Below are 144,179 nucleotides of genomic sequence, written 5' to 3' on the forward strand. Positions count from 1 at the left end.
CTTTAAATGTTATCATTACTGATCCATATCTAGGGAACAAGCAAGAAAGTATGTTTCATAGAAAAATAGAAAATTTATAATTTATACCCTATAAATACAATATAAACATCTCCAATGAGATTCTGTAGTCAATTAATCATATATACAATTTACCAATAACTGCAGAAGTTAATTTTAAAGTTGTATGTAGAATATAAAAGCAGCAATGACATTTTCATACCTTTGTTTTTTCCATTTGAATCCTCAGGGATATGTAGCAGCTTGTTGGGCCTTTGGTTAGTTGAATGTTAAAGCTGGCCTCTGTTTCTCTGGTGAATTTTTATTTTAATCAAAATAAATAGGCTATTTCACCACAACAGTGATTTTATTGGCAGATCCTAAAAATGTTAAATGAGCAACCAATTGTAGAAATGTAGTGTTGTAATTTAAAATCATTATTGCACTGGAGCTTTGACATGAAGTTATTTGTTATAATTTCTTATTTGGTTAGTGTAAACTGCTCCAGGTATTTTTCTTTGATTTGTGTTTATTAAAAATTATTAGCACGATACTTACATTCATAGTTCCAGGCTTTATGATGACAAAATAATATAGCACAAATGAAAACAATTTCCATTTTATTATTTGATGACAGTTGGTAAATTGATACTTAAGTGTTTTAGAATTAAACAGTATGAGTTTTCAATAATTTTTATAATTTATCATATTCACTATATGGCATTTTCCTATACATGTAAATGTTACAGTTCTTGATTGTTTTGTATTCAAACCTAATCTTCCTTTCCAAGTAAAACAAGAAAAGATGTTAGAATTTTATTTTGCATCTTTGCTTAATATTTTACATGCATTTCTAAGATGGTTCTTAGAATTCATTCACAACTAAATGTACACACATTATTCAAACTATTTTTGGGAATATGAACTATTCTTCTGTTATTGGAAAAGTTCATTTATTTGGCAGAATATTATATTAAATGGAAGTATAAGATCCAGGAATAGACCATGTGAATTTGAATCACACCATTATTTCTGATGAAAGATTTTGATACATCACAAGACAGTTATTTTGCATATCTGTCTTACTTGAAAAGTGTGCACAATGACAAAAGTTATTTTACTACATTGATACAAGATAAAAATGAAATAAATTGAAGTAGGCATAAACACTATGCTAATATGCTTATTTTATTCAGGTGACATTATTGGATACTTTTCTTATGATCTTGTGATTTTTTTCACCTTAGCACTGAAAAAAAAAAGCACTAAAAATAAATCAAATAGGTATAGAGAGATATGTATAAAGCCAAAACAAGAATACTATGTCATTAATAAACATAACATTTGATAAAAATTTTAAGTCATTTTTATATTTGTAATCACAAGTATTCCCTTGTGGTTAGAATTCTCCAAAATTCTGAAATTCAAATATAAACTCAAAAAATAAAAAGTAATTAAAAAAATCAAAACTCTTTAATTGAGGAAGAATTATCATTTTAAAATTACTTGAAATCATCTTCTTTGAATTGTTATAATCTCTAAGATACAAATTTGAAGTAATATGAAAAAGTAATTTTTATAGTCTTCTTTGCTCAACTAATGACTTTTTATGTCTAATTTTAAATGCTTTACAGATTAATTTGCTTGACATTTGCTTCTTAGTATCTAAGGACAAATCTGTCATTCTGCTGATGGTAAGGATCTATACTGCCTGGAACTGGCACCAAAATTTTCTGTAATTTAATTATACAATGCCTTGTTCTCTCTCGAGTATCATGCCGGCCCTCAATGTTCTTATCTGTGAAATGGAGATAAAATATGCATTCTGTTTTTTTTTTTTCTTTTTAGTATTTCATTAGAAGAAAAACTTAAGTAATAGGCAAAATGATATTTCAATTCAAAGCAATGCCTAATTATTCATTCCAATGATATTGACAAATTAAATTTTTGCTATGCAACATATTCAATAACTCAAGTAAGTTTGGAGTTATTAAAGTAAATTAATAGAGTAACTTTATAGTGATTTTATCTTTAGAGAAAAATTGAAATATTAATGAAAGTTCTCACATATATAATTTCCTTCTATCCTGTTTCCTCTATTACTAGTGTCTTGTATTGTGATGCTTTTGTTACACTTGATGGAGCAATACTTTGTTTCATTAAAAAAAATCCACAGCTTCAGTTATGTTTTGTTCTTAACATTTATATTCCACTGGAGACAGGGAACTTTCATTTTGAAACATTAATTAGTGATTCAATTTCTTTCATAAATATGTTGCTATTCAGGTTTTCTTTCATCATATAATTTTTGTAGATTAGATTTTACAAAAATCGACACGTTTATCAGTTTACTAAATTAGGAGCTTTAGAGTTGATGAGAGAGAGAGAGAGAGAAAGAGAGAGAGAGAGAGAGAGAGAGAGAGAGAGAGAGAGAGAGAGAGAGAATTGTACCTTCTCACATTTTTTTGGTTGACTTGGTTGGTAGTGGTTGATCAAATTCATTGATGTTTTTAAAAACTAAATTTTGTTGCTTTTGATTTTCTCTTGTGCTCTTGTTTCAATTTATTTGACCTTTGCATTGATTTAATAACTTCTGTTCATTCCTTTTGCCTAACATTTAAATTAACAAATAATAATTATAACTATTTATAAGGGGTTATGCAATGTTTTGATTCCTGCCTGCATTTTAGAAAGATGAAATAAATTTAATTCACATATCCATCAGCACACATTTTTAATCAGAAAATGGAAAAGTAAGTATGATAAAAAATAGAGTAAAAACTAGGCTTTGTGATGCACATCTACACTTCAAACTTTCTGGAAACTGACTCAGGACAATCTCTATAAATTTGAGGCCATCCTGGTCTGCACAATGAGTTCAAAACCACATTAACCCTTTATCAAAAAACAAACAAAAGAATCAACAATAAAAAATAAGCAATAGTGTGAACAAGTAGTTACGTGAGACTCGGGGTGATGAAGAATGATGAGGGAAAGAAAAATGTTAATCAGAATGTTCAACATGGAGGAATCACCTGCAGTTACCGATTACTTACATTCTATTTATATCACATCAAATGTCTCTTGCTCTTTTTCATAACCCATCAATTTGGATTGTAGAATTTTGATCTTTATTTCCTGTGATTTACACATTCTGTGCTATAAATTTGTTCTAAATACCATTTTATTGCATGACACAAATTTTGATAATTTATAGTTTCAATTTCACTTGTTCAAAATACTTTAAAATTTCTTTGAAGATTTTATTTGCATGTGTGTTAATTAGAAGTGTATTGTTCATCTCAGAGACATTAGGATTTCTCAATAATTTTTGTTACTTTTTTGCATTTCAACCCCTACGTTAGATTAATGTACTCTGTTCTTCTATGAAAAAAATTACTTCTGTTTTAAAGGTAAAATAAGTTCAGATTGTAGGAATTTCTAAATTCTCAAAGTATATAAATTTGATTAATATCTGCATTATTATATAGTTAGTAAAGTGTTCCTTGCATTTTTCATATGAATTCTTTAAAGGTTATCATTTATGCATTTTATTTATATCTTTTGAAATATAGTGGGCCTGGTTTTACATTTTTTTTCATGTTTAAAACATTTGGACCTTCTTCAGCATTCCAGATTTATGGTTTTTGTCTATGACTGATTTTGGAAAAGTCTCAGCCATTACTTTAAGCCTTTCTTCTATTATCTTATTTCTTGAAAAAAAAAATATATATATACATACATACATATATAGGTATATATGTGTATATACCCCGCTTTGGTACCAAGGATTGAACTCGCGATCTTGCGCTCATCAAGCAGGCAGTTAATGCCACGAGCTAAATCTCTGTCCCCAAAGTTCTTAAATACTCTATTCCATCTTTTTTTTTTTAACATTGTATTCCAGTTTTGCAGTTTCTGTTGATCTATCTTTAAATTCACTGATGTTTTCATCAGCCATTACCCATCTATCTATGAGCAAATCAAGACATTCTTCACTTATTTCTGTTAAGTTTTTATCTAGCATTTTTATAGAAATTCCCTCTCTCTGCTGACATTTCTCATTTGTTCTTGAATATTTTCAAAATGTTTGTATTAGAGCCATTTGTTTGTTAATCATAGATATTTTGTTTTTTGATAATTCTAAAAATCTCTGCTATATCTCAGATAGGTGTTGACTTTTTGTCTTTTCAATCTATTTTTTCCCCTAAGAACATGATGAAAATGAGACTGTGGTAAAAATTATGTATAAAGTACAGACACTTGATTATGAGATGGATGTTTCTTTTGCCAGGAGTTAGGCCATGTTTCCTGTTTGCTATAGTGGTTGTTTAGGAGTTACGTACAGTATTTAGTTTTTTGTTGTTGTTGTGGTTGTTGTTGTTTGTTTGGTTGTTTATTGCTTTGTTTTTTTTTTTTTTTCTCCTGGGATATCCCTAAGAGACTTTTTAAACTGGCTCTGATGCTTACTTTATTTTTAACTTTTGCCTTCTGTTATTATATGACAGTGATGTTGATGTGGTGGAATGTGTGGGGACAGACATTATGTTCCAGTGTTCCATGGATAGATATGGACTTGTAGTATTCCAGAATTGTGTATTTGTGTTTTCATTTCTCTTTTTCTAAGTCTGGAAAGAATAGTACTATTTCCTGTCTGCAATGACAAATCCTTTATTAAAACCACACTTAGCTTCTGGTATAATAGTTTCTCTTGATCTTTGGCCTTGCTAATGAGAAAAATATAGCTGTGACTGGATGGTAAAATAATTACATTCCCTTCCTTCCCTTGACTGAACTACGAAAGTATTTTTTTTTTCTTATTTTTCACAGTGAGAAATTCTTAGGGTTCCTGAAATTTGGTATGGGAAAATGTAAAGGGAACTTTAACTTTGAATTCTGAATTCTCTCAGTGTTTTAACACTCAAGCTAGTCCTCGTGGAGCCTTTAGTTATGTATCATTTACTTTTAAAGTGTTCTTACTTATACCCCTTCAGCTGCAGGCTTCTAATGTAGCAAGGTGGTGTTTTCTGTACAACCAGTCAGTCTCCAGACTCTCAGGACAATAATTTATTCTATAAGGTTAGTTCTGTAATGGATCTAATAAAAGTTAGTGATAGTCCTTTGTACAGTTATTATTTGAATATGATTTATGTTAGCCTGTACTATGGATGTCTCCCATTATTCAGGTTATTAAACTTGAATAACATATTTATTATAATAAATAATTTTATATATGTAAATATAAATTAAAAATTATTAGAATTGTTGAGATTCTTTTTTAACATACATATTTGATAGATCAGAAAATGTAAAGAAGGTCTAATAATAAATTTGTGTCAAAAGAATGATTAATACTGAATTATCCTAGGTTTTACAACAGGGACCTTTTGTAAATGTTTATTTTATAAACAAAATACACAAAAATGAAATAATGAAAAACACATGCAAACATTGTATTTGTTCTTATAACTTACCTGCCAAAATGAAATGCTATTGGAGGAAAGAAAGTAAATTTGATTCTGGGGAAATTATCGAGGGAAAATGTAGGATTAACTGGTTATAATCAGTGAAATCATCATTATGATTAGAGTGCAAGGGTCTCAAAAAGATCCACTTACTGAAAATGTCTTCATATAGGATGAACAGAAAGGGAACAAATATTAAAGTTCCAGAATTTAGCATGCTCATATGCTATTTAATGAAGTGGCTGGTATATAACAGAAGAAATATGAAAAATTAAAGATATATGATATTTTATAAAAAGGAAAGAGTGTCGGTCTCTGTAAAAGGTAACAATAGCTTATTACATTAGAGAAAAGATGGAAAATGTGCACTGTGTGTTTGAATAACCCAGTTCCTAAAATTCTTGGAGGGAAAAATTGTTTCATATGGCATTACATTTTTATCATGGATTTTATCTTAGGGAGTATAGCACATCTAATCAATGTACCATGATAAATGGAGTTTCTATGTCATTAGAACCCACTTATAAAGAATCAAAAGGGACCTTCCATGTGCAAACACAGAACAGTTAATCCCTAGCTATCAGAGGTTCATCTCCTGCAAAGTCATTTCACTTTGCTCATACATTTAATAGGAATCATTTATATAATATTCAAGCACTGGGAGAGAAATTGTGAAAAAAAAGCTTTAATTGAGTTATTCAACCATCAATTCTGTCAGATTATAAGCAGAGAAGCTGAAATAGAAATCCTGGGAGAAGATTTCTTAGAGAGAGAGACAGAGACAGAGACAGAGAGAGGGAGAGAGAGGGGGATGAAAAAACCCAGGGGATCTCTTCATTGCTTTCTGATGGAGAGGAAACTGAAGAATTACTACAAGAAGAGTGGAACACGTAGTGATGCCCTATTATTCCTAGATTTCAGAAAACTAGTCTCTTCCAGCACTATTCCATGCATCATTTTTATATGCTCACCTCAACAATGACCTTTTTATAAAATGTATTCAATGTGGAGAAAATAAGTGAAGACAAATGGATATTATATGTGCAAATTCTGTCTTACAAATATTCCTCTTAGTCATCATATACAAATATTTTAGGAATTTGCTAGAGAAAAGCTGTAGAGTATTTTGTTCATATCTCATGGTTTATGTTGGTGGCCTCCAGGCTCATACATTTGCATTATGCATTTGTGATTGGTCCATTGTCTAGTGCTTGGATTGATGGTGTCACTGCCACACCCACATAGGGGTGGAGCCAGGATGTAATGTAATGGCAGGAAGAAGGTGTGTCTCACTCCCTTTTGCCAGTTTCAGCCTTACTGTTTGCAGCTGCCATGAACTGTGGCCCTGCCATGCCAGCCTGTATTGGAGCCAAGTGAGTATGGACTGACACCTACAAAAACTGTAAGAAATAAATCTTTCCTTTCCCAACTTGGGCTTCAGGTATTTGGTCTCAGCAATGAATAAAAAGTAACTAAGACAACAAGTGAAGACAGACTGGAGTTATATGTGCTAATTCTATCTTACAAATATTCCTCTTAGTCATCATGTAAAAATATTTTAGGAATTTGCTAGAGAAAAGCTATAGAGTATTTTATTCATATAAAAGCAAAACCAATTTAAAATGTTGATTGCATTCTCCATGTAGAGAAATACAAAGTCACCAGTTCCAATGGCTCTGCAAGTTTACAAGAAAGACCTTTAGTTCTGCAAGACGGTTCACATAAAATGCTAAAGCCATGTGGACTAGTATGCCAATATTTCTCTTTTTTCTATAGTATTGCTCATTATCCATTCAACATTTGTTTTGTATTAAAGAAATATTTTCACCTCATTTGGAAGTTTAAAAATGAAAGAAATTTCTTGTTGCTCTCAAATAAAGGATGATGGAATAGCAAATTCTTTATAGTACAAACTAGAATAGAAAGAACATGTATCATGTGAAATGAGCCCTTTATACATTTTTGAATGATATTTCACAGGCAGTGACAAATTATTTCCATGAAAGAAAAATAGGTAATTATAAGAATATTTTAGGATAAAGAAATTTAGAAATTTTAACATGTTTGTGTATGTTTGACGATTGCATTCTGTCACAGGTAGGGCATTACTGATGAATTCAAAAATATATATTTAAGACAGAATAGATATAATTTTGAATAGTTTTCTGCTTTAAGTTGTTTTTTTTGTTGTTGTTGTTGTGTGTTTTTTTTTGTTTGTTTTGGTAGTGCTTGCCAGGCAGGAGCTTCTGACACTGAGCTAAATCCCTGACCCCCAAGTCCTTATTTTAAGGACTTGTTTGTTCCTTATCTGGGCAGTGTTACTATTGGTCCACAGAATCATGTACCAATATGTATGTCTAACACAGCTTTTACCAGAAAAAAAAAGACTTTTACTGCTGTTGCTTCACATCTCTGTGTGTGTGCGTGCATGTGTGCGTGTGTGTGTGTGTGTGTGTGTGTGTGTGTGTGTGTGTGTATCTCTGAAATACATCACAAAAGTTCTAGCTCTGTTCTCTTAATGTGACTTATAAGCATTAAATTTGGGATACCACACTAAAATTATATTTATGCTATTGTCTTTTCTTCTGGCTCTGTTCTGAGAGATACACTCCTTCTAAAATGATAATAGCATTCTAGACTGGCTTTTTTTGTTTATCTCAATCTAGTTGGTTCAAGCTCTGTCTTCTAAAGTAGCTGATACTTTGATGCAACATCTTGCTGCTTAGATTATTTAAATAGAAAGAAGCATGATATTGACTCATGTAACATTGCTGCATGCCAAGCACTGTCTCAGACTTTAAAAACTGCCACAGACAAGTTATTTTCTGATGGAATGGAAACAAACTCTCCTTTTGTCCATTCCATCCTTTCTTGTCAAGGTATTAGAAGCTGAGATTAAAACAGGAGAAAGCAGAGGTTTATAAAGCAACAGATTCTGCAGCCTGGTTTGGAATTTGACTGACTCTCTCACTTACTTTGTTTTTGGACACTGAAAAAATTTCAAGGTCTGTCGATCTGACATCAAATTTAAACTGTCTGTTATTATATTACTAGGATTTATGGGTTCCCTAGATGAGGACTACAGAGATAATATGCAAATTTTATTTCAGCTTACCTAGGAGATGAATATAGTATCAAAATAACTTTGTGTTGGTCATGTTCAATTTAATCATTCTGCATGATTCCATATGTATTACAGTCTAGAGTATAACTGTACAACAGTCCAGAGGCAAACTCATCCATAATATCAAAAAGCAAACCAGTCATTTTCAGGAGCCAAGCTCTGTGGGATGGTAGAAAGGTAGAGAAAAAAGAAACAGGCAGATACGTTTTTAGGATGGTGAATACGTCAATTATTTTTGTCATAGTAACAGGACATCTGTGAATGTGTACATACATATCAAGTTGCGTATTTTAAATACCTATCATGTATTGAATCACAAATATGCTTTTAAATTTCTAAAATAAGAAATAACATCCTATTGTTTATTTTTTTCTGTAAATCTGTATAACTTGTACCCTTTCTCTGCTTTTTTGTTCTTTTTCTCCTTAAATAAATTTTAAAAAAAGAAAGAAATAACAAACATACAAAATAAAATCTACAAACCAACAGGTGAGTTGAAAACCATTAGTTTAGATAATTATTAGCATAAATATGATTTGAGAGGAAATAATGAATACATTATTAGTTTTTCTGATTAAATAAATTAATATGAATATGAAACTGCAAGCTTGATTACAGGTTTGAAGCACAAGAACAAAGAAGAAAACAAAACAGCTGCTGCAAAAGGATATTTAGAATCAGGTACATTTAAATTAAGCTTAAATTCACTATCATTAAATTAACTGAGGATGATGGCCCAGTGATAAATTTCACTGAACAGGTCAAGAAAAAAGTTGAATTTAAAAATCATTTCTAAATTAGGAGACAAACTCAGAATTCATAATCTATTATTATTAATATTGTCTTATAGATTAAATTCAAGGCTTTACGTATGTAGACAAGAACTCAATCACAGAGCCACGTGCCAAGCTCTGAGTACTGATCATTGATTATTTGGAAACTACATGTTTTTGGAGCAAATGTCTGATAAAACACTTAAATAATTCTAAATTCTAGGTAAGATTAGGTGGTATAATCTTAATCCATTTTATTGTTTTGTATCAGTATGCTATAGAGTAAGTAATTCCAAAACAACAATAACAGTAACAAAAGCAATAACACATTTCTTAAAAGAAATGGAGACAAGTCAAAGACCTAGGAAACAGCAGGTTAGGGTCGGGTTTATCCGCTTTAGGTGGTGTCTTGAATACTTACCATGGTCCATCCAAAAGAGAGGAACAATCTGTGCCCAGACGGCAGGAGAGAAAGAGAGCACACGTCTCGGACTTCTGTCATGGCTGCATTAACCCTCCTAGAGGGCAGAGGCCACCAGCCAGACACCTTGCTTTAGGCCCCTCTACAGCACTCTTTCTTTAAGAGACTCAGTTTCTAATGAACACATTTTCGTCAGAAGAAAAAAACAAAACAAAACAAAACAAAACAAAACAAAACAAAACAAAACAAAAAAACCACTGCAAACATACCAAGTACATAGATAGCCATTTTTTAGAGTGAATTTTTATGAATTATCTTTTAACATTTTTAATTGCTTTAAAGAAGCTAAATTTTATTTGTTGTCACCCAATATATCGATTTTGCTTTGAACTTCATATGGAGAAAATAGTTGTTGCTTGAATAAATACTCTACAATATATTTCCCTTTTTTTTTGTATTTTTACACTTTGTGGTCCTATTTTAAAATATCTAATCCATTTCAAATTACTTTCTATATAATAGTGAATTATTGATTAGGTTCTAATTCATTTATCTACTTATGGATTCTAGTGGTCTCCAAATGATTTATTGAAGTTACTCTCCGCTCATCTTGTGCCTTTGATATCTTATCAATAAAATCAGTTAACCACAAATACGTGAATTTATTTGCTGGCATATATATATATATATATATATATATATATATATATATATAGTTGATATTGAATCTAAGCTTTGTATTGAACCCAAGCTATTACACTAAAATACAAACTCAGCTGTTTTATATTTTATTCGTGCATGTTTGAAGTTATTTTGGGGACAAAGTCTTGTGAAAGTCGATAAATGGCCCAGGTTGAGACGGAACTTGAAATCCACCTGCTTCAGTTTCCCAGTACTGTGGGAATACAGACATACACCACTGTAATCAGCCTTACAGTGTTTTGAAACTTGTGAGTGTGATAATGCTAGCTTTATTTTTCTCTTTGAGATTGTTATTCAGAAATTTTTGTAGATCTATATAAATTTTAGGCCTTTTTATTTCTCAAAAACTGTCATTACAATTTTATAGGATTTCATGACTCCGTGACTTGCTTTGGGTGCGACGGATATTATAGCAATACTAAGACTGTAAATCCAGATACATGAGACATCGTTCCATACATTTGTGTCCTCCAAATTTCTTTGAGTGCTTTAAAATTTTCACTATAGATAGAACTGTCTGCAATTTCTCAGAAGAAAATATACTAATGCCAATACATATAGGAAAAAAGTGCTTAGCATCACTAATAATTAGAAAAATTCAGATTAAAAACAGTGTGTTATCACATCACAACTATTAAATGTTTTTTAAATAAAATGTGATATATTACATTACATGGAGGAAAGTCAGAGAAAAAAAAAAGAAACTATGCACTGTTGATGAGGATGTACATTAGTGTAGCAACTAAAGCAAATGAAATAGAGGCTCCACAAAAACTAAAGTAGACATAGTACAAAATCTAGTAATTATACTTCTAGGTATACATTTTTAAGGAAATTAAATCAATATGTGAAAACAGTGGCCTTTATTCGTCACAACGTTATTTACTACAGTGAGGATATGAAATCAATGTACGAAAAGTATGTGGTAATCATAATTCCCCATTATATTGTTTTGAAGCCTTATAATTTTTAAACTCATTAACTGGAATGGTTTTATTTTGGGGTGTTTGATTTTATTGTCTGTGATGGTATGAACAGTTATTTTGAAGAAAACAAGACACTATAATAGATAGTGATGATTTAATATCAGCTTGTTTTGAAGTCCCATCAAGCTTTGGTTCTTCTGTCTCCATCAGTTTTATCATGTTGTAACTTATTGGATTTTATTATATGTGATAGAATAAACAAAATTTTTATATACAAGGAGATAATATGGAAGCCATTGCTCATTTTCTTTTAGTTGGTTCTAAATACCCTGTAATGCTTTTACCATCTTGAATGGTTTTACACTGTCTTCTTATATTTGATGCTATAGTATACGAAGGTATATTCAAATATTTCAAGGAAAGAGACACTATGGTAACTACTGTTATATTGGGATATCTTGTGGTGAAACACTATGTTGCTTAAATTGTTTGGTTCTGACCTTTGTTGTTATGTCCTCTTATCTTAATCTCCCTTTTTTTAAATAAAAAAGTAATTAAAAAAGAAATTAATGTATGTATTCATCAGTGGGTGAATAGATTTGCAAAATAATATGGTATGGCTACATGGTAGAATACCATGCAGCCTTTAAACTGGTGAAATTAATGCCATTTGCAAAAAATTCTTTATTCATTGATAATTAATTATACTAAGTGAAACAAGCTATGTACAGCAATAAAACTCTAATAAAATTAAATTTGTACAAACAAAATATGGAAAAATGGTTACCAGAGGTTGAAGGTGGAAGCTTATGAAAGAAGAAATGATTAGTTGTTGGTTAAAGGCAGCAAAATATAGGAGTAATACTTTTGAGAATGGTATATCAGGATACTATAGTCAGTGATTGTATATCTATCAAAATAATCAAACATGTCTCACCATGAAAGAGATGAATAAATGAGGCAAAGGTTTTGTTAATCAACTAGCTGTAATCATGTTAATGTCTCTACAGATAGTTATATCCATTTATCTGTCACTGTATCTTATGATTATACACAATTCTGACTTGCTGATAAAATTATATTAAAAAATTTGAACAAGCATTCAAAATCAAACAAGGAAAAAATAAAGAAAATATGCTTAACATCATTAATCATCAAAGAATTGCAAATCAAAATGAAAATAACATTCCCACACACTAGCACACTAGAAAGAAAATTGGCAACAAAATAAATAGTGTTAGTAAATATTAGGGTTTAGGTATAAAATGCCCCCAAATCTCATGCTTTCAGAAGTGAGGTTTTCAGAAAGTGACTGGATCTCGTGTGCTGTGGTTATCAGGGGATTATTCCACTGAAAACTTCCTAAGTCATTGTGTTTCTGAGCAGTGTGGCGTGGTTAGAGGTGAGTCGGTGGAGGCCGGACCTGCAAGGGAAGTTCTTATCAGACTCCTCCTGTTTCTCTCTCTGCTTCCCACCTGCCGTGAATTGGGCAGCTTTCCTCTGGCGTCCCAGGCCACATTGACATTTCTGACTTTAAGTAAGCTAAAGTGACCAAATCCCATGAAACCACAAACCAAAGCACACTTCACCTTTAAGTCGCAGCTATTTGGTATATACTGTTTGTTTAACTGATGGGAAAGCAGCTAATACTTCAAAGTTTGGGGGAAATTATAACCCTCATGCATTGTTGGTTTGCTTCTTTGAAAAGCAACTTGCAGTTCTTCATCCTCAAACACTGAAAATGGGTCACGACATAACCCAGCAATTCCATATATATGTTCATACTCAAGTAAAATGAAAACATTTTTTCACATGAAAACATGAATATTGTCAAAGAAATATGATTCATTACAATTGCACACTGAAAACAAATATTTGAGCAATAGAACAATAAAATGTGAGATATATATATATATATATATATATATATATATATATATATAATAGTGCCCAGCCATACTTAGCCCCTAAAATCCAAAACTGAAGTTTCTTAAAATCCAAAACTCTATTAGCACTGACATAAAAACACAAATAAAAAGGTTCAAATCAAATCTCATATAAAAATTCAGTCAAAATACAGCTAAACTAAAATTGGCATGAAATCACTACCACTGTAATTTAGAACGTGTATCTGAGACACAAATAAGTTTCATGTTTAGATATTGGTCTCCTCTTCAAGATATCATGATATCTATAGATTAAGATAAAAAACCAGAAAAATATCTGAAATCCAAAGTATTTCTGATTCCAAATTTCAGATCACAGTTATTCAGCTTGTACTCATATCAAAGGCTTTGTTTTGAAATATCAACATTTCCCTACAAATATATTCTTCAGAGCGAATCTATTCCCTAAAATTGTTTTAATAATTGTTTCAAACTACATATTTCTTCTAATTGCTTCCTTAGAGACCAATTTATATAGAATAGGTTGGTCAAGTGCTAATTGTTAGTCTGAACAGCTGAATAGTGTGTTATTCTTTTAGAGAAGTAATAGCCATTTATTCCTCTAGTTTAAGTATTTAGTTAAAACATTTGAAATTTTGGTCAAAGCATTCAAAATATTTCTATGACAACTTTTCCAAAAAGCATTAGTTATAATCTCTTAATAATTTTGGGAAGAGTTGGAAATGTTGCCTATTAAGACTAGAAAGACTTTAATTAATTTCCTATTTTTCAATTGTTTATTTTTATGAATACATAAGAATGACAAAAATAAATGGTAAATATTTATATTTTAGTGTGTCATAGCAAAAAGCATATTACCATTAATTCCTCTCATTGATATCCTCTTCCTCTAATCTTACATATCTGAATATTATTGCCAGCAGTTCTGAAATCATTTTATATCTTTGTGCGATGTGAGCACAAATTCCATGAATGTTGATGTCAAGATCCATCTAGACAGGTACCTTAGTCACCGGATCTGGCATCATGAAACAATTTCTTTTCTCCTAGGCAAAATGACTATGAAAGGTAAAGATGTAAATCATTTTAAGACATTCTGGCCTCCAGGACAGAGTAACTGAAGACAAAGACTTCCTGAGCTGCTTCACAAAGTAATGATATTGATGGAATACTTGTGCAAAGTGAAAACAAGTATTGTGAGGGAAGTGTATGGCAATGTGTCTTTTAGTTTAATACAATTTTAAACATTTACTTATCTTTTAATCAAACTGCATATACACAGACTATTAAGTTTAAAGTTATAACTATTTATCAAATTAAAGTTATGGGCCCGTGATTCAAATGACACTATTAGGTGGCAGTCATGTGGAGGTGTTGAAACTGCACCCCATGAACTTTACTTCTGATATAGACATCTGTTTTAATTACATTGTACTGTTATAATAGTATGTAAAATGATGTGAAATGATATTCTCATGTTTCTCTCATATTTCTTTAAAATTGTAGCATTCTTTACAGCCAAATTTTAGGATATCAAAAACAGCAAACATTATTTTAAGAATTGCTGCTTATTTTTATGTATTTTATTGTTTCATTTTGAATACTTTAGGTATAATTAAAATCTATATAACTTCAATGTAATTTAAAAGACAAGATACAGAAATGATAAAATTATTACTTATTTCTGAGAAAAATGATTACTAGACTCTGAAACAAATATTTTGAATGAAAAACAATATGGTAGCCATAAGTGAAATGTTAGGTAAAATGTATTTTTTTATTTTTTAGCATAGAGAATCAAATAATAATGCAGTGTTTAGAAATGCCCTTCAACAGCATTTCTCACTGTTTAATAAACTGGTTAAGCCTAAACTATTCAGCACTACTATTCAGTTAAATATTAGAATTTACTTATCCTTAGCTATTACTGCTTATTATGATCAAGAAAAGCAATAGCTTAACATTTTACTGACAAAAGTACTCAATCGACAATTTTTAAGTTGTAGTATTGACATTATATTTGTAGGTTTGCAGGCTAAATCTCAGAAAAAAATAGAAATGGTTAAGAAAGTAAACTTTTAGAACTCACAGAACAAAGTTTGGAAAGATAATTAATTTTAATATCTTAATTCTTAGGATATCTAAAGTCAAATCTGTATAACTCTACTCTTTAGTATTTTCAAAGCAAAGATATAATACAATTGAAAACAGACATGATACAACTGGAATTGCTTGCCTTTAAGATATGTTTCACCCCAAGAAAGAAATTCCTGAAATACATGAAATGTAATCATCTAGCAAGATAAAATCATGAACATATTGTTATATTCAATTTAATTATTTTAAACTATTTTAAATTTATTTGATTGGAAAATGACTCAGGTCATTATTACACCAGAAATTGTTAAATATATTTTTCTTGAGTTGTCTATAAATTCATCGTTCCTTTTAGTATGAATGTAAATAGATTACATTAGTAAGATTTCCCCTGTAGATGCTGAGACCTTAACATGCTAGACTTACCAAAAATTCTAAACTAAGGTAACATTTTCATGCATAAAAATTGTAAATGTCCTAATCTGGCTCTACCATTATTGTGTCCTTTAATGTTATACATGGGTTATGATTAAAAATGATTGAGATACTAACAAGCAGTGGAAATAAGATCTTGAGTACTGTTAAGAAACAAATCATAGTCATGTGGCTATACATAAATTTCTGAAACATTATATATTATATACATATATTATATATACACATATATATTTATTATATGTGTATATATAATATACAGCTTTCTCACATATATGTGTACTTGTGTACATAAACATAATCATATACAAATACACATTCTCCTCAGAATAAAACTTGTAATGAGCTAAACTTTTCAATTCAATTATTTTATTTCCTATCATTTGTATCTTTTCCATCTTTAATAAAATATAGTAATGATAGTTAATAAAAGATGCTACTATATGGAAGCAAAGTAGCAAATAGATTATCTTCTCTCTTTTTTTTTTTTTTTTTCTTTTGGAACTCATGACCTCACACTTGCCAGGCAGGTGCTTACACAAGTGAGCTAAATTCCCTACACCCTGGATTACCTTCTATAAAAATTATGTTTCTAAGCCAAGGACATTTTGAATTTGTGAGATTGCTGAATAATGAATTATTATTTATGCTTTTAATACATTTTAGTTTTTAAATAAGAAAAGTTGCTAATTTGTGAAAATAGTGCTATAAATGTTATAGTGCTGCCTCAAATAGAAATATATAAATTTTTCATGAGCTTCTGATAACTATTTTCCATAATTTATGACCATGTATATTTGATGATGACACACTGTAGTCTTACTTCTTGGCTAAAGCAAATTAGAAATTGATAGTGGCTTTAGGGGTAAAATAGAAAAAAATACCAACAAATCTAATCAATAAAGGAGCATCTTTTCATTTCATAATATCAGAACTGCATTTTTAAGTGAATGACTTGTTAATTACATAATGCTGATTTGGAGAGAGACAGTGGTTTACACTGTCAGCAAATATTAAACTGAGGCTCAATTATCTTAATACATGAGAGGTGATAGCTTTCAAAATTTATTTTTGTAAGCCATAAAAATATATTAAGGCTTTTAAAATATATTGTGCTTCACTATTCTGCTTCCCTCCCGACCCCTTTCAAAGGTTTTCTTCTTATCCACTGCTCCAAAGCAAATATGCCCCAAACCTGGAATTTAAAGCAACTGCTTTGAAAAGAGTCTACATTGCTAGAATAAGGATGCCAGAAAATATGTCTACAAAAATGGTGAGGATATTGACAAAATTTGTCAAACAAACAAACAAAAATAAACACTTTTAGAAAACTGGAAATTACCCCAAGGCCAATTAGGTGATTATTCATTCAAGGACAAAAATGGCTAAGTCTCAATATTTGTGCATTCACATATTCCAAACTCTGTATCCTCATGCTCTCATATCTTTGGGCCCAGAGTCTCATCACAGTGATGAGGCTGGCTTATTGTGAGTTGCATTAAAAAGAAATTATATTGCATAGGGTGTTGCTTATCTCAATTTTATTATAAACAACATGTTTGGTTGATAGGTTGGTTTTGTTTACTCCACCTATAGTTGATTTTCATTGCTCTTCAGTATTTAAATTTTAAGATAGGATAGTCTATGTATCAATGGATTTACTTGTTTACAAATTTCACTAATATGCATCTAAATTTCTTTTTAAATTCACATTTAATATTAAAATAGTTCCACCAAAACATAGTTTTATACTTATTTATTAGGACTGAATTTGCTCTTGAAGATTATGCATATTTACCCCTGTTTTATGTCTAACATTTCTGCCAACATTTATTCGGGTTTAACATATCTGCCTAAATTTATTTATTTTTATTTTAAAACTAATAAAGAATAAAATCTATGATACAAAATTTCAAAACAAATAATAACAATAGTTAATATATTGTGTTTTTTTTTATCTTCAAGGTGATTGCTCAAATTATAAAATACAGGCATGAAAAAATGATCAAACAATGAAAGCATAAACAGTTCCTTTTGATGAGCTAACAGAGATTAATAATATAAGTATCTATCACATATATATGTACATATATATTTATATATCATAGATACATATAATACTAATATATATATATATTCTTTCCTTTTCTCTTTTTGCCCATCCAAGACCTTCAAAATATCTATTGCGTATTTGGATCTTATTTTACACTTTCAGATTTTTACACTTTGGGGGAAAATATATTTACACACGTGTCTGATTTATTTTACTTATGAGTACAGTCTCAAGTTACATCCATTTACCTATAAAAGCCTCAAGTTTATCTTTCTTTTAGCTAAGTAATTCTTCATTACCTAAAAATACCACATCTTTTTTTCTCATTCATCGGTTAATGGGTATTTGGGTTGTTTCCAAGATTTAACTATTACAAATTGTGCTCCTATAAACATGAGTACACATACTGCTGTGACATATTTTCAATTCTTCTGGAAAAATACTCAGAAGGGGAAAAGCTGGATAGAACGAAAATGCTAATCCTAGTTTTTTGAGGAAATTCCATACTGATTTCCATAGTGCTTGCACCAGTGTATACTCACACAAACAATACGGAAGGATTCTTTTCTCCCCACAATCCTGCCAGCATTTGTTATTGGTTGTTTTCTTGATGATAGGCATTCTTTCTGGAATGCAATTGAATCCCAGTTTTTGTTTTTTTTTTTAATAAACAATTCTTGAATGACAAGTGATGCTAAGCATTTTTCATATATTTATTTGCCATTTGTGTTTATTTATCTGAGAAGTATGTGTTCATTGCAGATGCCCATTTTTGAATTAGATTTCTTAATTTGGGGAGCCATTTTGTTCAGTAACATTTCTATTCTCCTGCCAACCATGCTTGAGCCATGTTATATATTTAACAGCACAAACTTTTTTTCAGTATTTTGAAATTTAGTCATTTTAGTAGGTGCATAGTGATACCTATTTTTAAATTTTAATTTATGTTTTAATAACAGCAAATATTTTTGACAATTTGTGTCTTTTATGTATTTATGCTGAAAAATTTTTGCCATTTTTACTAGTTTTCTTTTATCTTCTGAGTTACTAGATTGTTTCCATAATATGAAGACCACTTTGTGAAATATGTTTAGAAGAAACTTTAATAATTTAATGTTTGCTTTTTCATATTCTTAATGGAGTATTTCATTAATCAAAAACAGTAATTTGAATAAAGTTTAATTTGTCAATTTTACATTTGATGTACATTGACTTCTCCATCCTAAAATGTATTAGCTTTTCCTGAAACAATGCTATTATGCAAACATTTTCCAAAAATAGCCTTAAGAATTTATGGTATACCCTTAAGTTAGTGATGCAATCTGCATTGTTTATATAGAATGTGAGATAGAAGATGATGTTAATTTTATCTCTACTTTAGTATCTAGCAATTTCAATTTCATTTATTGTCAAATATTTTGACTTCTTACTTGGTTGTCTGGGACAATTTTAAAAAATCAAATGGCCATATGAATGGCTATTCTTTTTTTCTCCTGTTCCACTGATCCATAACCAATCCGCAGTTATACTGTCTCAATTGTTGATCATCACTGATCTTGATGTGATGAAAATATTTGAAACTCTCATTTCTTCAGTATTATTTTGATTGTTTAATGTTACTTATATTTCATATGAATATTATATTCAGCATATTACCTAAAATATTTTATATGGAATTATAATCAAACATAAAAATTGTGAAATTTTGATATTTAAGCAATATTGAATCTTCCAACCTATTAACATGCTGGACCCATTACATGATAGGTCTTCTTCATGAACATTATTTTCAACTTTGCTGTTGTGAAAACATAAATTACAATTAAAAAACAGATCTCACTATGCACCTACTAAGTTTTAGTTTTCAACTCTTCACGTAAATTTTATTTTTCATTCTGGTTGCTCTAAGGATTTCAATATACAATATGACTTTCCAATCTCCCATATTTAACATAGACAATATAAAACTAAAGTAAATTGATTTATTTTCTCTGTGAATCCCAAAAATCACTGTTATCAATATTTTGAGGTTTTTTTCACTTTACAAAAAAAGACAAGAAAAACACATAAGAAGTATTTTCCCCTCATATTCAACCAGATATTTATCATTTTCAGTGCTTTCCGCTCCCTCCAATGGAAGCAGCTTTTCATCTTCTATCATTTCATTCAGTCTAAATAAAATCCTTCAACATTTCTTTTTGTGGAGGCTTTCTGGCAACAAACTATTTTCATTTTAATTCTAAAAATTTGTCTTAATTTTATTTGAGTAATGAGTTTGGGGGCTATAGAATTTGATTATTTTCTTTCATCACTGTGTCTCAGTTTGCATTGTCTCTCATGTAAAATCAGTGATTTGTGCATTTTTGTTCTCTGATTTAAATGTATTATATTTCTGTTATTTCACTCAATCTTTATCTTTAGTGTTCAGTCTTTTCAAGATGATGTACTATGGCATCAGTTTATGTTTTGAATGGTTTTTCAGGGTGTTCTCTTACTATTATGATTTAAAAGTGTTCCTTTAAATTCATGTATTGGAAATTTAACCCCCGAATGAACACTATTGGAAGGTGAATGGCATGAGGTCACAACAGTTGCATCCTCCTAACAGAATTAGTACAGCAGTAGAAAGTCCTCTCTGCTTCTACCTGTACATCACAGATGTAATTATTTGGTCTCTTCTATATTTCATGTGAAGTAAGAGGATCCTCATCCAATGCAAGTGACTCATTCTTGGAATTTGTGTTGTCAGGAAATGTTAGAAATGGATTTCTATTCATTATAAATAATCCAGTTTGTGATGCTTGGCTAGAGCAATAAATGAACAATGATACTGAGATTATCTAAGTTGAACATCACTTTTAGAAATTTGCATAAATTGTTTTTTAAAAATATTGTACCCAATTTCCTATTACTTATCTTTTATTTTCTTTACTTATATTTTAGTTTCTCATGTAAGGGAAACCACACAGTTTTTAAGCTATGTGTCTGATTTCTTTTACTTAGTTTTATGGTCCTAAATTTCATCCACTTACCTATGTGACTTGGGTTTATTCTTCTTTATGGAAGAGGAACACTTCATTGGATATAAATGCTGCATTTTCTTATCTTGACTCATTTTTTATTGAGTGGTCTTGAATTACATTCAGATTTGACTGATACTGTGAACTCCTGAGTGGCTTTTAAAATAGCTTAGTTGGTAAGTTTTGACTTTGCCTAACCCATTATAGGCAAGTAAATTTTAAGGCGAGTTTATATACAGAATTTGCTCTTTTGTCTCTTTTATTCTCTTTTGTTCTCATTCCCAGTCTCATTCTTCCTCAAGTTGTCAGTGATTATGGATTCTTCAATCTTTAACGTCAGATTTATCAGTCCAGAAAGACAGTGATTGTTGTGATGTTACTTTGTATGCCTTGTTCATGTTTATTTCAACCTGTACTCAGCCAACATTTTGAAAGAAATGGAAAAAAATTATTTCTTGTCATTCCTTTCTTCTGTTTTCACGCACTTTACACATCTATTTGCTTTAGATTTCCCTGCTCCCATTTGTTTCCTTATTTAGTCCAGAGTACTTTCTGGTTAACTATGAGAATTACTTACCATGGGAACTTACTGGATCTTGCAGAAATCAGAGATCTGAGCATGTGCAAAAATTGACTACTATTGTGAATAACTTTTGTTCTGTGTGTATGATATGTGTAAGTAGAAAATTATAGACTATGGCTGGTGTCATATTATCCCTTAAAGAAATCAGTTTGGACACCAACATGTAATACACAGGTAGATAACTTCTGTGCAACCATCACTTGAACTGATTTGACTTACGCTTTACTCATTGTCAGACTAATTTATTTTTGATTTGTTTTGTATTCTTAATCTGTAGCTTTTTGGGGGTACCCAGTTACAAATGCTTTTTATTAAGGATTATTCCTTTTTTTTTTCAGCTAAACTCCATTATTGTTTCCCATTCTACACAGAAAAATTGAAAGACTGGTAATGATCACAGCCCTCAAGTTAATATTAGCAAATATTTTGGTAAAAGGAAAGCAAAGATGTGATACTTATGTCACTTATAATCATTTCTCTCATGTCTGTGTTGTCAGTGACATGAAATAAATATAGTTTTATGTTTCTGTTCTAGCCTTTTCAATATTTGTTAGTTAAAATATTTCTAAATAAACCATTATTTTACTGATAGAAATTTTAAAGCTAATTGAGTTAGTTTTGTAATTCATATTTTAAAAGAGAATGGGTAGAAAATAGGTCCACATATTGACACTCATGGGGCCAGAGATTTTTCTCAGTGGTATAAGCCCCTGGCTGGCAAGCACAAGGTCATGAGTTCTAACCTTTGTCCAATAAAAAGAATAATAACACTCATAATACAAACAAAATTATAAACATACTTGGCACAGACTATGCCTTTTTACAGTTTTTCATTAACATGGAATTTATTTTGGGATTGATATTAGGTCAAAAACTGTAATAATTTTAATAATTTTGAGTTTAATACATCAAAGTAATTATGTAATATGTACAATTAGATTGTAATTTGCCAGTCTTACTATTTTATGCATATCAAATGTATAAGTTTGAAGTAAAAATTGTGTTCCAGAAAATGTGCACCCCTTTAAAATTTTCTGTCTTCCCAATGTTTATTCTATGCCTAGTTAAAAAATGGAATAAGTACCACTTAACACTATGTAAATGCTGCATTCTGAAAGAGGAAAAGAGTGGATTTACCTTCTCAACCCATGTTATGTCCACACTTTAGTGTATTTGGTTACATTAAAATAAATTATATTGAATACATTATAATTTTACTGTCTTGTTTTTGGTAGGGTGTGTTTGTACTATGAAATAATAAAACTTGTTTTGGGGAACTAGTACTTACATATAACAAATTTTAATAAGTTTCAATTCCTTTAGTCTTCCTCTAGGCTCCTTCTCCTTCCTCTATGTCTTTCTTTTAGTTTCCTCTTATTTTTGTTTATTTTACTCATTTACTTATTGATATTTTAAGCTTCTCGTATGAAGAAAAATGTGATATCCGATCTTTTGAGTCTGTCTTGTTTTGCTTAACATAGTGACATCAAGTTCTATCTGTTTTCCTACAAAAGATGTGATTTCACTCTTCTTTATGGTGAAGCAGTATTGCATTGTACATCACGCTTTCGTTGTCCATTCTTCTGTCCATGGGCCTCTAGGCTATTATCAGAATTTAGTTATTATGCATGGATTCATTATAAATACAAGCATGCTCATATCACTGTAATATGTTTTTAATTTTTGCAGAAATCAATTTAGGCTAAGTATAGATAATTCAAATGGTACAGTATATGAAGTTTAAGGTTTTTGACAGTCTCCATTGTAATTTCCATAGTGGCTTTGGAAGTTAACATTCCCACCAACGTTGCAGGAGAGTTTTTTTTAAAAGAGTCAGTCTGAATGAAGTATGAGTATGCTATAATTTTAAAAAGATCTTAGTGGAACATTTTACTGTTACCCAAAACAATGGTCAATAACAAAATTTTAGATAAGTAAACCTTTATAAATCTGATGTTATGCAAATTAATGTTTAAAATATTTTCAGCAGTGATTTTAATATTATTTGTGTTCTGTAAAAATGATTCACAAATCTTAGTTTCTAAAATAACTATATTAAAGAAACAATATTTAGTTTCTCCTATATTCATAAGAAATTAAAGTAATAACAGCTTAAATAATAAATGATTATAATAAAATTTATGAAAATGTAAACATATTCTAAATGATAATTCATTTGGATGCATATAACTTATGTGAATCCTAAATGAAAATCGTGCATGCCACCAATCATCAGGAGAGCCAGAAGGACTCTATTATAAATCTACATTGGACAAGCCACTGAAATTTTGTATGTCTCTAAATTAAGATGTAATTTCATTAAGTTATTGTCAAATATGTGTATTGTTTATTAAATTATGAAGTCACTTTCATAGCATATCTTAATGCTGAATTTATCCTGTTTCATTCCCATTATTTGTAAAAGGAAAGAGTGTTTCATGAAAGCTATCATCATAAGGACCAGTTGCACACTCAGTTCACTGGCCCTCTTGTGTCACTCTAATGTCAAAGGCACAAACAGCACAAAATGAATTTCAAGTTTAAAAATAGTATTACCACTGTGCTGGGAAACAATAATTCCAACTATGGTAGCAAAAACATGCGAAAAGAAAACTACATGTGTTCAGGGCATACTGTGCTAGTAACAGTGTAATAGTGAAATGAAACTCTTAATCATTAATTTGGTTGTTTATTTAAACAACATTATAGATCACCACATAATAGCAATGAGTTTAGAGAATCTACAACACATTGTGTGCCTTCAAATTTTTCCACCAGGCAAGCTGATGTATCCTAGCTGGTGAAATAATTAAAGTATTCCATCTATTTAGAAAGCCAGCTCCTTCTTGTCAAAAATCCTTTAATTTCTAAATCATAAAAAATCATTGGCAAAAGTATAAATGCCATCCTCAGTATTGTCTTCCCAAAGAAATAGAAACTAGTCGATTTTTTTTCACTGAGAGAATTTACTGAAACTTCAGGACTACGTATAGACATTTTAAGGCATATTTCTTATAAAGTAATCTATGTTAAACTCATAAAAATTTCAAGAATAAAAAGACCAAAAACACTAATTTGTTCAGAAAAATAAGCAAAGTATGTACATAAAAAATCTAACGTATGATGAGTCATAATGGCACCAATCATTGAAATCTTGTGGAAATAAACTGCTAGAAAGAGAAATATATTTCAAAATATAATTAGCTACAATCTGTCATGTTTTGGGTAGCTAAAAAAAGAAAAAAGAAAATCATCTTCTCATATATTGGAACTTGTTACAAATCAATTATCTTAGAATATCTATGAATTTGTTTTAAATTAAAATTAGATTATGAAATTACTTTAATACATTTATTTGAATAGAACTACATGTGTAAATGTGTGTAAATAAACATTTAACTCAGGTTTGCTGGAAAGAGAAATTTATTTAAAACCATATTGAATATCAGGAAGAAATATCAAAACTAATTGCATAAATTAGACCTGGAAAACTAGAGTTTGCCTATTTTTTACAAAAGATTTTATGGGATTACAAAATCATAAAATATCTCACTGAATTTACATGAAGTAAAGAGTTATGAAAATTCTGAGATTGACCAGTATTCATGACACTTTACATGGATAGAAGAGATAAAAATGAACAAGAATGTATATACAAACGTATATGTATAGTCAAAAACACACTCACATATTTATATATTATATATTGTTGATGCAAAATACCTGGTGCTCATAACTTAAAAGAAGGGTTAATTTGGCTCATGGTTCCACAGGGTTTATTTTATTGTCAGCTGACTCATCGAAAGGAACTTCAGAGCACAGGAGCATAGCAGATCAGAGCTACTTGGTCTATGGCAATTTGTAAGTAGAGTACAGAAACAGTCCTACAAATTGAGGCAAGGGACAGTACACAAATCCATGCCTCTATGACACACTCAGATACATCAATAGTGGGTTTGACTTATCTATCGAGCAGCTTTCAAATTGATAAAATTGGTAATCCATTTTAATTATCTTATTCCAGCCTTGTTATTTTGATATGCAAAACACTCATTAAACAATATAAATTTTCAAACAAACACAAAGTCATAATTCTGCCAGACATGATACAAGCATTCCAGAGACAATCAACTGTGTATTTGTGTACTCTCAGAGTTTCAGCACCTTAAGCATTATTCAGCAATCCAACTTCAAAAACTTCCCTGAGAGTCAGGTAAACTCTTAACAATAATCCTTTGAAAATTCAAAAAGCAAGTTATGTTCTTGCAAAATACAATTATACAAGATAAATATTCACATTCCAAAAGGAATATTCACATTCCAAAAGGAAGGCATAGAGGGTAGAAAAATAGAACTGAGTAAGACCAAAACCCACAAAGACAATTGTTAAGTCTTGTAACTCACTGATGAGTATCTGTCAAACATGATAAGAAAAGAGATTCGAAGTTGACTCAGGCTTACCGCCTTGTTAGTATGGCATTTCTCTGAGGCTGCTCTGCTTGTAGTACTAAGATTTCATGAACAGATATTCCATGATGCCGGCACCTATGCCTCTGGGGTCTCCAGTTTACCTTAGATTTTATTCACACATATTCGCTTATTCCCTTCTCAGCTTCACATTGCCTGACCTTAGAGGCTTTACTTTGAAATCTTGGTGGAAGCTTTCATTATTCCACAGCTCTCTTCATTTAGAATACTTATAATATCAGCATCACTTAAACAATGCCTAGCTCTGCTGCCAGCTCAATCAACAGGGAAGTTGCCTTATACAATAATGGCAATAGCTTCTGAGGGCCTGAGGGTGCTGAGCATATCGAAATGAATTCTGAGGCTCCAATACCCCAGGCAGCCTTGGTCTGGGGCCAAGGACTTTCTTCTCAAAGGAAAACTTACCCTGTTGAACCCTTGAGCCTCAATGGGTGAGACTTTTGTGACTACTGAAGCACCTTTAGGGGATATTTCTTATTGTCCCAGTTCGAAATACTTGGTATCTTTCTAATGTCACCAGTCTCTTCAGCAAGTGCATCTACACTGACCCCAAATGTATATGAGATTCTTTACAGGCCAACATTTAAGTTTTTTAAAATACTCTTACAATATTTTTGTAGAGATCTGGCTAAAAACAACTGATAGTACACATTTTGTTACATCTGGTTTACTTATCTGGTTTGTATGTAACACTAAATAAATCCAACTTTTGCTGCTTCATTTTTTTTTTTTGGCTTTTAAGTCAAATTTTTTGAAAATTAAAATACTAAGTAACAGCTACTACCTTCCCAGAAGCTATTAATTTTGTGTTTTTAAGATAAATATTGCTTGTATTAAATAATAGATTAAGTGTATTAATTTAGCTGAATAATTTCTGTTATATTTAATGTTTATCATACAATGTACAGTACATGATTGCACTCCTCAAGGGAAATTGGTACACGTACATAGCATGTGTTATTTCTGATTTTCAGCTGTTTCTTTTTCCTACCTCTAGTATTTATTGGTCCAAAGAAAATTGTATGAACCTTATTTCATTAATTTATTCATTTACTTATTTTCTGAAGATGAGGGCTGAATATGCTTTATAGCATGGTCCCACACTTTTAGACTCTAGAGATACCTCTACATCAGCATTGACTCCCAAGTCCTTGGGACAGTAAGCATGTGCCGCTATCCCTGGTCAGCTCTGTAATTTTAAAAAATAAAATTTAAATAATACCAAAATTAATAAAGAATAATTAACTATGTAAAAAATGAGAAATTTTGGCAAGGATGCAGCATGTCAGCAAAACACTGCTTACTTAGGAGAAGCACTTAGAATGGGCAAAAATATCTCAGATTTTACATTTCTGAAACACCAAATGAGAAGATGACTTCATTCCTTTTCCATTGCCTGTGTGGAGTAATGAGCACCCAAAAAATTCACAATTATTCTTTTTCAAATTTGACACTGCTCATTTTAAATGCTGCTTTAAAAAAATCCATCAAAGCTTGCATAAATTATAGAGCTCTACCGTTTAAAGATATGAAATTAGAACTCAGGAATTCCTTGAATTTAATTTTAAACTCAGTGCTCCCAGATGCACAGCTTGCTGAACAGTCCATTAATCAGAAAAGCTAGAAACTATTCATCATACTTTAGTGTAACAATCCTTTCATATGTTCCTATCTTTGTTGGGCTATACATTTTGAAAATTGCTTACTCTTGGGCATTTTCTCCATTTGAAGATAAAATATCATGCCATCAACCTAAAATCTCTTCTATAATGATCTGACAATGTGCTGTTCATTTTTTAAACATTCTGGCAAGCTGACAAGATCAAATAGTCAGCATTTGAATTATCACTGGCTTGAAAGATTGGATTATTAAAACATGCTTTCATCATTATAAAATTCATTCTGATACACATAAGAAAGACAACATTTTTCATAATAAAAGAATAAAATGATATGGCATATATTGGCTGTGAAGCTCATAATTGCTGTGGCCCTTTAAGCTTCAAAGGTAGTACAGAAGAGGCAGAAATCATTAAGCAATCAGAAAAGCAGAAACAAGTATTCTACTGACTATATAACTTACACAACACGGAGGTGAAAACTTTCATTGCATTATATTTTTTGGATCTCCAATCATATCTGTTACCTACCTTCTCTTGATAACCCAGAGACTAGTAACACAAGGAAAGAAAAGATGAAATTTCTTACTATATATCTTAAAACACCATTTACTGACAAAAAAACAGGACTGCTTTGTTTTCAATTAATAAACTCTGAATTGATTCCCAAATTCAGGACATCATATAATGTAAATTCAAGTTTCTGGCAAATGGATGTAGTTGTTGTATCTTTGCACTACTATCTTCTAACTGCAGGTCAGTCTGAGCATGAGGTTTCATTTTAACTCCACAGATACAACAGAGCTTGGAAACTAGTATTCAGCATGTTGAATTGGCTCAATATTATCTTAAACTAGGGAGAATTATTGATGCATGCACACATAATTCAGATATGATGCAGCCACCAGGGAGATCATCAATAAGACACCTGAAAGATGTTTCAATTTTATGTCAATAGATAATTTTGCAGGCAGTTATATAAGTCCTACTGTGACTGTAAACACTGGGTCAAAGAATAATCTTGCTTATTTTGTGTTTGCCTTTAATGTTTTGTGTGAACGTGTGGGCAGACTATATAATACTTTTCAACCTGATTTCAACTCTTGGAATACATTGAATTAAAATAATGGCCTGGAAATCTGGAATAGTCTGCTAATCCTAGCCTTTGCAACTTCTGATTCTGCCTAAATACCCCAATGCTTGATGATGCCCAAAAATTGATTAGTAGGCGTATATCATCATCATTGTAGTTGAGACATTTTACTCACCTTACATAAATCACTTAATATTCAGGACATCGTTTTGCTGGTTCATATGAAAGGATTAAAATTAACGTACTTTTCAATGTGTTAAGGAAGTAAATATATTGATAAAAATAAGAATATATTCAAAATATCCATTGTAGATCAAGATTGATTTTATTATGTTAATATTGTGAAGTAGAATTTAAATTAATACTGCATGAGTTTGTTTTTAAAATAGATATGAGTAAGTATATAGTTTAAACTTTGAGTAATTTTGTTTCAAAAGAGATGACAGAAAAATTGTAAACTGCGAGTTTTCATATACCCATATACATTTTGCATATTATTAATATTTTAAATCAGTAGATTACACATGTTATAATTGATTAACCAATTTGCATATATTCTTTTTACTAAACGACAGGTCTACTTATGCTTTTTCCTTAATATTGTAGTTAGTTCCAGGTTCTCATTCACATAAAAGAATCTTATCTCCTGAGTTTACTTTAATGACAATGTGTATTATTTATTCTTACCTATATTAACATCAGAAAATTTTCAATGCTCTATATAAATGAATGTATCATTTGCAAAAATTATGTTTTGCGCAGAATTTATTTTTATTCTTAGCACGGAGCAGTTTTAATTAGTCATTTCCTTTATGTTAATTCTAACTGGTGCATTTATATAAAATTTATCTATTTAATTCATGATGGGTAAATCATTAGTTTTAAACTCCCTGCTATGTACCAGGAAAAAAAGGTAAACATTGTTTTTTAAGTCCAATTTTGGATTTATATGAGAATTTATCAGAGATTTAAACAGAAGTGATAGTTCAGAGCTTATAAAAGTTGCTTGTTCTGTGGACTAAGGTCTTTCAGGTTGCTGAGTGGAATAGTTTCACTATAGTATTTCACTATTATTGGCTTTTACATTCTAGTTAAAATTTCTGTTGTCTGCTTACCAAATTAGGAAAACTTTGTTTCAAAAGTTTATGAAATATGTAAAACCAAATGATAAATATATTATTTTTCTTATGAAGAATAACTAACGCAAAGGATCATAATAGTTAATTATATTCACAAGCTTTCCAACATTGAACTACCTTTGCATTTTCTGCATATGGAATTTTAAATTCACACACTAGAGTCTCACTTCCTCTGCATGTGCTCTTCATATCTTCCTCTATTAGAGTGTAGTTGTGCTGAAATAGATTTTAATGCTTTTTGCTGTTATATTACATGAATAAAGGAAAGGGCTTTTACTGTAATGAAGTTATCTAATCAGTTACCTTTGAGACAGAGTATTATCCTGGGAGTGTTCAATTTAATCAGTTGGGAGGGAGATTATTTTGAGCAAATATGATTAAATCATTTCTGTCATTAATAGAGGGCTAGAACTTTTATTTGAAAAGACTAATTCTCCACTGTATATGGATGAGTTTTCCTTTTCTAACGTGGTCCCAGATGGCTCAAGAGAGTGCCTTTTGAAACTGAGCACTTTGGTCTGGCTTATTCATTGACTCTGCTACATTGTCTAAGTCAAGTTTCTATAACAAATACTAAGTGAATCAGTATTAAATAAATAAATAATGCTGACGTGTATGCATATGATTATTCGCATTTCCTTAAACTAACACAAACCTTGGTAAGTAATTGAATGTGCATGAGTGACTCCACTGATACAGTCTTTTTTTCCTTAAATGAATGTTTATCGCCTCTTTGGTTCCGTTTCACATTTGCATTATTTTAGAACATGCATCGATAAGTCATTTAATCAAATTACTATTCTATTTGTATTATTATACTCATAATTACAAATATGTATTTGTAGTTCAATTAAGAAAACTCATTTTATTATTTTAAGTAAAAGTAAGTAATTCATTTTAAAATGATTTTTTAGTGTTTTCGTAGCTGATTTTTAATCCTTTAAGATATACTTATGGGGAATATACAAGTATCTGTGTGATTTGATAGACTTCAATATTTATAAACTAATATATTATTGATGTCAAATCACAACTGTGTATATCAGGAGCGGCATGGAAGAAAAGGGCGAATGGCAGTAAATTAATAGGCTTCCTTGAACACTGTCGAGTTTTTCAACTGATAATTCACATATGCCCTCCTAATTCTTATGTCAACATTACACTCAAGTCAACTGCAAGGTTTCAAACGGGATACACGCAGTTTCTTAAGAACAGTGACAGTGGAAGAGATTTCTAGAAGTTTGATTTCAAGTGGTTTAATATATACCTTATAGATTAAATTTATTTTCTCTTGTTCTGTACTTGCACACTTATAGTCTGCAGGTGATGTCCAAAACATTATAAATACTGTGTATAAATAAATTCAAAGATTTATTTTTCAAAAATCTTTATGAATAAATATCAGCTCGGATCATTCACCTTCAGTATTTCAGTTTATTTGAATTTTTTCCTTCTAGTTATTAAGTGATAATTTCTAGCTTCAGCAGCACAAACTGACTCAGGTTTTAATTATAGTGTCTCCACTAACCCCTATTGACCTCTTGCGTAACTTCTGTAAAATGGAATATTAGTCAACTGAGGCTAATGCGAATAATAGTTTTTAATAGATACAAGGTGCTTGAAATCTCTAGGGTAACCACTGTGTTACACAGTTATTAGTAGTTTAGTGATAGAAATATATTATCTTTTATCTTTAAAAAAATAAAAGTGATACCTTCTTAATTTTAAATTGTGATCACTTTGACTAAAATACATGAAACACAAAGCAACAGTTTCTTAGCTCTCAAAAATAATTTCTGTCCTTTTGACCACTTTCCCTTTCATTATCATGAAAACTGTTGTACATTTTGTATATTACTTTTTCAGTTTTTTTTTAATGTGGGAGACAATATGGTATTTACAAATGTGAGTTTGATTTATTTCACTGTTGAGTATGGTCTCAAGTTCCTCCATTTACCTATAAAAGTTTCAAGGTTATCCTAAGATAACAATATACCATATATTAACTAGTGTTGATTTAATACTTTTTGAAAGTCTGCATTGTTTATATCCTTTTTTGTTTTGCATTTTTTAAAAATGCAGTTCATTTTTCTCCTAATTCAAAGGTCATTTGCAAATATTGTATGCATAACATATAAAATATATTAGGCACAAAATATAAAAATAACTTGAAATACATATTTGTATATTTGTGAGGTGCTGTGTTTTTTCAAATATGGAAATTATTTGTTATTGTCATAATTTATATCATGAAAATAAGGAGTAATGAAAATGAGTAAAATATTACAAATTTGTATTTTCTCAGCTGAAAATAATTTTAAAAGGAGATGCTGTTTTCAAAAGTACATAGTGTATGTAGCATTTTAAGTCATTTACTCTATATTTTGGAGAATGTATAATAACAAAAAGTTTGAGGAATGATAAGTAGAAATAATATATTTCATAATAAAATAGAAAGGTATTCTATAGTATATGCCTTTATTAGATATTGCTTCTGATACATCATTTTATCTCATTTATTTTCTTGGAATAACTTGTTCTGTTAAAAAGAGTATAAAATTAATAGTTTTCTGTATTCAGATTGCTTAATGCGCTGTTAATATGGATATAGCCTTTTCTTAAGCTATTTATTATTGCACAAACAAATCAACTTTAAATATCAGTTAATGATGCAAGATTGGTCACAGTGACAAATTTTATTGGGAAGTGGGAGAGCTTAAGAAAATGAAAATCAATCTTCTAAATTTATACGGAATGCTTGAATTAATTCTTAAACTTGGTTCAAATGGTAACACTGCAGCAACTTTAGATTTTCGTGAATAAATCTTTGTGAGTCTCCAAGTGTCTGCAGTTGCTTATATGTTCTTGCTCTAATTGTCTATAATTTATATTCCTTTATATGTACTTACTTTGTAAAGAATGTGTAGAGCAACACTGCTTCATAAATTCAAGTCTCAAACAATGAAATTAGTTAAGGTTATCAGTGAGTAACAGGGAATCAGCTTGCCATTATTACCTATAGTCTCTGTCATTAAGCAATGAACTGAAACTTGAAATTGAGATGACTATCTGCACCACAACTAATCCTGATAGAAAAGGCATCACCAAACAAATCATTTGAGGTTTGGACAGTTTTTGGTCCTTACTTTTGGCATATAAAAACTAATTAAAATAGAATTTAAATTTAAATTTATGTCTATTAAAAAACACATTTTGGTTGAGAAATTAAGTTTTATCTTTAGAAAATATTTGTTACTTAAATACTACCCTATGATCAGAATGTATATTAAATATGCCTAAGGAATTACTACATCTGAGTCTTTCTTGTATGAGTATTCTATATGCTATAGCATGTGAGTATTCTATATTATTCAACAATCAACCTGAGCTATGACTATGATTTTTCATTTTATACATGAGGGAAGAAAATCTGAAAGATGTCTGACTGACTTGAACACCACTGCGTTGACTTCAGGGTCTGAGCTATTCTAACACTCTGATTTGTCTTCCCAAGTAAGGTAATTCTAGTTTAAAACTATGAAGTTATGTATTTTTATCTTTATACTAATTTTATTGATATGTAATTAATAAAGAATAAAATTCATATATATTGAATGTGTCTTGAATGTCTACTTCTTAGTTCAGATCAATGTATTCACTCATAAATAAGATTGTAATAAACATACAAAATCACTCTACATGTTCTATTTGATACTTTCTCAGTCAATTTTCATAGTTCTAAACTTTAGATATTCTTTGTCTGTTTCTTTCTTTTTTTTTTTACTGTGTTACAAAAGATGGACTTCTAGATTTACTGGTGCATATGTCATACATGTATATATAATTTGTGTCCAGAATCTACTCAAAACTTAGTAGGTGTGAAAAAGCAAAAGAATGTGCATCATAGCCAACAAAACCAACAGCAAAAAGGAAACTGAAACAACACTAGAAGTAAAATATATGGCAGAACTATGGAATTAATAATCAATAAGTTTTACTACCTAAGAATTTGTATTACAACTGATGGTTTGTCCGTATGAAATGATTCCCCAGTCCTGACGTTTCAAACTAAATGTTTTTTAAAAAGTGTTGCAGCTGAATAGTTTTTCAATCTCCTTTTGAAATTAATAACAAGGTTATCATTTGAAAATTGCAGATAAAAACGATAATCAGCTAAACATTTATGTACTTACAAATTCACTGCAGTTTTTGCTTTTAATTTATTTCTGTTACATTCAGAAAAATAAATTAATCTCTAGAAAAAATGAATTTACTTTTTATAAATATTTTATAAAATAGAAATGTTATAGTCCATATAAAATTTGACTCATTCATCAAATTAACAATTTTAGTAGTATTTACTCTTACTGTAAACTCCGTGAAGTCTTTATTCTGCATTAAAAGTAATTCTCAATTCAAAGAATTTCCTAAGGTGTGTCTTCTACTTATGACATTTTTCTGAGGTTAATTCATAATTCTTTTTTGAAAAATACTATCAATCTGATAGTCAATGTTTTTGAAATTAGCTATATTATTTCTTTGTTATAATATTACTGGGGATTCAGGCACAAGTCTCTGCACCAGGGAAACTGAGGTAGCAGTATCGTTGTGAGTTTGAGGCCAGCATGTGCCACTTAGTTCAAGATCAATATGTACTACATAGTCTGTCTCCAATTAAAAGCAATACAAAATATTAAGCATTGTAACTTTCAAATTTCAAATATGATAAATCTCAAATGAAACCTAAAATAAACTAAATTCTCCCCATAAAGTATAAAATATAATCAAAACAATAAAATACAATAAATCTAAATAATAAATAAAATACAATTTATGTATTTGTGTTCATAACTTATTTCCATATATATATATATATATATATATATATATATATATATGTATCACATTTGTAACAGATATATTTATATATCCATTCTGGCAATATTCTACATGCTTCAGGAAAAGAAAAGCTATATAAATGTTTTAGAAGTTTTATTGAGTTATGGGATTAACACGTTATTTTTGGCCTCTGCAATATCAAGAGCTGCTCAAAATGGTGGCCATTAGTTTTGAGACATTTGTTAGTACAGTGAGCTGCTGCGGCTTAAGTAACCTTGGTCAATGAGATTGCTGCACATGCTTTTTCAATTTGTTCTCTAAGGACTGGCAGTGTAGTGGGCTTTCTGCAACATACAACAAACTCTGAGAACCCCAAACCAGGCTAACACTATCTGTTGAAAATCATCATCATGATATTTTCATTTTCCAGAAGCATGTATATTTTTGGAGTATTCTCTATTTTTCTTTCTCCCTTCATATATATATATATATATATATATATATATATATATATATATATACATTTTTCTTTTTTATAACGCAGTACTCAACAACTATGGTTTTATCTTTTGACTACATTAGGCCACATTTTAATCTTTTCTACATGCTTCTTTATAGGTATTTAATATATAGCCTAACAAAGAATTTATTTTTAATATTTCTTCTTTAAGTATATATATATACCTGTTATCACTGGGTAATTCATACATGTTTAACAAGGTGATTTATATACTATTCAAGTAACATGCTTATAAAGAATATTACAATATTGTATATTGCAATATCTGCATTCACTGTCTAGCAGTGAACAGCAAAGCTGGAATACTAATTTGCTCCAGAATTACAATATACAATAATTGTATATACAATATACAATATTGTATATTATTTGTGATAAACTGCTCTCCAAATTATACATTTCTATTATTTAGCTTAAAATGATTTTAAAATTCTTTACACTAAAGCACAAGAATATCTGATATCAAATTTTTGGGAAATTGTTACTGTCCTGTACCTTATTTTCACATGTTTAATGCTGGATAAAAATACTGCGAATCCATATTTCCTTTGTCATGATTTTCTTTCTTATCCTTCACCAAAACTCGTTATGTTCCTAACACAAACTCTAGATTCTGACATACATATTTTGAAATGTTTTTCTAATTACTACGAAAAAAGTTAGCAACAAAGTTGCATCATATGTTGATACTGTTTTCCTGCAATGTTGTCTACTTTCCTCTCTGTCCACAAAACTTTACTGGCTATTCTCAGGAGAAAGCCTTCAGCAAAATAAGGACACTTCAGACCATAGAATAGATGAATTATAAAACTGTCATAGATGTCAGAATATATTGCAATCAGCAGTAGACTAGCAGTGCTCTGGAAACAGCCATTTCATCTAAGGAGTTCTTTATGGTCTGGTAAATTACATTACATTTAAACAAAACAGAAATGACGTTCCTAGAGAAAATAGTTTAATCATTCACTACATGCTTAATTTTTTCTGACATACTCTATTTCTTCATTTTATGATTTTTAAAAATTACTTTGAATTTCAAGAACTTAAGGCCTAACATTTTGTAAAATGGGTTATAAATGTACCAGGAAAGACAAGAAAAACCCTCTCCCATCTAAAAATATTTTGTGGATTATGTAATTTTAAATATTAAATCTAAATATTAATAACTGTGTATGTGTTCATATAGCATTGAGATTACAAGAAAGAAAGAAAGAAGAAAGAAAGAAAGAAAGAAAGAAAGAAAGAAAGAAAGAAAGAGAAAATATCAAGAAATATTGAAACAGAAACACCAATAAGTAAAGTGTTAATGAAAATATGTCTAATTTTAACATCTCATATTCTCAATAGGGCTTATTTTAAATACCAGCCATGGTACTGAATATATTGTTCTTATTCAACTCATGTCCTTCTGTCTCCATTTATGTTATTTTATTCTTCTTTTTGTGGTTTTTAATTTATGATCATGTTACAAGGCATTGGATTCATTTGGCCATGTCATTAAGAAATGCTGGATTCAAGATTTTATTATTTGGTTACTGAGTGTTTCACACATTCTGGAGCAAATTAGTATTCCAGCTTTGCTGTTCACTGCTAGACAGTGAATGCAGATAGAAAACATTATGTTGTAGACTAGTTAAGAGTTTTTAAATTAGATTTGTGACTTGAAAGTTTGAATAAGAAAGCTAATAGAACACAAAATGAAGCAGAGGGAAAATTAGATTAATTATCTACATCATTCTGTTTGAATGGCTGCTGATATACTGTGTTGTTGAAAGATATTTTCTTTTAAAATATGCCTTCATTTTGCCCACATTAAATTGCTATAATCGTGAAAATGCATACACATATTTACAGACCTTGGACTCTGTTTAAAACAGAAACATTTAAATACATAAATCATATTCATTGTCTTTTTCCTTCCTTCTTTAATTAGAAATATTTGCAGTTGTGATCACTACAAATATTCACTTTGCATATATTTCTCCATTAAAATATCTGCTTTACATGGTTAGTTGAAAATAATATATGCTGAATGCAAAGATACATGTTTTTCTACTTCCACTTACCCAGCAAGTATACCAAGGAAGAATGGCAAATAACACCTTCATTGGAAGATTTCATTGTAAGAAGGGAGGTCAGTCTCTTGATCTATTTCAGAGGCTCTTTTTTTTTTTCTTAGTCCAGACTTATTGAACCAATTATCTTAAAAATCTGCTTCTGGTAAGATACCATAGATTCCTACATACTGTGTTTGCGTGTGTGTGTGTATGTGTGTGTGTGTGTGTGTGTGTGTGTAATTTGCTCTTGGTTCATTCTTCTCTGATGGCAATGACATCAGTATGCAGTTGAATTAATTCCTCCTGCTGCATCGAATAAACATCTTCCTGTTCCTAAAAATGGATCAGGAACTCATTGTGTCATACCTGTATATTTTGAATACTCATTTTAAATATTAATTTGTTAGTACTCTGAATCCCTTTAAGTGAGATTACCATAATGCCCATGGATGGTTAAGTAATGAGAGTGTTAGGAAATTTTTTGAATGCTATTCTGAAAGATGTTCTTTCTCTAATTTCTCTCTCAGTGAGATTGTTATTTATGTACAGGAATGTTACTACTTTTTAAATCATTGCCTTCATATCAAGATATGCTACTGAGGGGCTGGGGATTTAGCTCAGTGGCATAAGCACCTGCCTTGCAAGTGTGTAGTCGTGAGTTCAATCCTTGGTACCGATAAAAAAAAAGGAGAAAGACAAAGATATACTACTGAATTTGGTTATTAAATCTAGAAGTCGTTTGGTGGAGATTTTGGGGTCTTTCACCTGGAGTATCATGTCACACATGAATAATGATAATTTAATTTCTTTTTTTTTTTTATTTTTCTCTTGTCTCATTGTTCTGTCTGATATTCCCAAATCCATATGCAATATGATAGTGGTATTTGCCATCCTTGGATTGTTCCTGATTTTAAAGTGATTTATCAGTTTTTGAACATTTGGTTTGACATTAACTGTTGTTTCTTAGAGATGCTTTTACTAAACAAATGCTTTCTATTATCGTTTTCTTGAAGGTTTTTATCATGGAAGTGTGTTGGACTTTGTCAAATGCTTTTTCTTCATCTATTGAGATTGTTGTGTGGTTTTGGTCCTATGTCCTACTAATGTGGCACATTATATTTATTGATATGACTATGTTGAACCAACCCCAAATACTTAGGATGTATCCTATTTGGCTGTATTTTATAATCTTATAGATAACTTGCTGCATTCTGATGACCAGTACATTGTTAAGGATTTTTTTAAAAATTTTTATTTAAAAGGAAAAAGAGAAAAACACAAAACAAAACAAAGTGATGTAAGGGTACAAGTAATACAGAACTACAAAAAAAAAAAAACAGTAAGAAATCACCAGTTAATAGATTACATATTATCATCTTAGAAATAGTTGCTCAAATCACAGTATCAAAGCATACAAAGTGGACATTCAAACAGTGAGACTGCAAACAGTTGTGTTCAATGATCCAACCAAAAGCATTTATATGGTCAGCTATTTAAAACCCCTAAACACACTTGCTGTTGTATCCTTTAGAGCTCTTTTTTTCCCTCTCTTTTTTACAACAAAATTTACACATTTTGGGTTTTATTACTCCTTAGTTCTTATTACTTTTGGGGGGGAAGAGAATAAAGTTAAATATGGCAAAACAAAGCTGTCAGTCAAAACCAAGGATAGACATAGCACATGATGTAAAACAGAGTACAAGGTTATCAACAATGGTTATCAACGATATCTCTTGTTTCCTTAAAAAGAATTGTCTATCTCATTGGATATTATAAAGTTGAACAAAACAGTAGAGAACAAGACCAATAAAACTTAAGCATTGTAAACATTACAGGACTTCCAAAAGAGACAATAGTCAAACCAGAATGGGCATCTTAGTGAATCTTATTGCCTTCAAAGTAGTTGCCTATACCCTCAAACTTGATACTATCATACAGAATGGAACAGAGTCTCATCAGTCAAAACAAGATTGTGGCAGTATTACAGGACTTCAAAACAAGTTAATGGGAAGTCAAAAATGTTACTATTATATATCCTGCTAATTTTAAAAAATTTTCCCCTTAATTAAAACAAACATAAGAAATAACTATTTTTTTAAAGAATATGGGAGAGATTGAGATAAAACAGGACATAACAATATAACAATACATGTCAAAGCATGACTGTTTCAGCAACCTAGTGCTTCACCACCAAATAACCCGACTTAATAGTAGTTATAATAGTGTCTGTCTTTTACCTTGAAATATCTGAATAAAACTTCATATACTATAGCTTCAAATATTTCCATATCAAGAAGCCCAGAATAAAGCCTTTCCAATTAATAAGGGAAAACTTTATAAGGCTTCAAGGCCACATAATGGGGAATCATGATTACCACATATTTTTATATATTTGAATCATTACTTACATTAGGGAAACTATTAGGTATTCACACATGCGAGATTGATTTATTTCACTTATGAGTATGGTCTCAAGCTGCACCCATTTATTGATAAATATCTCAATGTGATCCTTCTTTATAGCTGAATAATACTCCATTGTATAGAAATACCACAACTTTTTTATCCATTCCTCAGTTGATGGGCACTTGGGTTGTTTCCAAGATCTGGTGATTACAAATTGTGCTGCTATAAACATAGGTGCACATATATCACTGTGGTATGATGCTTTCAGTTCTTCTGGGAATATGCCTAGAAGTGGAATAGCTGGAATAGATGGGACTTCCAATCCCAGCTTTTTGAGAACTCTCCAGACTGACCACAAAGGCTGCACCAGTCTACACTCCCACCAACAGTGCAGGAGAGTTCCTTTTTCCCCACAGCCTCTCCAGCATTTGTTGTTGTTGGTTTTCTTGATCCTGGCCATTCTTTCAGGAGTGAGATGGTATCTCAGTGTGGTTTTAATTTGCATTTCTCTAATGACCAATGATGATGAACATTTTTTCATGTATTTATTTGCCATTTGCATTTCTTCATCTGAGAAGTGCGTATTCATCTCAGATGCCCATTTTTGGATTGGATCTTTGAATTTTAGGGGTCTGAGTATTTTTCATTCTTTATATGTTTTAGACAAGAGTCCCTTGTCTGAGAGAGAGTTCACTAAAATCTTTTCCCAGTTTGTGTGTTTTCTTTTCACTATGCTGGAGATTTCTTTTGACATGCAGAAACTTTTTAATAAGAAGTGGTCCCAGTTATTTATTCTGGGAAGTATTTCCTGTGTGGCTTGAGTCCTGTTCATGAATTCTCTACCTACTCCTATGTCTTGAATGTTGAATAACCCAATCTCTGTTAATGAAATTGAAAATGTAATTAAGTCCTTACCCACCAAGAAAAGCCCAGGCCCAGATGGATTCACTGCAGAATTCTATAAGAAATACAAAGAAGACCTAATGCCGACACTCCTCAAACTATTCAATGAAATTGAAAGGGAAGCAATTCTCCCTAAGTCATTCCTGAAAGCAAATATTACTCTAGTACCAAAACCTGAGAAAGACCCAACTAAAAAAGAAAACTATAGACCGATCTCCCTAGTGAACACAGATGCAAAAATCCTCATTAAAATATTGGCAAATAGCATGCAGCAAATCATCAAGAAGATTATACACCATGACCAAGTGGGATTCATCCCAGGAATGCAAGGATGGTTCAACATACGTAAATCAATAAATGTAATCCACCATATCAATAAAGCCAAAAATAAGAATCACATGATCATTTCTATAGATGCAGAAAAAACCTTCAATAAGGTCCAACATTTATTCATGATAAGAACTTTACAGAAAATTGGAATAGATGGTCTTTATCTCAATATAATAAAGGCCATTTATGACAAACCAACAGCCAGCATCATACTAAATGGCCAAAAATTGAAAGCCTTTACTTTAAAATCAGGCACAAGACAAGGATGTCCTTTATCACCACTCCTACTTAATATAGTACTGGAAGTACTAGCCAGAGCAATTAGGCAAGAGAGAGAAATAAAAGGGGTAAAGATAGGAAAAGGAGAAGTTAAATTATCATTGTTAGCAGATGACATGATACTCTACATAGAAGACCCCCTAAATTCCATTGAAAGACTCTTAGATACAATAAATAAATTCAGTAATGTGGCCGGATACAAAATCAATACTCAGAAATCAATAGCATTCCTATACATGAACAACAGAATCACAGAGAGGGAAATAAGAGAAACTGCACTCTTCACATTAGCAAGCAAAAAAAATGAAATATTTAGGAATTACTGTTATGAAAGAAGTTAAAGACTTATACAGTGAAAATTATAATACACTGAAAAAACAAATTGAAGATGATCTCAGAAAATGGAAATACATCCCTTGCTCATGGATAGGAAGAACAAACATTGTGAAAATGGCCATTCTCCCAAAACTGTTATAGAAATTCAGTGCAATCCCAATAAAAATACCGTCAACATACCTTATAGATCTAGAGAAATCACTCCTAAATTTCATCTGGAACCAGAAGAGACCTAGAATAGCAAAGGCAATTCTAAGCAGCAAAGACAAAGCAGGAGGCATCACAATCCCTGACTTGATGTTATACTACAAAGCAACAGTAGTAAAATCAACATGGTATTGGAATCAAAACAGAACTGAAGATCAATGGAATAGATTAGAAGATACAACCACAACTACAAACACACTCAACCACCTTATCTTTGATAAAGGATCCAAGCAGGTTCACTGGAAGAACGACAGTCTCTTTAATAAATGGTGCTGGAAAAACTGGCTCTCCATTTGCCGAAAACTAAAGCTTGACCCATGTCTATCACCATGTACTAAATTAAAATCTAAATGGGTCAAAGATCTGAATATTAAAACAGAAACACTAAATCTATTGGAAGACAAATTGGGTAGAAACCTTATTAAGGATTTTTGCATGTAAGTTTATTAGGATGATTGGACTGCGGGTGTCTCTTTTGGTTGGATCCTTCTCTGGTTTTAGTATCAGGGTAATTCTTGATCAAGGAATGATGCTGGAAGTTTTGCTTCCTTTTCTATTTTGTTTGAGGAGTAATTGCATAGATATTCTCTAAATGTATTGTACAATTCATTTGTGTATCCATTAAGACCTGCACTTTTTTGGGTTAGATTTTTAATTACATTATCAATTTCATTTCGTAGATACTGGGTTTTTTTTTTTTTTTTTAGGATTTTTGTATCTTCTTTTCAGCTTTGGTAGTTCACACATATCTGAGAATCTGTACATTTGGTCTGCATTTTCACCTTAAAAGAGTAAAGGTGTTCAAGATAGATATTTAAGAGCTTCTACATTTTGCAGGATCTGCTATGATTTCACTCTTTTCATTCCTAATTACATGGATTTGGGTCCTTTGGTTTCCTTTAGTTTTAGTTTCAGTTTTGTTTTTTGATGAGGTTGGCTAACAGCTTGTTTAATCTATCAAAGAATCAACTCTGATTCATTGATCCCTTTATTATTTTCTCAATTGAATTAATTTCTACTAGGATCCTTTCAGGTGCATTTATTGTGTAAGATTCAGATTTAATTTGTTCTTCCTGTTTTAGAAGTTGGAGATTCAACTTTTCTGTTTCAGTGCTATAAAATGTCCTCATAGGACTGTTTTCATTGTCCTTTGCATTCCAGTATTTCATATTGGCATTATCATTCAAGTGTGGAAACTGTCCAGTTTCTTCTTTATTTCTACCAGTGTCCTAATGGTTTTCTTCAAGAAAATACTGCGTGTGCTGAGAGCTAATATGCAGTCCATTTTACTGAAAGCCCTGTGTGCTACTGAGAAGAATATGTATTCTATTGTTTTTTTTTTTTATGGAATACTCTGTTGATAACTACTAATTCCATTTGTTTAAAGGATTGATTCAGGTCTGATATTTCATTGTTGAATTTTTGTCTAGTTACTTTGTCTATTTGTGACAGTGAAGTGCTGAGACACCTATTACAATTGCATGGGTGGTATGTGATTTTTAAATTTATTAATGTTTGTTTTATATATTTGGATATGCCTTTATTCAGCATGATTATTATGATTATATGATTAGCATCTCATCCTTTGGGATTATTCTGTTAACAACTACGCACTGACCTTTGTTTCTTCTGTCTTAAAATCCACTTTGTGTGCAATTAGAAGAGCTATTTTTTGCTATATCCTGGATTCTGTCATAGACAGTATTTCCACCCTTTGACTTTCAATCAATGGATTTCTCTTGGAGTTAAACAGTGATGTTTATAACTTATAGGTATTGAGTTATCCTTGTCATTCTTTTCCAGTTACTGGTTTCCTTTATTTCCCTTTTATTTAAATGGTTTCCTTGACTGGAGGATTCACTGTATTGGGGTTCTTATCTACAGTCTTATATCTTTCTAGAATATCCTTCAGAACTTTTTGGAGTTTTGGTTTCTTGGTCTTGAATTTCACAAAATGTTTTTTATCATGAATGTATTTTTTCTCTATCAACTTTGAAAGATAATTTTAGAGAATACAACATCTAAGTTGGGGGCTGTTTTCTGTTAGGATTTTAAATGCTTTGTTCCAAGCTCTTTTTGACTTAATGTTTATGCTAAGATATCTACTGTGGTTCTTGAGGGTTTACCTTTGTAAGTGATTTGTCTATCTTCTCTAACAACTTTTAATCATTTTGTTCTTTTGCTTTCTTCTTCTTGACTACTGCATACTTGTTTTAGATTTTTTTCTGATATGGCTAACTTGGGTCATATATTCATCACTTATCCATGTGTCAAATTATTTTGCCATATTTGGATAGCTTTCTGGTATTACTTTTGTCCACAGAAGTTTATGTTCCATGTTTTGTCTTTTGATTTTTCTTTGATTCCAATTAATTGTATATTATTCTTTGTACCATCAGGCATTTGTTATATCAATGTGCATGATTCTTTGTTATTTTTAAGTAGTTTTTCATTTAATGATCCTCAACAATAACCTTGCCTTCTAGATCTCATAGTCTTTCTTCACAGTTATTAATTCTGCTTCAAGTCCTTGGTCACTAATCCTTAGTGTGTTCTGGGAAAAATGCTACAAGTCTATAGAGTCTTCTGTTTGGAGAGAGGACAATGAGATGAACTGCCTTGATACCCTTAGTCTATGATGTGTAGACTGATTACATCTGTATGCACTTAACCCAGAACCAAGGGATGATATTGAGCTCTGTTGCCAGCTGCAGCAGTAAACTGGCTTTCCTCATTTTGGCTGTTGGGGTCAAGTGCCTGGATCACTGAGCACTCTGAAAACAATTCACAGGAACAAATTATCTATGCTGCCACCATTCTGGAACTTGATGCTCTGCAGCTTTTGCCTTAAAGCAAAGCCATTCACTTTTTTCAGTTTTTAAGATGCAAAGTTCAAGAGTTGCTGCTTTTTGTGATGCCTTCAGGTCATCTTTTGTTGTCTCCTGGTCCTTCTCAGCAATCAAGATTTCCCTAAACTCTGTATTTACTGGAGCTTCCTTTCTGGTGAAACTCAAGATATTTTAAAATATCCCATTGGTCTTTCTGTTTTTCTTGATTCTAAACATAGATCTGGCTAAAAGACTCCAACAATAGCCATGCCACCACCACAACAATAGACTGCCTGAAATTTCTTCTGCCAGATTATTCAATCTTCTGCTCTTAATCTTAGTTTTAGGCAAAGTCTCTGAACATTAACAAAATGCAGAAAACCTTTTTGCCAAGTATAACGCGCATCATCTAGAATCCAAGTGTCAAATAATCTTTCTTCTGTGCAGAAACCTCCCAAGCCTAATCTTTACTGGAAGATTTCTATCAAACTTCTGGACTTCTGAGCTCTAAACGGAACCTCATATACAGAGCAACATAAGACGTTTTAGCTCTACTCTTTCAGGTAACACCTTGGAACCTTCCCAAACTCTTCCCAAAGCCATTCCCAAAGGCTCTTGAACTACCTGATCAGGTACAGTTATGCAATAACCCTACTCTTAGTACCAAATTATGTCTACTTTTCTCTTGTTGCTGGCACAAAATACTAAACACCCAAAATTAAGAAAAGATAGTTTTATTTAGCTCACAATTTGTGGAAGTTTCAGTTCATAATCAGCTGGCACCATGCGGGATGGCATGACACTGAGGCGACACTTCAAGGTGCGAGAAGACAACAAATCAAAAAGAGCCAAAGGGAGAAAGAGCTAGCCTCTTTTTATCCTTTATATTGTAATCAAGCTATATCCCTTGGTGTGTGTAACACCCACCACATCTGTCTATCTTCTTCTTGCACAGACTTAGAGTGCTATGAAGATGGACCATAGCCCCCAGGTGAATCACTTCGTTAAACTTCTGACCATCTCAAATTGACAGAGCGGTAATAACTTGTCCTCTTTACCCCTGGATGCAGTGTTGCTGAGCTATGTTATCAAGCTTCTAGATCTCCCAAGTTGACACAATTTATCAACCATAAATTCTATTGTTTGTATTATGTATTGAGCACTTTTTACAAAGCCAGTTTATCGTGATTCCACGTTTAAAAAATAGGGAATCTAGATAGAATAAAAATATTCTGATGAGATTTTTAAGTTTCTCTTAAAATGAACATTGATTCTTTAAAAATTAATTCATGTTAATGAAAATACTAATTATGTTTTGTTCCTTGGCATGTATAATTCAATCTGCTGAAAGTTTGTCTACTAATTTATTAGAGGAAAACTATGTTACTATTAGTTTATGATTTGGAGGAAATGTTCAATGGTTTACACAAATCATACTTGGTAGTAAATTTAGTTAGACACAATATAATGTGGTTTATGTGCTAAGCATATAGCTATAGCTTATGATAAACAAATGACAAAATAAAGTGGACCTCAAAATTCATGGGGGTTACATTTATAGAGTACCTGTTAACTGTGAAAAACCATGTATTTCAAATGTAGTTAGAAAAAATGCCTAGAAATACCTATTTTTATAGTTTAAATGCTAAATATTCTATGTCTCTCACAGTTATACAGCTTAATATAATAAAACATTGTGCTCATAAAGCTTTAAAAGATGAAAGGCATTATGGTGGCCTCTTAGGAATCATAGGGCATTCAGAAGAACAAAACCAAGAACACTAAAAGTTTTTCCACGTGTACAGCAACCTGTTATGATGCCAGGATTTTGGTGCATCCACCAGAGATAGGTTACAGGGCAGGAGCCAATCAGAGCAGGAAGAACTAAATAACTCAGATTGACTTGCAAACTTCACACCAGGGATATTTATAGTTTCTCAAAATTGCAAGAATTTTCTCTAAAGATTATGAATTACATTCTAAGGGAAAAATCTGTAAATGACTGAGGTTGCAAACTGTGAACAAGTTCACATGGTATTTTTTTTCATATGCCTCCTAGTATAATTGCACACGAAAAAGAGTAAGACAAAAGAAAAAAAGCATATTATTAACCTTCAAAATGAAATTGTTCAGAAAATGTGTAAAATTCAGTAATTAGAGAACTAAAACATAAAAAATGGAATTTTGTGGCATGAAACAACTGGTTTGACGGAAACATTGAATAAATTGAATGTTCTTCCTGTTTTTATTGTAAATACATCAAGGTTCATCAGATTCCAACATAAATGACCTTATTACTGAAGTCCTAAATATACAAAGTTTAAATAAAGAAGCAGCCAAACTTTTCCCAAGAGTACATCTCCACTTATCTTTGCTGATAATTCTATTTCTATGCTATATGCTTTTCTGGGAAGCCTAGCTATGGAGCTTTCATTATTTTCCAAAAAGTGCTTGTTATATTTCGTAGGGAATGAGAAACTTCTTTATTTTAAATGAAGAAGAGTCTCAACTAGGTGGATAGAATTTTACTTTCTTTGCTAAAGACACCCAAGACAAGTACTTTATTTTATTTAGAATTGAGAGCAACATTGTCAAAAGAATAAAACAAAGACTTTATTACCACTTATTTAAAAATTAATTAACCAAAATTCAAATATTGCATATCAGTTATCTTAGTGATCACATAAAATATATATCAAAATAAGAATTTGGTAAAACATGTATATGCTACCAAAGTACAATATATTCACCTTTCTAAATTGTCTCAGAAAACCATATTTTGAACAGTTGAGGTAAAAATACTTCTAAAATGACAGAAAAGGACTTAGCATGAATTTCTTACCAGTAAATAAGCATCAGCCCTAAGAATAATATTTCTGGAATTATTCTAAGAGATCACATTGTGATGAAGTACATATACAACAGTGAAACATTCACGGAGACATTAATTTGTTTTATTGTAATGTGAATATGTGGACCTTCTTGGGCCAATGTGATGGAAACTGTTCTCCAAGTGAGTGTTAACATGCAAAGACAGCACATCCTCAGGAAATTCCAAGCTGTAAAAGAGGTTTATTTCTGATAGGAGCAAACAAAAATTTCTTACCTTTTCCCCTCCATCTCTGTGTTGTAAAAGCTTTCTTCCAGGCATGAAGAGTAAACAAAAGGCATGAAGCCTCCCCTTATCCACTTAGGCCGTACACATACCATGAAAGATGGTTCTATTTGTGAAAGGTTACAAAACCTAGACTTCAGTCATGTCATCTCATGGCAAAGGTTCAGTGTTCAACAGCACACATCATGGAAATGGATTACCATTGTGGTAAAGGCTGTGCTTTTAGAGTATGACTGTCTCTTTGAACACAAATATCATAGTCTAATGATTGAACTCTGAATCATTAGGCAGTACAGTAGTGATTCACAGCAGCAGAGAAGTCTGTATCTTTCTGTAAAGGCATTAAAATGTGACTCCATTCCCATATATTCAGGTGATGTGGTTTTGGAAGGTTACTGGAACATGAGTGATACTACCAGACTATGAATTAATATCCCTGAAATCAGAGCCAAATTCACTTCTTAGCTTTTAGAGTTGCAGATTGGTTATTTTATCCCAATGCTAGGAATGTGAATAAAAAATAAATTAGTATACAAAATGTGGTCATTTCTGTGACTCTACCTGATTATGTAATTGAGACTCCTTTAGAATTGGGTTGTGGAAGAACTTTAGAAAACTTTGAAAATATGGGTTAGAGAACACTTAGAAAGTAACCAGGCTGATATGTAATCTTAGTATTATGGAAAAAGTGAGAAATTTACTCACAGGAGATCAAGAATTGAAAAACAAGTTTATTTGAAATAGCCAGAAGAAAGCAGGCCACCTAGCTGTTGAGACTGCTTACCGTGAGCCATCATTTTAAATTAACTTAAATACATTCTTGGAGAGTCTCAAGATGTCTTGGTTGCTATGAAGATGACATTACTTTAAATCATTTTTTTGAATGTCACAAGACCTCTCTCTGAACATCTGGCTTAATTGTCATTCAGGATGTGGCCACAGTTTATCCCTCCATTATGTTCTAAAAATCGCTTGTCCCTTCATTCGTGGGTTTTATGGTACGGGATTATTCTAGGGAAGAAAGATTAAGGTCATCTAAAGTTTAATTACTGATTAAAATGAACTAAAAATGGATTTTCTTTTGCTCTCACACTTGTAGTGATGACAGGAAAGAATGTGTTACAAACAAAGCTCCTGAGGTTTTAGTGGGATTGAGAAGTCTGTCAGGAAATAGACTACAAAACAAGCATGTTACATTTTGGAAAAGTACTTGTCATTATTTTTTCCATATACTATGACTAAATGAGAATAAATTAGACAAGAGCAGACTAATTAATTTTGGGAAAGAAATTTTAAGGCAGCCTGTTACAGCTTGTGCCTAGATATGCTTCCAAACTCTCGCGCAGTCTTAGATGGAATGTTTCAAAGAAGGCTGAATTAGATGTGTGATGCTGGGATGCAGAGTGTGATGCTCACATTAAGTGGCCTACCCTGAGTGTGGGTGGCAGGACTCAAAGGCAGGAAGCCTGCATAGAATAGGAAGAGAAAGAAAGAAGCTGTTTTGCTACTTTGCTGCCTGGCTTCTTTCTGCCTGCCCTTCTATTCCATGAACTGTTTCTCTTCTGTCATGCCCTCTTGCAGCCATAGCACCTTGCATAACAACAAGCTGACTACAAACTGAAATGTTTACAAAGAGAGCAAAAATAAATGTTTACTTCTTCAATTTTGGATGTTGGATATTTTGTCTCAGCAATGAGAAGAAGAAACTAATACACAACCTAGAATTCAGACCAAACTTAGATATTGTTTGGAATTTCAGACATACTTATAAAGAAAATCCAGGGCCGAAAACAGAGTTGAGACATGTGAATAATTTACAACTTAGCCAAAAGAGAAACAAACAAACAATATCAATAGAAACAAGGACACTGTGGCTACTAAAAGGATTTGTGTCATGTATAAAAGTCAAGTACTTTACACAGGGGTAATACTAAAAATGTTCTGAGAGACCTTCATATTCCAGTTGTTGGAAGATCAAGGTTATAAAAGAATAAATTCATTTGAAAGATAGCCTCGAGTAGAACTGTAGGGTCCCCTAGCATTCATGTCTGTCTACTGGAGTTCAACCATCCAGATACTCAGAGACCACTGCAGGTGTTTTCAACGCTGGATTATTACTCAAGGTGGTAGACTTTGGGGATGTTTGTATGACACAGATTTTGCAAGTATTAAAAGTAAGATTTGTGAAGGCATAGAGTTGTTCACCCAGATTTCGGAGGAAGGCCTGGGAGGCCAGACTATTTGTCCCTGAGAAAGCGGTGCATGAAGTTTTGATACCATAATCTGCAGAGGAGATTCCAAGAAAAATGGAGTATCTGCCGAGGAAAGTTTCAGTGAGTTGAGTCAGCACAGAACAGAGGCCACAGCAGGCTAAAACTGGCCATATCATATGGACAGGGCGTCCCAAGTCCTTTGCATTTCACATCTTACCAATGCATATTCCAAGAGCTGGTCATGGGTCACAGGAATTTCTGTATTTCTTGTTAATTTTAAGTCTTGCTTTGCTGTAAGTCATTTCTATTCTCTTAATCTGTCCTTTTGGAATGTTTACTGTGCTATTGCTTTTTGAAAGTATCTATCTTTTTTTTTTTTTTGAGTTTGATGTAAGTTTCCATCTCAGAGTTTTCCTGAGTCTCCAGAAGACTTAATTGTAATTAATGCTGAAACTATTAAGATATTTGTTGTGTATTATGGATAGCTGTTATGCTTTGTGACCAGATGTTTACATAGAGCCTCATGTGATCACAAGTACAGGCTTTTTGGATGTGACTGAATCTAGAGTTTATAACTGTTTGTTGAACTTGGGATATGAAGAATACACCTGACCTAGGGTGAGTAGTTTGCACACAGCACAAGAGAAAGAAAGAAGATTGCTCTTTCTTTCAGTTCTTCTTGCTTTCGCCACCCCATTCACCCAGAACTGTTGCCCCTCTGCAACACCAGGATGCCTTGGAGCCAATTATGGAGTGAAATCTCTACAAACTGTAAGCTAAACAAACCCTCACCCCTTTAACTTTGGATATTGAAATTTGTCTCAACAATGAGAGAAAAGTAACTAAGAATTTGGTACCAAAGAAATGGGATGTTTACACTGACTTTACCTGATCATGTGGCATAAAGCCTTTGTAAATGGTTTCTGCGAATAATTTGGAAAGGTTCAGAAATGTCACCTGAAAGAATAATGCTGGAATTTCTTAGACTGTTCTGGTTGGGAGATTCTTGTCAGAGCTCAGAAAACCAGAAGATTGATATAAATCCTGCCGGTAAAGACCAGGCTTGGGAGGGTTTTGCTGGGAAGAAGTTCTGCATTGGCTTTTGGACTTCAGATGATGTTTATTATGGCTTGGTAGAAAATTTGTCTGAATTTTACTCATGTCCAGAGACATTGACTGAAATTGACATTAAGGGCAGCAGACTAATTAATCTGTATGAAGAAATTTCAATGCAGTTAAAGACTGAGGCAGTGGCATGGCTCTTACTGTGGGCTTTTAGGCAGATTTATGTTGAGAATGAAGAGCAGAGATCCAGCAAATGAATTAAAATGTTGTGAGTTTGACTAGAATGGAAGCTCTGGAAAATCTGTGGATTGAAAAAATGGTACAAAGAAGAATATGACTGTTGAAAAGGAATAAGATAATGGAAAAAAAAAATAAACTAAAGCCTTTCACCTGAAAGGAAGAGTGTATTTGAGTTGCAAGAGATACAAGTTTGTTTTGTTTTGTTGGGTTTGGTTTGGTTTGGTTGTTTTTGTTTTTAGTGTTGTCATTGATAGGTTTCTCAGTGTGTCTAGAAAGATAGAAAATATAAAGTAGAAGTGGCTTTTATTTTAAGGATGTGGATAGAAACTCCATGGCCACCGGAGTCTGGCTTTCTCTGTCAGACATGTGGTATGGCGGCATATATAGCTTTGGTCTGCGGTGGTACCTAAGGGGCATGACTGATGCACAAGTAGCTCATTGGAATTCATTTCATGCCACAGGTAAATTACCTAGGGGCGGGGAAGATGAACTCAAGGTAAAGCCCCTTGGTTTTGCCTCCTAGCCTCCCACAACTGCAGCATCCTATCCAGGGCAAAAATCCTTTTAGTCATATCCTATTGTTAAGAATTAATGGAAAGCAAGGATTGTGCTTATAATAGCTATTAAATAATTTTAATGCAAGTTTAGATATATGTTAGTAATCAGATAAATTAATCAAAATATTGTGGTTTTAACCTTGAATTTTGATCACCCTTTAAATATTTTGCTTTTGTTATGGAAATGACTGCATGTATGTAATTGGATATATGTAATTATAAATGTGAATCTGAATGGATCAATACAATTTAACTTTTTAGAAATCTGCCCCTGGAGACTATACTTTAAGAAAATATGCCTGATTATCAAGTTGATAAGAGGTGGATATTGGTGGACTGACAACTGATGCTCAACTTATAACACCTGGCTGAAATGAATCAGTGTGGTGCTGGGTATGGAATGTCTATTTGAGAGTTATTTTCAACAGCATAAAAAACAACTGAATGGGGAGATAAAGTTTTTGATTGTCCTAGGAAAGACTGTTAGCCTGGATTTCCTGATATGAAATCAGTTGTTCCCATTGCTTGCATTTGGGATTTTGCTATTTTTGACGATGGCTGTGTTTTTTTTGTTGTTGTTGTTTTGTGTTTTTTTGTTTGTTTGTTTTTTTCAGGATATATTAGAAGAGCTCCCTCCCCCTAGTATAGTTCAGGTGATTAGTTGTTCAGCTAATAGTTCTGGTTACAGTTTCTGTTACTTTTGTTTCTTAGAAATGTCTGGTCATTGTGATGTACAGCTGGTCACAATGATGCTTATTGTTAGAACCAATCAGAGACCACCAACTACCTTCCTTTGTATTTCTTCTTACAGATCCCATAACAATCTCCCTCTCTGAACCCTCAGGACCAGACATTTTGAGGGATAATTGATTCCCTGCCAGAGCCCATCTGATGTTAAATAAACCTGTCTCCAAATCCTGAGTGTCATTTCAGTGTTTCTGTTTGCCATTGCATCTGATGCATTAGCAGGGAACAGCAACTATGCTGACTTCTTTGGTCACTGGTCTTGGTCCTCACAGAGAGAACAAGGACCTCTTTGGGTCTTGATGGGAAGGCACACCCTAGAGATTTCTCAGTCCTCTTAGTGATCTGGAGGAATATTTCTAAATCCTCCTCTAGTGGCTCACATCATACCCCAAAGGGAGGAGGTCACAGTGTATCTGTCTGCATGCCTTTCTGCCGGTCTAATTCGGATAAAAACCCTGGTGGGCACCCTAGTTAATCTGTCAGTCATGTTCAATTTAAGTAGTAGAGTCTGATCTCCTCTGATTAGTGAGGACCATCATTGAGGGAAAAGGGTTGAAATGCTTTAATTTATGACTGCTTGTTACGTGAATCTGTGAGTGATCAGAACAGATAGCATAAGGATGGGTTGCTCCCTCTGTGCACCAAGACTGGAACATACTCATTGTGGTGGCTGTTAAGTCCTTACCTGCAGTTCTGCTACAAATGACATATGTTATAACCGAGGTCTTGCTCCTTTGCTAGCAAGGTCATGCCTAAGTCCTCATAATGGGCACAGCTAGGGAGGTATCTGACTAGTCTCTGAGGGGTACCTACTCTTTGTTAAACCATTATTCAAGGGCACACAACACATCCATAAGATGCTAGAGATGGGAAATAATTAGTTAAAACCCACAGTCCCTGACTGGAGGAAAATGGGCATGTCTGAGATTATGGAGTTAAAACTGAAACCATACTGCTTCCTGCACCTCAAAGAAAGGGGGGAGGGGACACATTCTACCTGCTAATGCCATCTTGGTACTCTCATTTGCTGCCACACTTGCTGCCAACACCTACAGTATCACGCCTGCTGCCCAACTGCTCTAACCCCAAGTAATTGAATCAGGTTCATTGCCTGTGTTCAGCCACAGAAGCCTCCCTTCCCCTGAGACACTCCTACTGTGGTGTGAAGGCATCATCTAATGCCCACCGAGATGACAGCCAGCAATTCCTTCTAAATTTCACGTTTTGATTGAGGAAAACTGGACTTTAAGTTCTGAAAAAGGAGTTGTATTCTGTCAGACTTGAATGGATAAGAGAGTGAGTGCTATCAAATTTATATCCAAAAGCCCATTGTCATTGCAAAACTCAGGGACAAATCTGTGACTTTCCTGATAGACAATGGAAGATAATTCTTTTCCTTCATAAGTTCACTCTGTCAAAAATTATTGTCACTGGGTCAACTGGGACTCTTACCTCTTCCACTTTCTGCCAGACACAAATTTACAGCCTGGGTGGACCTCTCCTTCAGACCACACCAGTCAGCCTCTCTCTCATGTAACCCTGCACTTTACTCTGATTCTTCTATGTGAGGAAATGATCCCTGCATTGATCCCTGAGACAGCTAACCAAAATCATGAAGTTATAAAAACTCTCCTCCCAGTGGTATTGGCTGAACACTCACCTTTAGGCTGGGTCATCAACCTTGCTTTCATATCTTAGGTCACAGGAAGCACAACGAAGCAATCAGTAACACATCAGATACCTAAATCAAAACAGGATCCTGAGAGACTGTTAATGTATGTTTCCCAGCTCATACACTCTTTTCAAACAGTTACCACCAAATGCCACCTGGTGTATATGTTTATATTTAAAAGATCACTCCCTCTGCTTGAAAGTTGATCCCGTAAGCCCCTTCAGCAGGGAAAATCTTGAGACAAGATGCAACTCACTTGGACTCAATTGCCACAAGTGTTTTGGAATTCTCCCACTATTTTCAGGAAGACTCTAACAACAGGTTTGGCCAAATTCCCGTCACCTTCTCTTTGAGACAGTCTGGTTTTCTGTCCCTTCTGGCTCAGAGAACTCTGAGGAAAAAAATTGAATCTTTAAAACCACAAAATTATAATAGCCAATAAAGCTAGTATAATACACCTTTCCTGCTGTAAAGTCATTTCAAGATATCTGATATGCGAGTGTCATTGCCAATGACTTCTATATACATTGCCTCTACAACACACAGCTTTCTTAACCACCTTCTTGGACCTTAAAGAATGCCTTCTTCTGCCTTCAACTGGCTCTTGTCAGTCAGTCCTCCTTGGAAAAGACCCTCATTCTGGGCTCAAAAGTCAACTGATCTAGACTCAAACTCCCAGAGGTGCAAAAATGCATTTACTCTCTTTGAAGAAACCCTCACATCTGACCTCACTAGTTTCCCAAGATAAAATTTCACTGTTCTTCAGATTATTGATACCCAAGCTGCCTACAAAAGATATGCTGCAATATGTGGCAGAAACTGGTCACAAGAAAGAAAATGCCTTTCTTGAAGCTGATGGCTTCTATAGCCATCCAGATATATAGCCATCTGGATCCTTGAGTTCAGAAAAATAGTGATTCTTACTCAGACTGTAAGCCCCTGTGAGTGCTAAGTGGCCTACCTGTGCAAATACTTGTATCTAGCCACTAAGGGATACCTCCCTCCTTGGCCTTCATGCTCTGATAGGCATGTTCTTCTGACCAAGAAAGCTGATAAACTCACCTTAGACCAAGATCTAACTGCACAGGTGCCACACACAGTATGGCACCTAAAAATGAACAGATGCTGAATACAACCTGTTTATGGATGGAAGTAACTCTGGTCAGAATGTAATTGAAAAGGCTATATATGCTGTGTCACCTTGGACAAAGTTATTTTGACCAAGGTTCTCCTACTGCTACTTTACTGTTGTATAAAAACTTGTCCACATTGCCACCAAACCTGCACTCCTAAGTCCCCTCTGGAGATCAAACTGACTGAAACATCAACCACAACCAGAAAATCTTTACCCAGTATTCCCAAAAGATCAGAGCCAGACCTTCCCTACTGTATGTTCTACAAACTCTAGACAGAGTGCTTGCACCCATACCCTGCAACCAGCTCAGTCTTCAGTGCCGACATAACTAACTCTGACATCATCAATATAGGGGATTCTTTCCATTTCAGTATATAAAGATAGATTACATAGAAGTAAAAACTTACAGGGTTATAAATAATGTTAGTGATTCTCTGGACCTACTCAATCTGGCCCAAAACATTCTAACTTGCACTGAATAGACAACAAAAGTTTTTAGGCTCTTGCTGTGAAAAATCATTCCTAGAATTGACCTACCTTTGATTGTTGGCAGTGACAGTGGACCTTAGAGCATACAGACCACAAAACTCTAGAAAACTTAGAAAAGAAAAACCAGACCCACAAAAATTAACTAAAAATGAATTACACCTGTGAACATTGCTGCACACACCATATTAACAGCTCTTAAAGTTTCAAGTCCTGCCTTAGATTCACCATTTCAGAGTCTTGTTAAATTTCTGAAAAGTTTATGTGGACTAAACAGCTCTAGTAGTAGTAGTAGTAGTAGTAGTAGTAGCAGTAGTAGCTGTAGAAGTAATACTCATAATTGAACTCAGGATCTTCTGCTGTCAGACAGACATTTATGCCACTGAGCTATATCCCAAGCCCCACTATGATTTTGTAAGAACCAATCAAACAACACCAAGTACTGTGCCTTTGTACTTTGGCAGATCCCATAACAACCAGGCTGATTTTATCACTGTGGCTTTGTAGTATACTTTCAAGTAAGGAATTGAGATACCTCTACCTTGCCTTTGTTGACCAGATTTGCCTTTGCTATTCTAGGTTTCTTCGGTTTCCAAAGGAGTCTTTTATCTAGATCTGTGAGGTATGTTAATGGTATTTTGATTGGAATTGAATTAAATCTGTGTAACAGTTTTGGGAGTATGGCCATTTTTACAATGCTGGTTCTTGTAGCCAAAAGCAAGGAATATTCCTCCAATTTCTAATATCCTCTTCAGAGGATAATATCAAATAAATTCTCTTTTTAGCATAGCATAATTTTCAGAATATAGGTATTTTACATTCTTAAGTTGATTCCTAAGTATTTCATTTTTTAGATGCTATTGTGAAAGGTGATATTTCCATAATTTCACTTTCTTTTTGTTTGTGTACAGGAATGCTATTGATTTTTGAGCATTGACCTTGTATCCAGCTACATTGTTGAATTTGTTTATTACTTCTAGTAGTCTTTTAATGGAGTTTTTTGGGTCTTCTATATAGAGTAACATGTCATTTGCAAATAGTGATGATTTAACTTCTTTCTTTTCTAACTTTATTTCTTTTATTTGTCTCTCTTATCTTATTGCCTTGTCTAGTATTTCCAGAACTATATCCAATAGGAGTGCTGACACTGAAAATCTTTGTTTTGCTCCTAATTTTAGGGAGAAAGCTTTCTGTTTTTGTCCATTTTAGTATAATGTTGGTTGTTGGTTTTTCATAGATGGTCTTTATGAGATTGAGGTAGACATCATGTATTCCAAATTTCTGAAGGGTTTTTATCATGAACAAGTGTCGGACTTCATCAAAAGCTTTTTCTGGATGTATTGAGATGACCATGTGGTTTTTGTTTTTGGCTCTGTTGATGTGGTGTATTTTATCTATTGATTTGCGTATATTAAACCATCCCTGCATTCCTGGTATGAATCCCACTTGGTCATGATGCATAATCTTCTTGATGATTTCCTACATTTGATTTGTCAGTCTTTTATTGAGGATATTTGCATTGATGTTCATTAGTGAGATAAGCCTATAGTTTTCCTTTTTGATAGGGTCTTTCTCTGGTTTTGTTATCAGAGTAATATGTGCCTCTAGGAATGATTTAGGGAGGATTGCTTCCTTTTCAATTTCGTTGAAGAGTTTAAGGAATATTGCCATCAAATCTTCTCTAAATTTCTTCTAGAATCAGCCGTGAATCCATGTTGACCTGGGCTTTTCTTTGTTGGTAAGTTTTTAATTACATTTTCAGTTTCCAGAGCTGATACTTGATTATTCAAAATTGCTGTATCTTCTTGGTTGAGTTTTGGTAGTTCATGTGTTTCTAGAAATCTGCCCATTTCCTCTGTGTTTTCCACTCTAGGTGAGTACAGATTTTCTTTTCTTTTTTTTTTAATTTAAGGAGAAAAAGGAAAAAAAAAACAGAAAAAGGGTACAAGTAATATAAAATTGAAAAAATAAACAGTAAGAAATCACTAGTTAATAGATTACATATTCTCATCTTAGAAATAGTTGTTCAAGTTACAAAACTGAAGCACATAAAGTGGACTTTCAAACAGTGAAAGTGCAAACAATTTTGTTCAACAATCCAAAAAACCCTCAGTAATATGGTTATCTATCTTATAAACTTAAACAGATATGCAGTTATAATCTTTAGAGCACATTCTTTTCTTTCCTTTTTTTTTTTTTTTTTGTAGAATGACAATTACACATTTTGGGTTTTATTACTCCCACAGTTATTATTACTTTTTTGAAGAGAGTAAAACCAAATGCGACATATCAGAACAGAGTCAAATCAAAAGGATGGACATAATAGATAATAGATAATGTAAAAACAAAATATAAGGTGATCAACAATGGTTACCATACTGCCTCTTGCTATTTTAAGAACAATTGGCAGTTATTATAAAATTGCACTAAACAGGAAAGAATAAAACCAAATCATTGGAGACATTACAGGATTTTAAAAGAAAATAACAGTCAATCGGAATGGGTGTCATAATGATTCTTGTTGTCTTCACAGTTACCCCTATACTTTCGATCTTGGTACTATCAAGCAAAGCAGAATAGAGGAAAATCAGTCAAAACAAGATGGTGAGGGCAATACAGGATTTCAAATCAAGTTAATAGGAAATCAAAGTAGATTACTATAATGTATCCTGCTATTTTTTATTTATTTTTCCCTTAATTAAAAAAATAAAAAGAAAAAAGGAAATAATTTAAAAAAGGGGGGGGATTGAGACAAAAGAGGGCATAACAACAGAACAGTGCAGGTCAAATCATAACCATTTAAGCAAACCAGTGTTTCACCACAAGATATCCTGACATAAAAATAGTTACCATAGCGTCTCTTTCCTTGACATCTTTGAGTATAACTTCTTATACTGTAGCACCAAACATATCACGACCCTATAAAACCATTCAAGAGAATGACATTATTACAGGGTATTTAGAACCAATTGACAGAAAATGAACAATGGTTTCTATATAATCTCCTTGTCTATAAAAGTTTTTGCTTATATTATCTTATATAACAAAATCTCAAAAGATACAACCTTTTAAGACCAATGGAGACTGAAGAATATTCGTTTGATGGGACTTCAAAACCAGATGATACTAAATCAGCACTAGCTATTATGATGTCTTGTTTTTTCCAAAATTGCTGTTCCTACCTTCCGATATTCTCTGTCTCATTTCTGTTGAGCTCTTTTTCTGTCGTTTGTTGTCCGTTTGTCATTCTTCATTTCGTTTTCTGCTCCATTCTTTGCGGCCTCTCTGTCCCTATTTCTGGAATCTTAGTATTTTTTTTTTTTTTTAGAATATCCTGCAGTATTCTCTGTAGAGTTGAATTAGTGGTTGCAAATTCCCCTAGTTTGTCTTTATCCTGGAAGCACCTTGTTTTTCCATCAATTTCTAGGGACAGTTGTGCAGGATATATCAATCTTGGCTGGAGATTATTATCTTTCAAACTTGAATTATTTCTCTCCATGCTCTTCATGATTTGATGGTTTGTGCGGAGAAGTCTGCTTCAATTCTGATGGGTGTTCCCTTGTAAGTGATCTGTTTCTTGTCTCTGATGGCTTTTAATATTCTGTTCTTATATTGGATTTCTGGAATTTTTATTATTATATGCCTGGGTGTAGCTCTGTTTGGGTTGTAGGTGGCTGGGGTCCTGTATGCCTCATATATCTGAGTATCTTTACCATTTGTCAAATTAGGGAAATTCTGTTGGATTATTTCTGTGAATAGCTTTTGTAGTCCATTTGTTTGTGTCCCCAGTTCTTTTCTTATGTTCTTAATTCTTAAGTTATAGATCCTCTTATCATCTTCTAGCCTTTGTATTGTTGCTGGGTTTTTTTTTTTTTGTTGTTGTTGTTGTTATTTTTAAGAAGTTTTTCATGTTGTGCTCCCATATTACAAATCTGCCCTCCAGTTCAGATAATCTGTCCTTAGTTTCTTTCAAGCTGTTATGCCAGTTTTCGATAGAGTTTTTAGTTTCCTGGTAATCTCTTTGAACCTGCTTCATGTATTCTATGTTTTCTCTATCTTCTTCATCAAAAATTCTCCCCTTTTATTCTGTTCTTTCTTTCCACCATCTGTTTTTTCTTGGGCAGTGCTTAGCATTTGTCAACTATTCTGCTTATGTCTTGCTTCAGGTCATTAATAACTTCATTCCTGAACTCGTCTATGAGGCTCTGGTGATAGCGCTTTATATCTATTGGTGCAGTGTCTGCTATTGCGTGTTTCTCAGGATTGGGGGCTGAGGACCCTTTCTCGTTGCTCCCTCTTCCCATATTCTTTGTTCCTTATATTTAAGCATGTATAGGAGGCCCAGCTTCCTTCCCTGTCTGCCACAGTCTGTTTGAATTGCGCCTGCTAGGTGTTCCCGCCCACTGCAGTGTACTAGGGAGACACATACCTGGGAAGCCTATGCTGGGCCTGCCCCTCCAGGTCAACCTACCACAAGGCTTCACCTCTAGGGTGCACCTTCAGGTGCTGGGACCTGAGTTGGGCTAGCCTATTGGGTCTGAATGAGAGGCATCTCACAGGCCAGGAATTCCCCACCAATCCCACTTGAGATGGGGATATGTGACTGAAGTCACTGCAGCTTCTCATCCTGGAAAGTCTGCCCGGTCCGAGTATGTCCTCCGCTGAAGCCTCCTTCTCTATGTAAGGGTCCAATTCACTCACTCACCGCAGGTCGATGCAGGGCACCTGTCCAGGCCTGCTCCCAACTCCTTTCAAGCTTCCCACCCTCCAGGCTTTCACGCCTCTCTCCCTGCTGTGCTGACCAGGACGCAACAGCAGCTGCAGTTAATTCAAATCGCAGTTTCCAGTGGCGTGGGTCCAGCTTCCATGCTGAGACCTTATCTGTGCCTGCTTTCTCACCAGGATTGCATTTCCAGATGGTTTCTATTAATTTAGTTTGTTCCTGGGTCAGCAAAGAATATCCCCCCTTGCTTGGGACTTCTTGTCTGGCACCATTCCTAGATTTCAAGTGTGGTTTCTCCAAGACCACAGAGGCTGCTGCTATCTATCCACCATGTTCTTACGGAATCGTTTCTGAGTACAGATTTTCAAAGTAGGCATTCATGATCTTTTGAATTTCCATAGGATATGTAGTGATTTCTCTCTTTTCAGTCCTTATTGCATTAATTTGGATTTTTTTCTTTCTTTTTCTTGATAAGAACAGTTGGAGGTTTTTCAATTTTGTTTATTCTCTCAAAAAGGCAGCTTTTTGTTTCATTCATCTTTTCATGTTTTTTAAGGTCAATTGCATTGATTTCTGCTCTAATCTTTACAATCCCCTCTCTTCTGTGAGCTTTGGATTTAACTGGCTCTTCTTTTTTCTAAAAGCTTGAGATGAAGAATTAGATGTTTATTTGTGCTCATTCTGTTTTCTTGATATTACCATTTAATGCTATTTCCCTCTTAAGACCATTTTTATTGCATTCCACAGATTACAGTATGTTGTTTCTGTGTTTTCATTGAATTGTAGGTATTCCTTTATTTCTTCTTTAATTTCATTCATATCCCACTGGTTGCTCAGAAGGTTGTTATTTAATTTCTATGTATTTATGCAGATTTTTCCATTTCTTTTGCCATTAATTTCCAATTTCAGTGCACTATGGTCATATATTATGCATGGTATAATTTCAATACCTTTGCATTTACTTAAGAATATTTTATGGATTAATATGTGGTCTATTTTTGAGAATGACCCTTGTGAAGCTGAGAAGAATGTGTATTCTGATGTGGTTGGGTGGAATATTCTTTAAACATCTACTAAGTCCAATTGTTCACAGGTATGATTCAGTTCTACTATTTCTTTGCTGATCTTTTGTCTATTTAATCTATTTCTTTGTGACAGTGGGTATTTAGGTCCCTTGTTATAACTGTTCTTGTGCATTTGGTTTTTCATGTTCAGTAGTATTTGTCTTACATAGTTGGGGCTCCTGTTTTTGGTGCATATAAATTTTTAATTATTAGTTCTTCCTCATGAACTTTTCCACTAACAAGTATATAGTGACCTTTATCTCTTTTAATCACTTTAGGTTTGAAGTTCACATTGTTTGCAAATAGAATAGTTACCCTTGTTTTTTTTTTTTTTCCAATGGAATAGGAATACTTTTCCTATCCTTTGAATTTTAATCTATGAGTGTTCTTTTGGGTGTGATGTGTTTCTTGTATTCACCATATTGTGGCATCATGTTTCTTCATCCATTTTGTCAACATATTTCTTTTGATAGTTGTATTGAGGCCATTTACATTTATGGATATCACTTATGTATACTGGCTCAACTTTGCCATATTATGCTCCAGTTGTTTACTTTCTGCTTTTCTCCCTTTTTTAATTGCTTGTCCTATTTGCTGCTTTCTTTCTGTTGTCATTCTGGAGATTGTGGTAATTTTTAGCTCTATCTAGTATGTCTTTAAACACTCTTTCTAGAGTTGGTTTGGAGGAAATGGATTTCTTCAGTTGTTCTTTGTCATGGAAGTATCTTGTTTCTTCATTAAGTTTGAATGAAAATTTTGCTGGATACATCAGTCTGTGTTGAAAGTTGTTTTCTTTCAGGGCATGAAATACTTCATTACAAGCTTATCTTGACTGGAAGGTTTGTGCTGAAAAGTCTGCCATGATTTTAATGGTCTGTCCTTGATTACTGTCTTTTCTCTATCAGCTTTTAGTATTCTGTTTTTATGCTGCATGTCTGTGATCTTAATTATTATATATCTGCATGTAGATTTATGTTGGTTGTGATTGTTTGGTGTTCTGTATGTCTCACTTATCTGCCTATCAGATTTTTCCCCATGTTTGGGAAATTTTCTGCTTGATTCTCTGAATATTTTAGTTATATCATGTGCATTGATTCCTTCATCTTCACTGATGCCTATTAGTTTTTATTGTTTATCTTTGCATCATCTTGAAGCTGCTGGATTGTCATTTCATGCTGCTTTGTTATTTTTAAAAGTTGTATCCTTTCATGATTGCTATCTGCGATCCTGTCCTCAAGGTCTAAAACCCTATCCTCAGCTTCATGTAAATGGTTTTGGCAGCTTTCAATAGAAATTTTGTTTCTTTGATGTCTCTGAGTTTGTTTATGAAATCTGCTTGTTTTCTAGATTGTTCATTCAAGGTTTCAATCAGTTTCCCATGCTCCTGTACCTTTTTAATCCCTTTTTTCTCTAGCTGCACTGAGCAACTCTTTTACTAAGGTTGTTATTACTGTCTGTACATGAGAGAATACTTGCAATTGGATTTCCTCTATAGCCACATGGAGTTGCTTTTTTTTTATTTCACTTGTTATCTTTTCAGAGAATTCTGGTGTCTTACTTTTGAAGCCCTCTATTTCAATGTCTCCTGTATTTGCTCCTGGTGAACTAGATATTTGAGATTGCATTTTGCTTTTATGTTTTGTCATTTTTCCATTTTGTGTTACTATTTGGTCCTTCAATCTCACTAGTGTCAAATGTTGGTAGTGTGTATCTTGGGGTCCTAAAGTAAGATTGATGGTTGTCCAATTGCTGGGTCCTACAATGAAGAGGTGGACCTGTCACCTTATTTCCCCCTGAAGCACTTGTTGGGGGAGTCCTATATTCTTCCTAGCCTGACAAGCTAGGAGTATTGATGGAAATCAACCCTTAGTTCCTGCTGTTTTATGTCTTCAGGTTGTTTAGAGTCACCAGATCTACTTGATTATAGTGTTTGTCTCGATTGAGACTCTACTGTGTCTCTGGTGTCACACAGGCCCGCTTAGTTTTCTCCAAATTGTGGGAGGCCTTATTGGTACCCTCCTCAACCTGACTGGTAGTCTGTGTATGGAGGAAGGATTCGCCCACCCACTTGCCAAGCTCACCTGTAGCCTGCTTCTGGAGGCTACTTTGCTATTGCTCCTGTTTATCCACTGAAGTTCACAAACTCTATTCATATTTCACTGATGGAAGACAGCTGAGTTCTGTTTGAATGAGAGATACTGAGTCTCCCCTCGATTCTGCATGGTTAATCCACTGCAGACCAAGGTTCTGGGAGAGGTGTTGAGATCAGAAGCTCAACAGCAATACTAGGTCTAGGAAGTGGGGGTGGTCCCCAATAGCAATGGTGGGACTTCAAGGGTGCATGTCATGGGCTGGGCTTCCTAGGTCCTGAAGTGGGTGGCCACAACTGTGGGGACACATAAGGGGCCCAATTGTGGCCTGGCCTTATCCGGGCCACTGTCTGGAGTTCCCAGGTTCTGTGAGGTGGTCTGCCTGGATGGAAGGTATTGCTGAAGGTGGTTAGGTCTAGCCTGGCCATGCAGGTGCAGCTGGATGGAGTTGCTGGGTCCTCCAAGGTGGTTTGCTTAGACAGTGGTGTTTGCAGGAGGGACTTGGGCCTAGCCTGGCCTTGCATGTGCAGCTGGCTGGAATTCCTGGGTCCTGATGGTCTGACCAGATGGCAAGGATCTTGGCAGGGGCTGGTCTAGAGCCTGCTGGCTGGAGTTCCCTGGTCCAGCAAGGTCATGATCTTTTTCTGGAGTCCATAGCTTCCTCAGTCTCCTGTCACTTGTTTCTTAATATAGAAATATTTATTTGAAAATTAAGTTGTTTAACTTGGCATGATGACACACAGCTGTAATCTCAGCACTTGAGAGGCTGAGGCTAAATGATCACTTGCAAGTTCAAGGTCAGTTTGCACTACATGGACACTTCAAGGTTATCTTGAACTACATAGTGAAGCTCAACCTAAAAATCTATATATTAAAATTAATCATACATATGGAAAAAACTTACTATGCTTTATTCCTAAGAATACACCCCACAGAATTTCCAAAAATGGTACCAAAGACATTGAGTAGACTATTCATGGCAGCATATTTCATTGGGATTCCATGCAGAGGAGTGAAGAAGAACATAAAATATCTAATATGCTAAGACATATTATAGTGCACATACATAAAAGATTAATTTAGGCATTCAAATTAAGAGTGATGAATTTCAATAAAATAAGTAAATAATTAAAATCAGACAAATTACTTGAAATGGAATACCAAATGCACACATAATTGATCCTTGCTTTCCATGTATTTATAACAAAGAAATAGACTTATGAAGAATACCGATAGATACTGTCTTAGTCACTTTTTACTCGTTGCTGAGACAAAATACCTGAAGCCCAAGTTGGGAAAGGAAAGGTTTATTTCTTACAGTTTTTGGAGGTTTTAGTCCACACTCAGTTGGCTCCAAGGCAGGCAGGCATGGCTGAGCTGCACTTCATGGTGGCCGCCAACAGCAAACAGGCACTAGCAAAGAGCAAGACACACCTTCTTCCTGCCATTACATCACATTCTGGCTCCACCCCTTTGTGGGTGGAGCACTGACACCATCAATCCAAGCACTGGACAATGAATGAATAACAAATGCACAATTCAAACTCATGAGGCCTAGGGGACACAGACATAAACCATGACATTCCACCCCTGGCCCCCTGGACTCATATACATCGTTTATACAAAAGACATTTAGTCCACCCCCAAGAGTTGCCAAAGTCCTAACAGCTTCAGCATTGCTGAAAAGTCCAAGTTTCAAGTCTCCTCCAAGATCTATGGCAAACTCTTAACTGTAAGCCCCTGTACAAATGAAACAAGGTTAAACATTTGTGAAATGCAGAGGCACAAGATAAACATTACCATTCCAAAAGTTAAAAACAGGGGAATATAAAGCATTGGAAACAAAGCAAGTCCAACATCTAGCAGGGCAAACATTAAGTCCTAGAGTTCCATGCCCAGCATCTGAAGCAATCCGGTTGCAAGCTCCAAAAAGCTTGGGTGATTCCACCCCCATGGCACTTCCAGGGATATCAGGTCCTGCAGCTCCTCTCTTAAATCCTCTCTGCTTGCTTTTTGCAGCTTTCCTTGTATCATCCACGTTCCTGGCTTTTCCAAACTTCTGGGGTCTCCACTGCACCTTCAGCTTCACCCAATCTTGACAAATTGCCCTTTCAGGGACACACTGCTTGGCCTCCCAGGCCCTTTGCAATCCAGGTGGAAGCCATCTTACCCTCAGAATTTGTGCATTTTCCTTGCACCTAAAATCAGTACCTTGTGGATACTGCCAAGGTCTGCTGCCAGCTGAAGCAGTAGCCAGGCTTTTCTCTCTCTTGGCTATCGGGGTCAGTTGCCTGGATCGCAGGGCTCTTTTTACCTGGTTGTGAGAAAAAGTTTCTCTATGTTACCACCATTCTGGAACCTCACGTGGCCGCTGTCACCATTCTGGAACATGGCGATCTGCAGCTTTTCCCTCTGAGCAAATTTTTTCACCTTTGCTGTGAGGCTGCACAAGGTGGGGACCGGCTTCCTGAGATGCCCCAGGGCCATCTTTTTATCTCTCTGTTTCTATTCAGGAATCAAAATATCAACTCTGTCTTTACAATCCAAAGCCTTCCTGGAATTTTCCTTCTGGCCAAACTCACAGTATTGGAAATTATCCTGTTGGACTCTTTGCTCTTGATTTGAAACATAAAGCTGGCTGAAAGCCCCCAAGAATAGCCATGCCACAGCCTCAATGTTTGATGCTTTTTAATTTCAATTAAAAATGCTTTTTTTTTCCTTAATGATTTTTAATTTCTTTTTCAAGATTAATCAGTTCATTGCCCTTTGTCTCAGTCTCAGGCAAAGTCTCTGGGCAGGAGCAAAATGCAGACAAACTTTCTGCCAATCCATAACACACGTCATGTGGAGCCAACAACCAATACAATACTTCTTCCCAGCAGAAACCTCCCAAGCCTGGTCTTTACCATCAGACTTTCTACCAGCCTTCTGGTCTCTAGAGCTCTGACCAGAATATCCTCTACAGAACAGTCTAAGCTGCTCCAGCCCTATGCATCCAAGTGACATGTCCGAACCTTTCCAAATTCTGTCCACAAGCCATTTCCAAAGCCTCTCGAAAAACATGGTCAGTATAGTCACAGCAAAGGACCCCATTCCTTGGTACCAAATTCTGTCTTAGTCACTTTTTACTCATTGCTGAGACAAAATACCTGAAGCCCAAGTTGGGAAAGGAAAGATTTATTTCTTACAATTTTTGGAGGTTTCAGTCCACACTCAGTTGGCTGCAAGGCAGGGGGGTATGGCTGGGCCGCAGTTCTTGGTGGCTGAAAACAGCAAACAGGCACTAGCAAAGAGCAAGACACATTTTCTTCCTGCCATTACATCACATCCTGGCTCCACCCCTTCATGGGTGGAGCACTGACATCATCAATCCAAGCTCTGCACAATGAACGAATAACAAATGCACAATTCAAACTCCTGAGGCCTGGGGGACACAGACATAAACCATGACAGATACCCATATGTTATGGTAATTATTGATTATAATACAGGAATATAAACAAGGGGAAGTAAGGAGACAGCTTTTGACTTTTAAATTAGATGATATGTAAATGGGTGTATTTTAAGATTTTTAATTCAATGATACCTATATTGTAAAATTCTGTAGCATTGATATTTTAGAAAAAAAAAGAAATCTATTATCAAGCACAATATGAACTAAATCTAATGTAGAAACTTACTTAAAATATTTTTTCTGTTTTGTACTTGTGAGCCAGTTAAAGCTACACTTAAGTCATAGAATTTAAGAAAATAAAAATGCATTAGCTTAAAATACATGTGTATGTATCACACAAACTCATGAAGGCTTCTGTGGTATAAGATGGTCCTATGACACCTTAAAAATTTATGCTATTAATCTCTTGTTGAGATCAATATTTGGGCCCACAATGAGGTTAAAAGCATGTTTACCCTGGAAGTTCTTTTTCTTCAGAGGGTGCAAAGGAAAAGAACTACAGATATGTCTCTTCATTAACTTACATTTTGTGTATCTTTTAAAAAATTATCATAAATATTGGTCACTAAATAGCTTCAATTTACCTTAAAATTCTCAAAACCAAACAAATTAGGTATTCGTTTTTATTACCATATTTGAATTTATAGTAAAAGTATTGTTTCCTAGGAATATCATGCTGGAGCATGAACCAAGTTAATATACATGAGTCTAGTTAGGTTATCTCAAGATAGAACTGCATATGAAATGATAAATTTGAAAATGTGAATTTAGCACTTTATTACTTAAAAGTGTAAGAACAATAGTTTCATGAAAAATCACTGCACATCTCTCCTGAATATTATTTGCCTAACAAAGACTTTTTCTGGATTTTCATCTGTAATCTGAGTGCAATATACCTTTGCTAGGCACTTTGATAATTCACTCAAACATTTTTTGTTACAATTTATCTTTGTAAACAGTTATTTTGGCATTGAACTATTTGTATATATGTTTTTGAAATAAGGACATTTCATTCTAGAAATGAATATGTACTAGAAAATGTCTACTTTAAACTGTTATGAATCCAAGCATTGATGTTGTCTTGTGACTTCTCATTTTGATGAGATATATAATATATAATATACTAAATACTATTTGACATCATTTAAAAAATAACACTCATTCAAATAGTCCTGTCTCAATAAATCATATAGCAAACATTTATTCATGACTTTAAATCTATATGTTTATCTTTGTTTACTTTTTGCAATCTGTTATGGATTTAAAAAAGGTGCCAACTTAATGTCAACTGAATTAAAACAGCATAGTGTTGAATGTAGATGTTCCACCTGAGGAGGCTGCCAGCAGAAATAGAGAGGTGTAGAAGGAGAAACTAGGCATTGTGTGTTTTCCCAAGTATTGCTGTTTGAGCTGTTGGTTTTTCTGTAGGCGCTCATCATGACTAGCTTCCCCAGTGTTAGTTCGACCATTGTCATCGGAGGAGCTTGGAACCTTGTTTGTGAGAGCTTGGAAACTTGTTCGGGAGAGTGATTGTGGTTCACTTTGGGGGAGCCCTGGTCCTTACATACGTATCACTTGCTGTCTCTGGAGGGGAAGATCTGTGGCATTTAATTTCCAGGACAAACTCATCATTCTACCTTTCTGGTATGTATTCAACTGTTCTTATCATCTGAGGAGCTCGGGACCTCCATGTTGCTGAGGATGGCCATGATACTTTTCAGGACAGCCTTGTCCTTGTTTTGATCATGACTTCTTCTTGGTTCCAGAATAAAACTTAAACTAACAGCACAGTTCCTTCGCCTCTTTGGCATAAACTTTCTAGCTTTCACCATGTCCTTTGGGTCTTCCCACCACAGATCATTAAGAGACCAGCATGAGTCCTTCTTGTAAGTTGTAGACCTCCAGTTAGATTCTTGGGAGGCATTGTCATAGGCTCTAGGTTTTCATCTGGACGCATGCAGGACATTCCTTTGGTATCAAGGCCCTTGAATGAATATACTGGGTCTTAGTGTTGTGGACAGATTTTCATGAACATTTTGTGCTAACTTTGTGTGACCATCGTAAAATAATATTATAAACTATGTGTTCTGATTCTAATTGTTGTCCTCACAACCCCTGATTATAACACAATCTTTCAAGGTTATAAAAGTTCAAAAATTATATGTTGTATTATATTATTTGTGTAAAAAAGAATTACATAGCTAGTTTATATATTATAAAATATTTCATTGTTATATATTATATTGATTGTGTAGCTTTTTTTCTGTTTTCTACAAATACCAAACGTGTCATTTATACATTGTTATATGCAGATGAAGTATTCAGATGGACATAATAATTCTGTAGAATCATAAATTTGTCAAGGACTTTTTTTTTCAATATAATGATTACTGGAAATACTGGGAAAAAGATTTTTAAAGTAACAGTTACTCAGGACCAAAGAAATCTCCTGTGATGTTTCTTCTGCTGCTTTCAATGCAAAGTAAAATTTAATTTCTTTTATGAAATATGACTAAACATTTCATAAGAAATTTAGGGTAAATTATGTATAATACCTAATATTTAAGTTTATCAATATAAATCTTACATTATCTCCTCTTTGTTTTTCCACTAATAACATGCTACTTGACAGGTGGAATAATTCTCTATTTTGTAAGAACTGTGCAGATCATAGATGCCAGAAAAAGTATCATGATGTTTTGTAAATATCAGGGTCTATCTATGCCTGAACACAGATCTATGTCTGAGATTGTAAATTATTTAAATCAATTTTCTCTGTTTTTTATTTACCTACATGAAGTAGAATTGTGCATATTGATATCAGAAGAATCCTGAGTATGATAATCAAGCAGTGAAGATTTTATTGCAAATTTGTGTGAGAAAAAGTTTCAAAAGAAATGTAGGCTTACATTAATTATTTTGATGCAATTCAGTAAAGATAAGACAGGAAAAATGAGCAAATGGTTATCAAAGAGTATTTTTGAACTAAAATGTAGAGAAGGGATTTTATATAAAATGCAAATTCAGTTTTACATTTTTACGTGCCATACAACTGTATTCATTCTAATACTGAAGCTTTATAACATCATTCCAAGAAGTAGTAAGATTAGTTCTATGTATGGGAAAGAAAATTTTTACCTTAAGGAAATTATTATTAAGAATTCCAATACTTGAGCCATTTGGGAAAGCATAATAAGATGCATTTCATTATTGTTTAAATATTACTAAACACAAAGTGGAAAGAGGTTTAGAACATACTTCATGGTGATCATTCTTTTGCTTATATGAAAGAGGAACCAAAGGAATATTGAAATGAGCCTAAAGAAAAATCTTCATAAAACAGAGATAGTCATTACTTGAAAAAGCTCATAACACTGATCTCACAAACAGAAACATCTACTGAGAAGTTTAATTCATTATATGTTACTTATTCAAATTCATTTAGTCATTATCAAAGATTTTAGAGTACCAATAGAGAGGGATTATACACATGAGATTACTTTATGAACATGGATACTTCAGACATGATAAGCAGGAATATCAAGGTAAGATTCCCTTTATGCTATTCATTTCTCTGTACTAGAAGTAGGAGGGGTTTCACATAGTAATATAATTGTGCTCATTAATATTACCTCCAGCAAAGTCAAAAAGGGAAATACAAAAATGATTAATATTTAGCTTCTGTGTTTTAGGAAAGAAGATTATTTTCTGACATTAAAATAGAATACAACTTTGTGACATGCTGTACAAGTGTCTTTTTCAGTCAAAAATACAAAAGAATAAAAGTGCAAGAAAAGATAAAAAAATACAAGGAAAGGATGGAGGATTGTTTCCTGTGCTTGGATTTATTCTTATTCATCCCTTCTAAACTTATTAATTCAAGTAGTTAACACAAAGCAAATTCATGCAGAATTCAGCAGTAGCATATACACTTAATATTTGAGCATCTTAGCCCTTCACCTACTGAATATATAGCTATTTAAAAATATTTGTAATAGTCAAGCAGCCTGGCACCTTTTTATGTTTTTTTTTTTTTTGGTTATGAAAAATTTAATTTCAGTGAATTATAGCTCATCCATCGCCCATAATGCCAGTAAACAGTTAAATTTGATAAAGAAATTTGAGCAGCTTTCTGTACAGGACAGTTTGTTGCAGTGCCACTAAAAGTGCTGATATATTACAGCTTAGCAGGTGGAATCTGTCTTAGACTGTACAGATAAAGCAGCAGAAAACAACATTACCTTGAACTTGCTTCACTGGTTCCCATCAAAAGAGTCTTAAGGGGATTTAAGGTTATTCTCAATCTTTCCATCCTTTCTAGAAGAAAAATCTGTCAGAATTTTGTTGTGACTTAGATACATGGTCTTCTTCTTCAAGCAAGTTTTTTGACTGCCCAGTAATGTAGGTCCCAAGTGTAGTCATAAATTTTATTTGAAGAATGATGTTGTAGTGTTATTTGGAGCATAACTTTTTAGGAGTCTTAGAAATTATTTCTTTTATACTCAAGGAATATATACATATGCAATTTATTTATTTTTGTTATGTGGTATTTGTGACACAAATATTTTTGTTATGTGCAAGACACAAAAGTGTATATATATATATATATATATATATATATATATATATATGATTTTTTCCTCCAAAGGTCAACTAATGGCACGAAAAATAGGACTTTCATATTATTTTAAATAATGCTTTAGCAACTTAACATAGTTTAAGTTTCAAAAGTTCAGAGTAAATGTTGATATCTGGAAACATTAAAAGGAAAAAACTTATAAAAAAGATCTAACATAGGGTTAGTGAGATGGACACTGAATCTTTAAAAAGGCAGCTGGGATCAATCTCAATCACTGTTAACTGCCATTTTATGTCCACATGGCTCTTAAAACTTCTTAAGTACACTTAGCCTTTGTAGCTCCAAAAACTAATGCTGTTTCGTAGGATATGTGTAACATGCACAATCAACTGAGCACATACAATCCCTGTCCTAAGTCAATTTAAAATAGCTTTAGAAACAAGGAGTGTGTTGGGGAGGGTGGATACAGGTGGTTAACAATTGGGAAGAAGAAAATAATTATGTAGGTTAATTGCAGTCTGAAAAGATGAATTCTTTGGCACTGCTGAGCATCTGTTTACACATTTTGATACCACAGTTTTGTGATACTTTAATCCTGAAGGCTGAATTTACCATCAAGAATTGTTTAAAGTGGATATTAGCTTTAAGTTGTATTCACTTACATAAGCAAAATGTATTTGCTTCTCTGAATTGCTAATTTGTAGGTGTTCAACAACTTTGGTGCCACAAAACTTAAATTTAAGACGCGCCAAATATGGGGCTGGGGATTTAGCTCAGCAGCATAAGCACCTGCCTTGCAAGCAGGCAGTCATGAGTTCTATCTCTGGTACCAATAAAAAGGAAAAAGACCAAAAAAAAAAATTAGATAACTAAATATCGCCTCATAATATGTACAAAGACATGCATCAAATTCAATTATATATAATTAAATGCATGTATTAATTGAGTGTTGCTGTGAATTATACTGTTTGTAGCTATTTCTGTTCTACTTTTATTTTCTTTATGTTTTGCAGCTTTATCTTAACGTTGATATTTTTAACAAAAATGGATGAAAATAATGTTATTTTTAGCATTTAAGGTAGTTGAAATATTCTTAATAGATAATAATGATAAAAGTGTTTTAAAATAAGTTATAATCACACTCACATGTCTTACTTAGTGAAGTAACGAATCAGTAACATTTGTAGTTACTGTATGTCTGCGTATATGTGTAACATGTATATCTGTGTAAGAACATAAATATTTGAAGAAAAAAATTATTCTTGAGTGATTTAAGTCTACCTAATTATAAAACAAATGAAAACAAAACCTAAAGCTAAATAACTAAATAAATAAATAAATAAAACAAGCACCAATCAGACAAAAAAGGGATAGGCAATATTTTCTTTTTTCTTTTTTTCACTACATAATTGATGAGATTTTATCATGCAGAAATGATATCTTCAAACTAAAACTGAAATTTTTCAGTGTCTTGCATAGCTTAGTAATTGGATACATTAATTTTTAGCAAAGAAGAGTCCTTGGGAATCTATGCTCAGTGACTTACCCACACCCAAAAATGATCTCTGAGCCCCACAAAGTGGTTTTTGATCATTCTATTCTGTGAAATGGTATCAAGTGAAATTGTGAGATATAAACTCACTGAATATAATCTTTTTGGGTACAGATAGAATTTGAAAATAAAAACAGCATTATAAAATGTCACAATAATATATTACCATCTATAAATAGCCATAAAATATGTCACATTATTATCAGAAGAAAACAACTATATATTTGAGTCATTATTATACTTTATATACTATATTGTATATAGTATATACAAATTTACTGATCAGCATCTTGTAAATGAAATGTTGAAATTTGTTCTAGGAATTGCCTCGCATTTTTATGTAAAGTACCAACATTCCCTTCCCTTCCCTTTCCTTTGTATAAGAACACTGTTATCACACATGCCTTATGATTTTTCTATACATTCTCTTCATCATGAGAACAGTGTTTCATATATATATATATATATATATATACATATGTGTGTGTGCAGGTAATATATATATATATATATATATATATATATATATATGTGTGTGTGCAGGTAATATATATATATATATATGTGTGTGTGTGTGTGTGTGCAGGTAATATATATATATATATATATATATATATATATATGCAATGCTGCTCATATTTGTTACTCTCTGGCATGCTATGTACTAATGTTATCCTACCTGTTGCAAAGACTAAAATTTTTTGTAGTTATACATATTCACATGTGTATTGGTTAGAGTTTTATAGAGGAATCAGTAAAAATACCTGTGTAATTATGCAATGGAATTTATTACATAGACTTACAAAACCACAAAGATTATATTCAGTGAGTTTATATCTCACAATTTCACTTGATACCATTTCACAGAATAGAATGATCAAAAACCACTTTGTGGGGCTCAGAGATCATTTTTGGGTGTGGGTAAGTCACTGAGACAATCTTTAATAGCCATCTGCTTGCTAGACAGTAAGAAAATTCAGTGGCTGGTCACCTTAAAAGATGGACACTCCCTCAGAAGAGGAATCAAAGATGCAGCACTAGTCCAACTTGGGCCTTCTGGAAGCTCCCTAAAGGGTGGCTTGTGTGGGCAGATGAGAGAACCTGGAGATCAATGAACCACAGGCATAGGTAAAAGCCACCCTTATTCAAGAAGAATGGAACTTTAAAAATGTGCCAATTCTTTCATTTCTTTAACTTCAGTTTAGGCTACAGGTCTTTGCATTGGTATCCTCCACAACTGGGTAGGACCTTCAATCTGAATTTGCTGGCCTGTCTGCCAATCCATCTCTGGAAATTCCCCACAGAGAGAATTAGAACTATACCTTACTGATCTGCTAGACATTTGCCAATCCAATCAAGTTGACAGAGCATGATTAAGAAACACAACATTTCAAAAGTATCTCCTAAAATTACATTTACTTTAGGATGTTATCTGTATATTTAAGAAACCTTATTTGACTATAAAATTTTCTGTTAACATAGGAAAAATACCAGTTAGTGATGGTAATTTGAAACTGTTTGTTAAGTTAAATACTAAAAAAAGAGGGAGGACAGATTTGTCTTGGAGCCTTTTTCTATTACCACTTACTCTGACCTTTGCTATTATTTAGACTATCATTTCAATCACCATGGTGATAGTAACTTTGAGAATACTTTTCTGGGCGGCAAACTTGCTGTGTTGTGCTATAATAATTAGTAAGGATAGTTTATTATTGATGAGGTACATTTATTTTATATAATTTTGCATTAAACAGATAATCCTTTGGCCCTTTCATTTAAGTATTTTCTAAAATAAGTTTTCATTATAAGAACATATTATAATTTTGAGACCCTTAAAACTTTTAATCCCTCAAATTCCAAATTTGAGATGAATATGTGTAAGTTATTTGTAAAGATAATGATCTCAGATAAAATCTGTGAAGACACAGTATGATAAAACAGATTATATTGTGATTTTACCTGAAGTTAAAATCCTGTTTCTTTATAAGGAGCTTGTGCATATTGATTACATCACAATATTCACCTGCCATGAGATAAAATATTTTGCAACCTATTATCGATAATTTTTCTTTGCTGAAGTAATAATAAAATAGATAGTTTAGATATTTCTGCATTCTCAAAATAACTACAGAAACTTTATTAGCCAACACATTCAGAACCTGAGTAAACAGGTAAAGAGCTATGGAAACAATAATGGGTGCACTACTCACTTTTCTACTACAAATAGTTTCCAGCATTTCATGTTAGTTAGTATCATAGAAACTTTACTCTTGGGATTGCATAATGAAGGACCAAAATTTATCCATAACACCACTACTGACACTCTTCAAGTGGCATCCACAGCAGGGATCAAGCAAGAATACAATATAAAATTTGGATCTTTGTGAAAACAACATGTGCTCATGTGCATCAGGACCCTAGCAGGAGATTTATTCTAGGAATCCAGAGCAGATGGTACAGTTGCCAACTGACCTTTGTGAAACATTGTTCGCTGCTTGGCTTTTACTAAAGAAAATCAGTTTTCTCATTCTCAAGAATGTATTTAGCAACGTAAATATTTGTTTTTTAGTCATACATAACAGTTAAAATTATTCATAGTTTCTTAAAGATGATACCATTTATGAGAATAAAATCTAGATAAGATAATATTAATGTCATCAGAAAATATAACAAATTTAATACCAAATATGAATTTCAGATAAACTACATAATATTTAGCAGTTTTTCCATGCAATTTTGTCACATGGATTAAGTAAAATTTTTATTTCATATTTAAAATTAAATTTTAATTGGAGACTTGTATCTGTATTCACTAAACCTGGGAACCTTGCTACCATAGCCAGAACACTTAAAATATCATACAATTCTAATGCAATAATATTTCATAGTGTAAAACTATGAATTGTAAATCATTTTTCTGGCATGTTTCATTATTAATATATAAATCTAAAAATATGTAAGTAAATGAAGAATACACCCTATTAAAATATATTTTAACATTTGAATTATAGCTCTATCAACACCCCAGAAACATAATATATATATATATATATATAGTCTCATACATGTATACATGTGCAGATATGCAGTTTTTCATTTGCATTAAATTTTAAAAGACTACTGTATGGTGAAGTTACAGCATCAATTTATAAATGATATATAAAAAGAAAAATCTCAGTTCTCCTACAGTGCCAGTTGAAAACACATTGTGTTGGCTTCACTGCTGAGCAGAGTGGTGCTGAGCTACTAAGCCATAATATTGCTTGAAATTGGAGACATCCATCACATCGAGCAACCCTACCAGCTGGAAGAAAAGCAAAGTTTCTTTATGTGTGATCTCCCTCCAGGAATAAAGAAAGGAATCAATTATTCTTCTCCACCTTTTCTTCTCATTTCTGTATGAGGGATTTATACTATAACAGTTATTCCCATCTACTCAGATATGTTATTTATAAGCTAAAGTGTGTGTGTGTGTGTGTGTGTGTGTGTGTGTGTGTGTGTGTGCATGTGTCTTAATTTGTAGAGCCAGTTTAGATATTTTAAAGAACAATTTATTAGGGGAAAAGTAGAGAAAAAATAAAATACATTATCATTAATAACTTAATAAAAGAACCTTCAAAACAGCAAAATACAGCCTGATTTCATAAGAGACATTAGTTTATATTTTGATCAGATTTCTCCAGAAATGCTTTAGAAAATCATCGATTTTAGAGCATTTAACAAATAATATTAATTAATCTATTGTTTATGAATATTGAGGTTTACCACAATAACACAAATATTATGAGTTCAGACTTCTGGGGAGATGGTGGAGTGGTAATCAGCAAACTAAACAGCCTTTCTGAGAGAAACAGTGCAGATGCTGGAATATAACATCATGTGGGAGACAAGAAGGAAGGAAGTGGGCATCCTGGACCCAGGAAGAATCTGAAGTGAGAACTGAAGCCCACAGAGAGAGTTAAAAAGATAAACTTAAATGAAGAAAGGGGAAGCTGGTGGTGCCTTCACTTGGAGCCAGACCCACTGTGCAAGAGTTGTTGGAATCTGGGAATACATTGTCATCGTGACTGTGGTGGTGGACAAGACCGGAAACCTCTGCAAAGAGATGCAGCAGTGGAAGGGAGCAGCAGACACAGAGGACTGCACTGGCTGGAGGTGAGTGAAGAGGGCTCAGTCCTCCCATAGGAGAGAGCAATTGGCAGGGGGCCATTTTTGAGTCAGGCTGGAGAAGCCCGGAACCAGAAATGCAGCCAGCTCCCTCCAGCAACTTCTAGCTGGGAGTAGTCTGGTGGAAAGTGCTTGGACTGAGCCCCACCCCTGTGTGCATTCCAACAGTCTCCAATGGCAGAATTTCCCAACCTATAACAAGCTCCCAGTGACCAGCCCTGATCCCATATGTACTCTAACAGCCATGGTGATGACTCTGGTCCTGCATCTCTGCATGCACTCTCTGACAACCATTATTGCAGATTCCTGCAGGTAATCAGCTAAGAGGTAGAGAGCCAGTCTTGCCCTTGCATGCACTTCAACAGCCACTGGTGAGCCAAACAGTAGCAGAAGGGACTCACCATGTGGGGCAGACAGTGGGCAGACAGTGCTCGCAAAGAGAGCCAATATATCCACCTCCACCTGCTGGGCACCACCACTGGAAGGCCCTTCCTTGTTGGGTGGTCAGTAGAAGCAGGGACACACAGCAAGGTAAGCTCTGTGCACCTGGAGGCCACCATTGAAGGCCTTTGATTCCTTCGGGAAGCCATCACCCACCAGTAGAATCAGAAAAAACACAACTCCATGTGCCTGCCACCGTCGTGGGAATCCCGGTGTAGACTGACAGGCTGAGAGAAGCAGCCCCACCTATGCACACTCCTGATCATTAGTAAAGCACCAGTGTAGCTACACAGATCTGGAGAAGCCCAATCCATGCTCTGCTATTTCCCTGTATCCAGGATTAGAGGAACCTGGTGCCTGTACCACTCCCCTACACCACAGAGGGGCAGCCAATATGGGAAAAGCGTGGGGCCCCATAACCAGTTTGTTGGGAGGAACCCAGGAGAATATCAAGACAAAGGAACAAAAGACAATTTCAGACCACTAGCTCACATAGAACAAGTCTGGGAGATAAAGTCATGGAAGTTATACACCTGAAATCTCTGAGAGGGTAGCACATAAAATAAAGAAAGAATTCCACAAGATTGTAAAAGCAGTCAAATCAGAAATAATGTCTGAGGTAAAAGAAGAAATCACAAACATACTGAAAGAATTGCTCAGCATGTCAAACATAGACAGATATAAAAGAGGAGCACAGGAAAGTGATGGAAACCTTGAATGAACGTAGAAAGGAATTAAAATGCATGAAACAGATTCAAAGAGAAATCCAGGAAATTAAAAAGTCAATCAAAAGCTGGGAAGACTGTCTGAAAGAGACTGAAGATAAACTTTCTAATTGAAGATTTATCATGAAAGGTAAGATTTCTTAAAAATAACAAGGAATCAGGAAACAATAATTCAAGATGACACAAAGAAGCATAACATAATAGTGGTAGGTGTTGTTGAAGAGGCAGGGCTCAACACAATCAAATTAAATGGCTATTTACAGAAGTAATAGCAGAAAACTTCCCAAACATGGGAAATATATCTAGCATGCAGATAAGTGAGGAATATAGGACTCCAACTAGCCATAACCAAAGTAAATGTAGACCGAGACATATAATAACCAAAATCACAGAAATTCAAAACAAGAACAAAATATTAAAAGCTGTTAGAGAAAAGAAAAAAGATTACCTATAAAGGAAAAACAATCAAAATCACAGCAGACTTATCAACACAAATCATTAAGTCAAGAAGAGTTTGAAGTGTTTCAAGCTCTGAAAGAAAATAAGTTCCAACTCAGATTTATATACCCTACAAAACTATCTTTCAAAACTGATGGAAAAGCAAGATACTTTCATGATAAAGAACAACTGAAGCAGTTATTGACTACCAAACCAACCTCCAAAGAATGCCAAAGGATATTCTAGAGAGAGATAAACAGGATTGTGGCTCCAGGAACAGCAGTAGAGGAGGACTGTTAAACAAGACAGTCAACTGAATCAAGAGGAAAAGTGGAAGGCCACCAACAGGAGATTAGTATGGCAGAGACAAACCAATGTATGCCAGCTGTAGCCATTAATGTAGATAGCCTCAATTCAGCAATAAAAAGAAACACAAAGAGAGTGGATCAAGAAACAAGATCCATTGATATATTGTATAAAAGAAACATTTAACTGGCAAGGGAATTCATAGATGAAATTCAAAGGAGAGAAAACAATTGCTCTAAAAGAAAGGAGACCAGAAAAAAAACAAGAGTAACTTGCCCATCAATTGTAGAATGGATAACAAAGATACGGCATTTCCATGCAGTGGAAAGCTAGAATAATCTCGAGTCTCTTAGGTAAATGGACACAACTGGAAATCAGTTTCATGGGTTAGAAAGGTTTGAAACCATGTGCATGAACCCTAGCATAAGAAATAGAAGGAGTTAGTGAGGTCCAAAAGCAAAACAGTGATTATAAGAGTGATAGGGGAGGAAAAACCTGGGAGGGAAAGGTGAAAACTACTACTGTTAATTTATTATTATTTTGTCTTGAAATGTTGTATTGTTTTCACAATTTTGTCTTTGTTCTGTCTTATTTTGTTAGATATTACTCTGTGAAGGTGGTAGGGGGAGCTATTTTGTATATAGTGGGATATATTATGGTAATCATGGTTTACTACTATATTGTTTCAAAGTTTTATAATCCTTTCACTCATTTAATTGGTTTTACTCTATTTTGTTTGATTTTATTACGTGTGACATTATGAACAGCTATTTTGAAGAAAATGAGAGATTATGGTAGCCATTGCTGATCTCCTATCATCTTGTTTTAAAGTCTTAACATTTGTTGTTCTTCTGTTTTGATTGATTCTATCCTGTTGTGTTTTATTTGATTTTATTATTTGTGATGGTATGGACAATTTTTTTGAGGAAAATATTATTATGTGGGAAGGCATTGTCAACTATTGCAAAGAAAACAAGAGACATGGTAGTCATTGTTGATGTCCTGCTATCTTGTTGTGAAGTCCTGTGTTGCTTGTATTGTTTTGATCTAATTTTCTGGTGCTGTTTTGTTTTGCTTTCTTTTGTTTTATTCTACTTAAAATAAACATAAATAAATAAAGAGTTCAATCATCCACTCAAAACGCTATTGTGATCCTTCAAAGTTTTTACATGATTGTGCCTTATTTTATACAATGCTTCTTTGATAGTTTTGTAGCTTCCGCCATGTCAATATTAGAAACCAAACTGAAAGATAAATGTCAAAGATAAAGTAAGTGACAGAAATATAAACTTATTACAATGATTATATAATATAGAAAATTCTATAGTGTCATTGTACATTGTTCCACTGTGGTGTGAGAAAACCAAAGAGCAAATACATAGTGACACCATGGCACGTCTACCAACTGCTGAGAATAAAAGGCAAAGTCAACTGTTGGAATTTGTGCCCATTTTTAAATATCTCTTCTCAACTTTTCCCAAAAAAGATCACTTGAAAACAAAGTGGATATGAAAGCAGTGGCAGAAGCTATAAGTAGTGGTGCATATCTGTAATCTCAGCCATCAAGAGGCTGAGGCAGGAGGATTACTGTGAGTTTGAGGCCAGCCTGAGCTACAAAGTGAGATCAAGGCTAGCCTCAACTGCACCATGAAACCCATATCAGAGTGATGAAAAATAAAAAATATAAAACAAAAAACAGTGAAAATGCCAGAGACGATTTCCAAAAGGATTGACAAATAGATTCAGGAGACTTAAAGCAAGAGCTAGGGCAGAGCTCTGATTTTAACAACAGTTAATCTTTACCTCAGATTTACCTGTTCTTCCTTTCTCTGTGTTCTGAGTCAGGAAATGTACAAGGTAGAACCTGGAGTGTTTGTGAAATAATATCAAGTCAAATTAGTGTGTCTTTCCATTGGAAAATGAGAAGGAAAATAATGGAAAAAAAGACTACAGGTGCTATAAAACAGCACATAAAATTTAAGCATGGGAAAAAAACTGGAAGAAAGAGAATAAGAGTCTTGTCAGAACAACAGATAATATCAATCCAAAATTTTTTTACCAGGAATATAGTCTGGAACAATCTATAAAAGTTAAGTAATAACAAATACACCACCACCAACACATCATTAGTATGTGGTGAATAGTGAAGTAGATGCTGCTAAAATTAAACACTGAGCTGAAAATAATTCAAATAGATATTATCAGCGAGATAAAGAAGGATGGAAAGTAAGAAAATGGTTTAGCCCTTTGTGTACAGGAGGTTCTCTTAAGCTCAGCAATTGAGGATTATGCTGCACAACACAATGAGACTCTGTCTCATTCTAAAAAAACAGAAAGGGAAGAAAGCAAGTTAACATTTTAAAAGTATGTTTAAAATATCAAAACTAAATATAATGCTAGGGTCAGAGGATGGAATAAAGTAAAATTGCTGGATACCTAGAGGGCAATGCTTTAAATCTTTTCTAAAACTAAAATAGAACATGTAACATCTCCAGTTAGAAATAAATATATGGTAACCAGAAGTTACTCTGGAAAATAAAAGACGTTTAAGCAGATTATACAGAAACTACCTTGCCTTGAAATTTTAAAAATAAAGTTTATTTGTAAACACCACAGAGAATCTATGTCCACAGAGCAACAAGAAGCACAGTGGCATCAAATTTTTAACAGAAATATTCAGAGATTAAGAAAATATATCAATGTTTCCAGAATATTGAATGAAAACACACTTTACATACAAAATTCATGCTGTAAAAGGTAAAAAAAAAATAGTAAACTGAAAAAAAATCATTATAACGTATATAAAGGTCATCTTTGAAAATAACCTTGAAAAACTTTACCTATGACGAGTAATTCTTTTCTTGAAGCCACATTTGTTCTTTTGTCATCTTTAGAACATTGCTGGGTTACAAGTTAAAACTTATACTTCCCAGAATATTTTGCCAGTTCCTGATTTGTTGCTGTCTGTGCAGCTTAGCTACATGCACATAGACAATTGTTAGTATTCTTGCATCTTCTTCCACAGAGATATCTAAGGAACTCAATACTATAATTTTCCATGGTAGTCTCAGGTTCCTGCAATTACTTCAGACACTGACTACTTTTCTACACCAGTGTTTGTGTACATTAGTACTGAACTTCTAATTTTAAATGTTTCTGCTTAAAGAACTAGTGTTGATTTTTTTTTAACTGAATGTTGAAAGAGTACATAGGCAGATGTATGGAAATCAGAAGTTAATTTCTTGGATGAAAGAATAATAATAATATTTCAATATTGAAATTCATAGAAATGTTTCACAAGAACATGAAAATGATAGAAAATAAAAGTTGAAGTCCAAAAGGCAATAAAATATAAATCAGTATAAAAAGTTTTGACTTGTGAAGTGGTGGATGGCAAAAGGAAGAAATAATTATAAAATGATAAGTGAAAATATGACACAAAAAGCAAATATAATTTATTTTATACATAGTACTTCCATAAATATCATAAATTATAAAACAGTAAAAAAATCTCAGTCATTAAAAATTCATTAAAATATTTAAAATAAATCAATACCTGAAAAATTTGCATGGAAAACAAATATCTATGAAATAAATTGTTCAACCGCATCAAAGAAGACATAAAAGTCAGTTGTCCCAAAGAAACATTTCAGTAAGATTCTACAAGTTTGTAATAATAGATAAAAAAAATTATATTAACCATGTTTGAACCAAAGGAATACAAATAGGTCAAGCACACTAAACATAACATGATAGAGAGTATAAGATTAACAATTTAACACTTGAACTAATTTATGATCACTAGAGAGAGACAATGAATTTTAAGATTGTATCCTTTGCACTTAAATGCAAGGTTTCCAAATTCAAAGATATTCAAAGATAAAAGAGTACCTGCATGCAGGTAAGTTTAAATGTGGTTAGAAATTTAAAATGAAGATACAGATATATGTATATAACAAGTTCTTATCCTGTAAAGTAAATCAACATATAAAAATGCCAGTCATCCCATAATAATGTAGATAAACAATTCCAATTTCCTCAACTACATTTTCAATTAAAGATTTTCTACCTACAGGTTTGAAGGGAAAAAATTCACCTATGTGGTGTAAGTCAGTGTGCTCATCACAGACAAAATAACCAACAACTGCAATTTAAAGGAGTTTTTCAGTTTGCTCATAGATTTAGTCCAATGTCAGCTAGCCCCAAGGCAGAGATATGATGCCACAATGCAAGGTGGAGGAACATTTGCATATTTCATGTTGTATGGGAAACAGTATCAGAGCACCTGAGTGGAAGAGGCAGGACACCAGACATAGACACTAAGTCCATGTTTCCATAACTCATCCAGACTCACTGAAAGTTTCCTGCACCAGGCATTGGATGGGAGGTGGGGGTGGACAGCCTAAAGCCAATCAAGGTGAGACTGTACCTTCACTGTCACTTCTATTTCTGAAAATCTGGAATTTAAAAAGCACAGAAGTAAAATTTACCCCACATGTTTAAAAATATGCTTAAAAAACTAACAGCACAAATAATGCATGTACATACATCAATAAACACAAAATTCGAACAGGTGAAGCTGAGAAATGAACAGAAAAATGGACATTAGTATACAAGTAAGTGTTCAGCAAAGGAGACAATTGTGTATAAGAATGCAATACATGATCAAAAAAGCACTACAAATCAACAGGTATGTTATGATTTTAAAAGGGGTATACCTCATAAATAATGGGTTTCTGTGCCATGTAAAAACATGACCTATATGTGAATAAAAGAGCCAAAATTTAAAGATAAATAACAATAAAAACACAGAAATCAATATTTGTCACATTAAGGAGAGTGATACTAAAAGAAAACAAAAAAAAATAGGTGAGTCATAAAATTCCTTGAATTTCAATTAATTAAAGATTATTATAGCTCCTTAATATAAAATATTATAGGTGGATTTAGTACACATGTCACATTCTAGAGAAGATAGATATAAAATCTGACACTAAAAGGAAGTAGGGGTATACCCACATGTTACAATAAGAACAGAAATCCAATGTAAATTTTAAAAATTATTTGGCTTTGATTTGCCTTTGGATTTTGTTTTTAATAAAGCATGTATGTGTGCAAATCTGTACTTATCACACAAATTCATATCGATATTTAAAAAATGTTAATTTACTTACTCAACTTCAAAACTATTAAAAGAAATATAATTTTTAAAAATCTCAAGTTCCAGTTAGTGCGCTTTCAATTGTCTAAATGTTAAAGTAAGATAATATCTTACCTGTAAGTATATAGATACAGAACTTGTACTTCTTTCATGAATTGGTATGGTGAATCTGAATACCAGTATGGCAGTTCTTTGTGAATTTTAATTTCACCTTCTCATTGGGGATTAAACTCGGGTGCACAGTACCTGCCCAGAAAGGTCCTGAATTTGATACATGGTACACAAAACATAAATAAATTAAAGGAATAAATGAACAAAAAATAATCCTTCTGTACTAGAGAATGAGATCTTATACTTAGTATGTACCATAGCAAACCTTTCACATAGTTTCCCAAATAAATACATATTGGGTTATTAATTTTGACCTATGTGCTATAGCAGGGAAATAGTAACACAGGAAATATCAAGAAAATGGATTACACCAATGGGTGGTATGTTTATGATTACAGAGTATGACACACATATGAATCCTGAATAAAACTGTCAAAACAAGTAGATCTTAAAATTGTATAATAAAATAAGTAATAAATTGTCTTGGTTATTTTTTGTTATTGTTGAGATGAAATACATCACACCCAGTACTAGGGAAGGAAAGGTTTATTTAGCTTATAGGTTTTTTTGGAGGTTTCAATCCATATTTAGCTAGCTCCAAGGCAGGGTGGTGTGGAGGCTGCAAGTGGCAAAAGCCAAAACGGGCAAAAAGAGAAAGCATGCCACCTTCCCTCCCTTATATATTATGTCAATTACCCAACCCTGGGAGGATGCAGCATTCACACCACCAATCCCAGCACTAGACAACAAACCAATCACAAACAAGAGACTCAGCTGCCTTCATGACTGCAGGAGGCTTTGGGGAAACAATTAAACTCATAACATTCCACCCCTGACCCCCCAAAGACTTATGCACATCATTTATGCAAAAGACATTTGGTCCATTTCCAAGAGTTGCCAAAGACCTACAATTTCAGCATTGCTAAAAATTCAAAGTCCCAAATTACCTCAAGGATCTAAGGCAAACTCTTAGTTATAACCCCCTGTACAAATCAAACCAAAGTTAAGCACTTCCAACATTCGATGGCACAAGATAAACATTACCATTTCAAAGGGCACAGACAGTGGGATACAAAGCAGTGAGACCAAAGGAAGTCCAAAATCCAGCAGGGCAAACATTAAGTCCTGGAGTCGCATGCTCAGCATGAGTGACTCCTCCCCTACAGCACTGCTAGGGGTTTTAGTTCCCAAGGCCTCTCTCTTAGGTCTGTTCTGTTCAACCCTTGCAGCTTCCCTTAGATGATCTATGTTCCTGGATTTTTAAAAATTTTTGATTCTCCATTTCACCTTTGGCTTCACACACAGCTTTACATACTGACCTCTCAGGGGCATACTGCCTGGCCTCCCATGTCCTCTGAAGTTGGGGTGTAAATCTTTTTAACCTCATAAATAGTTCATTGTCCATGTGCTTAAAACTAGTGCCATTTGTATGCTTTCAAGGTCTGCTGCCAGGTGTAGCAGTAGCCAGGCTTTCTTCTCTCTTGATATAGGGGTTGAGGGGTCTGATAGCTGAGCATTCTGCACCTGATTGTGAGGAACAAATTTTCTATCACCTCCATTCTGGCATCTGGTGTGGCCTCCACTGCCATTCTGGAACATGGCACTCTGTGTCTTTTCCCTCCAAGCAAAATCTTTCACGTTTGCAGTTTTGAGCCTACAAAAAGTAGAGACCCACTGCGTGTTCCTTTGATGACCACAGGCCATCTTTTTTTGTTTTACTGTTCCTTATCAGCAATGGAGATCTCAGATCTATATTTACCGTCCACAGTTTTCTGGCAAAACTCACAGCATTTTAAATCACACTGCTGGTCTCTTTGCACTTGATTTGCAGCATAATGTTTCCTCAACATTAATCTGCCTTGAAATTTCTTCTGCCAGATTAATCAGTCTGTGACCTTTAATCTCAGTCTCTGGCAAAGTCTCTGGATAGCAAAATGCTGACAAACTTTGTGCCAAGCCATAACAGACATCATATAGACTCCAACAACAAATGTAGACCTTCTTCCCAGCAGAAATTTCCTGAGCCTGCTTTTTCCTTTCTGTTTTTCTGAGTTCTGACAAGAATCTACTCTACAGAACAACATAAGCTTTTCCAAGTCTACTCTTTCAGGGGACATGTCCAGATCTTTCAAAACTCTTCCCACAAGCCATTTCTTAAGGCTCTTGAACCACATACTCTGATACAGTCACTGCAATGACCCCACTCCAGTGGTACCAATTTATGTCTTGGCTACTGTTTTGCTGTTGTTGAGACAAAATGCCTGTACCCCAAATTAGAGAAGGAAAGGTTTATTTAGCTTACAATTTTTGGAAGTTTCAGTTCGTACTCAGCTGGCTCCAAGGCAAGGTGGCATGAGCAATCAATCATGACAGCTGCAAGTGGCAAGAGCAAAAAACGGAAAAACATGCCACTTTTCCTCCCTTATATTGTTTGCTGGCTAACCACACATCAGTTGGTGCAACACTAACACCACCAATCCAAGCACTAGGAACTCAACCAACTACAAATGGTACATTCAGGCACCTTCATGACTGCATGAAAGTTAACCTATAACACAAATGCAACGTGATTTTTTATATACATATATATAATATTTCACATACCTCTTTTTGAGGTTAATACGTTTGCTTGGTTTTTTTCTCTTTTTAAAAAGTGGTTTATGATTTTAAATATTAGAAAACAAAATTAAGAAACATGATTCCATTGAGTACACAATTCAGCAATATGTCTGCTAGTCATACAAATGTATATACAGTACTGTTGACATTCAATGGATTTTTTTCTGGTTTCAATAGCTCTCTTAAATTCTTTCATTATCTTGTATCCAATTGTTTTATTATAATCATCCATGTATACTTATTTTACTTTTCACTTACAATAATTTTAATATTTTACATATCAAGCAAGGATCCAACATGATTCAACACCAGTTACTTGTTCAGTTTTACCCACTAATATTTAGTTCTTGTAATATTGCATGTTTGTCTCTGGGTGTGACTCCCAGTAATTGACAGTATTTGGTCCTTTTTCTGACATTGTTCTCGTATACTGGAATTCTTTTCACATCTATTTCAACCTTGGTGACAGTACCAACATTCTGTAAAATATAAATATGACATAATTCCTAAAAGAGTCTTTCCTGTCCCCATTATTTTCATTTTAGGGCCCCAAAGTTTATGCTTCCCAAATCTTACCTCTTTATAGTTACCTTAGTAATTTTTAATGATTAATTTACACAGCAATTCTCCCATAGGGTGTCAACTACTTGAAGAACGAGGCTTTTTCTCATCATTTTGGATATTGCTAATGACAAAATATTGCATAGAAATAAATGAGTAAAATACAATAATTACATTTTATTTAATTGTTTTAAAAATATGTCATGTATTAGCATAATACATGGAGTTAATAAGTCTAAAAATTCTTCAGCAATAAAGTTCAAGTTAATTTAATCAGTGTTCTAGCTTATAATTTGGTGTAAAAGATAAAACATCATCATTTAGAAATGCATTATATAAATAAATAGATGATACCATTAGTCATTTCATCTTTAGAAATGAGTTAACATTACATTTTTACAAAACATTTAGTAAAAGTCCTTTGTAGGAATATGAAAAGATGGGCCAGGTGTGGTGGCATACATTTGCAATCCCAGCACACAGGAGCCTGAGACAGGGAGATCACTGCAAGTTTGAGACCAGCAAAAATTTATAGTAAAACTTTGTCTCAAGGAGTATATATATGCTAAAGTATCTTAGTATTATGTTTAATTGTTTTGGACATATAAAATTGTATTTACAAATACACAACTACAAATACATGCCATCATATTTCTGCAATAGCTAACAATTTTCAAATCATTTTGCCTTTTTTGTTTGCCATAACATTCAGCACTATATTGTATTGTAGCAACAATGACATCCCTTTTTTAATGACTTGAAATCTTGTTTAAACTCTTAAAAACTAGTTTAATTAAATTAGTTACTATGAAAAACACAACTTTAAAATTTGTATGCCTATATTTCCTGTGTAGCATTAATATCAATTTATTTAATGCAATTTTTATTCATTCAATAAACAATGCTTTAATTCATAAGAATTTTATGTTATGTATTGCAATAAAGACCTACTAAACTTAGATCCATACAATATTATTTAGTAGCACATACTAATGATTTGATTAATAGCCTGCTAAACATGGTAATTTAAATAAGATTAAACTCTCAATATAACAATCTTTTAGTAATCTTTCATGTACCAAGTCATTACTCCAGAATACAATTTGTTATAGTTTAGACTTTCAAAGTTAGTCTTCAAAAAAATATATATGGTATATAATTGTCTTTTGGGGACCAGGCTCTTTTATCGTGTGCACTGTCCTTATACAACCCTGATAATACCTTCTTTTGCTCTGAAGTGTATCTGTTTTAAATTAATGTAGCTACTATAGAGTCTTTATTTTATGTGATCTTAGTATGTCAAATATAATAGTAGCAACACTGCAAAGGAGTATTTCTAACAAATACTTTCAGGATCAATATGTGAACTTTTTAAAAATTCTGATGATGGGTCAAGATTATGGCTCAATGGCACACCAACTGCCCCAACTATGAGGTCATGAGTTCAATTCCTCATCCAAAAAAAAAAAAAAAAGATTCTGATGAAATAAGCCAATTAAAGTTATATAAAGTTAATCCTTTTATCCCACAATCATAGATAAACTTATTTTTCTAATGCCACTTATTTCTAAGTGGTTTGAAAATTTCAGACAATTCTCATGAAAAATCCCAAAAATGTACTTTGTGATCCAATTTTTCTTTGGATATTGACATATTGATTTAATGGCTTATATGAAAAAAAAAAAGATACTTCACAATATATAACAAAATAGTGAAAAAGAATAAATCTAGGGATAGGGGACACTATCTGACTTTTGGGTTTTCTATAAATCTACTATCAAAGGGATACCAAAGCACTGAAGAAGAATACAGACACATGGATTACTAGAACAAATAATAGAGCCATAAATGGAATCACAGAAACATAGTGAGCTGGTGTTTGGATAAAGACCAAAGATTATTCAATGAAGGAAGTATTTTTTTCTAAACGTGTGATAGAAAATTGGATACCACATAAGAATAATAGAAAATAAATTCAGAGACAAATTTTATAAAATTATTGCAAAATTCATAATGATCCAGAGTTTAAACACAATGTTATAAACTTAACAGAAGTACATATAAACAAAAATGCATGTGGTTTTTGGTGTGATATATGATAGATTGTAAAACTGAATGTATGGCCTATAAAAAGCTACATAAACTCTATTTTTTAAAATTGAAACTTTCTGCTCTGATATAGACATTAGTAAAAGAATGCAAGGAATAGTCAGCACCTAAAGAAAAAGTATATATAACATATACACCAGCTCAGCATTAGGTTTAATAATGAATAAATGATTTCTTATTCCATAAGTTTCTAGATATAGAAGAATTATGCCTCAGAAAGATTGTAATTAACTCCTCTCTGTTCCTGGTTCAAATGACAGCTAGGACTTTCAGGCTGTCAAGTTTAGTTAAGATTTTAAAAGTTGCATTGATACTATTGAGGATATTGGGATGAACTGAATTATCTCTTGCATATAAAATGGACATAAACATTTGGAGGCTGCAGTGCATAATTTACTCAAAAAATAGGCAAGTACTAATCCCTGAAACCTGTAAATATATTACTTTACATGACAATAACATTTTTAGATAACATTAAATGAAGAGATTTAAGATGACTGGATTGTTTGAGTAGGTCTAACTACAGTCACTATAAGATCAAAGAAGCAGATAAAATGCCTATAGAGAATATGCCTGTAGTTATAAAAACAGAGATTGAAATTTGAATCTGAAGATATTAACTGCAGAAAAAATCCGTGAGCTGTAGAAACTTGAAATATAAATAAAATACTTTTTACATAAGTAACTAAAGCAAATGTGCTTAACTTATACCTTGATTTTAGAAATCATGAGTTCCATAATCACGACATGGTACATTAGTGTAGCTTAGTCTTCTTAATTTGTACCTTTTTGTTATAGTAACAACAGGAAACAACCAGGGAATAAAGAATCTCTGACTTTCACTAAAGGATGTCTCTTTATTAAGAATTTATTGTGGAATTACCCACCTCTTCTTGCGGTCCCCCTTACTATGTGGAGATGAAGAGTACTTCCTTGGTTGGTGTTTGTTGTAGGCTTTCGCCCATTAGTGCTTCTGGCATATCCTGGTTTCTCTGGATGAGATACAGGTATCTCAGAACCTGGAGAAGCAACAGCAATTTGTTATGGCCATCACCACATAGTTATTTCATTATCTCTCAATCAAGTAAGATGGTCTGAGATTCAGTAGACAAAGAAACCTTTTACCTGACTAATTATCATTACCAGTGCTTGTTGTGTGATTCTTCTCTATTTCTGGAGAGTCTGAAGAAAAATGAGCCTTCTCTGTGCTGTGTTTGATTTCTGGATTCGTGGCTTCAAGAAAACTGAGCCTGATATGGAGGAACATGAGACAGCCTATCGAGTCTTTCTTTGCACTCCACAATGCCAAAATGATTTGAGATTCTCACCTAAACCTAAAACCTGTCCTTCATTTGCCTCTTGCATGTTTTTCTAGCAAAGAAAAGGAGGGGAGAAAGTAATCTATTACATTTTCAAAAAGCCCAAGTCTTGAGATTTATCTTTTCTAATACATTTCTGAAATTTTTAATAAAGTGTTAGACACATTTTAATATAAATATATTTAGCTAAGTAAAGAAAATGTTTTATTAAAATGAAGTATTCTTTTAACAATATAAATATTTTGACAAACCAAGAGCAACATTGCATTGCACATCTGTTCAGAAAGATTTCCTTCCGAAAACTAGAAACAGTACTAGAAAATTTTCAGAAAGCTTCTTTTGCCACGTGCTTGAAAATTCCCATGATGAGCCAGTTATGTTCTGTTTCTTCTCATGTATCACATTAAAAGTTCAAAAATATGAGTAATGGCAATCTCAAAACACGTTATCTTTCTCATCCCATGTACCTCAACTGCTGGAGCATGACCCTTTTTAATAACAAGAATATATTTCAATTCAGATTATATATCAATACTGCATCTTTATTCTGAAAATAAAATAATTGAAAAATTTTGATATTACAAGTGAAAAGTATTTTTATTATATATATTTTTCAAAGATTGGAGAGTTATTTCATACATTGACTGCAAATTAATTTCTCCATTCTAGTGTGTTTTTAACACATATTATAGAAAATTGGTGTTTATTTTTATGGATTTAAAGCAGTTAGGATACTAAGAGTTTAAAGTTGAAAGTTGCCAGGAGATGAAGTTCCTATAAATGTGAGAAATCACTAAATTAGAAGTTTATAAATTGAAAACCTGAACTGAAAATATTTTAATATATGTTCCCCAGTAACCTCTAAACTGAAGCCATCTTTTCATCAATAATATATTCAAACAACAAATTTCCCTCATATTTGCAATATTTAATGGTTTGTGTTATTTGAAAAATCATAGATGGTTTGGTATATTTTAGTTATTATAGATTATAGAATTTATATTTAATGATAAATACCTTAATATATGAAATATAACAGTATGAATAGAGATACATATTTACTATAACATAAAGAGTGCTACTTTAAATATTTTTCTAACTTGTTTTCCAATGGAATTCCTTTCTGTTGTATTCCTATACATTTTATTTCCTGAAAAAAAAGTATTTTTTAAAAATTTATAAACTTCAAATATACCACAGTGAGTTACAGCACAAATGCATGATGAATATCTACTCAAAATGATGACACATATTTATGTAATTAAAATCAAGAATGAGAAAAATGAAACACATTAGCAACAAATATTGGATGCAAGAAAATTATACATTAAAAGATAAGCTAGAATAAATAAGAGTTAGATTCCATCTAATTTATTTCTCTTGTTGCTGAGCCTACATACCTGACAATGGACAAGTTAAAGGAAGAAAGGTGTATTTCAGCTCAGTTTGTAAAAGTTTCATTCCATAGTTGCCTGGCTTCAAGGCAGGGTAGACCGGCAGCAGGGCATTCCAGAAAAGAAACGTCCATGGCAAAGCGGGCACAGGCCGCAGTGCAAGCAGCGAGCAGCGAACTCGATTCTCTTTTCCCTTTTTATAGTTCATCCAGGCTAAGCCTATTAGTGGTGCCATTTACAACCAGGGCAGGATTCCTATTATTCACATCCAGAGCTGTGCTAAATCCATTTAGGTATCTTAGTATATTATTCTCAGCGTCAAACAGGGAAGATACAGTCACTTTTGAAAAGTTCCACTTATGAGCACGTGAGGCTCTGGGAAAACATCTATTTATAAGCCATAACAAATACTGAACCAGCGAAAAGAAAAAAAAAAAGTATGAAAATTTAAATTTATGTAAGAATTTCCCAACAGAACCACAACTTGGCTATGTTACTAGTCCAGATAGTGGAGTACCTGTGGAACTCTAACCAAAAAAAAAAAAAAAAAAAAGAAAGATATATATATATATCCACTCTGTGGAACTGATCACTGTTCATAGCAAACCTGGAAGGAATTATAACTCTATTTTAAGGAAGCAAAGTAAGCAAATACTGAAATAGAGTCATGAAGATCTAAATTTAGGTAAGAGTGTATTAACATATTGTAAATGAGAGCAGTAGATGAAAATTTATTCCAAACAATATTCACACAGTTGCAACAGTAAGGTTTCTGCATATGAATTCAAAGATTCATAAGATTACATAGGACTTCCCAACCACATAGTGATGAGCAAGGATATAGGACCTAAAATAATGTGACAGCTGTGTAGTCATTTTGACAAAGGTGGAATCATTGTGACAGTGAGTCGTCTTCTAATTAACTACTTTTCACTAAATACTGTTCCTTGATAAATGTTAAATATGACAAGATAAAACCCTTTCTATTGGTATACATGTTAGCAGGATTCTCATTTATCTTGGATTTAGGTAGATTTTGAATTAATGTTGGAAAAGATTCCAACTAACAGTTAACTCCTCAGGCATCGTCAATGTTAGAGAAATGCTGCATCAGCTATCAAAGTCTTAATTAAAAGTACTGAATAATGAAACTTCTAATATTCATATTATACTCAGGCCATTGCCGTAGGTGGAGGAATTAAATTCAGCTCATTTGAAAGAAAAACTAGAGGGTGGGGGAAGTAAGCACAGATGAGCTAGTGAAAAAGTGGTGTATTTGAGATGTGTCGACCAATACATAGCGCACACTGAGTTGCTAACCATTTTGAAATCATTTTCCTCTGTGAGTTCATTATCTGTGTTTGCCAAGTAGTTCGTACAGGACCTAGGTGATATTGCTTCTCTCTGCCCACATTACACACACACACACACACACACACACACACACACACACACACACATTTTCCAAGTCCTTGTGAAATACTTTTATTGGGTTGCCAAACTGGGAGAAGGAAGAGAAAAAGATTTACACACATGTCCAAGAGACAGAAAAATAATTTAAAATCCCAGTTTTTTGAAAGTAAATGCTCCAGGAAAAAAGTGAGTCAGGCACCCATGATCAGTAAGAGGTGATTTTGCAGTTGGTTCAACTGCAGAATCATCTTGACCACAATAAAACTAAAATTTTGAATAGACTGAATCTTCTCAACAGAATGACATTTAGAGAATTGGAATGAAATTGACCCCGATTTGATAAAATTTTAAAAATTCCTAAAGAAGGACTCAGAAAAACATTGTATGTATAATTATTTATTCAAATAGCTATAAATAAAATGTGGGCCCCAGCTCTTTGTTGAAACCTTTGTGGATAACAGCTTGTTTAATTTTTATTTGAATCGTCAAATTGTTTTAATTTTAAATTATTGACTCAAAGATGACAGCTATTATATTAACTAAGTTCAGATAGGTGCTAAAGTCTAAGTCGAGGCATAAGAGACAAAATGAATGGCTTTGAATTTTGTGTAGGCAATAATCATGTTTAGGAGTGAGAGGAAATGGAGAAATCAAGTGATTCAAGTAGCAGAGGGGAAACAAAAGGGAGGAATTAAATATCAAAAAGCACGATGCTTAAGAACATTCCAGTACAACATTCATAGCACAGCTACTCTAATATAATATGGCATATGGAGCAAAAACACCTCACCATTTCATTGTGCTTAACTTATTCTCATAGCACACTATGGCAAAATAGTCCTACATTTATCTCAGAGAGCAAATTCTCAGGCTACTGATACTCTTGATAGTGATTGCCCTTTCTAATTGCAAAGAAAAACATTCATGGCATTTCTTCTTGTGGTTTTATATCTAATGCTCCTAAAAATAATTTTCAAAAATTAAATGTTAGCCAATATTATTAATGCACATCAGAGAGGTCTTAAACTACACGCTTTAGTAGCAAAGGCTGAAAACAACTGAGAAACAAAAAAATAATATCAATATTAAATTACTGTCATCAATTTGAGGAAAATATGTATCAAAAATTTGTATCTTTAATGATAGTTACAGGTAGATAACTAAAGGTTTACTACTTTCTCTCAGATCTCAGTTTAATAGAAGTTTATCAAGTAGGGTATCTTTCATTTTGTATACAGTTACTTGAAAAGCCCACATAGAATATGAAAGCAAATTATAATATTCCCAGAGATGGTTAAATTTATATTGTAGGCTCATTATAAGCATTGTCATCAGGATAAAGACAGGTTGTTTCTTTCCTCTTTTTGTTATATTTTTCAGGTTTCAAAAAAAAAGTGTCATTTCCATGCAAATTACCCCTTGCAGCATTCATTAAATCCTTTTTTCTGAGACATTAACTGGTTCTCGATCCTCTTCGTTATCTATGAGGAATCTTGAAAGGGTCAAAACAACAGAACAATGCTCCTGTGATTTAATATGGAATATGAAACAGCAAGATATTGTTCAAAGTTATATTTCTGTGATGTGAGAATGTTGTGAGACTGAATATATTCTTGTGTGTTAGAATAAGTAATGTGAGAACTGATACAAATGAAATTTTAGACTATATAACAATTACAATCATCTTTCTGCATTTTATAGGTGACCATTCTAGGAAGTGAAAATTGCTCCATTTCTTATGTGTGCCTTTTTAATGACAAAGAAACTATTGTGTAAATTAACAGTAACCTCAGTAACAGAGAGCATGCACTTTAAACTGAAAATGCTCAGGTAACACTTTCTTATGATAATATAATTGCAACATCTTGATAAACTTTTCCTAACCATTCTGATCTTTAAATGTTTTTCCATGTAAAATATATAATTTTATGACATTTTAGGAAAATGAAATCACTTGTGTATGAGACATTGGTAAAGAAACGTTATAAATATAAAAATAATGTTATCATTTGTTATCAACATTATAAAATATATCTGACTATTACATTTATAAATAATGTACATTGTTTACTTTGTTTAAATTCATTGAACAGGGATAAACACTATGATTAGCCTGCTTTATGTGGGGAAATTATATGATTTGTACATGAGTAGAAATAATATGACATATTTCATTTCTTAGCTACAGTTTACATGAAAGAGTTGTTGTACCAGAAATATAAATAAACTTCACACAGGGCCCATTACTTACAATACTTGTATTTTTAACAAATCTACTGTGTCATTTTATAATTTTTGTTTTATGTTTTAAAAGCTCACAATAACAAAAAATGACTCAAGCTTCCATTTATTAACAATTTTGTGCAAATACCACATAACAGGTAAACATAATTTTACTTCTCAAATAAAACCATAAATTGGAAAAAGTAGTACTGCATTTTATCATTTTAATATTTGTTTTGCAGGGAAAATTACTTTCCTGGATTAAATTACTGTTAATAAGTAATTTTGAAAGCTTCATCAAATAATTGTTAGTCTCATAATGGGCAAACATCACCTTGAGGACAATTTGGAGAAATATCAATATTTTATACAAGTTGTTATCTTACATTTTAATACCACTGTTATAATAAACAGTAATGTACAAAAACATACATCTACTATATGACAGACTTGAAACTCCCTTACTGAGGATGTTTATTTTCTTTCAGTAACTGTTTATTACTTTATTTTTTATTTCAGCTGCTAAATAAAAATTAAGTGTATTTATTGTGTATTGTACATGTTGTTTTAAAATATACCTACATTGTGGAATGACTAAATCAGGCAATGTAATCTCACACACTTAATCTATTTTAAGTTGCTATAACAGAAGACATGCAGCTAGTGTATTAGTCACATTCTTATCACTAGGACAAGACACCTGACCTCCAACACTTAAAGGCAGAGAGTTAAACTTTTGTTCATGGTTTCAATCTATGATCAGCTGTCTCCAAGGCACAAGGGGCATCATGGAAAGTATCTGACCTGTTCAATTCATGGCACCAGGTAGCGGAAAGAAACACATACAGACTTTTCTAAGTCATGTTTCAATGATTCAAGTTCAATCAGGTCACATCTCTTAACAGCACACTCAGCTACTGAATTTAGCAATGGATGAATCTGCTAATGAATATGGTGTGCTTATGATTCAGTCACCTTCCAGGCACTCACAAGATCTGTGAAAGACAAGTGAGATACAAACCTTAACAGCTGAGTGATTTACAAAGAAAAGACTTTTACTTTGGCTCACAGTTTTTATGGCAAGAAGTCCAATATCATGTGTCTGGTGAGTGCCACATTCTGGGACATCTCATTATAGAGAAGACAGAGAAAGTACTCATGTGTGGAAGGAACTTGGCTTGTTTTGTAACAAGCCATTCTTATGGCAATTAATCCAGTCCCTTAAAAGTAGAATGCATTGTCATAAAAAAGAATGATTCCTTTTCAGAATTCAAGCATCCCTTAAGAAGCTTAACACTGCCTCAAAGAAGGCCAATCTTCTATGTCAGTTTGGTGCAGATGAAACAGATCCAAATCACAACACACAGTTACTATATTTCCATGTGAAGAGAGTACTTAAAGTCTACTCTTAACAATTTCCAAAAACATAGGACACTAATGCAATGTAGGTTTCTCAAATTTTTTCTTTCTAAATAAATATTTGTATCAGTTTATAACATCTTTCTAAACTTGTATACTAACTTACTTCCTGATACACTCTAAGGTACCCTTCGAAGTTTCATTTGTGGGGGAATATATGCCAGTTACTATTATTAGTGCACTAAAACAGCATTATTTAAATTATATCAATTTCCCTAAAAGTCTTATTGGAATCAATTCAAATATTTACAAGTAACAACAAACTAAAGATAAGTCTCGGAGTATTTTCAATTAAGATGTAGAAATGTGAAGAGTAAAATATGACTACATAATATAAAGATAAAATGATGTGTGACAAACAGTGGAATTAGTAGAACATGAACAAAATAAATGCAGTTTCCTTATGCAATCCTTAATGTGTAGAGATCATTCTCTTTGGACTAGAAAGTCTATATTTTCCTGAGTATTTGTATTAGGTATAAATTATGATCCTTTAATTAGCAAACCTATTTTCAAACATTTTTAGGTTAGATGATATTAAGCCAATTGCAAGATGAATTATAAATGATAGCAAATCTGTCTCCTGGCCTGAGCAAATCACTTGCTCCCAGAGTTTTCTTAACTATATGTATGGAAAGTGTAATTATTAGTGCTATTGTCACATATTTAAGATAATACTAATTCTAGAGTGAAATGAAAATTTATCCAAAAAAGATGAATATTTATAACTTTGTTTGGGGGAAAGTATAAAATATTACATTTTATACCAAGCTTGTAATTGTGCTGTTAAGATATTTTACCCATTCAAGATTTGAATGAATGAATCCTTTGTTCCCCTATTCCCAAGTCACTGAAGCTAGTTTAACCCTAATTCTATACCAGTGATGTTGGCAATCAAAACAAAATGCCACATCAATTTGTAGTAAAGAAAATCAATTGTAAAATATCCATGAAAATGAACTTTGCTCTCTGTGAGTCACATTTCCTCAAATAAATATGTCTTCAAGGGAATCTATCTATTTTCCTGCCCTCTTTCTCTCTCTCTCTCTCTCTCTCTCTCTCTCTCTATATATATATATATATATATATATATATATATATATATATATATATGTGTGTGTGTGTGTGTGTGTGTGTGTGTGTGTATTCTCTCTCTTTCTATATATATATATATATGTATGTATATTCTTTGTATATATATTATCTGCATATATTTTTATATATGTATATTCTCTGTGTGTATATTTATATATATTCTCATATAAATATATAATGAATTTCTTAAAATTTGGCATATCAGACTATTTCTAATATAATTCAACTGAAACAATTACAACTTACATGATCTATATATTGAAACGATCATCCTATCATATCTTTTTGTACTAGATATTTCTGGAATTCTATTCTTAGAACTACTACAGGAACACAATAGGAAATAAAATGTTTCTTCTAGTAGAAAGGAATAGTGGTGATTATAAGGATGTGGAGTGACAAGCTTAGTGATTTACAAAGAAAAGAGTTTTACTTTGGCTCACAGTAATAATAATGGAGGACAAGAAAATATCTTTAATTATGGAGAACCCTATATACAGAAAACAAAACATAGTAAAGACAAGAATAATATTTTTCAAAATATGATTTTGGATTCCATTCAACAAGTCTCAAGGAAGAAAATAAAAGGAAACTGCTTTGAATTCTAACAAAAAATGAATGAATATGGGAAATGGATTTCAAACTAGTTATTAACAATATAAGGTTATCATATGCACCAAGGTGTGAGAGACATTAAGGTATGGATTACATATTAGAATAGAGATAAAAAATAAATGGAAATTAGTGTAGCATATTTTCTTGTGCTTAGAACTTAAATTTTACAAAAGTAAGTGCATGATGTTGTTTTATGTCTAAAACCAAAAAAGAGAAAACTTTTGGCTCTTTTTAAAATCTTGGAATTAGAGTTAAATCTTCTATTCTGAACAAACTCATATTCTATTGTAGGAAATAAACAGGAAGAGCAACAAAACAATTCCATGGAGCATAATGAAACATGGAAATAAAATTAAAAGATTCCAAGAGGGCATATACACAGTTTTATAGAATTTAATAGAAATTCTGATTAGTAGATGATATTTATATTAACTACTCATTCTGTGACAAAGTAAATACTATTTTTTGGGTTTTTTGTTTGTTTTACCCTATAATTTTTCATATTTGCAAACTCCCTGACATCATACTGATGTTGACTCCATACACAGGGTCAGATTATTTTTGGAAAGATGGATCGTTTAGTACTATATGTAAGCATGTAAACCAGGGCAGAATAAAAAAGGTTTCTTGGGAAATTTTGTAAATTTAATATCAGACAAGGTAGACCATTCTTTTTCTTGAAGACAAGTTCAAACTAATTAGTTTTAAATTATTATTGAGTACTGTAGTGGACTGATAACTGGTGGTCAACTAGTAATACCACCTGAACTCAATCAGCATGGTGCTGAATGTGGATGGCCTGCCTAAGGATTGTTGCCAAAATAAAAATAAATGGAGAGGAAGAAGTTAATGTTGTTGGTTTTCCTTGGTGTTGTTGGCTCTCCTGTTGCCATTGATTTTCCTGAAGGAAACACGTCAAACGTTTTTCCTGATATGAACTTGGCTGCTCTCAATGTCAGAGGAGCTTTGGACCTTGTTGTCACTGCAAAAGGACTCTGGGGGAGAGTCTTGGTTCTTACTTTGGGCATCACTTTCTGGCTCAATACAGATCCTCAATCTACTGACACAGAACCTCCATCCCACTGGTAGAGTTTCTATATTCCACTGCTAATCTATGGGCCTTCCCAGCAAAGATTCATAAAACAGACTTGCATGTGTCATTGTTATGGACTTTAGCCCTCCTTGGACTTGTGTGAGGCATTGTTATGGACTCTGGGTTATCAGCTGGACTCATGTAGGATGATGCTATGGGATCCAGACTTCACCGGATTCTCTCGATCTTTAGTGTGTGGACAGACTTCGAGCACTTTCTTTATAGTTGATTCCTTGAGTGATCATTATAAATAATATTACAAATTATGTGTCCTATATTGTCTTTTTCTACTCATAAACCCTGACTACAAGAGCATTTCTTGTTGTTCAACAACAAAAAAAGGGAACTTATATTACGGATATAATATATCCTTTAAAAAGCTTACTGTATTGACATTCTAGTTGATGGTAAGATTTTGGTAAATGATGGTATGACAGAAAGTTTGAAATTTTAAAACTAACTAGCAGTCTGATATCATATTGAGACATAGTCTGATCCTGCCTACCACATAGCTGGACTGCTAAACCCAGTTAAACTTGACTGGTTCACCCAGTTGACATAGTAGATGTCCAACTCAGTCAGTCTCATCTAGCTGTGCTTTGCCTCCTAAAAATATATTCTATTTTTCTAACATATTTCAAGAACTTTCTACCAAGCAAAAGGCAATGACTAACTTAATAAAATTCCAACATGCGTTTAAGCTCGTGCACCTTCTGCTTGCAAAACATATAGAAGCTAAACCCAAAACTCACTTAGGACTGGTGATTCAGAAGTGGATTGCCACCAGCCTGCTGGTTTAATAAAATTAACCTTCTGACTCCTTGGTGCAAAGCATCTTGCCTTCAGTTTGGTACTGCTCTGCAACAATGGAGAATGAGGGCACTGATCTCATCAGATGATATTATAATTTGATGGCATTATTGGTATTAGAGACTCTTTCCATGGTGTTGGTTATCAAGGATACCTGCAGTGAGTCCCCAGTCTCTGCCTGCCTGAGTCATGGCACACCGCAAGAAAGAGCGAGAAACTAAGTAGAGGGATGCAGTCAGACTCTGGGATGGTCTTTGTCCTCTGGAGACAAAGACTCAGTGTCTCCAACTAGCCACCAGTTTATATAGCCTATTCAAGAGAAGGCATAGAGTGTTTTTTCTGGGATATTATATAAGCAGTGTTAGAATGGGCAAGTTTAGCAGCATAAAGGCCTATACTGTTCTCAGAAGACTTCATCTTGCTCTATGAGCCTCATTTACCATGAGGAAGCAGGATCTCCACTTTTCAAAACTGGCCCACAAGGTAAAGGCAAAACAATTTACAATTTGAAAGTAGAAAGAACAAAGGACACATCAGTGAGTGACTCCAGCCTGGGAACCAGAGCCAAGTATGGATCTCGCTGGCCTGGAAGAGCCAGACCCTAGCCTCTCACTGTGAGTCAGCACCGTTTACAGAACAAGGTTAGAGAGAGCAAAGGATACATCAGTGAGCAAACTCAACCTGGGAACCAGTGCCATGTGTGGACCCCCAGGGAGTGGAACAGCTGTATCCTGGCCCCTTCCCACTGTCCCAAGCCCAAACCCCTATAAGCGACCGGCTTATCCAGAAAAACACAGGCTGTGATACCTATGGAGGTGAAATGCAATTGGATGCCTATGGTGCTTTGGTGTTTCACACACTTCAGGTCTAGGTCCAGTGGTCTGATCATATTTTCAGAAGATAGAAGTACACAGTGTGATATCTAGAAGGAATCTCCTTCTGGGTGTTGCAGCCAATGTTTATTCCCTATGGTCTTGTTTTGGAAATCCTATATCATTTCCATTGTTTTTTTAGGTTGAGTTTTATTCTCTTTTGCTTTGTTTGATTATGTCAAATCTGATGACAGGGGCAGCTATTTCAAAGATAATAAAACATATTGTAGTAATTTTGGATTTACTATTAGCTTGTTTTGAAGTCCTTTATTGCATTCATTGTTTTGTTTTTACTGTTTCTATTCTATTCTGTTCTGTTTGATTTTTATTATGTCTAAAGCTACATGCAGCAATTTTGAAGACATTAAAAAGCATTATGGAAACTACAGTTGATTTCATAATATTTTTAGGCCTGTGTCTCTTACACTGGTTTGTTTTGATTGGCTTTATTCTGTTTTATCCTCTTTGTAATTTTGTGGTCCCCAACAGTTGACACAGATAGGAGTTCTGGTTGAAAAGAATTTTTCTTCCTTTGTTTCTCTTAAGTATTTGACCACAGCAATGAAAAAACTTATTAACACTAGTATTGTCAGTGTAATATTCAAGACAGAAGAAACCAGAGAGGGAAAATGTTGAAGTCAGAAAGTCAGAAAAACACAACAGAAGGGAGAGCTGGTGTCAACTAATGGAATTTGATTTTCATTTCAGTTCTCGTAGATACGTTGAAGTTTATCAGTTTTAACCCTTACACTCACTAGGGTAATAAGAATTATAATATGAGATTAGAAAACTAAACCAATTTTTAAATTTCAGAATAAGATGTGATAACAGAAAATGCATTTATTTCCCACATCAAGCTATTAGAAAACAGAGAAAATATATGAGGCAATATATATGTAAATATATATTAAATATGTATGAAAATATATGTAGCAAGACAGTGGACAGTAGAGAAGGAAGGACAATAACCCACGAAAGGAGAGAAACATATGAGATGAGACAGGTAAAAATGCAGAGTAAAGTTTTATTCAAGAAGAGTCAGAGCAGTCTGAGTATGCAAAATAAATGAGAGAGGGCTAGGAAAAAATAAATGTCCAAAACACTCTTTTCTGAATAGTACTATAGATTTTGAACAAATTTAACTTTGGACAGGATAAAATTCTCTACGTAAGATAATATATATATATATATATATATATATATATATATATGATTAATGGGATAACACACTGAATAAATGGAATAACACACTGAATAAATGGGATAAAAGACTGAAAATGTCCAAGTATCATTAACTATACATTTGGGTCTAGTAATTCAAAATTTAAAGTTAGGGCAATATAGTTATGGGTATTTATTTAGAACTATTCAGATGGTAGATCAAGCATAGAATCAGAATTTTAGTAAAGCCAAGAGAGCACTATGAAATAAATAATAGACAAAGAAACTTAAAGCATAATCAGGAAATGTTAAATTTTTTGACACTACTCACCTTTTCTCTACTTACATAGCTGAACTTCTTAAATTACTAACAATCATAATCAGATTACATTATTGCTTTCCAATAAACGTGTCTATGCTCCATTTCACTAAATCTGCTGATCAAATGTTTATCAATAACTTTGATGTTTTTTTAATTGTCCAGCTGGGACTTAAAGTTGTATTTCTCCTGCCTCAGTCTCCTAGCATACTGAAATTACAGGCGTTACCTAGGTTTAGTTGTATATAATTTGGAGACATGGATTAGTGACTGAATTGTATGTTCTATGTTTACATTTTAGAAGAAATAATATAAAAGGTAGTTTAAAACTTTGACCATTTCAAATTGAGGAATTTGAACACGGATGATTAAACAAAATCCTTATTGTTCATCTTGAAGTAAAATAACAGAATTATGGTATATTTTCTGAATAATTTCTGTCTGAAATTAGACAATGTTTGGAATTGTCTTTTTTTAAAGAGAAAAGGAGAATAGTATACACCAACTAGATCAACTTTTAAAAAAAATTCCCGTTAGTTGGTCAATGTTTAAATAGAGTCAACCCTATGTTAAATATCAGTGATATATTTTATCTGTTTGTGTGAACTTTCTGTATTCCATACTAAATAGTTAAAGAATCCAGTGTAAGACAACTCTCACAATTTTTGGTAAATGCATTATGATGCCAAACATATAATTATCCTAAAAATTTATTCAGAATTTGTATTTTAAAATCAGTTTTGATATATGTGAAAATAACCTTAGCATAAGTGAAAAATAGTGTCAGTTATATGGTTATGTATAGTTATTATGTATACTTATTTATTACAATTATCACCATAGAAACCAATGTGCCCAAATAAAAATATGTAAAACAACGGTCTCTTGAGTTCATATTAATTTTTGTATTTATTAAAAGATTTCCTACAAACCATGTTCAGTGTTATAGTAATAATTTCATGTAATAATTCTTATCCTATACTCTAAGGAAACTCAGAATATGGAGTCTTATTTGGTAAAGGGCTTGCAAAAACTCAAATAGCAAACTATTACATGTAGAACTGGAACATTGCCTTTTTATTAAAATATTAACTCTTATAATTTTATAGGTTCTCTATATCTCATTCCATGCTATGATTTCAATGACAATTTCTTTTTATTAAGGCAGATGTGAAATTTGACTGATTTTTGTGTGCTAACTTATACCAAATCATTTTTAAGATGACTAACTCCATCTTTGGAGTTTGATTATCATTTATTTTATATTGATAAGACAAAATAAGGATGTTTTTGTAATTATTATTTTGAAAAAATATTCCTCATTTAAATTAGCCTCCATGATTTCTTCTATCCAATCATTGAACAGTTACAAATGTAAGACAGATTCACCAAAACTTAATACCCTTGCACTTGTCAGCACTATATAAGTAGGAGTAAATAAAATCCTTGTCTTTGCTTCATGGCAGTCAGTCATAAATCAAAGAATTTCCTTTTGTTTATACTTGTAATTTCTATAAATTTGCAGAATCAGCAGACATAGACATGATGAACCATCACTGTGACATGAGAGTTTGTTTCAGATTAACTATTTGTTTCACAAATACATATGCTGAATTCCAATGTCCAGCACAATCTTTTTAAAAAATATTTTTTTAATTTTATTTTTAAAGAGGATAAAATTAAACAGAACAAAAGAGACCATAAGATAATGTAAGACACAGATTTCAAAGCAAGACAACAGGAGCTCATCACTGTCTATCATACTGTCTCTTGTTTTCTTCCAAATAGTTGTCCATATCTTCAAACTCAGTGAATTCATACAAAATAGAATAGTATTAACATGATCAGAATAAGATGATGAAGACATTTTAGGTCTTCAAGACCAGACAATAGAGAAGTCAACAGTGGCTGCCATAAGGTCTCTCATTCTCTTCAAAATAGCTGTCAATGCCTTCATGTATGTTGAAAATAAACTAAACAAAACAGACTAAAATTACTCTGAACAAAGAATAATAGCTTTACTGTATTTAACAGAATGATGCTACAGAATCAGCAGTGGGTTTACAACTAAGTTTAACATTTGAGTTTTTCATGGAGCACATTCAAAACATTGCAAGGCCCACTGGTGTTTATGGATTGTTGGGGTTCTTGTATACCACATCAGAAAAATGAGGGAAAAAAGGGAAACTCAGGGAACTCATAAACACATTAGTTTTGGGGTTCCACATCTGCTTCTACTTCTCCACTTTCCAAGTGTAGTTTTAAGCTTAATTTGTATGTAACAGAGTTTTTATTCATAGTTGGGGGAGTAACAGGGAAAAGCACATGTATCCCATTGCCTCAAAAGCACATACTCTTAAGTATTTGTATATTTTTCATTTTCATTCAGTTTAAATTATTTTCTAATTTATTTTATCTATTGTATACTTAGAATTATGTTGTTTAATATTTAAGTATTTGGAGGTACCCAGGTTTGTATGCTGTTTTTTTTTAATTTAAGGAGAAAAACAAAACAAAACAAACAAAAACAGAAAAAGGGTACAAGTAATACAAAATTTAAAAAATAAACAGTAAGAAATTACTAGTTAATAGATTACATATTCCCATTTTAGAAATAGTTGTTCAAGTTACAAAATTAAAGCATATAAAGTGGACTTTCAAACAGTGAGACTGCAAACAGTTCTGCTCAATGACCCAAAACAACTCAGTAATATGGCTCATCTATCTTATACACTTAAACATATATGCAGTTATAACTTTGAGTGCATATAACTATGCACTTTCTTTTCTTTTCTTTACTTTTTTTTAATACAATGACAATTACACATTTTGGGTTTTATTACTCCCAGAGTTCTTATTACTTTTTTTGAAGAGAGTAAAACCAAATGCGACATATCAGAACAGAGTCAGTCAAACCAAAAGGATGAACATAATAGATAATGTAAAAACAAAATGCAAGGTGATTAACAGTGGTTACCATACTGTCTCTTACTATTTTAAGAAGAATGGCCAGTTATAATAAAATTGAACAAAACAGTAAAGAATAAAACCAAAGCACTGGAGACATTACAGGACTTTAAAAGAAGATAATGGTCAATCGGAATGGGCATCATAATGAATCTTATTGACTTCACACTTGTTGCCTATACTTTCGAACTTGATACTATCAAGTAAAGCAGAAAAGGGGAAAATCAGTCAAAACAAGATGGTGAGGGCAATACAGGATTTCAAATCAAGTTAATAGGAAATCAATGTATGTTACTATAATATATCCTGCTATTTTTTATTTATTTTCCCTTAATTAAAAAGATAAAAATAAAAAAGTAAATAATTAAAAAAGGGGGATTGAGATAAAAGAGGACATAACAACTGAACAGCATAGGTGAAAACATAACCATTTAAGCAAAATAGTGTTTCACCACAAGATATCCTGACATAAAAATAGTTACCATAGCGTCTCTTTCCTTGAAATCTTTGAGTATAACTTCATATACTGTAGCACCAAACATATCAAGACACTATAAAACCATTCAAGAGAATGACATTATTACAGGGTAGTTAGAAGCAATTAACAGAAAAATGAACAATGGCTTCTTGTCTAATATCTTTGCCTATAAAAGTTTTTACTTATATTATCATACATAATAAAATCCAATAAGATACAACATTTTAAGACTGATGGAGACAAAAGAATACAAGTTTGATAGGACTTCAAAACCAGATGATACTAAATCAGCAAGATACAACATTTTAAGACTGATGGAGACAAAAGAATACAAGTTTGATAGGACTTCAAAACCAGATGATACTAAATCAGCAATAGCTATTATGATGTCTTGTTTTTTTTTTCCAAAATAGCTGTTCCTGCCATCTGATCTTCTCTGCCTCATTTCTGTTGAGCTCTTTTTCTGTTGTTTGTCTTCCTCATTTCATTTTCTGCTCTATTCATTGTGGCCTCTCTGCCACTATTTCTGGAATCTTGGTATTTTCCTTTTTTGGGATATCATGCAGTATTCTCTGTAAAGTTCCTCTTTTTCCTGCAAGCACCTTGTTTTTCCATCAATTTCTAGGGACAGTAGTGCAGGATATATCAATCTTGGCTGGTGGTTGTTATCTTTCAAAGCTTGAATTATTCCCCCCCCCCCATGCTCTTCATGATTTGATGGTTTGTGCCGAGAAGTCTGCAGTAACTCTAGTGGGTGTTCCCTTGTAAGTGATCTGTTTCTTGTCTCTGATGGCTTTTAATATTCTTTTCTTATATTGAATTTCTGGAATTTTGATTATTATGTGCCTGGGTGTAGCTCTGTTTGGGTTGTAGGTGGCTGGGGTCCTGTATGCCTCATACATCTGAGTATCTTTACCATTTGCTAAATTAGGGAAATTCTCTTGGATTATTTCTGTGAATAGCTTTGTAGTCCATTTGTTTGTGTCCCTACTTCTTCTTTTTTGTTCTTAGTTCTTAAGTTATAGATCCTCTTATCATCTTCTAGCCTTTGTATTGTTGCTGTTTGTTTTTTGTTATTTTTTAAGAAGTTTTCATTTCATACTCTTACATTACAAATCTGCCCTCCAGTTCAGATAATCTATCCTTAGTTTCTTTCAAGCTGTTATGACAGTTTTCAATAGAGTTTTTAGTTTCCTGGTAATCTCTTTGAACCTGATTCACATATTCTATGTTTTCTCTATTTTCTCCATCAAACAATTCTCCCCTTTTTCTCTGTTCTTCCATTTCACCATCTGTTTTTTCTTTGGCAGTGCTTAGCATTTCTCTAACTATTCTACTTATATCTTGCTTTAGGTCATTAATATCTTCATTCCTGAACTCCTCTATGAGGCTCTGGAGATAGCACTTTATGTCTATTGGTGCCATGTCTGATATTGCATATTTCTCTGGATTGGGGGCCGAGGACCCTTTCTTATTGCTCCCTCTTCCCATATTTTTTGTTCCTTTTATACAAGCATATATAGGAGGCCCAGTTTCTTTCTTTGTTGGTTACAGTTTGTTTGAATTGTGCCGGCTAGGTGTTTCCACCCACTGCAGTGTACTAGGGAGACAGAGACCTAGGCAGCCTATGCTGGGCCCTCCCCTCCAGGTCAACCTACTGAAGGCTTCACTGCTAGGGTACACCTCCAGGCACAGGGACCTGGTTTGGGCTAGCTTACTGGGTCTTAGTCAGTGGTGTCACCCAAGCCAGGCCCTCTCCACCAATCTTGCTTGAGAGGGAAATATGTGACTGAAGTCATTGCAGCATCCTGTTCTGGCTCGTCTGCCCAGTCCCAATACGTACTTTCCTGAAGCCTCCTACTCTATGGAAGGGTCCCCGATCCACTCACTCACTGCAGGTCGATGCAAGGCTCCCAGCCTGTCCTGCTCTCAACTCCATTCACCACTTCCCACTCTCAGAGCTTTCGTGCCTCTCCCCTGGCCGTGAAGATTGGGACACAGCAGGGGCTGCAGGAAATTCAAATTGGCGCTTCCAATGGCGTGGGCTTCCGCTTCTGCACTGAAGAACAGAATTTATCTGTTCCTGTTATATCACCAGGATTGCATTTCCAGTTGGTTCCTCTTAGTTTAGTTTGTTCCTGAGTTGGCAAAGTATATCTCCCTTTGTTTAGAACTTCTCACCCGGCACCATTCCTGGATTTTAAGTGCAGTTTCTCAGAGAGCCTCTGAAGCTGCTACTATCTATCAACCATGTTCTCCCGGAAGTCCCCAGGTTTGTATGTTTTAAAATATCACTTATCATAGTAGTAAGTGACACAGTCTGCCTAGAATGATAGAAGCAGTTTCTGTACCAACTTTCTCTGTATCTTGCATTACTTGTCAGAGGCACAGTTCTGATTTTATGTATTTCCTCTTATGATTTTCTGTCTATGGTTAATGCAAGAATCAGACAAAATGACTATTTCTTACTTCTTCTATTTAAGATAATATTGACTTTGCAAATATAAGATGGGGATTTGTTCTATTGTTCAATAATTATTGTTTTAATTTTTGCTTATTTTTGGATTTTTCAAATATGTAATCAAATCTATTTTTGTTTCACTAATTTCTAAAGTTAAGGTCTTAGAGATCTTAACTATTGTTTTCATTTCACTTAATCAACAATATTTATTTAATAATTAAGAAAAACTTTTAGTTTCTTCTTACATTGCAATGGTTTCTAAAACTTGACAGCATTATAAAGGATAGGTAACAGGTTGTTCTGAGTCTTATTTTAACCTTTTTTAAACACAATATCAAAAGAGTAGATTTACAGGCAACTTTCAGGTAGTACAACACTGTCAAATTGTATATTTGTTCTTTTTCTCCTCATAAGATTTTCTCACATGATGCTAGAAAGTTAAGTTTAAAGCAATCTTTTGAAAAGGTAAAAGTATTTAATGCTTCCTGTGTGCCAATACTTTCTACTCATACTCTCATCCTCCTTCTTCTTGCATAGGAAGGTTAGAGGTTGAAGGCGGACTTGAGGTCAGAATAGCTGTAATGGGCAAAATTCAGTGTTCCAGTTCCAATCTGATGTGAAAGTCTTGCTTACCTTGGGTGGGCATGCATCCCACAGAGGAACAGAATTCCAGATTTCATATGCACTTTAATTCAGTAGTTCTGTGTATGTGTGAAAAATGCATAAGAATAGCAATGATGTGATGCATTTTAGCAGAATATTAAGCTTTTAAAAATAACATAATGAAATAGAAAATCTATACTTAATGGGCATGGAAAAGTATTTTAGCTGTCATTTTTTAAAAATTTAATTAAAGAGAAAAAAGCAAAAAGAAAAGATAGAAATAATACATAATTTCAAAAAATAAGCAGTAAGAAATCACTGATTGATAAATTACATATTGCCCTCTTAGAAATAGTTCTTCAAGTTCCAAAAGTAAAGCACACAAAGTGGACATTCAAACAGCAAGACTGCAAACAGTTTTGTTCAATGATCCAACAAAAACTTAGTAAAATGGATATCAATCCTCCACACTTAAATATACATGAAGTTATACTCTTTAGAGCAGTGTCGTTTCCTTCTTTATTACAATAGCAATTATACATTTTGGGTTTTTATTACTCCTACAGTTCTTATTACTTTTTACACTAGAAAGACAATGTGATATTTATAAATATGCTTCTTTTTTTATTTCACTAATGAGGATAGTCTCAAGTTGTCTCCATTTACCTATGAAGGCCTCAAGATCATCCTTTTTATAGCTGAGTAATAGTCAGTTACTGAATCTCCCTTCAAGCTAGCACAGTTAATCCACTGTAGTCCAAGATTTTGGGAGAAAGGGTGGGAACAGAAGATCAACAGCAGTATTAGGTCCAGGTAGGGAGTGTCCCCAAGGGTCCAGAAGATGTCCTGGATCTTGGTTTCCACTGGGCGCATGCCAAGGTCCCAAGGTGGCATGGCATTTCCCCAGGGCCAGCACAAGTCATGCAGGAATTGTGCAGCAGTATGGCTAAGGTCGCAGGGTGATGTGGCATTCCTCAGTGCTGGCTGGAGTCATGCAAGAAGCATGTGGTGTGACAGCACAGGCCAAGGTCTGACGGTAGCATGTCCATCCAGCATAATGTTACATTGTGAAGGTGGAACCCTACTGATCGAAGTGAGTATTCCTTATAAATGTGGCCTCAGAGAGCTGTGTAGTTATCTTGAGGACATAAGATATGGCAAACTTATTCATATTAACTGAGATTAGAACCTTCCTGAAATGCCAAATCTACTGTTGTCTTTATGTTGGTCTTATCCTGAATTATAAGAAATAATTAGTTTCTTTCAGTGAACTAGTTCATTCATTGTTTGATCAAATTTGCATGCATATATCTGGTAATCTGAGCAACTATTTTGAAGATGAAATATGCAATATAATAACCATCGTGTTAATTTTCTAGGATGTTGTTTTGAAATTCTTTATTATTTTTATTGCTTTTTATCTTTTTAAAATAAAAATGTGGAAGCAAAAAAGAAATAAATTAGTATTTATCAGTTATCTTGTTAATGGTATTTTGTTACAGCAACTCAAAAAAGACGAGAGAAAAATAAAATATTAGAAATAGAGAACCCTTTATCTGTATCAGTGACATATCATGCACAGCAGAAAAAGTTTCATGAAGCTGAAGACAGAGTATTTAAAAATATACAAGCTAAAGTTAAAAAAAATCTTTCAAAGAAATTTATGAAGATAATTATAAATCAACATTATCAAGAATCTCAAACAAACCCCATGACAATATGCATGAAGAAAGCTGAGCAAAGTGACATATTATTTAAACTGCCCAAAAAAATTGCAAAGAGAAAAATTTAGACATAACTAATGCAAAAATTACAATTTGAATTACAGCATTCCTGTTACAATAACTACTATCCAAAATAATGATGATGATTGATGATGATGATGATGCTATCTAGAATTAATAATGATGGAGAAGCTGGCACCTTCATGCTCTGCCCATGAGGATATAAAATGGTATCACTGGTGTGGAAAATGATAGAAATAGACAAATTCCTCCAAAATTGACAACAGTATTACTGCATGTTTCTGCAATTCCATTTCTGGATATATATCTCAAAATATTCAAAGCAGAATCTAAAGTAGGTATTTGTACAATTGTATTCACAGAAGCATTATGTCACACATGGTAAGTGTGAAAATGATGTGATTTTTTGCTGATGGATGAAGGGACCAGCAAATTGTGTGTGCAACATGTAAGTTCAATGAAAATGTTATTCAATCTTAAAAATACAGGAAATTCTTCAGTATGTTGAAACATGAGTGAGTCTTTAGGACTGTTGTGATAAATGAAATGAGCTATTCATAAAAAGTCAGATAACATGAGATTCTACTTATATAAAGTACTGAAGAAATCAATATTATATGTAGAGAATCTAGCATCAGGAAAATGGGGAAAGGAAGAATACTTTAGTAGGTTCAGAGCTTTGATACTGTGAGATAAAAAGAAATAGGGTGTATGATAACGATTGCTATATTACATTGTGGACATATTATCACTGATCTGTATACTTATAAATTTTTAATAAGGTACATTTTATGTTATATATACTTTACCTCCATAAAATGTATTTTATCACAATGAAAAATATAATTTACAGTGCCAAATCCTAATGATTAGAAACTGTTCCAAAGCAAAGAAATTGTGTGAGCATAACATACACATACAAGACAGCTAAAATAGATATAGATAATAGTTTCTGTTAGTTCACTGAAAAGAAAGATTTGTGCTAATGTTTGGACAATATCTCATGTTTATATCTTGTACCCTGAGTAACTACTCTGAAGATAATTGTATTCAATTTATTATATTTACTCTCCTATTATCTTGTTTTGAAGTTCTGTTTTACTTTCTTTCTTCTTTTTATAATAAAAAATGAGTATTTGGACAAAATCCATGGTTCATTTTCTCAAATTATTCATTTGAGAGATCCATTGCTATTTATCTGACAGGAAAGTTGTTGCCTACTGACTTAAGAATATATCAGTGGGAAGAGATTTAGCTTTGGGCAAATGTGATATAAGAAATGTATTTGTATGTTGATTGGCAGTCTTGATTACAGTGACAGTTCCTGTGAGTATTCCCACTTCAAGTAAAGTTGAATTTTCAGAGCCCTCTTCCAGATCCACTTCGACTATAGAGCTATGCTACTATAGACAAGGGACATTTAACTTTCAGTTTAGTCAACAGGTAAAGCCTTCTCATTTTTAAGCTTTCCTTTGGCAGCTAGGCATCTTTTGGTGATTATGCAAAAGGTCTGGTTCCTACTGACGAACACTTGTTTTACAAGTCATCCCAAACTTGAATGAAATGGTTAAACTATCAGCTAAATTCCAAGATCAGGTAACTGCAGTCTCTCACATGTCCTTCTTCAATATCCCTATCTGTAATCTGATTTGTGCTCAGACTGGCAAGAGTGCCCTTAGACAGTATCAACACTACAGTTATTCATGTGGAGCAGTATGGGTCTGTAATAACTCAAAGAGCCTCATCCATAATAGGCATAGGGAAAAGTTCCAGGTGGTAATGGACTCAGAGCATTATCTATTGTTCTCTTATTGTGATGCCAGGGATTGCAGGAATCAACATCTTCTTGCAATGTAATATAAAATGTTCAAAAGAACAAGCTTTTCCTATCTTTTCACTATCATCTGATCTTTGCATAGGGCTTTCTTTCCTTCCTGGAGCATCAGTTTCCACTATTTGAGATTAGATCAAAGAGATGAGAAGCTTCATCAAAAACCAGTAGGTCATTTGGAATGAACCTATCCCAACAGAGAATAGAGGGAACAAAACTCGTGTAACTATGTGACTGACAGTCAAGGTCTAAATCACATTCTGGGGGAGGAGGAGGAAAGGATATCTAGGTTGCATAGCCTGCAGTACAGCTGTTTCCTCCTATCCAGGACTGTCAGGGCTGTGCCGAATACACTGGTTAGAGAGAAGCCTGTACTATCCCTGGAAATACATGACAGCAGAAAACAGTACTTAATGTTGCCACTATTGCTTGTGTTCTGTCATCTTTGCATTTGTCTCGCACTCTGAAACAGTGTTAGTAGTAACATGCTTCACACTGTGCCCCTCTGCTTTAGTAGCTTTAGCAAGATTTTCTCTAGAGAGGATCTAATTAAGTCTCTAAGGAGGAAAATGCACTATTTGTTTTTTCTTCTGAAGCTTCAACATTTTGCTGCACTGCAGGATGCTTATCCAGGCCAGAGAATTCCTTAATAGTTACTCCATTCTTGAAAGCTCTGGGACTTTCTAAGGACCTATCCTTGGAGAGCCACATACAACTCCTTGGTTGATCTCTAATCTAGCTGAGTGAGGCATGAGCTCAGTAGGGGAGTTGGAAGTTACAGTCATGGAGATCTCCTTGAACTTTAAACATTTTTTATAAAGAATCTGTGATTATCCCTAAATATGCCTCAGGCTTCTGCTAAAACCTCCCTGGACCCCCTGATACGGCTGACTAACAGTCTTCTAGACCCAAGGTGGGGAGGAGCCCTGTGGGACCAATAGACTCTTGTGTACAACCTGCTCCCTTCCCTCTAAAATTCATCCCAAGGACTTGACAACTAAAGCAAAGTGCTAACTTATTTGTGTGCTACCTTTTCCCTCAGGGAACCCTACATGGGTCAGAAGTCAGATAGATCAGCACAGATGGCGTGCTTCTTTCACTGCATAAGAAAGTTAGAACCAAAGGCTCAAGCAACTTTGTGCACTCGTGAGTTGGAGGAGTGAGAGAGGGAAAGGCTGGGAATTAGAAAGAACTGTGTATAGAAACAGGACTGACGGGGAAAATTTTCTAAGTTTTCTCTTATTTTCCATCCATCGCTTGTAAGAAGGCCTCTGCAAAGGCATCTGAAAAGGATCTCTGCTAGCAGCTGAGATAAAGGGACATGGGGTGAAAGTGCTGGGGCAAAATAATGTAAATATGCAAAGAGCATGACTAGCCTGAGGCTTTGAGTCCTGGATTTAACTCCCTTTGGCAACTGCCAAGCACAGGCTGTACACTGCGGGAAAGGCAGGTTTGCCTGTGATACCTGCAGGGCCACATGTATAAATATTTTAACTAAGAGCTCCTCCACCCCTCAAAGTTATGTGTATGCTCCCAAAACTTTAAAATAAATTTACATTGACATCCAAACTGATACCATAGTTTGAACTTCCATTTAGCTGTGATGTTAACTGAATGACACCTACACTACTTTCTGTTTGTAAAAAGAAGCAACAACAAAAATGGAAAATAAATCTTGTTTTGAGAACTCTATTATTTAGTTAATTCAGATATATATATATATATATATATATATATATATATATGATAGAGGACACAGAATGGCTTGTCAGAGATAGGGAACCAATGGTGGTGTTTTTTGTTTGTTTTTTTTTTTTTTTTGAAAGAGAGAAATGTTAATGTGTGAATGTTTTTTCTAAACTAAAACCTCAGTATTTAGTATTAATTGCTGTGTTGGCACTTTGTAATGAGCAATTCTTTCTAAAAGATTTGCCTTCAGTGGCTGAGTACTTACTATAGAGAACATCACTATCAACTAAGTTTCCAATACCAGATATAGAAATACAACATTTCTCTTTCTTGTAAGAAATATTAAATGATAGCAAGTCATAAAGAAATGCTGTACTAAGAAAATTTTCTCTACAAAGGGAAAATATTGACTTTGTTCTTTAGTTCTTGTTTTATATTTCATAGATACATAGTGCTTTTAATATTTGTTTACATTAGACATTGATAATTGGCATTCCATGTTTCTGCTTTACTCTTATGCAACCCTAGAATGAATAAACTCTGCTTCAGTTGTACTCTAAGTTCTTCTGCACAACCTGAAGGTTGGCCTTTGGTAAGTTAATTAAGAACAATAACAATTGTAAACAATTATGGAAAAAATGAAAGTTAAATAGCAATCTCTATTTTATTGCCTATACTATTCATGTCAGTTTTATGTACCATTCCAAACAAGACAAAAATAATCACCACAAATATTGGGCAATGTACTTTCTGAGTTATCAATCTTTGTACTCATTGCAGACATAGACAAATATCTTAACATTTTGTGGCTGGAGTTGTTGATATTTTTTAGAATTTTTCTTAAAGATTTTTTTGTATGAACAGCTATTTTGAAGAAAACAATACATTATAGCTAGTGCTGATTTAATATCATCTTATTTTGAAGTACCACCAAGCTTTTGTTCTTCTGTCTCCATTGGTTTATCATGTTGTATCTTATTGGATTTTATTATATGTGATAATATAAACAAAATATTTTATGGACAAGGAGATAATATAGAAACCATTATTCATTTTCTGTTAGTTGGTTCTGAATACCCTGTAAAACTTTCATTCTCTTGAATGGCTTTACACTGTCTTGTTATGTTGGATTCTGTAGTATATGAAGGTATACTCATATATTTCAAGAACAGAGACACTAGAGTAGCTACTTTTATGGCACGTTGTCTTGTGGTGAAGCACTATGTTACTTAAATTGTTCTGTTCTGACCTGTGTTGTTGTGTCTTGTTTTATCTTAATCTTTTTTTAAATTAAAAAAAAATTAAGGATTTTTGTTAAGAAAACAAAATTACCAGAAATGTCCAAAAGAGTAAATATCAATGAAAAATACAACAATCTTGAGCTGGTAGATGAGTTTATAGTGTGTAATTATATTTTAATGAGTTGGGGAAGTTTTAAAATAGAATATAATCAAATAGAAAATTTCCTTTTTAAAATGTTATTGGTATCAGTAAAATATGATTTCAAGATATATTGATAAATTGTTACAAAATTACTATGACATTTTGCTAAAATTTTTATTGGGATGAAAATGTTAAAAGTCCAAGAATAAATGGAAAATCTTCGACTTCACTTGGACTTGTCAAATTTACTAATAAATTTATTTTTTGTTTGTTTGTTTGTTTTTTTGAAACAGTGTCTTGCTATGAAGTTCAGGCTGGTCTTGAACTGATGGCAGTCCTTCTGTCTTAGCATCCTAAATGCTGGAATTATAAGGTTGTGTATTTTTGCAATTAATTATTTTTCTCATAATTTTAACATATTACAATTGTTAAAACCTGGTCATTGGGAATAAACTTCATTTCATTTATTTATCTCAAAACCTCCCTAAAACATTCGCAAACATTCTAACATCTGTTCTTAGAGAGTTTCTTATCATTTTCATCTTCATAATAGCATGAAATTAATAAAAGGTAGTATATGCTCACATTTATTAGTAATGGTGAAGTAAGAAATTGGACTAGATCAGAATTTTTTTTACATTAATGAGAGACAATGAAAATTTAAAAGATGGAGGAATGTGAAGGGTTTTGCGGCATAGTTTGTGTCTTCTTCAGAGGCTTTTCAAGTGCTAACCTTTTCTCTTTAAATTTTTCCTTTTTCTCTGCTTCCTTGCTACCATAATATGAGTCTGTTCCTCGGCCATGTTTTTGCCTCACCACAGGTTTAAAAGCAACGGAATGGACTCACTATGGACTGAAGTTTCTGAAACTATGATTCAAAATAAGTATTTTATAACTTAAATCATCTATGTCAGTATTTTTTTTTTCACAACAGCAAAAAGCTGGCTAATACAGAAGTCACAATAACTGCCAACAATGAAACTATGGAAATGCTCCACATTCTATATCAACCCTATCTGGAGATCAATGTTTCTAGTTTTTAATGCAATAAGAATTATTATTCAAGTGTATGAAAGTGTTATATAGCCACTGAAGGCAGATAGAACCCTGCTGTCATTCTTAGCCCATTTCAATATTTATAAATAGGGCTAATAATCCCTAACCAGAGAAGCTATTGAGAAACTAACAAGCAAACAGCAAATGATTTAAATATTAATTTTAAAAAATTTTAGTACCAATACATCTTGATTTTGTCTGGTCTTGAAATACTTTTAATCTTTGAGTGAAATTTAGAACTTGCCACACTCGTCTTTGAAGAAGCCTAGGTGAAGTAATTCCTACCTGTGTTACAAATTGACACCCTTAATACCTAAGATATGATTGCTAAGAGACATCTAGTGTTATAGTAAGACCTGTTTTTGGCTTCAAGCCTTTTCTTAACCGGGGAAGAATGACAATAATACTTCCCTGTGGAGCCGTGCTTGTGGGTGATGGTTTATCTTTGAAGGATATTCATCTTTCAAGTCGCCTTCTGGAGCTCCCACGTGATATACAGGGTAAAATTTAATCTAGCTATACATACTTTTAGTTCCCCTGAATTTTTTCTTACCATTTCTTGATATTTATACTATCAAATTTCCACAATGTGAAATGTGAGTCCCCAAGTTTGTGGATTGGTTGAAAGCCCTTCATTTTCTATGACCTAAGGTTATATAATAAAGGGTAAGAAGTGGATGCTTTGCGTTTCCATTAGGATGTCACCTCTCTGTCATGTGCCAGCAAGACTAGCCAGATTGCTCCCACTGCCTCCATCCTGTGTGGATTCAGACCTTCCCAGTCATGGCTCAGTGTCACAGAGGACAGCATCTCAGAGCTTTGGAACTGAGGACAAGATGAGAAACCCTGGGACAACACGTAGGTTGTGACACGTTTCATGGAATTTATCTCATTCTGACAGTTACGGTTAAGTAAGATAAGTAAATCTGCTTTCTTACAATCTATTCTGTGACTTTCAAGTCTTCAACCACAATACTGGCTATGGAGAGTATTCAGAAAATTAACTGTTTTGAAAAAGAAATTCATGTTAACAGGTAGGCTGAGCAGGTTTGTCATGTGTATTAAGCTAGTGATGATCACATTGTATTGAAAGACAGATTCATTCACAGAACTCAGTTAAGAACTATGAATGAACAGAGCTGGTTATATATAGATTTAATGCCAAATTCTTCATTTCAATTTTCCTTCCATAAAATTATCTATGATCTTCATTTAATTATTTTCTTTATTCTCTAGCATCTATGCCAAATACAAAAATTACTGTTTTTAAAAAAATATTGAAGCTACTGTAAGTTGATCTTTATTAGAAGATTTGTCAATGACAATAAGAAATTTAACAAAACAACTTAAAGCAAAAATTGGAATAGTAAAGTTACTAGTGAAACAAATATGCAAAATAAATCTCACAGCTATTTATAGGGGACAATATGTATACATTAGCTACTAATTTATTACTGTTTATTTCTTTTTTTAATAATCACTATTTCTGCCTGTTTTCTATTTTGTTTTGTCTTTCTTTAAATAAATAACAAATAAAAATAAATCTCCATTTAGTAATATACAGGAAAATTGAAATTATTTTAATAGGTAGAAAAATTATATGACAAGAAATAATAAAAATAATTTATTTTTAAATGTTTTTTAATTATAAGTAATACAGAAAATGTTTATATTTTTACAAATTTAAGCCCTATACATTTTATTACAAAAGATCATGCTTTTCAGATATTAGGATGTCATAACTGATAACCGATATATGACACTAAATAAATGAAAGAAACTGCAAAAATCATTCTCAAATGTATTGAAGCACAGAAGGTTAAGCACATGCTCTACAGTTGAGACCAATTCTCTACTTTTTAAATCTCAAATAATTTAATAGTTAAAATTCTTCAAGTACAAAGCCTCATGGCTAGCATGAATCCAAAACTAGTGTGTATGGGGGCCGGGAATTTAGCTTAGTGTCACCAGTTCCAGGCATGAGGTCATGAGTTCAATCTGCAGTTCCAAAACAAAAACAAACAAACAAACAAACAAACAAACAAAAAACCCAGAAAGGCTTCGAAACTAGCATGTATGTATATGCATATGCTTGTATATGAAATCTTTTTAGGTAAATAATTTTTAAGTTAAATTCCTATAAATGTACAACAGTGGTAAAGTTTCTCTTTGTTCACTTAGGTTCTCAATCATTAATGGTTGTTAATCCTACTCCCATTGGACAAGTACTTAATGATCCATTATACAATCAAATGTAATAGGATGTGCCTATGTTTAGATGTGCGCAGTGTAAATCATTTTGTAATGCATGAAGATAAGCCTAGCTCTTTTAGACAGAAATAATCACTTAAACTAACTTGGAATTTGAAATTCCCCTGTATATTGAGATTTGTTGAAATAGCAATAAATATAAATACACATGTTTAAGTAGCATCCTTCTGTTTATTATGCAAAGGCATCATGACTAGAGTAATATTTGTTCATTCAGGCACATATATGTACTTTTTAACAATAAGTCAAATTTTGCCATATGGTTATCAACTCTACTTACTGGGATTACATCCATAAAATTGAACAACATCAGCTATCATGACTACAATCAGATGAAATAATCTTCATAATTATATTTGTTGTGACTTTGCATCTGCTTTCTATTCCAATGATTATCCCCATCCATGTGTTGAGTTAGCATACTTTTCCTAATTTTCAAAGCACTTATTAAGTGTCTCCTAGACTTAACATTCCTTTCCTGGTGTAAGAGTGGATAAGAAGAAATCTAAATTGGGTTATCATCAAGAAATTTAATATTTTATATATACTCCCAAAATATTATAAATGTTACAAATCTGTAGAACACTCAAGATTCTATTAATTAATAGAATATGTGCAAAGACATATTCTATTAATTATTAAAAATTACACCATGATCAATTGATAATTTTTTATTTTTAATTAATCAATTTACCTGGTACATTTTAGGTATGCATAATGATTACATTCATCATAGTGAATTTGCGCCTGTACATGATATACCATTTTTTTCCTATCTCTCCAGTCAAAACTTCTCCTCCTCCTTATTTACAAAAGCTTTGTTCCTTTTTTTCATTTTATTTCCTTTTTTCTTTTCCCTTCTTTCTTTTTCCATTCATCCAGTTTAATCCCCCTCCCATTTGAATATATTATTCCTATTTCACAATATCTACTATTACATATTTTGGTATTTATTTACAGTATTAAAATTATAAATTAGGCTTTTTTCACTCTAAAAGTTTTATCTAGAAAATGAATATCAGCTAGGTTGAAAGAAACTTACCTAAAGTTTAATTAAAGTCTACAGTGGCTTCAATGTCTGTGTCCTTCTTAAAATGTGTATACCATTGTAGTTTGATACTTTTATGTCTTTTGGGAAGATACTCAGGAGGGGAATACCTGGGTCAAATGGAACCTCTTTTCCTATTTTTTCAGTAATCTGTACTCTGATTTCTAAAGTAGTTGTCCCAGTCTACACTCTCACCAACAGTAGAAGAAGAGTTCCTTTTCCCCACATCCCCACCAACATTTGTTATCACTTGTTTTCTTGATGGCAGCCATTATTTCCATGGTAAGGTGAAATCATAAAGATTTCCTTGTAAAGATGTAATGACAAGACACTGACCTGAAGCATATAGAGAATGCCTTTACCAGACACTAAATGTATCTTCATTTGTTTATAAAGAATCAGTCTAAGGTATTTTGTCATAACAACCCTATGAGCCAGGACATTGGGCTTTAAGCTTGGCCTGGTGATGTCAAAGAAAAATTGGGGCGCGCAGAGCTAAACAGAAAAAACAGAAATTATCTAAGACTATTGAAATAGTTTTGAGCACATTGTTATCTATGTCAGATCAATTGACATGTTTTCCTTTAGTTCATTAGAGACTGGGTGGATGACATCAGATCCTGCCAGCATCACTGGTGCATTTGCTGATGAGCATTAACTTTCAGATATCTGGTCTCATGGCTTTTGACAAGCAATATTGTTTTTCACACTAGCATATGGCATATGGCACTGAGGTATTTGACTTCATAATTTCTAATGACTTGGTGTCTTCTTTTGGAAAAAGTTATAAATTTTCATCAGAAACATGTCACCAAACAATCAATATTTTAAAAATCACACTATTTCACTCTATTTCTTTTCCCTTTTTCCTTTTGGACTAATTCCAAGTGCTCCAATTACTACTATTACCATTAAAAACACAAACTGCTCCCTATCTTTGTCTTTCTTTGGCGCTTCTTTTGATCCTTACGTAGCAAATTTTGTGTGGTTTATCTTTTTAGTTACTCCAGTCGATAATTTAATTGTATTATATCTGCTGTGTTATAAGTTTAAGCCATGCAGTTTACAGCATTTTACTATGGCTAATCAATATATTTTGTTAAAATGTTATTGTGTCGATTTTTTTTGGAAATTAAAATTATTTTAAAATGTTTTTGTTTACTTGATATTTTATGATACATTAAAATAGTATTATTGAAGAACAATGGTATATTTTTTGTCAAATTATATTCATTCTGAATTATTTTACTAATACAGAAACCAAATGTATATTAAATGTCCAAGTGACACTCAGTGTTAAAAACATACTTATTTGTAATTTATCAGAGAAAAAATGAAGATATAGATATGGAATATTAACTCTTTCATAATGCATATATCTATAAAATATTAAGCAAAGTTGAGGCAAGAGATTACCTTTTAAAATTACGGTTTCAGCATGCTGACTGTCTTAATTACCTTCTCAGTGCTGGGATAAGATATCTGACATCCACAATTTAAAGGAGGAAATATTCATTTTTAGCTAGTTGTTTGCAGATGTTTCCATCTATACTAAGCTTGTTCCAAGTGCATGGTGGCATGATGGCATGGCAAGCGGCATGACAGAAGACAAACTGTCCTGGCAGGTTAGGCAGAAATCAGGAAAGCAGAAAAACTTTCCATTTAATTCCATGCAGACTATAAGCCTATTGCTTGATGCCATCCACATCCAGATGGGACTTCCCCTTATCCACATCTAGAACTACACTAAGCCAATGAGTGGAATAATCCAATTCTCACATCTATAATCCAGGATCATGCACCAATGAATTTCCTAAATTTCCACCTATTAACCTATATTTTTTCACCTAATTTTATGAGAACACCTAAATATAAGTCATAACAGATTTTAGCTCATGGAATCTAAGAGGAGAAAGATTATCAGATGAATTTTAGCATATGGCAAGTGGTAATCAGTTTTCAAACCAATTTTATTCAGAATGCCTCAATTTCCTCTTATAAATTGTGCCTTGCTTTTCTCAATTTCCTCCAGTAAATTCTGTATTACTTTTCTTCTTTCTTGAAGAAAGTTGATTTCTGTCAATTTCCATTCTGTATTGTCTATTAATATGTAATCTGAGTAACACCAAAATTTAAATTAAAATTAAAACTTTTATAACTGTACTTTCCTTACATTTTTTTCAATTGAAACTGTTATCTTTTCCAATATTTTAGAAAGATAATAAACCAAACACAATAGCCAAGTGTATGATATATACATATATGTGTGTGTCTATTTTTTCATTCACTTCCTCATTCACTGACTTTTTTTCATTATTATTCCATATGCAAGATAGTTTTTGGATTATTGGCCATTAATCAATAGTTTTTTAATAACATGTGTTTTGTTGAAAACAAAATCTTCACACATTAGCAGAATGTGTGCTAATGAAAAAACTCATTTTTGTTTTGAGTATTACTACATTAAATGTTCATTTGCTTTTAATATATATTAAAGATCATTAAAATATTCTGCCCTAAACCACAGAACTATGCTGTTGGGAGCCGCGGCCTACACCGCTCGCCTTACTTGGCGGACGTAGGGCCTGTGGGTGGGAGCGGAGCCTGAGCTAGATTGCCCCTCCCATCGAGTGAGTCAAGTTGGCGCCTGCTTCCTGCCCCCTGATTGTGCTGGCGACTTAAACAACCCGCTCTGTAAGATAGTCTGCCTAGCAACAGCTGATGTTAGCCAGTCAGCCCGCATCGCGCGCTTTGAACTGATTGGCTACTGTTGCCCTATAAAAGTGAATGCCTCTCCCGCCACGAGAGGAAGCACAAAGAGAGATAGAGAAAGTCCACCGGCGAGAAAGGGCTGGTGACAGAGAGGAGGCCTCGCGGGGCCCACGTGGAGACAAATAAAGGCAAGGTTGCACACTGTCAGAATCTGTCGCGTGTTCTTCCTGCAGGCCGGGAGCGACATCGACATTTGGTGACCCGCACGGGGACTGATCAACCCCGAGACACGGCGGTGGTGTGCAACGCTCCAGCGTGGTGCTGCCGGACAGGTGAGTTGGGGATAAGCCTGGGCTCTGGGTGGCGCGCACCTACAGGGCTTTTAGACTCCCCTCAGGCTCACGCGTAGGTGACGGGTTCTTTAAGTCACACGCGGTGAGTTACAGCCCTTAGAGGTTAGAGATGGGTAATTTACCGAGCGCGGAGGCGCGGCCCTTGGTAAAGGCCCTTAGAAAGCTTTTAAAAGCTAGAGACCTCAGGGTAGGTCAAAAAACACTGGAACTATTCATAGCAGAGGTAGATAGGGTAGCTCCCTGGTTTTTACCCACGGGGCATTTAAACCTGCCGTCATGGGAGAAGTTAGGCGGGGACCTCGCCTCGGCGGAATTGGAAGGGGATATTTCGCCGGCTATTCGCCCCCTGTGGGAAATGATACATGCGTGCCTTGAAGGGGAGGGGAAGGGGTTCCCGTCAGCAGTTAGAGACGCAGAAATCATAGACGCACGCAAGGCTTTTGAGCAGGCAAAGTCGGAATGCTCTCGGGAGGGATCTGTCCAGGGGGAAAAAATCCAGGGAAAGATAGAGGACACCCAAGCTCTAGAGTCCTCCGACTTAGATAGCGAGGAGGAACCAGAAGGTGGGGCAGGAAGCCGAGAGGCCAAAAACCCCTATGCCAAGTTGCGCCGTGAATTGGAATTGTGTGCGTGCGCCGCCCGGGAAAAGCAGAGAGAGGAGAAAGGGCCCCTGAGCGCTCTCTGGCGGGGAGGAGACAGAGAGCCATCCGCTCCGCCCTGGAGCTCTTTTCCAGAAGCGGCTCCCCGCCGAGAGGCCGCTACAGGGAACCCTCCCTTCTCTCAGCTGGCACAGGAAGTGACGCCCCGTTCCACTCTGTCGCGACCGCCGTCTTATGACGTTGCGCCGCGGGGCCGACGATATTTTCATGGGCGGTTATGGAGGGGTGAACGATGGCCCGGAGGGGATCCACCGATGCAAGGAATGGATTACGGTCTTTATGGAGTATATCCTGTGCAAATGGCCCCAGGCCAAGGGCGCAATGTTTGGGAACCGTTTGAAATAAAACAGATTAGAGAATTAAAAAGCGCTGTCACGACCTTCGGGCCCACAGCTCCTTATACTATAGCTATGTTAGAGAATCTTGCCTCTCAGCCTCTTACACCAGGTGATTGGATGCAGCTGGCCAAGGCATGCCTTCCTTCGGGTAGTTATCTTGATTGGCGAGCCTGGTATGCCGAGTTTGCCATCGAGCAAGCAGAAAAGAATGTTAGCAGGGGGCATGCAAGGTGGAACGAAGATATGCTCCAGGGCTCAGGTAAATATAGGGATGACCAAACTCAGTTCCCCAATGAGGTGTATGACCAAATCTCTAATATTGGGCTCCGCGCATGGAAACAGGTGAACGGTGCGGGGGCGGCCTCATTATGCCTTTCAAAGATAGTGCAGGGTGCCACAGAGCCATTTGTTGATTTCGTGGCTAGGATGCAAGACGCGGGCGATAAAGTTTTTTCAGACCAAGAGGTGGCAAAGCCCCTGATCAAACAACTCATTTTTGAACAATGCACAACAGAGTGCAAAGCGGCTCTTGCCCCGCATAAAAACAAGGATCTCAATGCTTGGATTAGGATTTGTAGGGAGATTGGAGGGCAGATGACTGCAGCAAAGCTTGCGGCGGCCTTTGTAGCCGCGACAGCACAAGCTAAGGATGCTTCTGGACCTAAGCGAGATCGTAAGCCCAAAGGATGTTTTGGCTGCGGGGAACCAGGGCATATTAGGAGAGACTGTCCGCACAGTGTTAATACACGGGAAGGGCAATAGGCGTGTGCGAACGATGCAGGAAGGGAACACACAAAGCGAAAGATTGCAGATCAGTTTTTGATGCCCAGGGAAACCGCATTAGTGGCAGGGGGATTCAGGAGCCAAAAAACGGCCAGAGGGGGCCCTCCTTACGGACGGGCCCCCGCCCCCTAGACAGGACAACACAAGGTGGCAGCCCTCCACAAGGGCTACCCCTGGGTCAGCAGGCGTGGACCTCTGTGTCGCCTCCAGACTCCTATTAACGCCCGATATGGGCGTTCAGGTGGTCGGGACCACCTTCAAAGGACCGCTACCTGAAAAGTCAGTTGGTTTAGTGATTGGACGGTCCTCCACAGCCCTCCGGGGCCTTACCGTGCTCCCTGGGGTTATAGACTCATACTACACAGGAAACATTAAGATTATGGTCCAATCTCATGTAGGGACCATGGTGATTAATGAGGGGGATAAGATAGCACAACTTTTATTGCTCCCCAGTCTCCATGAGAGATTCCAGTCTAGACAACGGGTTAGAGGGGATCAGGGTTTTGGCTCCTCTGGAGAAATTTTTGAAGGACTTCATATGACTCTTGATAAAAGATCCATGCTCTCGCTCAGGGTTAATGGTAGAAATATAACAGGACTCCTGGATACAGGGGCAGACCGCTCCATTGTCTCCAAGAGGGACTGGCCTTCTAGCTGGCCCACCAATACAGCTGATAACACACTCCAAGGGTTGGGGATGGTGGCTGCCCCCCAGGTTAGTGCCGTGACCCTGCCTTGGTGTGATGAGGAGGGTCACCAAGGACATTTTCAACCTTTTGTTCTACAGCTGCCGGTATCTTTGTGGGGAAGAGACATCCTCACTCAGATGGATGTCACTCTTACATCCACCTGCTCTCCCCAAGCCAAGGGTATACTTAAGAATCAGGGATATGTCCCCGGCAAGGGCCTGGGCTCTGCCCTGCAGGGCCGGACATCTCCCGTACCTGTAGAAAAAAGGGAAGGTAGACACGGGCTGGGTTTTTCCTAGGGGCCGCTGAGAAAGTTCTCCTGCCTACTCCAATTAAGATCACTTGGAAGTCCCTGAATCCGGTTTGGGTACCTCAGTGGCCCCTACCCAAGGAGAAGCTTTTAGCGTTAACCGAGATAGTCAAAACCCAGCTTCAGGCAGGGCACATAAAGCCATCAACCTCCCCTTGGAATACCCCTGTTTTTGTTATTAGAAAGAAATCAGGTAAGTGGAGGCTGCTCCATGATCTAAGGGCGGTCAACGCGCAGATGCAGCCCCTGGGGGCGGTCCAGAGGGGGCTGCCAGCTCTCTCAGCCATCCCTCAGTCCTGGCCAGTTTATGTTATAGATCTTAGAGACTGTTTCTTCTCAATCCCCCTGCATCCAGAGGACACCCATAGGTTCGCCTTTACCTTACCCACCATTAACCAAGAAAGCCCTGATCTCAGATACGAGTGGATAACGCTGCCCCAAGGTATGGCCAACAGTCCCACTATGTGTCAGATTTACCTTGATTCCCTACTGGCCCCCCTACGCAAAGCCTTCCCCAGAGTTAGGTGCATTCATTACATGGATGATCTGCTGATCAGTGCGAAGGACATAAATAGGTTAGAGGATATGCTAGGCCAACTGGTCAAGGCCCTGAGAAAGGCTAATTTACATATTGCCCCTGACAAGATTCAAGGAGGAGACATAGTGACTTACTTGGGTACCAAAGTCTCCCCTACATCGATTTCTCCACAGAAGGTAACCATCAGAACAGATAATCTTACAACCCTAAATGACATGCAAAAGTTACTGGGAGATATAAATTGGATCAGACCTTACTTGCACATCCCTAATTCGGACTTAAAGCCCCTGTTTGATCTCCTGAGAGGGGATCCGGATATTGCCTCCCCTAGAGAGTTCACCCCAGAGGCCAGAGTTGCTCTAAAGAAGATAGAAGAGGCCCTAAGCAAAGCTACATTACAGAGAATTGACCCAGAACAGCCTTTTGAGGTCTGCTTGTTGCAGACCAGTTCCCAGCCCACGGCAGTGATTTGGCAGAAAGGACCACTTCTGTGGGTGCACCCTAAGGTTTCACCTGCCAAGATTATTGAACATTACCCGGAAGCAGTTGCTTCTCTGGCTCTGGAGGCACATAGTAGAGCCATCCAGCATTTTGGCTCCACGCCTCACGCTATTCGGGTGCCTTATACCGCTTCTCAAATAAAAATTCTGACTGCTTGCATAGATACTTGGGCCATCCTGAGATGTGTATTTCTTGGGGAGATAGACAATCAGTTCCCTAAGGACCCTATACTACAGTTTATTACTCAACATCCGGTGATATTTCCAAAAATCACCGCCCCTGCACCCCTTACTCCTGCAACAACAGTCTATACTGATGGGTCAAAAACCGGGATAGGGGCCTATGTGGTCTCAGGCATGCCTCCAGTTAACATACAGTTTGAACCAGATCAACCACAGGTGGTAGAGTTACAAATTGTACAAACCGTCCTCGAGAAGTTCCCAGGGGCCCTTAATATTGTTTCTGATTCAAAATATGTTGTCAATGCCATGCAGGTCCTTGAGACTGCAGGCCCAATTAAACCAACCTCCAAAGTAACTAACTTGTTTTTGTCTATCCAGACATTGCTCATAAATAGACACAACAAAATATACATCACTCACATAAGAGCACATACACACCTACCAGGGCCCATGGTACAGGGCAATGCGGCTGCTGACGCGGCCACTCGCCCGTTATGGATTTTCAATATGTTATCTCCAATAGAGCAAGCCCGTCAGTTCCATGACAAATTCCATGTCAATGCCAGGACGCTAGCCAACCAGTACCGCATCTCCAGGGCTGACGCGCGGGACATCGTGCGACTGTGCGGCTCATGCGCCACACACACGCCTGCCATATCAATGGGGGTTAACCCCAGAGGGTTGATCCCTGGCGATATTTGGCAAATGGATGTCACACACATGACAGAATTTGGATCTCTTAAGTATGTCCATGTCTCCACGGACACCTGTTCTCATATTATATTCGCAACTGCAGAGACAGGTGAAAAGGTATCTAATGTGATCAATCACTGCTTAGCGGCTTGGGCCGCGTGGGGCAAGCCCAAAATATTAAAGACAGACAACAGACCAGCCTATACAGGAAAAGCCTTCAATGAGTTCTGTAAGACTATGGAAGTACACTTAAAACATGGTATCCCATATAATCCTCAAGGCCAAGAAATTATTGAAAGAGCTCATAAAAGCCTCAAAGAAATCTTATGTAAACAAAAAGGGGGAGTAGGCCAGGGCCTGCCCCCAAAGGCACGGCTATCCATGGCACTATTCACATACAATTTTTTAAACCTGAACAATAACAACCACCCCCCGGCTATGGAGCATTGTAATCCATTTCCTAGCAATAAGGGATGGGTAAAATGGAAAGATGTCCTGACAGGACAATGGATGGGCCCGGATCCGGTAGTCAGCTGGAACCGAGGTGCGGTTTGTGTTTTCCCGCAGGAACCGGGACGAGAACCATTGTGGGTCCCAGAAAGACTGACGCGTGCGACAAGCCCTTCGACTGAAGACTAATCCTGTCCTGCCGGAGACCAGCAGCAGGCCTGACAGCCAGATGAACCCGAAAAAGGCTGCTTTTTTCGTTGGGGGCATTGTCCTAGCACTCCTCAGGATAAGTATGGTACATGCGGGGCTGGGGGGCCCCGCTTCTGGAATAGATCTTCGCACGAGCCTTCTTGGCAGTCTGTGCGATTGCGGAGGTGGCACGGTAAGCAGTATACCACCTAGCGCCAAAAAAGGACCAGGGACCGATTGTGGGGATAAAACAACATTCTCAGTTGTGTACCCCTCCACTGCAGGAGGATTTAGTCAACCATCCTATCAGTGCATACTTAAGCCTAAGGTGAGTCCCTCAGGGCCTGGTTATCTCGCCACATGTCCCTGCACTAAGTTTGAGGAATCCATGCATGTTACATGCTATACAGAGACAAAACAATGCAAACTTAAGAGTACAACCTATTGGATGGCAACGCTAACTACAACTAAAAGCCCTGTTGCCCCTAACCATATTCCCGCTGCTGTAGGCAGTTCTCCATTCATGCAGTCGGGTTGTAATGGAGAGGTTGGAGAAACGGTCTGTTGGTCTATGACCGCTCCCGTTCACATCTCTGACGGTGGAGGGGTCCCAGACCAGTACCGGCAGGAACAGGTCATCGAGCGATGGGAACAATTAAATCCGTTCCCTGAAGTCAATTACCATCCACTCCTACGCCCAAAATCCCGAGGCATTAACCTTGACCCCGCTACTGAATCCATATTAGAGGCTACCCACAAAGCACTCAATCTTACTGACCCAGGGCTGGCCTCCGATTGTTGGCTGTGTATGATGATGGGAGAATCATGGCCGCTGGCCATGCCGTTTAGAGACTATGAAAGTGAACCTTACAATTATAGCACACCCTATAATTGCTCACATGGGCCTCCATTTCGGGTCCAGTTTATGGGACAGTTTAATGCATCCTGTTTCCAAAAGTACCCACAAAATAATAGTTACGATATTGTTGTTGGAGCACTGGCAGTCGCCTCGTGTGAGTCCATAACCAATGTAAGTAGTAGCTCGCCGCTATGTGCCCCCTTTGGCAAAGTATTTGCTTGCGGCAATGGTCATGCTTATACCTACCTGCCCAGTAATTGGACTGGCCTATGTGGCCTAGCTTACTTGTTGCCTGACATTGGTATTGTCCCTGGGGACCAACCCATGCCCATCCCAGCTGTGGACACCTTTATAAAAAGACATAAGAGAGATGTACTGATTTTACCTCTCTTGGCTGGTCTGGGGATAACTGGAGCCCTGGCCGCCGGGACTGCGGGCCTAGGAGTTTCATTAACCAAATATACTCAGTTATCCAAGCAATTGATAGAAGACATGTCTATAGTTGAGAGAACCCTTCAGGAGATACAAGATCAAATTGATTCCCTTGCAGAGGTTGTTCTGCAGAATAGAAGGGGCCTAGATCTACTCACTGTAGAGAGGGGAGGTATCTGTATTGCCTTACAGGAAAGATGCTGCTTTTATGCCAACAAGTCCGGAATCGTTCGAAACCGATTAAAGAAACTGCAAAAAGACCTAGAAAAGAGAAGAAAAGAACTACAAGACAACCCCTTTTGGGGAGCCTGGAATGGCTTGCTCCCCTATATTTTACCATTGTTAGGTCCCCTGTGCTCCTTGCTTCTGCTCTTACTTATAGGACCATGCTTGCTCCGATGGGTCACATCATTTATTAATGGGCGCCTTGCGGCGGCCCGGCGTCAAGTACGCCTGGTTGCCCATGCGGCCCTGGCAGCAGCCCGTGATGGGCACAATGACCCCCAGGCTTACGCATGGCTCGCTCGACTGGCCTACGACCGGGTCTAGATGTGGCGGGTCTTCCGCACTCCTTCCCTATTGACACTACACAGCAGGGTAGGTGAGTCAATGACGGGTAAGAGCGTGCCTCCCCAGCACGACTCGACCTAAGCCAGGCCCTACCCCATACTGCACGAAAGCCGCTGGATTACTAGAATCTGCCCAGATCTAGATGTCTCTCCGAGGGGATCGCACGGAGGGGCATGAGTGCATGCCTATGTGCATCCAGGTTCCATCCAGTTCACTCCTGGCCCTGGAAAAAGGACAAGGGTCTCAAGGCCTTGGTGGACCCGGGGACGGCCGACCAGGGTCCAAGCCAAGGGCCTACGGTGGGCCTCAACACAGGGCATAAGCCTCTGCACTCGATCCAGGGCGGGCTGCGATGCATACATTCATTCAAAGTAAATAAAATAGGGGGAGATGTTGGGAGCCGCGGCCTACACCGGTCGCCTTACTTGGCGGACGTAGGGCCTGTGGGTGGGAGCGGAGCCTGAGCTAGATTGCCCCTCCCATCGAGTGAGTCAAGTTGGCGCCTGCTTCCTGCCCCCTGATTGTGCTGGCGACTTAAACAACCCGCTCTGTAAGATAGTCTGCCTAGCAACAGCTGATGTTAGCCAGTCAGCCCGCATCGCGCGCTTTGAACTGATTGGCTACTGTTGCCCTATAAAAGTGAATGCCTCTCCCGCCACGAGAGGAAGCACAAAGAGAGATAGAGAAAGTCCACCGGCGAGAAAGGGCTGGTGACAGAGAGGAGGCCTCGCGGGGCCCACGTGGAGACAAATAAAGGCAAGGTTGCACACTGTCAGAATCTGTCGCGTGTTCTTCCTGCAGGCCGGGAGCGACATCGACACTATGCAATCTCAGGGACTATAAATCTAAATAGAATAATAATTTGAATATCAAAATATTTGTAGTTAAAATAACCAAGCCAAGTAATTCATATTTTAACAGGTAAAATCTAAATACATAAATCTAATTATCTCTGATTGTCAGAACTCATTTGTGTCAGATGCCAATTTCTATTTAAAGTATTGTTTAATGATGATAATTCACATCACTTGAAGTCATGTTCCACCTATATCTGAATGTCAACATGACAAATTTATAATTATCTCATATTTAGATACCCCTGGCAATAGAAATAGCCAACACACATACAACAATTTAATGAATTTTTGTGTTTAATTTTTTGCCAAACTTATGCAATCATTTCAATAGCAGAAATTGTTCAGCTAGGACATGATTGGTTTGTCATTTTTCAGTTGTTTTTGGATAAATCTTTGAGAATTTGATTAATTGAATGGGAGCCACTTCTTCCAATAAGAAACCTGAATAGATCATGCAATAGTGTACTCAGTCCCAAATTAAAGGGGCTTTGAAAGTGAAAAGAAATTTTATAACTAAAAAACTTTTACTATTGGATCCCATCATAGCTATTTACCCAAAATGCATTTAAGAATAGTCAGAGATTGTTACATAATAAAACATTAAGACCAATTTCACTGAATTATTTATGCTTTGGATATTTTTCATCGATTCCATCTTTAACATTAAAGCATTTTCAATACCTATTACGTGCATTATTTTTCAAAATTAACTAATATATCAATCCTTAGATTATTTTGTTATTACAGAAATATGAGAATAATAATATTTAAGAAGTATCATGTGTATACTTCCACTATAAAGTAATTATAAAATACAATTTTAATTAGTTTTTGAGTTGGAAGCCTATAACATACATTTAACCGAAACTATAGCAATTGGTGAATAGTTGATCAAAACATTCAGATTATTAATGGAAACATCATGATGTTGTTTATCACAGCAATTACAAAACTTGTGAAAGAATAGGGGACCAAGAAATTGGGAGGGGGGATGGTGGAGAAAAAGAATGGGAGAAGAAATGAGATGTGTCACTTACACTTGAAAAGTGTCATCATTATGTACTGTACACATGTACCAATAAAAATATAATGAGATCATAATTTAACAGTATCTTAATTTTTTTTTTTGATATTTCACTTAAGCACTTGGAGAGCCCCAAACAGAGGGAGATGAATTTCTCCAAAGAAGAAATTAAGGTGAGAAGAACCAAACAAATATACAGTTCTGGTGCTATTATTGGAACAGCTAAAGGTTCAGTGTTCCTGCCACAGTGGGCAACTTGCCAACCATCCGAGGTCCTGCCACAACTTGCCAATACATCTGAGGTCCTGCTGCTTCGACTCACTGGAGGCACAGTTACATTGAGTTTGGGGGTCAGTGAACTGAACAGAGAGCTGAGTTGGTGGGGTGCCTGCATCAATTTGTGGTGAGTGATGGGAGTGGGGCCACTCCACAGAAAGAGGGACTCTGGTGGATGACATTTTGGGACCGGGCAGGACAGGCAAGTACAAGAGGCAGCAGTGACATCAGTTAGTCACTCCCTTTCAGAATGGGATTGGTGGAGTGAGCTAGGTCTGGGTCACATGACCTGGCTGAAACCCAATAGGTTATCTGAAATCAAGTCCCTATAGTGGTGGCACACATTAACCACACTAACCCAGTGAAGCCTCAGAAGTTTGACTGACTGGGAGGGGAGGCGGTGCAAAGTAATATAGCACAGGCCACAGGAAAGGGAGGAAGTCAAACAAAGGAGAGAACCATTTGATGAAGAATATAAAAAAAATGGAATATATGAAGCAGATTCAAAGAGATTACAAGGAAATTAAAACTTCTATGGAAAGACAGCAAATCAGCTTGAAAGAAACTAAGGATAGATTACCCAAACTGGAGATTACCCAAACAAGCAGTAACAATACAAAGGCTAGAAGATGACAAGAAGATAAAGAATAAAGAATATGAATGAAGAAGCAGGAGTAAAAACAAAGGAACTATAAAGGTTATTCACAGAAATAATTAAGGAAAATGTCCCAAACATAGGAAAAGGAAAAGATATTCTGATATATGAGGCATACAGAACTCCAGCCTCCTACAAACAAAACAGAGTTACACTCAGGCCCATAATAATCAAGATCCCAAAATTCAATATAAGAACAGAATATTAAAAGCTGTTAGAGACAAGAAACAGATATCCTATAAAGGAAGCCCCATCAGAATAATGGCAGACTTCTTGACACAAACCATCAAGTCAAGAACAGCCGGGAGTGAAATACTCCAAGCCCTGAAAGAAAATAACCTCCATCCCAGATTGAAATACCCTGCTAAACTGTCTCTAGAAATTAATGGAGAAACAAGATGCTTCCAAGACAAAGAGGAACTTGGGAAATTCGCAACCACCAAACCAACTCTATAGCGAATACTGCAGGGTATTCTAGAGAGAGAGAAAAGTACTAGGATTCCAGGAACAGTGGCTGAGAGGCCTCAATGAATGGAGCAGAAAACAGAATGAAGAAGGTAAGAAGACAACTGATGGCCAAAAAGAGCATAATAGAAATAAGGCAGAGAAGATTTTCTTCAAAACTGCCGTACCCAGTGCTGATCACAGAGTATCATGATATGAAATCTAGCAATACTATTATTCTTTGTTCAGAATGATTTTAAGCTGCTTTAGTTTGTTTTATCTAAAAATAAATGAAGCTATGGATAGCTGCATGTATGTTGAAGTGATAGGATTGACAACCATTTTACAAAGTTTCTGTTGCACAGTTGAACAGAACTTTTTGCAGTCTCATTGTTTGAAAATCCACTTTACATGTTCCATTTTTGTATCTTGAACAAGTATTTATAAAACGACAATATGTTAACATCAACTAGTGATTTCTTACTGTTTCTTTCTCTGAATGTATGTATTATTTCTACCTATTTTCTGTTTTGTTTAGTCTTTATTTAAATAAAATGTTAAAAAAGTAATGAACAACTCTTAAAAGAGAAATATAAAACCAAACCAAACAAAGCAATGTGATTCAATTTCACTTTTTCTTTCATTCTATTATGTCTTATGGCACCAGCACCTATTCTGAAGAGAACAAGAAGTGTTGTGGTAGCTGTTATTGATTTCTGATTATCTCATTTTGAAGTCCTGTGATGCTTTCATTAGTTTGTTATGATTGACTTTCTTCTGTTTCATTTTGTCTGTTTTTACTTTCTTTAAAATAAAATTATTAAAAAGAGAGAGAAATACATAGCTAAGAACCTTCTGTAGGTTCTGAGGTGTGTATTTCAGAAAGGTTCATCTCATCATGTGTACAGGTTATAAGAAAACACACAGTCTTACTGCAGTTTTAGTAATTTACACATCAATAAATATAATCCTTAAAATTTATTATCTAGATTACCTTTCAAATCATTAACATTTCCTTGAATTAGTATCTTTAGAGCTGATCCCACCTGCACAATGTTATATTAAAATAATGGTCCCTATATCATTACTTTGTCTTGTTATTAAATTGAAAGGTATCATGCATACTGCAACAACTCTCAAGTTTACATCACAGAAATAAATAAGAGCATGCAATTGGAGTCATATGCCACATTACAATGTCCTTTTGATTATTGCTAGAATTTGACCTTCAATAAGTTCCTAATAATCTAGGGAAATTCTAAATATCAGTTTTATTAAATTTCTTTTTAAGGATCAGATAATCCAAGAATTGACACTTTTTAAGCATTACTTAATTCACTGTTAAATTTTCTTTATAATATATCTGAAATGGATTTATAAACAAAGAGTATATTCATGTAAAACATAGTAATTAGTTAGAATTTACTTGTTTAGATGTTAAAAACTGGAGTAGTAATATCTTGGGTTTTCATTCTGGTCTTTCTTATTTGTACCTGATGTTCTTGGGCAAATTGCATCATTTTCAGAGATAGTATTAAATAATATTTATAAAATTGTTAATATGGTGACTTAAATGTATGCATAACAATCACAATAAATCATACTAATACAAAATTAGAACACTGAGGATATTTCATTAATATTAGTAATAATTATAACACTGATTTAGAAACAAATTCAACTTGGTAAGATATTTTTAAGACTCTATCCTTTGTTTCAAATAAGAAAAAAAATAATCTCTTTATTGTCAATGATTTCATTATTTACCACACTGTGTTCATTGTATCAACTCTTATCTGTGTATAAAGACAAACTAACAGTGAATCATGATTCATTATTATGTTTCAATCAATAATGCCTTAGGTAATTTAGGATCTCTTACTAAAATAATTAAAATAACAACATTTATTAAATATATATGTATAAAAATAATTTAGAGAAAAGATTTTGCTTTATACAGAATCAGTCTTAGTCACTTGACCTATTTTTTTGAAAGACACAAAAATGTAGCTTTAAGTGAGACTGACGTGATATATATACTCATTATTATTTTTTTTTAATTTTATTTTAAAGGAAAAAAGAGAAAAACACAGAACAAAACAAAGCGGTATAAGGGTACACGTAATACAGAACTACAAAAAAAAAAAGTAAGAAATCACCAGTTAATAGATTACATATTATCATCTTAGAAATAGTTGCTCAAGTCACAGTATCAAAGAATACAAAGTGGACATTCAAACAGCGAGACTGAAAACAGTTGTGTTCAGTGATCCAACCAAAAACATTAATATGGTCAGCTATTTAAACCCCTAAACACACTTGCTGTTGTGATATATATACTCATTATTTAAGCAAACCTGTAAGTGTGAAATGTGACGTAAACATGCTCACTGACTGAAGTATAAAAAAATACGTTTCATATACATACATATATATATATATATATATTTGATGTTTAATCATATCCATTATAGAGATAAATAATACATATATACATACATATATACAGATATGGATTAGAAGTGTTGAGAATCTTTTAAGAATATTTATATTTAAAATATTATTTTACTATAAACTTATAAAAATTTATAATATCTAAATTGCTAACGGTGAATAAATATTAATTAAGGAAGTCAGGAATTCTAAAATATGATTTAATACTCTTAACAAGTTTCTTTTATACTTGTGATTGAACTGAAGTCCTTTCACTGAACTATATCGCAAAATTTTTCTTTATTTTTAATTTTGACCTAGGTCTTCCTATGCAAAAATTTTCACAGAGTGGACTCAAAATTGATATCCTGTTGTCTGAGTTTCCTAGATCCTGGGAGTGCAGGCATGTACCATCCCACCAGGCTTTTCTTTTTGCCTCCTTTCTCTCTCTTTTTTTTTTTCATTTTTAAGTAGGTTTTTTCTGAACATTTGTTTAAATCTTGCATAAACTAATAATTTTAATAAAGTAAGAGTTATAATTCTAATAACTAATACATTGACCAAAAATAACCATTTCAAATTGGAGATTTAATGTACTATAACATATTGGTTGAGATTTGTATCTGTTAATTTCATTAAAAAATTTACTGTGAAAATTGAAATTTACTTAGTAAATTAACTTCTGTATATACAACTTCATATTTTAATAAAGAAATAATGTATTCATGTACATAGACACCACTGAATAATTAAAAAGACATTACATTATGGAACTTTGCACTGCATGAACCTATAATGTTTATTGTGGTACTATATTTTATTTGTTATATTCAATTATAAGACAGTTTTAGGATACCATTCACTGTAAATATTTAAAACAGCTTTAATTATTGAATGTTGGATGAACATTACTTCATATTTCTTGTACTTGTAGAAAATTTTATAGTATACATCACATTTTTCCTTAAAATGTAAGTATTCACAAACAAATATATTTTTGGTAAGAATAAATTAAAGTACTATTTGTAAACTATTTTTAATTTTGTATGTCTTCTTGTGTTAATTATTACAGTATCTGAGTCTATAAAAGAAGCTGTATTGCAGAAAAGTTCACCTATATATTTAAAATGAGTACTTATATAGTAATGCTGGATTTCTTTACAATCCCTGTAAGCTGTAAATTTAAGATTCTGTCTTCCTTTAAGAAAAGTGGCTGGGAATTTAAGTCAGTGGCTCAGGCGCTTGCCTGGAAGGGCATAGCCGTGAGTTTGATTCCTGATACCAAAAAAAAAAAAAAAAAAAAAAAAAAAAAAAAAAAAAAAGAGTATAAAATTTTATGTATGCTTACAGTATTGTCTTGCTTACTTTTCTCTCACTGCTGGGACAAAACACCTGACACCCAAAATTATGGAAAAAAAGGTTTATTTAGCTTAGAGTTTTCAGAGGTTTCAGGCCATAATTATCTTGTTCCAAGGCAAGGTGGCATGGCAGAGGCAACAATTCCAGTAGCAGCCAGAGCAGATAAGAAGCAGAGCAAGCCTCTTTCTCTCCCTTATACAGCACACAGCACCACTCTCTAAAGGTCAGAGTAGCACTCAAAATCTCCGTGCCATCCTCTGCACAGGATGAGGATATTTACAAAGTAAGAACCCTGGCTCCCTGCTGTCTCTCTGAGTTGAACCTCTAAACTTCTCAAGTTGAAAAAATCAACCATAACATGTATGCTAACATGTGTCCTAATAATAAGCATAGTTTATAGATTAAGTTTAATAGTCTATTATTTTCAACATTTTGTTTAGCTCAACTAAATTTTATATACTTTTCATGAAAAATGATACAAAACTGTATTAGTAGCTAGTAACTTAAACTAAACTATGGTTTCAAAGCATATCTACCAATGTACTTAATTTTAACACTTCGGCTATCCAGTCAAGTGAATAGTTTTATTGATCATCTGTCTATCCATCTCATTCATGTATATTGATCTAAATCTAGATCAAGATAGATACAGATAAAATAAAAGTTCTCAAAAAGCTTCCTTATTTCTCAGTATAGTAACCAATTTTGTTTAATATATTATAGATCTCTGTAATTTATTAATTCTTATAGGATATTCAGTTTAGTTACATATTACTTTAGTAAAAATAAAAATAAAATTACCATCCATATAAAATGTTTGTCTCTTCTGAATGTTACTTGAGTAGTATGAAGAGATTTTAAAAGATGAAATATTGACTATATATATATAATTAACAAGAATTATTTTTATTTGAAAAGATAATTTTTACAACATAATTTAATTTTTTGTGAATGTATTATGCATATTTAAATTTGGCAAAATAAAATTGAAAATTTAAGCATTAAATACTATTATGAAAATATACTGGCTTAATTATATAAGAAATCCACATTGAATGTATTTATTTATCAACTTCTTATATATATTAATTCTGTACTTATAGAATTAAGATATAGATTTCTCTTTTTATGCTTGGTTTCTAGTGCAATAACAAAATAACAAGGTAGTATTTAAAGGAAATTTAATTTTAAAAAATCAAATTAGCCAATACAACAATGTATATTCTAAGTAACATTTAAATGATGCAATGAAATGCATAACATAGTGTGCAGCTGCAGTAAATTAATTTGTTACTTTGCTAGTTTATCTTGTGTAGCAAAATAAGAGTGTCACACTAGAGCACTAGTAGAATATTTATGATTGAATTATGCTTGATATGTTAGCTACACTGAGAGTTTTATGCATACTTCTATCTGTAATAAATATTTCCACCACATTTTACATGCCCATGAGGTCTTTATTATAATTTTGTAAATGGATAGAAACTTTGAAATCTGGGAAGAGTTTTATTATTTTCCATGGGAAAATAATTCATTTTAAGTTCTGTCTATTCCTTCTATGTACCCCAGACATGGTATTACAGAACTCAAGGACCTTCATGAATTTGACTATGGGAATTAGCAGTCAATAGTTTTTAAAATTTGTTTATTTCCTAAATAAACATTTAGGAAACTAAGTAAACCAGTACTCAATTTTTGAAAAGATAGTCCTTTGAAACATTATAAAATTATATTTTTAATATTTTAATTTGAGGGTATGAATTTTACCTGTCATAAACTGAGATTGTCCTTACTATTTACATAAATAAGCATTTTAAGAAATGTTTGAGAAATTATGACTTCATATATAAATAAGAAGGGTAAAAAAGTAGCATTATAGACTTATTATCTTCCAATTTATCCATTGGAAATCGTCCACAACAAGAGACAAGTAAACGACAACTTCCAGATTACATCACTAGTAAAACTACAAAAACTGAACAGCTGAAAAGTCCACATTACTTGGAATTGCACTTAAAAATTCTGATAATAACAAAATCAATGGATAGTAAATGATAGAGTTATAAAGTAGCAATGATCAAAGATAGAGGAGTTTTAGACATATTAGACTGCATATCCACATCAAGCAAACCAATGTTAGTAATATAGAACCTCTTCCTGAAAATGAACACAGTAATCCTTTAACAGGACACTGCGGCTTTGGCTCTGGCTATGGCAATTTGAAAAAGCATGTTCTGGGGGCAACAGAGGTGAAAGATCTTAAAATGGAATGGTTATTTTGGAAGCTTTCATTATTAATAGGCAATAAATTAGAACTGAGAATAGAATACTCCCAAAACATATATTAGAACAAAAGAGATATAGCTACACAAAAGCTAGATTTTTAATGAAATAATTAATAGGCAGGAAAATAAAGAAACTTGCTTAATCTGATTTAGTTGAACCCTGGCTTTTAATTGCTTTCATCAGAGTCTCATGCTGATAACTAATAAAGCAAAATCCAATTTACATGATAACACAAAACAAAACATAGGTGCTATCAACTTATATACAAAATATGCCAGAAGCATAAAGCACAGAAATTAAAGACAGTGCACCAAAATTCTGAAAACATACAATAATTCTGGACAAATAATTGCCACAAAGTAGAAAACATGTACAATGCAATATGTAATCCTGATGTTAAAAGAGTCAATATACCAATTATGAAGGACAATCAAAAATACTACAAGTTAGAATTCAAGTGTATAACTTCCAGACAGGAACAGAATTGCACAGAGGATGGAAAGGAATATAATAAAAATACGCATTTAATAGGAAAGTAAACTGTATCTCTGCAACTCTGAGTAGATGGAGAGGAAGTAGACATTTAAGAATTAAAACAAGATAAAAAGGTAGACTAGGTGAGGGGAGAAAAACAAATGCAAGAATGTTCGCAAGACAATTTATAAATAAAAAAATGCCCAAATTTCATTTAGTATTTGAATATGAAATGATGTGAATAAAGTTAAAAAGATCATAAATATAGCCGTGAGATTTTTCCTCAAGCTTTCTGATTCTAATCTTGCATTCTTAACCTCACCAGAATTTCTTCTCTTTTTGTGAAGTGAAAACATTTTGTTTCCTAAAAGTTACTGTGAGAATTAAATAAAGTTGTTATTTTACTTGATTATGTGTTTTAAATGTTAGTTTTTAAACATCTCTACTTTCTGTTTAATTTTACTACATGAATTAGTGGTAAATCATTTAATATCATTACATTAATGATGAGTCACTTAATATTGCTATATTAGTTAATGATAAACTATACTACTTTCTTAATTTTAAAATTGAATAAAATTTTATCTTACATTAAAGATAAAAATATTATGAATTATAGCAACATCTTTAGGTACAAAATAGATCCACTTCCTTCACTTTAATGTTTAAATACAATTTATTATATAAAAAACACTAGTAATTATATGAGCTGTTTTTCCTAGAGCCTTTTCATGAGTTTTCTCTGTCCTTTCATCTGTTTACATCTGTATTTCCTTTCTGTGGTGAAGTGCTAAGATCTAATATGTGACACCATATAACCTTAGTATGTACAGAAAAGTTAAATTGGTATATAAGATTATAGGAAGAAAGCAATGACTTTTGAAGAAAAGAAAACAAAAGAACTGAAAGATTATGCCAGTTATTGAGTATGTTTTTAAAAAAGAAAAAGAAATACATATATGTACACAATAAAAATCCAGCTTGGAAACTAAAGAGTCAAACAAACTTGACATTGAAAATGACCTGTATTGTGTTTAAACTTCACTTCTGAGAACAGTGAACCTCATGACAAAGAAGCAGACCTTAAACACAGAATGATCTTTTCTTTCACATTATAATATTTTTTACTAATATTACCATTGATTTGACATGCTCTTGGTGACAATATCTAATTTATTTTGAAACCAAGTGACATTAATGGAGAATATAAGAGTTTGATGTTTACCAAAATGGAGCATAGGTTAAAACAAAGTTGAGACGCACTCATTTGAACATACATTGGAAATTTAATTATAGAATGATTATCAAACTTTGAATGCAGTAATGTCTTTCTCAGCCTGCCAGTTTACTCAGAAAGATGAATTTTTAATATGCAACTGCTTAACTGATGATCTTAAATGTTCATAGTTGCCAAAAACGTAATGGGGAACTGATGTTCTCTCCTGAAATTCAACATCAGTCATTATTTACTTACATGAATTTTATGTCCATTAATTAATCTTTCTAAAGATAAAAATTGATTTTTTTCAAAACTTAGAGTGAATAATTAATTTTCCAGATTATTTTACAAAATTCCTGAATTTTACTCGATTCCAGAATTTCTGAAGTGATGCTTGATTGATCTTAAACAGTATTTTTATCTTACTAGTGCAAGACCAAGTTTAAATCAGATACTTTTAAATCTAGACTATTTCAAGAATATGAGTATTTTATTCTAACCCATCAAGAACAAAACAATGAACTTGCTTTGTTGTTAAAGAATAGGCAATGAAATGATATAAAGAGCTCATTTTGAGCAATTTTAGTTTATACATTTGTCTCACCAAGTAAAGCAGCATTTGTGAACAATCAAGAAGAGGACCAGGGACTACGCACACTCTTCAGTGGTAAAACAAGTATCTAGCATCCATGAAGCAGTGGGTTCCATCTTCAGGACTGCAAAAAATAAAACAAAATAAAATAAAAACTAAGGGGAGAAACTGAGTCATTACTTCTTTGTCAATGGCTAGATCTTCCTTCACTCCCAGCTGATGCATCTAGCTGTCATGTGCTCTTTTAGTTTTCCAACTTACAGAAAGTTTTGTGTTGCATTAGTGTTAGTATCTGTATTAGTCAGGGTTTTACTAGAGAGAACAGATATAACACGAGGTATACAACAAGATTGGCTTACGATGGTCAGCCACAGAGTTCAATGAGGAAGTGTTCAGAGGGGGTCTATGCACTGGAGGCTGAAAGATTTAATCCAATCTCTGGAGTTCACCCTAGTGTCTTGTGAAAGTCCACAAAGCAGGCTGATGGGTCTGTGACAGAAGGCCGAAGGCTCTATGATGAAAGGCTGAAGAGTCTACACTGGAAGTCAGCAGATAATGTCAAAATCAAAGGCAAAGACTGGATCTTCTCCAAGAATGGACTGCATTCATGCTTCCTGTTTTTCTTTTAACATCTAGGTGATGAGCCACCGTAGGTGAGTCTTCTTATGCATTCTTAGGTGTAGAGTTGCTAAACCCATTTAGTTAAGCTTCTAGATGTCTCAGATTGACACAGTCAGTCAACCACTACAGTATGTAATACTTTTCAAAACAGTATAGTCTAGCAGGAGAGATTCAGGAGATTGACAGTTGTATTCTCTTTGGACAACTGAAAGTCTTGGACTATTCTCAATATTTTTGATTCACAATTGTTTCAATATCATTCTGACTGGTTATACACAATCTTGTATGTGATATTACATTATTAGTTTTAAAATTTAATAACTTTACTATTTTCTTTCATTGGCCAATTTATGGTATATTGGCATTTTCAAAATATTTAGAATTTCAGGGCACTTAAGTTGGACAAGGTAACTGCTGGTTTCATTTGGGAGCATGAAAATTTCTCATGTGTGTCTCTTTAATAATAGGATGAGTAATATGAGCTTATCACTAGCAGATAGGTGTGGCAATATTTTTTAACCATTTTTTGAGAAAAACAT

The sequence above is a fragment of the Cavia porcellus genome, unplaced genomic scaffold (genome assembly GCF_034190915.1).
Source record: "Cavia porcellus strain 051 isolate PalLab524CR breed Dunkin Hartley unplaced genomic scaffold, mCavPor4.1 scaffold_21, whole genome shotgun sequence".
NCBI classification, from domain to species: Eukaryota; Metazoa; Chordata; class Mammalia; order Rodentia; family Caviidae; genus Cavia; species Cavia porcellus.